Source organism: Adiantum capillus-veneris, chromosome 2 (genome assembly GCF_014529385.1).
Source record: "Adiantum capillus-veneris isolate H3 chromosome 2, ASM1452938v2, whole genome shotgun sequence".
Lineage (NCBI taxonomy): Eukaryota > Viridiplantae > Streptophyta > Polypodiopsida > Polypodiales > Pteridaceae > Adiantum > Adiantum capillus-veneris.
Genome location: NC_140932.1, coordinates 84,051,913 through 84,196,091, shown reverse-complemented (window position 1 = coordinate 84,196,091; position 144,179 = coordinate 84,051,913). Strand labels below are relative to the sequence as shown.

General features: G+C 43.9%; 1 protein-coding gene and 1 pseudogene across 1 annotated transcript; one reads left to right on the top strand and one right to left on the bottom strand.

Annotated features, from left to right (window-relative positions):
• Positions 1–55,166: 55,166 nt before the first annotated feature.
• LOC147463096 (uncharacterized) lies at positions 55,167–55,696 on the bottom strand (annotated as a pseudogene).
• A 239-nt stretch (positions 55,697–55,935) lies between these two features.
• On the top strand, positions 55,936–141,102 carry SOS4 (pfkB-like carbohydrate kinase family protein). Its single transcript, XM_086487315.1, has 12 exons — positions 55,936–56,172; positions 69,754–69,847; positions 70,463–70,567; positions 70,636–70,719; positions 76,740–76,813; positions 92,879–92,943; positions 131,921–131,984; positions 139,243–139,308; positions 140,019–140,075; positions 140,343–140,387; positions 140,470–140,523; positions 140,635–141,102. The coding sequence occupies exons 1-12, from the start codon at positions 55,990–55,992 to the stop codon at positions 140,773–140,775; spliced, it is 1,032 nt and encodes a 343-aa protein (XP_086343441.1). The 5' UTR covers positions 55,936–55,989; the 3' UTR covers positions 140,776–141,102.
• Positions 141,103–144,179: the final 3,077 nt, after the last annotated feature.

The window sequence follows — 144,179 nt, the reverse complement described above, 5'->3', positions numbered from 1 at the left end:
AAAAACGTAAAAAACACGAGTGAAAACGGACGCTTAAAAAAGTAAGTGGTTAGCCTTCGAGGTTATTCACCGACGCTTGTAGGGTGCCAAAGGCACATGCATCTGCGCTCTGATTGTGTACTAGAGATGGAGCAACAAGAGAGAATTTTGACTTACGCGAGTTCTCAATATCCACCTACTTTAGGTTCCGGGTCCTCGGCGGGGACCCAAGGTAGTACAAACCAAGACCCGAACATAGCGGCTAGTGACTCTTCCTCTGACTATGACGTCATGGAGGGTTTCCCAATGCCTAATTTCGATAGCTCAAGCCAAGACATGTATGCCATGGGTCCACGGTCCGGGCCAAGCGTGCTTAGCCGCTTGAAGGAAACCTTTAGTAGAGCCACTCGCTCTGAATGTGGAGCTAATGATGTAAATGAGGGGGGTGGGGAAGTAAATTCTCCATTCATGACCAACGTAGAGCCTATGCCCTTAGAGAATGTGCACGTGAATACTTCATTCACTGCACCTCCTGACTCTTCAGAGTTATTTCCCTCCGAGGTCATATTACCCGATGGTAGAAGCCTTGCCAAAGTGCAAGAGGTTGAGCGATATATCATTGCGGCTAGGGAAAAGGAAGTCGAGAGCTTACGCAAGGCGGAGCAATGAAGAGAGTTAAAAGCGAAAGCCCCTATGTCAATATCCTTGCTAAGAGAGCAATCGAGTGCTCCTGACTTAGCAACTGCTAAGGGTCAACCCCTAGAAAGCAACATTGCATCTAGCTCAAAGGACACCCCTAGCACCTCAATCCTAGATGGAGCATTCCTAAATGAGAACCGGGAGTACGAACTACAAGCGGAAACTTTGACCGACCTATACACAGGTCACACCTATCACGTGGGTTGGTTAGATGTCCTACAATCCACAATAGGTGCTACTAGTGTGGAGGATCAACAACAAAGAGTTTGTGAGGTCATCCATAGGGTCATTGAGTTAGAGAGACAGAACAAGGGGATCAACATGCCTTCAACGGGTGTCATGAGATTCTTGGATACAGGAAAGGCTAAACAACCGACCTTATCGCAAATGGAGACTCCCTCGGTAAGTCCGATGGATCCTCCATATGTTGTTTCTCCAGGGGTCTCAGTGCAATCTGAGCCCACAAGTGATAGGTTTACCTTTCCAAGTCTAGCTTATCTTTCCCTTGATGACACCACGGCTACCATGCCTAACCCAGTGATGGGCATGCCGAGAAACACACCATGGACCTCATTTGTTAGTAAAGCACCACTACATGGTAGCTCAATGCATGCAACAGTACCTACAAGTGTGTACCAATCGTATGCACCTATGGGTCATCGCACTCATGTAGTCCCTACCCCTCCCATTGTCTCAACTACCTATGCTCCACAACCACAATACCCAAGTTCTTATTTTCATGGGCTAGCATTAGCATGTCACATCCGACGTCTGCTATGCCTAGGGCAGCACATATGAACTTTGGGCCACCACATGGCACAACATCGTATCCAACGTGGAACCCAAGGGCTTCCTATGCACCAAGCCCGATGCCAATACCTACTCCATATGTAGTCTCTGGAGCACCTTCACCCACGGTACCTGCTCACTTAGATGACTAAGCAACGTTTGCTTAAGCTATAGGTCAATCTATTGCTGAGAATATGCGTAACACGTCTGATAGAGAGCCTAGAAGTAAGGCAGTACGAATAGCCAAGCTCACATAAAAATTTAGTGGAGACGGGGATGTGAGAAAGCATATCGAAGTGTTTTAACAAATATGCGATTCTCTAGGAGAACACAATGACCTACATAAGAGCAATGCTTTAAGCCTAACCTTAAGTGGAAAGGCTGGGGATTGGTATAGAACCCTAAGGGTGGAAGAAAAACGATCTACCCTACTCTTAGGAGACTGTTCTTAAAAGAATACATACGAGAGGGAGTACTTTGGGGTGTAGCCTCCTAGCTCCAGAAAGCCCAACGAGAGGAAGGAGAGTCGGTGGGAGACTTTATTAGTCGCTTGAAGCATTTGAATTCTTGATGTAAACCAAATGAGCGCTTCAACAATAACCAATTGCTTGATAGATTCATTAGGGGGTTACGGCATGAGGATATCTACAATGGCCTAGTCATTAGAGGTATCACCACTTGGGAAGCAGTCACCACCAATGTGATCCAATTGGAGGATAATTTAATGATTCAAGGAGAAAGAGCGTCTGTTGAGCCTAAATCTATTAGCTCACAAGCATCAAGACATCAGCCAATGACCCTAAAGCCTATTGCTAAGGAGCCAAAGATATCTGAGATGACTTTAGCAGATCTCACCAAGGCTATTCAAGAGAGTCTTAGAGACAATTGTGCTCCGTAGAACAATCATATGTATCCAAGAAGGGAGCAGCAATGGTGCTCAGTATGCTATGGACTGCATAGTACTAGTGAATGCCCTACTTTTAGAGTAAAATTCAAGGGGAACTGCAATGCCTGTGGGAGGTATGGTCATCAAGCTAAGGATTGCATAGTATTTAAGCGTGCAATGGCCAATAAACCAACCTTAGCATGGACAGACACACCTCGAGTGCCTGCATTGATGCCGGCCCCACCTCTTGAACAAACAGCACAACACATGGTCCCTAGGGCCCAAAATGTTGTCCAAACAACACCCTTACTACCTCTAGTGCTAGGACCGCAACCACCACATCCGAAAATCACTTCTGTGAATCAAGTGGGTTGTGAGTCATCTATTGCTTGTTTGGAAGTCTATGAGGAAGATATAGATCCTAATATTGCCTATGGGATGGATGTGCTTGAAGAAAGTCCACAATACTACACGGAGGACTATTGGGGACAAGTCAAACCTGTATATCAAGTAGCTGCTCTTGCGGCAAGAGGTCAAAATATCAATTACACCGCTAAGAGACCACCTCTTCAATGCTATGAGTGTGGAGGTTCACATCGTGTAGCCGAGTGTCCTATTAGGATACAAAAGAACGCCACAGTAATGCAAACCAATCAAGCGAGCACGTCTACAATGCCGATACTCATGTGTAATCGATGCGGCATAGATCATTTGATTGCCCAATGTCCAAATAATCCAAATGCACCAAAGATCACGCCATTAAACTTGATTGAAGTTACCGTGGAGCCATCACAAAGTACACCTGTGGTACAAGTAAATGTACTCACACGATCGATGCTCCAAAAACAAAATTATATTCTTGAGGAAAGCGACACGGCATCAATTGCCCAATCTCAGAAACAGAAGAAAGCATGAAGGAAGAGATCGCAAAAAGCAGCTAAGTCAGACCCTGGTTCAAAGACCAATATAGGGACTGGTGACGACCTCGTATATATGAACGACGCTGAAGAGGATTCGGATTCAGGTGAAACCATGGAGACCAAAATGACCACTAAGATAGAAACCAACAATGAGGATCTTCATGAGCCACAATGGCCAGGATCAAAGAAGAAGATAGGAACTTATCCAAACCCTACAGAGGATATTGAGGGAGTCAAGCAATTAAGGAGTTTGGTAGAAGATACCCAAAGGGATCTAGAACCAACACCTAGGCAAATCCAGATTACAGACATAGTGTTCCCTACGCAACAACAAGCTCACCAAGTCCATAGACCCTTAGACATACCTAGTGTCATCCAACAAGAAAGTGACTTAAAGTCACGGGAAAGTGGGCGTACTCACTTTTTGATGGAAAGAATGTTCACAGAGGGACTACATGATCCTATCAAAGAAATGGAGATCCCATCTTTCCCACGTCAAGGGACTAAAGTCCAAAAGGTGCCGTTAAACATTGCCAAATTGATGGATTTCATGTCTTCAGAAGTTAGAACCACCATCATGTCCAAACTATATAAAGACCCTGAGCTAGTCTCAACTCTTTGAGCCTTCCTCAATGGAGAACTGAAGTTTGGGCTACCACAATTTGCACAGATGGATGGAGCTGGGGAGATGCCAATAGAGGAGGAACACTTAGATCCACAACCCAACCTAGATGAGAACCTTGTTATCTGTTAACAAGTTGGGACAATACTTTGAGGGTGATGAATCCAATGCGACCATACCAATCACTACTAAGGGATTAACTGTGAAGGGAATCCTTGATGGTGGTGCTGGGGTTAGCATTGTGACTAAAAATTGATGGGAAACTATGGGAATACCTCACCTTGCGACCACAACCATAGTAGTGAAGATGGCCAATGGGTCTATTGTTAAACCTATTGGGATGCTAGAAGATCTCAAGATCAAGGTCTTTGGACATAAAATAAGAGTTACCCTCATTGTTATGGATTTCTCAAAGCACACTATGGCATCGTATATGATCTTAGGACGTCCTTTCATGAGGGAAGCAAAAATGGTGCATGACTTGTCTAAAAACCATGTCTACTTGCAGTTCCAATATTCTGTCATTCGAGTGGATCTTGTGACTGGTCGAGCACATCCTCTAGGAAACAGGTTTATAATTGATCATAGATCTCACACAACAGTTCACTCAGCCCCATTGCACTATTGTTACACGTGTAAAGCGGACACTGATGTTGGGGAAGATTCTCCTTATATGGATGTACTACCTGGGATGACTGAGTCCGACAATGTGGATTGGGTCCACCTAGCAGCAACCATAGACACTTGGGGAAACAGGGGGACGACCTAGGTAACACCTGAGGGGGATGAAATGCCCGTACCCTTAAATATGCTACAAGCAATGCATATAGCTTCTGACAAGACTCATCCTAATATAACAAAGAAAATATACAAGTGGGTCCCTAAAGCTTCTTTAGCGACCATAGCTAGTGCTAAAAAACAGAAGCCTTGTAAGAAACGTCCCACTCGCCCCAAGAAATGTAAGAAAACGTGGCGTTGGATTCCTAAAAAACTATTGGAAGCCCAAGGCTACTATCGAGGAAATGATCAAATCTAGGTGCCAAAACGTAGATTGTGTTCTTACCTGTCACCTGACCCATGTGAGCCCAATTATGTAGCTCCAAAACAAATTGAATATCGTGGAAAGAAAAAAATCACAGAATGCTACACACCCGCTCGAGAGCTAGTTTGGGTACCGAAGAAAGAACAATTTGTTCCACCAAAGGAATCCACACCTCCCAATGTTCAAGAATCACCTGATGAACCACTTCAAGTTCGATCCTTGGAGAGTACCTTACCACCCTTGCAACTCGACGAGGCACCTAAGGTAATAGAAAACTAATGGCAAAAATCCTCACCTATTACCAACTGGAACAATTGGTTTCAAAGCGTGACGAGCACATTTCAAACGGTATGATCTACCCAAGGAAGGGGAGAGTGTCTGCTGACAGTCATCATTCACTTACTCTCCTCTCAAGCGTAGAGTGGTGAGTGACTTTAAAGCTTTTTTTAACTCTTGATATTTCTTTTTTCGCTCAACTCATGTCATGATTGGCTTCTTATCCTATTGGTTTGCTTGAGTATCCTTCCTTGATTTTCTCGATGTTTTAGACATTTTTGGATTTTTGTTTGAAAGATATCTGCCAGTGATTTTGTCATTGACACAATCATTTGCATCTATCTGCATCAGGAATTGTGTTCTACTGAAGACTGATGGCATAGGTCGTGTTTTCGTGTTTTTGGTGTCTCCATTTTTGTCTTCTTGATTCTGGTTTGGAAAGTCAAAAAAATTTTCCTCTCCTCCTTTCAAGAGTAGCTTAGCTCTCACATGTTCTTTTTCTGACCCCAAACCTTCTGAGGTAGCAAAGTGTTCATCTAACTCATCAGTTGCATCGTAGTAGAGGTCTAAAAAGATTTGTTGAGCTTTCATCAAGTCCTTGGGTTCTTCATCTTATTCTTCAATGTTGAGTGTTGAAATCATTTGGATGGGAATTATGTCGTAGCCGTCCTTATTGCAAAATTGAGGAGACATAGACGTATTCACACATACATCCATTGTCGCTAAAATTTGAGTCCACTTGAATGGCTCAAACAAATGCTTTGGAAAGGGTTCAAGTACATAGGCTTCGTCTGTGCAATCCCTTTTTAGAATACATTCTTCTCGTTTTAAACTTCCATTTTTTGAAGCTCCACACATCCAAATAGAAGTGTTTTTGTTTAACCAGGATGGAAGCTTAGTTTCAGCCGAAGAGACTGAATCAAACTCTTGTATGGGTGTTTTCAAGACATCTCTATACGTGTGATCTTTTAGATTTACTCTTGTTATAGATCCCACTTGCTTCAAGTACAGATAATTGTTTCCTTTATCTTGGATAAGTCGTACCTGTCGCATGAAAGGTCTTCCCAATATGTTTTCATAATTGAGTTTTCTTCCAAAGTCTACTACGGCAAAAGTGTATTTATATTCAATTTCACAGGAATTGACTATCACTTTTTCAAGCAACCCTAATGGTCTCTCAATGTGTCCGTCAGCCAATTGCAATTTCATTCGAGTTTTTCTAATGGCTGGTTGTCCCCAGGATTCCCATACTGCTTTCATGGTTATGGCTATGCCTGCTCCACTATCCAGTATTGCCATGGTTTCAATGTCATTATATTTCACCGGAAGGGTGGGGTTTCCTTCTTCCCCTTCGTAATATTCTCCGCCTTTGTTCATTGGAACATATCGAATCTCTTTGTTGTCCATTTTGTTTTTTAATTTTTCCAATTTTTTTGAGATTAACCCCGTCATCCCCACCTTCTCTAGGGTTTTTTGTAGATCGTTCCATAAATATGGTCTGAGTTTTAACAATTCTCCCAAGGTAAGAGTGCATTGGATGGGTGTAGACATGATTGAATGAATGTTGTCTACTTCTAGGGTTTGTTCAGCTCTTTTTACTTGAGTGGTCTTACACACTATGGATTCATCTTCGTTATCTCCCAAGTAAGAGGGTAATGTTTTCAAGGTCAATGGTTTCAATATTCTTGAAGGTTCAGATCCGCAATCCCCGTACAAGGATTGTACATCCATGTTCATATCAGGAGGTAGGTTATCCAACCAAACTTCCTCTATAGGAGCTGACCTTAGAGTTACGCTCCCATCATTGATCTCTCTAACTTTTTCCCATAAGTGTCCTGACCAGTCTTCCTCTACGAATGGTATTCCGTATAAGGCATCTTCGTTGTCCGGCACTATAAGTTCTCGTTCTTTTGTTTCAAGGTGGGGTTCTGCCATGACATTAGGTTTTTCTTCACTGTCTCTTACCACAAGCTCTTCAGGTTTTGTGATACTTTCAAGCTTGGGTTTTTGTTTTTCCATCATTTCTTGCGTGATTCTTACCAAATTTTGATAAGCTTTAACAACTCCGATAGAGTGCAGTATGGCACAAATGTGTCAAAGTACATACTGATGAAACCAAACATGGAAGTCACAAAGCTGCGACGGTTTCTCCATGAGCTCCGTGTTCTCTCAGTAAGCGGCAACCACCACACTCCTCTCTTTCACAAACAGACACTAAACACAGTCGAGGCTAAGTGAGGGGCAAAAAGCACCCTCATCTCTTTATATAGCAGTCCAAGCAGGTGGTGGTATCATCACAAGGTCCCAGAAGTAATACCCACCAAAATCTATATGATCTGCAATCTATAATATTCAAAATAGAAAGCAAATGTGGCCACCTCAATGGAGGCTACCCATTTTAGGTTTTTGAGCGGTTGCGTAGAGAACTCTAAGTGTGGCAGAGGTGGAGAGTGGGGGCGTGAACCAGTCCTCAATAAAATGAGCAGAGTAAAAGGGATAAATTGCCACCTTCTCATTAATTACTAAGTAATTTACATCACGCACCCTTTGTAAGGGTAAACTCCCACGGGAAAAGCATAGTGCTAGCTATAAGATAGCCACCTCGGGGGGAGGTGAAGAAAAAAGCCCTTTTCCTAAAAAAATATAGAAAAGTGGTGAATTGTTCCTAAGAAATTATAACTCTAATGAGAGTGAGCGATTATGAGAAAGAAACACAAGTTGAACAGGGCATTTTATAATAGAATAAAGCTCTTGTTTTAATTAATTTAAGTTTGTACCAGTACCTGAGAGTGAGAGAGAGAGAGAGAAGAAGAAGAAGGAGAAGAAGAAGAGAGTTTTAACATCGTAGGAAAATATCCCAAGAGACCTTAAAGATCTAGCCGACGAGGAGTTGAACTCAAGACCTGTTATTCAAGAGGGAAATGGAATAACCAATCTACCACACTTGGGTGATAGAAAGGTTATACCATTTTCTTCTTTTCATTAGCGCACACACACACAACCACCCACACACCCGAGAAGAAGAAAGTTTTAACGTCGTAGGAAACTATCCCAAGAAGCCTTAAAGATCTAGTTGACGAGGAGCTGAACTCAAGACCTGTTGTTCAAGAGGGAGATGGCATAACCAATCTACCATACTTGGGTGATAGAAAGGTTATACCATTTTCCTCCTTTTATTAGTGCACACACACACACACACACACACACCCACACACCCGAGAAAAAGAGAGTTTAACAGCGTAGGAAACTATCCCAAGAGACCTTAAAGATCTAGCGGACACGGAGTTGAACAAGAACAAGAGAGAGAGAGAGAGAGAGAGAGAGAGAGAGAGAGAGAGAGAGAGAGAGAGAGAGAGAGAGATAGAGATAGAGAGAGAGTTTTCCAGTAGCAATATAACATAAACACCAAATAATTCTTTCAAATTACAAAAGACTATAGAAACTATGTCAGTGAAAAGGTGGTATAATTCTCATTCATAGTACAGAACGGACTTTATACATAAGTACAGGAAGAGTTAAGAGCCTGAAGATATATAAATCCACCATCTTCAATCCAAGGAATTTTGAAAACCATAGTCCAGAGGGTAACCCTCACCTGCACCCATGGAAACAACACAACTTTTAGTTAGCATTGGTACCGTATGCAAGTGATGCATAGGTATCTCACATGTTATAGATGTCACCCAACTAAATTGCTTTCAAAGATAATAAGAAATAAGAAAGTAGAAGCTACTCAATTTTTTAGACATGGTTTCATTTACAGGAAAAAAGAACCCTTTGGAGCTCCTTTTGCTTTGCAAGCTCTCATGAGATAACACCGGAGACGAGTTTTATGGGGCAATTTAGCTTCAAAGTGGGCCACATATACCTCTTTCTTGACTTTACAGAGTTTGGCATTAATTGCCACTATTTTTTCAGGGTCAGTGATAGTGCTCATACATGAAGTCAATCTATACTTTGAGTCACTTGTAACATAAAAGGTTGTTAGTAAGTAAGTTCTACCCCTTCTTAGACAAACCATATGTAAGGTAGTAAATATAAGTACTACACCCCTATACAACATATAGAAGGAATATGTTGAGGTGCCATATTTCTTCCAAACAAAAGGAAGCTACCATGGCCCATTCATTAATGTAACAATCGACCACTTACAGTTTCACGAGCGGCTAATTTGCAGCCCTATCTACCAAAGTCAACAACAATATTCATCAATACTCTCAACCTTATTCGGCCATAATCACTATAATCCTGTCCCTCAACCAAATATGTAAACCATGCACATCCACATTGAGCAGGGATCACAAACCTAAGCTAGCTTCGACCTTACCTGAGCAATAATAGTAAGCTTAGTACCAATCGAGCAGCCCAAGCTATTTACGGTAAAGTAGCATAGAGTCTCAAAAACTCCCAATATTTAGTCGACCAAGTCTTTGATTGAGCAAGACTAGAAGGCCTAGCACCGGTCCTCGATGCTCACATCTTGTACATCCAAGTGAGCAAAATTTTCCAAGGAAACATAATACTCATACGGTATACACCTGAATTGAGCACTAGTAGTAAGCATTTTATCCAACCCAGAATTACCCAACAGAAGAATACCTGCTGTGGTAATTCAAACAAATTTATCAGGTCTCGATTTTTACCCATCAGTAGGTTAACTATATCATATAGGTTCTTTCATCAAGTATTTAAAAGGACATCAATCAACATAATTTAACCTAAAGTATTGCAAGAGGATCCCTTTATACAATGATTTTTTATTTAAAAAAATATACCCTATGATCGGTTCATACCAAAGCCAAGCCCTTTGTTTTAACCCAGCAGGTAGGTCAGCTTTACCATATACGGACCTTCACCAAGTTAAAAGATAACCTTTAAGCTTTTTAAGCTCCATACCTCCTGTATTGTAGGAGGCTACTCTCCTTCCATGTTAGAACAACCCGAGCTAAAGATAGGACCGTTTTATGCATCAACAGAGAACACCAACATTCTGAAAGGCATTCACAACCAAGGCCGCGGATACATACTATTGTCCTCCTTTTGATTTATCAATAAAAGGAAAGCATTTCCTAAAGGCAACTAAACCAACCATGCCATAGCCAAAAGGGCTCAATAGAAGTCACATTACAGTATACAAATGAGAATAGTACCAACACATCAAGTGTATCACACCACACCATACCGACAGTAGTCCATAGCTTACCTGAGATGGAGTCAAAGCGGCCAACTCTATGATAGCATGCTTATCCTTGCCTTTAGCGATATAGTCAATTACTAAACCTTACACTCTTGTGGGTATAAACTTTCACAATCTCAAAGAACACGAGTACTCACACGCTCACACAGTACCAATGCTAAGGGAGCAAAACCGTTCACCTTTATAGTGTTGGGAGCAAGAGGCCCCTTCCCCTTTCGAACAGTGTGGCAGGCCATCTTCAAGAGAGATGATGACACGACAACACCCCACATTCCTTCTTAGTAGTGAGGCGGGCCTGATTTTGCAGCGTCCTTATCTCGCACAGAGAATGGGGGAGGGGAGATAGAGAGATAAAGAAAGGGAGGCTAGAGAGAAAGGGAAGAAGATGGCATTAGAATGCGCAGTGTCACAGGCTGCAGTGGCCATTGAGGTTTAATCACAAAAGAAGGCAAAAAAATGACAGGCGCGACCACCCATAGCTCTTTAGTTAGCAACTAATAGTTAGATTTTTATTTAAGGCACCTATCAACTTATCACCTACTGAATGTACTTTAGCTAATAACCCAAGGCTCCCTAGGCCAAATACTCCCCCGGTTTAAAAATCCCACAAGGTTATTAGCACACCACCCCTAGTAGTGTGTGTGTGGCCATGTTGACCAAAAGGGATGGAAGACACCCTTAAATGGGAGAGAAGGAATCGTTTTGGAGGCACATAGCATAAAAACCCCGGGCTACCTACACATGCCCATAGATTGCTCAAGCTACCCACACACATCAAGGATGAGCCCCACTGCACATGCCTTGATTTCACCAACAAGGGAAACCAAGAAAAAAATATTATTTAGCTTGCAAGCACTTGTACTTCATTTACTTGAGAGTGCTTGGATTGAGCCAAAATGAAAAAATGTTCATACATCAGCCAATGTAAGGTAAGGTGGATGTCTAATATGCTCTTAACCACGAACACACACAATTAAACTTACAATAAATCCCAATGACATGGTAATTTTGTGACTCCTTTTTATGTTATGTATTGACCCTAGCAAAGTTAGTTTGGATTATTTTAGTTTTAAAATGCTGAAATTTTTCTTGTTTTGACCAAAAATCTTGGTGTTAAATGCTTTGGGTGTGTCTTTGTCCTTGTGTATGAGTGTGCGAGAGAGAGAGAGAGAGAGAGAGAGAGAGAGAGAGAGAGAGAGAGAGTCCTTTATGGCTCAAGGGATCACAATCTTTGATCGACCTGTGTAGGTGGATAAACTAAGGGCTCGACATAAATTATGATGTTTGGAGAGAGAGAGAGAGAGAGAGAGAGAGAGAGAGAGAGAGAGTTTAATGATTCGGGTGTGTCCTTGTCCTTATCTATGAGTATGCATGAGAGATAGGGAGAAAGAGAGTGAGATTTTTAAAGAATGAATTTTTGAGTACATGGGCTCCCAGTGTTTGCCAGCGAACAAATTATGAGAGAGAGAGAGAGAGAGAGAGAGAGAGAGAGAGAGAGATTTTCCAATCCAAAAACAATGCTCATCAAAAAATGCTCGCCAAAAAAACACGTCCCTCGTGCAACACGCTTTCAACTCCATAAAGAAAAACACGTATGTGTAAAAAAAAATTCTTCTTGAGAACCAAACATTTGACATTCCCACATTGCACATTTTCTTAGATGCATAGTACGCTCTCAGCTTCAAAATGACACATAGCACACTCATGCCACATGTGATTGGTTGGAACCTCAAGGCCAATGTACTTAAAGCTCTCTAACGGCTTCAAGTGTCTCATTTTTGTACATAATGCATGGCTTCTCTTTATGGTTGGTTTTCACAAGCATAACCTTTTTTTTTTGGATTCATTCACAACAATCAGTCCACTATGCAAGCAAAAGTTTTTCAAGACAACCATAAGCTTTTGTGCATCCTCTAAAGTGTGTGCTAAAATCATTATATTATCCACATACAACAAAACCATGCGTATTTCATTGCAAATAGTACCTCTCCAATGCCTTCTTGCTGCATAAAATCAAGCACCATTTGTTCCAATTGATCAATGTATGGACCAAAGAGAGTTGGTGGAAATGAACATCCTTGTTTAGCCCCCATAGTGCTGGTAAAAAAATTTGAAATTCCTATTCCCATGTGCAATGGACATATCACCTTCTCATATATTTCAATAAGCTACAAGCATAAACTCACTTGTTACTTGGAGTTCTTCCATCCTTTTCAAAAAATTGTTATGTAGAATCTAATCACAAGATTTCTTAAAGTCCACAAATAAATAATGCAAATGCTTACCTTTCAATTTGCTTTCCTCCATGAGAACACAAAAAGTAACATGATAATCAATGGTGCTATGTCAAAAGCTTTCTTGACGAAACTGCACTTGTCCTTTTGCATGTTTACCATTCTTTTCAGCTCGTTCACTCTTTTTTTTTTGGAAGACATTGTGTGTAAAACAAGAGATGAGAGCCAACTGCTCTAAGCTTGTTTACTAAATAAATTTTGCTTTCACAAAGCCTTTCATTGCTCGATTTTTTTTTTTTGTCTTTACATCAATGCGTAGAGGCCATTGTGCTCTTTAATTGACACAAAAGAGCACCCAAATCGGAGTTCGGATAAAGAAGTTATGATCAAAATAGTGAACTATTGTCTATTAAATCAAAAAGCGGCGCATATGTAAGAGAGATAGAGAGATAGATAGATATATTCCATTATCGTCCTTAGAGGTCAAATATGACGTATGGGACCAAAAAATGTGTACAATTTGAAGCTCCTCTATCTAAGAGGGTACAATGTTTGCAATAGCATGTATAGATGCCTTGCTAATTCATACGGTTTTGCCTTTGAGAAGGTGCGTTTGCTTTAAGAGTGCCATGCAATCCTCTTTGGTCTTGAAAACAAGGCTCCCTTGGTTGGTGCGAGGATCCCGATCTACAAATTTAATGGTGGGAATGTCGAACTTGACAGGTTGGATAGCCTTGTTGAGCTTGGTTAGGGTGGCGAGAAAATTGTCATTTCTCCTCTCACCAAATGGGGGGCAAGCCACCAATACGTATGGTCAAGGCAAGACCTTCACGATGATGGCGCTCTTACAAGCACTCCTCCACTTTGGAGGGGATGGTGGCAGCATTCTCTTGGATTTGGGTGGCTAGTGAAGCCACATTCTGGGTGGATGTGTGCTCTACCTCTTTGGCCTTTGCTAGAATGCATTCGGTATCCTCTATCTTTTGAGACTCGAGCGATTGAAGGCGTGCCTTGAGAGTAGCAAGGCACGTTTTGGATTCATCATTCTTGTTCTTCAACTCCTTGACTTGGGCTTGGAGGCAGTCGAACGGGGGCGGCCACAAATGACCGGGTTCTTCTTGATGTTGAGGGTGCGCCAACACTGTTTTTGGCCATTTAACCATGTGTAGGGTTTTCTTGGGTTGGGGTATTGTGAACAGAGGCGGTTAATGGGGCTATTGTCAACAAAGTCTGTTTAGAGATTTTGACATCACTGTTTTTGGCCATTTGACCATGTGACCATGTGTAGGGTTTTTCTTGGATGGGGGTATTGTCAACTACTATCGACAAAGGCCGTTGGAGGGGCTGTTGTACGAGTTACATACGAAGCTTGGGCTCGGGGGCGTGGGTTTGCAGAGGCAAAAAGCTCAAGGGTTTTGCTGCACAAGCACGGCCTGTAGTGTGGCGTGGGAGAGGTGTGGACTGTTGCTGTGCAAGAATGAGTTTGCAGAAGAAGCTTGGGCTCGGGAACTTTGCAGAGGCAAAAAGTTCTAGTTTGTTGTTGTGTGAGCACAGTCCATAGCATGGCTTGGAGAGAGAGTTGGAGCTTGAGTTTGGATGGGGTAGGGTGATATCTGACACCCCCATAGGGTTGTTCCTTACTCAAGGGGGACTATGGGAGCTAGGAGCAGAAGGGATGCTTGGATAGGTCTAGGGCTTAGAGAGAGAGAGAGAGAGAGAGAGAGAGAGAGAGAGAGAGAGAGAGAGAGATCCTGACTTGAGAGGAACATATATGGTGTTTGTGTCTTAACTTAGAGAGAGAGAGAGAGAGAGAGAGAGAGCATAGAGAGGATTCTAAAGGATTCTAAGACTTTTTCTTTCCATAAGTTCCATATAGTTATGGCTAAACCACCACTCATCATAAATGGAACTTACAAGAACGTATATCCAAAATGGTTTGCAATTTTTTCCATAACATTGTGGCCTTTCATTTTGTAGGTGTGCTAACATGTTTTGTTAGAGGGAACCTCAAGAGATCCCCCTTGGTTATTGTAGAGGAAACAATGAACTGCAAGCAAAACCATGCATGCCAGCTGTGTTAGAGATATTTTTCTAAACAAGCACGGGCCAGTGTGTGGTACAATCTTCTTTTCATTCCCTCTCTCTCTCCTCATCGACTAGATCTTTAAGGTCTCTTGGGATAGTTTCCTACGATGTTAAAACTCTCTTCTTCTCGTGTGTGTGTGTGTGCGCGCGCACGCGCGTGCACGCTAATAAAAAGAGGAAAATGGTATAACCTTTCTATCACCCAAGTGTGGTAGATTGGCTATGCCATTTCCCTCTTGAATAACAGGTCTTGAGTTCAACTCTCCTTGTCGCTAGATCTTTAAGGTCTCTTAGGAAGTTTCCTACGACGTTAAAACTCTCTTCTTCTCTGTGTGTGTGTGTGTGTGTGTGTGTGTGTGTGTGTGTTAATAAAAGGAGGAAAATGGTATAACCTTTCTATCACCCAAGTGTGGTAGATTGGTTATGCCATTTTCCTCTTGAATAATAGGTCTTGAGTTCAACTCTCCTCGTCGGCTAGATCTTTAAGTTCTCTTGGGATAGTTTCCTACAACGTTAAAACTATCTTCTTCTCGTGTGTGTGTGTGTGTGTGGGTGTGGGTGTGCTAATAAAAAGAGGGAAATGGTATAACCTTTCTATCACCCAAGTGTGGTAGATTGGTTATGCCTTTTCCCTCTTGAATAACAGGGCTTCAATTCAACTCTCCTCGTCGGCTAGATATTTAAGGTCTCTTGGGATAGTTTCCTACGATGTTAAAACTCTCGTCATCTCGTGTGTGTGTGTGTGTGTGTGTGTGTGTGCATGCGCGCGCTAATAAAAAGAGGAAAATGGTATAACCTTTCTATCACCCAAGTGTGGTAGATTGGTTATGCCATTTCCCTGTTGAATAACAAGTCTCGAGTTCAACTCTCTTTGTTGTGGCTAGATCTTTAAGGTCTCTTGGGATAGTTTCGTATGACGTTAAAACTCTCTTCTTCTCATGTGGGTGTGTGTGTGTGTGCGCGCGCTAATAAAAAGAGAAAAATGGTATAACCTTTCTATCACCCAAGTGTGGTAGATTGGTTATGCCATCTCCCTCTTGAATAACAAGTCTTGATTTCAACTCTCCTTGTCGGCTAGATCTTGAAGGTCTCTTGGGATAGTTTCCTTTCTATCACCCAAGTGTCTTAGATTGGTTATGCTGTTTCCCTCTTGAATAACAAGCCCTGCACATGAGTAGATGTGGGTGTCGGGTGTATGTTGCTCAAGATGGATGAGGGGGGCAAGTATAAGGAGTTGAAGGTAGGTATGGAGGACAACTGACACGGACAAGGTACTACATATGGGTGTCTAGCATGGTGTTGCAGATAGGCATTAAGGTCATAAGAAAGGCTACTATAGGTGGGTGCGGAGCATGGGGCAAGCACGGCTACCAATGGGCATAGTGCAATAGGAAGGAGTCGGAGACAGGTGCGCAAGAGTGCAAAGGAGCATGTAGACGAAGATGAAGACAGGTGTGAGGAGCTAAATCTGAGCAAGAATCTTTGAAGATTCCTACTTATGAAAACAAGATAGAGCAAGTGGGCTACATACTCTCTCTCTCTCTCTTAGGAGGGTTGGGCAGTTGTGAAGCCAGAGGACGTATGACTCTAGACAGGTAGCGATTCACTGAAGGCGAACATGCAAGGAGAGGTGTGGAGTCATGACGAGGTCGATGGGAGTTGGGGTTGTGATGAGCAAATGGGGGCAAGGGAGATATGTTGGTTTTTTTTTTGTGACCATGATGAGGGGGTTGGGAGCGCCCCGTAGGTGAAGGGAATGCAATGGATGCGGATGAGGGGCGTGGGAACACCTTGCATGCCACAATGTTGAGGCTTTGACGGGAGAAGGAGGGAATCTCAAAAGATTCGTATTATTACAAGGTAGATAGACTGAGTAGGTGCCGAAAACAACTTTTTCTCGGTGAGTTAAAGGGAATCTAGGTAGATCCTCTTGAGACTTTGGGGGAAAACAAGGGTGGGGGGCACGTGGTGGAGAGAGAGAGAGAGAGAGAGAGAGAGAAGAAGAAGAACATAATTTTAACCGTCATAGGAAACTATCCCAAGAGACTTTGAAGATCTTTTCGGGGGGAGAGAGAGAGAGAGAGAGAGAGAGAGAGAGAGAGAACGCCTGTATCTGTGAAATCGAGCCTGGTGCAGGTGGGAGGTAGTGCGATTCGGACCTGTTGCAGGAGGTGGCATGCAAGCCGAGCTGAGGAGGAGCTGCAGTGTGCAGGTCGCGGACAAGGTGACGCGGCAGTTGTGGCGCTCCACGCTGGCAGCAAGTGGCAGATGGCAGGTCACGGTCAGGCAAGACGAATTGTAGCGGACGCAGGGATTGTAGCCGGCGGTGGGCAAGGAGGGGAAGCGCAGTGCGAGGGGGGAAGCAAGAGGAAGAGCTTGTCCAGGGTGGGGGTTTGGCGATGCAGCAGGGACGGCACGTGTGCACCTGATGCAAGAGAGAGATTGGGCTTGATCGTTAAGGTCTAACGGAATCTCGCAAAGAAATTAATTAATGGGTGTGCATTAGACCCAGTAGGTGTGCATTGAGCAGTTAATAAAGACAATATTTGACTCTATATTGTTTTGAATAAGAGAAATCTTTGAAGATTTATTGCTCACTTAGCTCCCACCCGCTAAATCCCAAGTGGCGCATCCTAGAATCAACCTCTCCCATACGCGTCAAAGCTTTGAGGCAAAGCCGTTGTAGGCTCGTTCGCATCTTCAATTGCAAATTTTTTTAATAAAGATCTCTTGCCAATTCTCACTGCGTGGAGGTTGCACTGGCTGCCACACACACCACACCTCTTATCGTCGTCGCCACGTGCTTGCTTTGCCTTTGACCTCTGCCTTGTCATCCCTTGATCACCAATTGACTCACGCTTGCATCACCTCCGCCTTGAAACCCATTCCTCACCTCCCGCCAGCTGGCTCACCTTTGCATTTCCCTTTTAATGATCGAGGCATCTGTCCAGATTCTTCTCAAAAAACTACTCGTTTACCAAGGTGTATTCTTTGTTTTCAGTATATATTCTTTATGCAATTCTTAGTGGCTTCAAACAAAATTAAAAGGTATTCCTAATTCAAAGATTCTCTCAATAACAACAAAAATGTTGTGTTGGTCTATAGCATGCAGCAACGGGCAATGACAAAGCACGTAAGTTTGCAACAATATCAATTGGACACACGAAAGACGAATACAACTTTGCACCCACGTGTGCGTGTGTGTGTGTGTGTGTGTGAGAGGAAAAAAAAAGACACTTAAAAATCAAGAAAACAAAAAAAAACACACAAAAATTAATATGAAATCGAACACCTCTTTATACTCTTCGTATGAATACAAAAGGTCTTTTGACTTTACACGTTATATATCTTTTGACTTTCCACCTTCGCCTGTCTTTCCATTTTTTAAACTCATCCTTCACTTACATATACATAATGCAAAGCAAGAAATAATATTGTGTGTAATAGATACTTGTGGTTTCAAAATCAATGTCCCTACCAAACCACGTGGTTAACCTCACGATTATATAAATTTGATAAAGATGATGTGTTTTTCTTGGTTGGTGTGCGCTCCTTGCCGCACTGTCGAAGCAAGGGACTTGCCAATACACCGTGTGCGAGCCACAAACGGCTCCAAGCACACAACAAGCCTAAACTAGCAAGCTCAAGGAAACAAAGGGTGTGTCACTCACCGCTCTACGCTCGCCTTCGTGGTGGATTCCTCGCCACGATGAAGAAGAAGCTGCAGTCGTGCCGCGCTCAACCGCTTCGCCGCCGTCGTGCCTTCGTAATGCTCGATCGCACACACACTCTCCCTCTCTCTCTCTCTCTCTCTCACACACACACACAAGGAGGTGAAGAAGAAGAAGATGGAGATGGAGCAAGAGCACTCTTCAATTGCACAAAAGAGAGAATGAGTAAAAATTAGGTTTAGTTGGCTTTTATAGGAGCTCACCCCATTCACACTTGGGCGCCCATGCTTAGCCAACTAATCCCTTGAATGTCCAAGTTAAAGTGCGCCTCTCATCGACGATCACTCTACCTTTCCCTATTGGTCCGACAAGCCCGATACCTGACTCTACCAAATACATAATACGCGTCCATCGTAGGTGATGGGTGTCCGTGAGCCGTGAGGGTTAACATGCCCCCCTTCCTGATGTAGATTCCGTCCTCGGAAGCTATTGAGTTGAAGCTGGTTCGTCGAGGTGGAAGAGCATTTGAGATGAATGTCCTTAGCCTTCTTCAGTCACTGCAAAATCAAACAACATTGGCACAGTAATGGCATTCTCTTAAAAAGCATATGCAGTTTTAGGTAGACACATTGATTGGAAAAAGAATTTCAAACAATTTGTCAGCAATGAACATTAAATTTCAATGTAATCAAATGCATAAACAGATGTAAAGGTAGAAAATTAAACAAGTCTAGGGTCGCTAATTTGACGGTCGAAAAGCACTAGAGATTGAATATTAATACCATGGGTAAGCTTCTTAATTTTCTGTGGTCAATTAAGTTGTTTAATCGCGAGAGCCAAGTATTCATGTTCGAGGGCTGACTAGAGGCTATACCTAGAAGACTTTGTAGTTAAGCTACCATAAAAGGAATTTCTCATGAAATCATCGCCTGACTGATTACTTTTTCTTTGACCCCCCAAAGTCTTTTCACATTGATTCAATTATGATGTGTGTGCTTATTTTGTATGCCTTGGGTTTTTTGCTTTTCAAGGAAAAGCGCCCACACTGGGAACCTCTAGGGCTCTAGTACCATAGGCGATACATGTGAGTGAAGTACCAAATCAAGCTGAGATTTCTCTTCCAGCTTAAAATTTTACATTGTGGCACTTTGATTTTTTGCTTGTTCATTTTCAGCATTTAAATTTTGTAACTTTGGGGGGTCATATAACATTGTTACACTCCCCAGGCTCATCACATTAGTAAACTCCCTTTATAATACTTAAGCTAAAGGTCGATAGGGTTAAGCCCACTAGAAAGCCCTAGTACATTTCATACAATGCTGCCTAAATCGGATTAAGAACCTAAGTAACCATTGCTTATTAGGAAGGCATTCCCCATGGTATTAAGAGAAGATTTCTAATACCTAGCTTGGTCAAACTAGCTTAGTCGGACTGCTTGATTTTTAAACCTAGACAAGTGATTATGACAAAACATTACATTGAATTAAATGTTTGATACTAAGCCAATGCGCTGAATATTATGCTACCAATCACAATCAAAGCAGACAATCATAGATGCAAAAAGATAAGGGCAATGCTAATGGACAAGAAACACCTGTTTGTGTTGATGGTCGCGCTTGATTTGAAGGTTCCATGAAGGTCCAAATCCTATCAATAGCAACACGCTCCTGTACACACTAGGAAACAAAAGGAATACCTCCAGGAGGCACATCAGTGGGAAAAATTAAAACTCCTAAAAAACAAACTCAAAACACAATCTAGACCCCTAACCTACCTATCTGTTACCCCTTTTAGAATCAAGGAAAGAGGATATTATATAAACCGGGTGGCCACCCTAAGGCTAGGCCTCTATCCTCATCATCTAGATAAATAAAATCGTTGTCCGTGAGGCCATAGTCTTCCTCGGTCTCTATTAGTTCCTCTTCATCATCCTCTTGTGCAAGCATGCTAATCAAGAACCTCGTGATGCGTGGATACTCATCTTGTGCAAAAGAATAAGCATGTGCCATTGGAGACACATTCGCTACTGGGTAGGGATCACGAGTTAGCCATAGACGTATCAGCCATTCTAACTCCTCAAAATTTCTCTCACATGCAAGGCTCTCTATCAAATCCCATTCGCAAGAAAGTATAGGGTAGCATACGTAGAACACTTGTTGAAAAGACAAGGGGTACCTTTCATCAAAAATAGAAGTGCATGCCTCTGGTGAAGTAGCCATTTCTGACAAGACAGATAGATTTGGTTAGGCCTTTAAAACATAAGAGTTGTTTTTGTGTGTTGCTTGAATTGACACGGTGAATTTGGACTTATATGTAAGATCTGATAGGGTGCTCTCTCATTGCTAGGCGCTCTTGCTCTTTACTATTTTTGTTTTTTTGTGAGTATAAGGCTATATATATACATTCCCTAAGATCGGAGATTAAGAGGTCAGGGAAAAAGGTTGAGAGGGAAGCAAGTGAATGATGGATGTCCACAAACACTCCCCCCTTCCTTGGGTAGATCATACCGTTTGAAATGAGCTTGTCACCCTTTGAAACCAATTGTTCCAGTTGGTAATAGGTGAGGATTTTTGCCAGTAGGTTTCTATTACCCTAGGTGCCTCGTCAAGTTGCAAGGGTGGTAAGGTACTCTCCCAGGATTTTATTTGCAACGTTGTTGTAGGTGGTGAACTTACCCCGGAAGGTGCAAACTCTTTCGTGCTTGGATGGATATGTACAGTGGTAGGTGGAGGTTGTGTCGAAGCTTCTATTTGCATATAGGAACTACATGAAGAGCAAGAAGCTTCATTTGATTTCCCTGTTCCTGAGCTAGGTGGAACAAATCGTTCTTTCTTTGGTACCCAAACTAGCTCTAGAACGGGTGTGTAACATTCCATGATTTTTTCCTTTCCGCGATTTTCAATTTGTTTTGGAGCCACAGGATTGGGTTTACATGGGCCAGGTGACAGGTAAGAGTACACTTTACGTTTGGGCACCCAGATTTGATCATTTCCTTCATAGTATCCTTGGGCTTCCAATAGTCGTTTAGGAATCCAACGCAGCGTTTCTTTACATTTCTTGGAGTGAGTGGTACGGTTCTTACTAGGTTTCCGTTTTTTTGCATCAACCATGCTCACTACAGAGGTTTTAGGGACCCACTTGTATGTTTTCTCTGTTATATTAGGATGGTTCTTGTGTGTCTCAAGCTTTCTTTCAACTATATCAGTTGAAGCTCTAGAGAGTTGGGCTATGGGGACGTATGGTTCAACCTCCTGGACATGCAATGTCTTGGGTTTTATTTCCTTGGGCAATATCTCAGGGACTATGGCTTGAGTGGTAGGGCTAAGAGTTGGTTTTTGCATTGTAACACCCCCAGTCCCCCAATCAATAGTGCATTTGGTGGCTATCATCCACGTGCGGCCTAGGTTTATATTACCCTCCATAGTTCCAATAGGCATGACCAAAAAGTCTTGAGCTACCACCCCATTGTCATAACTGACAGAAGTGTGCCAGATTCCAAAAACCGTAGTTTTTTTCTTGTTGACACCCTTGACTTGGATAATACTCTCAGATAGAGGTGGCTTCCCTAACTGACACCACACCCCATAGGATAGCAGATTGTATTTAGCACCCGTGTCCAATAAGGCGTTATATAGCACTTTTCCATAGGCACTATTTAACTCAATGGGGTATCGTAGAGGTGTGTCAGAGTCCAACCCATCCTCTTCGATTTCCACGTGGAATGCATTTGTGACCCCAAGGTTAGCCTCTCGTTTTTGTCTTATACATTGTTGTCGCTCCTTAGCCTCAGCTTGAGCTTGTATCTTGTTTAACTCGGTTTGTGCTTTGGCGGCCTTTTTTTGATGAATGGCCCGTAGTTCTTCTTGGCTTAAAGGATCATAATATCTTTTGAATTTACTCCCATTGAGGAATCCAATGGTTTCAACCCCATCAAGAGTTTCCACACGAAGGGTACCTTGTGGGGTAATTTCACATACTCTATATGGTCCTTTACCAGCATATTTCAACTTTTTCTTCTCTTTACGTACTCCATACATAAGGACTTTATCACCAACTTTGATGTCCTTGTCCTTCACATGGCGATCAAACCACTTCTTTCTCCTATCCTTTTCCACAAGAGCATTTTGCACAGCCAACTGTCTCTCTTCGTCTAGTTTTTCTAAGATAAACAAACGCTCGGTTAAGGGGTTACCATTCCATCCTTCTTGCGAAGCTACCCTAAGACTAGGAATGACAAACTCCCAAGGCATAACCGCTTCTTGGCCGTATACCATTTTGAATGGCGTACAATTAATAGCCACTTTATAAGCAGTACGATAAGCCCATAGAGCAGATGTCAACTTCAAATCCCAATCAGTGCGATGAGCTTCTACCGTCTTGGTTAAAATAGAGATTAGAGTCTTGTTGGTGCTCTCGGCTTGTCCATTAGCTTGCGGGTAATAAGGTGTAGACTTATGGTGGGATATCATAAAGGTCGTGGTAAGCTCTCTTATTACCTCATTTATAAAATGGGTACCATTATCACTAACAATTTCAAAAGGGCAACCAAATCTTGTGATAATGTTCTCAAAAAGAAACTTAGCTGTTGTCCTCGCATCAGCTTTTTGTGAAGCCTTAGCTTCAGCCCACTTTGTTACATAGTCCGTAGCAACTAGAATATATCGAGATTGAGTGTTGCGAGCTGCGGGACTAATTGGACCTACAAAGTCTAAGCCCCATTTTTCAAATGGTTGGGTTACTTTAATAGGATGTAAGGGCATTCTGTCCTTGCGCTGTGTGGTCTTGTAACGTTGGCACTCATCACACCCTTTTGTAAAAAGTGATGCATCCTTAAATAAAGTTGGCCACCAATAGCCTGATTGCAGCACCTTTCTAGCAGTCAGGTCCCCTGAAAAATGTCCTCCTGCTATGCCCATATGTGCTTCTTGCAAGATATACAAATATTCATCCTCGCGGGCACAACGCCTAAGAATATCGTCCTTGCCTAATCTATACAGGGTTCCGGCAATCAAACAATAGGGTTCACATTCTTTTACTAGCCTTCGAGCGATATCCTTACGAAGTTCCTTGGGTGGAAAACCATTAACTAAAAAGTTAACAATGTTCTCACTCCATTCAGGCATAGTCTCAACTATGAATAGGGAAGTATCGGGTAATTCATCATCAACTCCTGTAGGGGCTTCACCATTGGGTATGCGAGACAAATGATCAGCCATGACGTGCCTTTTACCGGGTCTCACTACAATCGTGAAATCAAACTCCAGAAGAATTAACAACCATCGTGTGATTCTTCCTGTGGAGCATGGCTTGTTTACCAGATACAGCAACGCTTGATGATCCACATAAAATACAAACTTGTTTGCCAGAAGGTAGTAGCGAAATTTCTTTACTGCATAAACCATTGCCAAACCTTCTCTCTCTGTAGTGGTGTAGTTCCTTTCAGCATCGTTCAATTGACGGCTTGCAAAGCTAATGGGATAGTCCAATTTATGTTCTCCTGGTTGAGTGAGAACACACCCAATAGCAAAGTTTGATGCATCAATATGCACATGGAAAATGACATCCCAGCTAGGTGTCCTTAAAATCGGAGCACTTGCTAGTGTTTTCTTCAATTGTTCATAGGCCTGGTCACACTCTTCAGTCCATTTAAATTCAATGAGAAGCTTGTACAAAGGACGTGCTATCTCAGCGAAAAATAAAATAAACCGTCGATAATAACCCACGTGTCCCATGAACCTTTGAACTCCCTTGTAATTGGTTGGCGGTGGTAACTCTAGAATCACTTTAATTTTGCTCTCATCGGTTGAGATACCATTCTTGGATACTATATGCCCTAAAATAACTCCATGCTTGACCCAAAATTGGCATTTGAACGGGTTCAATGAGATACGATATAACCTACATTTTTCAAACACCTTCCGCAAACATGATAGATGTTCTTTCCAAGAAGAGTAAACACAAAGGTCGTCTAAGAAAGCTTCACAAAACTCTCTCAAATATTCTTTAAAAGCAGTGTTTATTAATCGCTGGAATGTAGCAGGGGCATTTGTTAAGCCAAAAGCCATCACACGAAATGCAAACACGCCAAATTCTGTGATGAAGGCAATTTTAGCTTGGTCCTCTAGCGCTATCGTGATTTGGTTGTAGCCTGAGTACCCATCTAGAAAGCTATAAGCTTCCTTGCCTGCAACTCTTTCGAGTACATGTTCAGAATATGGTAGGGGGTAATGGTCTCTTCTAGTAGCTGCATTAACTTTTTTGAGGTCCACACACACCCTGAGTTTCCCATTCTTTTTTGGCACGATAACTATTGGCGACACCCATTCAGAGTGTTCAATAGGATATATGAACCCACATTTGATAAGCTTTTCTAGTTCTTCTTGAATGATCTTTGCGTACTTAGGATTCATCGGGTAGGGTCTTTGTTGTACGGGCTTCGCAGTGCTAATCATAGGGATTGTATGTTGGACCACAGAAGGCGGAACACCTTTCATATCATGGTATGTCCAAGCGAATACGTCCTTGAATTCCTTGAGAAGCTCTTTGAGGACCGCCTCTTTAACTTCTGTGAGGTCTTGGGCAATAAAAACAGGTTTTGATTCTTCACCGGGGTCAGCTAATTCTATTTCTTTAACTATTGCCGGACCATCATAGATTCCATTATTCCCATCGATAGGTATTCTTTGGGCTTTTGTGTACACAACCTTTGCTTCCCCTGTGGTGTAAGATTTGAAATGTTCTGGTGCAGGATGCAAGTCTGTGGATTCTGGTTGTGCGTTGGTTTGTGCTTCCATTTCTGCTTTCTTGTGTTGTCGAGCTAACTCTTGGTTTTGACGCCTCCTTGCAGTGCGGCTCAACTTTGGCTTGTCTATGATCTCTAATTGGGCTATGTCATGGGGTCGTGGTCTACACCACATAACATTTTGGAGATATTCACCCCAATTGTCTACCAATTTTCGATGAGCATCACATGCTCCTATATAACTGAGCCATTCTGCTGAGGATCTCTTCTTGTTTATCCTAGCACGTACATTGGCTCGATATCGACGCCTCTTAAGGTTTTTCTTTTTCTTATTTGAGACCTGCTTTTGATTTGCATTTAGATCTGGCTCATTAAAGGAGTCCTCGTTGGTGTCCTCTTCACTCTCGGAGGAGCTATCATCGGTTGATGTGCTCGGTCCTTCCGAATGTTTTGACTCTGAACTTGCTCCACTCTCTAATTCATGAGATTCAGAATCCGTTTCACTCTGGGAGTCAGTGTCCAAGTCGTGTTGGTCAAAGTCTTCTATTGAGCTATCGGTGTCACTGTCAGATTGGTCCACAATTGCCTTGCCCTTAGAAGATGCATGTATGGCACTTATCATGTTCAGAGGTGCAATTTGTGGTACCTCTTCCCCCTCTGGTGTGACCCAAGTGGTTCCTCTATTTCCCCAGGTATCTATGGTTGCAGCTAGGTGTACCCAATCCACATTGTCCGACTCAGTCATCCCAGGTAGGATATCCATATAAGGAGAATCTTGGCCAATGTCTGTATCCTTCTTACAAGTGTAACAATATTGTAGTGGGGCCGAGTGAACTGTGGTGTCAGAGCGATGATCAATAATGGTTTTACTCCCTAAGGGGTGTACCTTACCAGTCACCAAATCCACTCTAAGGACAGAGTCTTGGAATTGCAAATAGACATGATTTTTAGACCAATCGTGAACCATTTGTGCTTCCCTCATGAATGGTCGTCCTAAAATCATTTCATATGACATAAGGTGTTTAGAGAAATCCATTACAATGAACGTATGTCGTACCTTGTGTCCTAGAACTTTGATCTTAAGATCCTTGAGCATCCTCATAGGTTTGGCTATGGTACCATTTGCCATCTTTACCACAATGTTAGTAACACTGAGGCGGGGTTTTCCCATGGATTCCCAACAATCTTTTGTAACGATGCTAACTCCCGCACCACCATCAAGAATTCCCTTTATAGTTAATCCCTTGGTAGTGATGGGTAGGGTCGCATTAGACTCGTCGCCTTCAAAATACTGCCCTAATTCGTTAATGGGTACCTCGATCACAGGCTCGTGTCCATCTAAGTCAAGTGATTGCACATGATTTTCCTCATCAATCATAATCGAGTCAGGCCTATTTGGTTGCGCAAACTGCGGTAATCCCGTTCGTAGCTCTCCGTTAAGGAATGCTCGAAGTGCAAGGAATAACTCAAGATCTCCATACAGCTTTGCTATGATCGTGGTTCGGACCTCAGAAGACATGAAGTCCACTAGTTTGGCAACATTCATTGGCGTTTTGCAGGGTGTAGGTCCTTGACTAGGAACTGGTGAGGATGGAATCTCATATTCCTCAATGGGATCAGGTATTCCTTCGTTAAACATCCTTCCCAACAAGAAGGGTGTATGCTCACTTTCTGATGTCCCGTCCTCACTCCCTTCTTGGATGATACTAGATATGGCTAACGGTCTATGGTTCATGTGGGGTGGATGAACTTGCGTGGGAAACACTGTGTCATGAATTTTGATATGCATGGGTTCTGGTTCTAGTTTCCTTTGAGTCTCCTCCACTAAACCTCTTAGATGTTTCACCTGCTTAATCTCGTCTACAGGGTTTGGGTACGTCCCAATCTTCTTTTTACGATTCTTCCCTTTTTACCCCTGCGGTTTATCTTGGGGGTCTTGGATTGGATTTGGAAACACTTGTGGTGTTTTCAGAGGCTCTTTTTGGTTTTCTCTTATTCGGTTTTCATTTGGTTCCATGTTACGGTTTTCTTTGTCGGTCTTTCCCTTTGTGGTATTGGTTCTAGTCTCCATTGTCTCGACTGAATCTGAATCATCCTCGAGGTCATTCATAACACGGGGTCATCTCCTGTTCCTATGTTTGTTTTGGAACTTGGCTTTGAATTTTCCGTATTCTGCGACTTCTTCCTTCGTGTCTTCTTTTTCTTTGCTTGGATAATTGACGCGGTATCTCTCTCTTCGAGGATATGTCCTGGCCCTTGAAGCATGGACCGTGTAATCGCATAAGCGGGTGCGACGGGTGGTATTGGTGATGTCACACTAGCAATTTCGACCAAATTCAGGGGTGTGATTTTAGGCGCATTTGGGTTATAGGGGCATTGGGCAATCAAGTGATCTATGCCACAACGATTACATGTGAGTATTGGCATTGCATACGTGCTCCCTTGATTCATTTGCATCTGTGCAGCATTCTTTTGCAGCCTAATAGGGCACTCCGCTACTCGATGTGGTCCACCACACTCGTAGCATTGAAGAGGTGGCCTCCGAGCCTGGGTGTTGATATTTTGACCTCTGGATGCGAGAGCAGCAGCTTGATAAACCGTCTTGACTTGTCCCCAACAATCTTCCATGTAGTATATAGGACACTCTTCCAATGTATCAAGTCCGTAGGCAATACTAGTGTCTATTTCCTCCTCACAACCATCTGCATAAGCATTAGATGGCTCGCAACCCACTTGGTTCATAGGGGCGACTCTTGGATGCGGGGGCTGCGGTCCTAGCACAGGAGGTGGTAGCGGTGTAGCTTGTACAACATTTTGAGGTTTAGGGACCATGTGTTGCGGTAGTTGCTCAACAGGTGGAGTAGGCATCAATACAGGAGCTCGAGGTGCATCCGTCCAGGCTACAGGTGGTCTATTTGCCATCATACGTTTGATCATTAAACAATCCTTAGCTTGGTGACCATACCTACCACATGCGTTGCAAGTTCCATTAAATTTTACTCTAAACGTAAGGCACTCACTAGTGCTATGTGGACCTAAGCAAATGGAACACCATTGTTGCTCCCTTCTTGGATACATGTGACTATTTTGAGGGGGTCGATTATCCTTAAGAGACTCTTGGATTGCCTTGGTGAGGTCTGTCAAGAATGTCTCAAATACCTTTGGCTCATTGGCAATGGGCTTTGCAGTCATGGGTTCATACTCAATGGCTTGTGAGCTAGTGGATCTCGTGTCGGTAGACACCCTCATGCCTGCTATCATCAAGTTGTCCTCTAATTGGATTGCATTGGCAGTGACATCTTCCCAGGTTGTGATACCTCTAATCACTAGTCCATTATAGATTCCTTCATTCCTCAACCCTCGAATGAATCGATCAAGCAGTTGGTTATTGTTGAAGCGCTCATTTACAGGGCAACGAGAGTTTAAGTGCTTTAGACGACTAATGAAGTCCCTTACTGACTCTCCTTCCTTACGTTCGGCCTTCTGTAGCTGAGATGCTACACCCTAAAGCACACCTTCTCGTATGTACTCCTTTAGAAACAACCTTCGAAGGGTAGGGTAGATTGTTTTCTCGTCCACCCTTAGGGTCCTATACCAATCTCCAGCCTTCCGGCTTAATGTCAAGCTTAAGGCATTGCACTTATGTAGTTCGTTGCGTTCCCCTAAGGAATCACATACTTGTTCAAACACTTCAATGTGTTTTCTAGCATCTTCGTCCCCATTGAATTTTTGCGTGAGTTTGGCAATTTGTACTGCCTTACTTCTAGGCTCTCTATCAGATGCGTGACGCATATTTTCCGCGATAGATCGACCTATGGTTTGAGCAAACGCTGCCAAGTCACCTATGTGAGGAGGCAAGGCCGGTGGAGGTACTCTTGGAATCATATGTGGGAGAGGGACGGGTGCCGGTCTTGGCATATGTGTGGATGATGCAGGATATGGAACATAACCGGGCATAGGTCCACTCGGATAAGGGCTAGGGAGCGGCACTCGAGGAGCATAAGCAAGTGGTACAATTGGAGGTGTGGGGGCCATGTGTGCATAAGGGGCTAGAGGCACATACGGTCGAGGCCCCATATTAGGTACTACGACACTAGGTAGTGGCACTGCGCTAACCGTAGATGTCATCGGTACATTCTTTGTCAGGCTTATCCCTGGAGTGAGCACTGTGTTTTCCTTGATAGAGGGTTGAGCCAAGTTAGGGAAGCTAAAGTTTTCGCTCGGAGGCTCAGATTGCATAGAGACCCCAGGTGAAATGACGTAAGATGGGTCCATGGGGCTCATTAGAGGAGTCTCCATTTGTGATAGAGTAGGCTGTTGAGCCTTGCTCGTATCCAAAAATCTCATGGGGCCAGTTGAGAGTATATTTACCCCTCGGTTTTGCCTTTCTGATTGAATAATGCCATGGATAACATTACAGATCATTTTCTGTTGATCTTCGATGCTCGTGGCACTAGAGGTGGATTGTACAATCTCTATCCATCCTACATGGTAGGCGTGGCCAGAGTGTAGATCCGTCAACACCTCAGTGTGGAGGTCGTATGTCCAACGATCATTAATGAACAATCCTTCTAGAGTCGACGTGTTAATGGTTTCTTGTGAGGTAGAAGCAATGTTGCTCCCCGTGGTTTTACTTGTCACCAACGGTACTCTAGAGGGAACTTCTGAAGGAGGCAGCTCAACAGGGCCTTCTTGGTAAGAAGTTGGCAGGATATCCACATGGACACTCTTTGGGGGTGTGGGGTCCACGTGCGATGTGAAAGGAAAGTCCACTTCCCCACCCCCTTCGTGTGCTTCATTTGCATCAGGTTCCGAGCGAGTAGCTCTACCTAATGTTTCCATGAAACGGCTAAACATACTAGTACTAGGCTGTGGAGCTTCGGGAGGTGCATGGCCTTCTCTCTCAGTGTTTTGGGTAGGGTATGCTTCCATGATTTCTGAGTCGGAGGAGGAATCACTAGCGGCTATTTTAGTGTTTTGGGTGGTGCTACCTTGTGTCCCCGCTGAGGGTCTAGAGCTTATCGTGGATGGGTAATGGGTGTCCGTATGAACAGAGGCACCCTCAATATGCTCGTGTTCTAGCACCCGCCCAGAGCGTAAGTGCATGTGCTTTTGATACCCTAAGGTGTCAAAAAGCTGCTCTAGGAGGCCTTGTGACTAGTTTTTAGCGTGTTTTTTGTTTGTTTTTTTGCTAGATTTTTTAGAGCGTGTCGTGGAATGGGCCGTGTGATAGCTCGAAACGAGCGTATCGGTCAGAGGGTCGTGCCGTGCTTTACAGCCTCCGTTTGGTCACTCTATGCCCTCGGAATCCCTAAAACTGTCAATTTTCAGTAGGGAACTAGGCCCAAACTAGAAAGTCTAAGGGTGCAAGTGGGAAGAGAAAGGAGGAGAGTGGAGGACTTGTCCCACATGCTCTCATTCTCTCTTGAGGGAGTAGGGTATATATATAAGAGTGAGTCTAGTATATATCATAAGACTGAGGACTGAGGCTTGGGCCTGGGCTCGGGCTTGGTCCTGATCTATCTTTTATACAAACCAACCCGTCCGTTTTAAGAGTCACGTTTTTTATTTTCGAAAAATTTAGCCGCCCGCTCGCTCGCGTTTTTGATTTCCGATTTTTATTTTTTATTTTTTTCCAGATTTTTATTTTTTTGGAGAAAAAATAATTTTTTTTTATTTTTTTTTTTGGGTGCAGAAAATACAGAAATTGAAAACGCAGATATGCAGAAATTGCAGAAAACGCAGATATGCAGAAATTTCAGAAAACGCAGAAATTGAAAAAAAAACGCAAGAAATGCAGAAATTGCAGAAATTGAAAACGCCGAACTTGAAAATGCAGAAATTGCAGAAATTGAAAAAACGCAGACAATAGCAGAAATTGAAACTTGACAGCAAATGCAGAAAACGCAAAAAACAGAAATCTCCACACACTCCTTCCCTGCCTTTCCTATGATAGAAATTGCACCACAAGGAAGCGTAAAGTGCTAACCGAGCTTAGTGTAGGGCATATCCCCGGCAGCGGCGCCAAAAATGTACGCTCCTTGCCGCACTGTCGAAGCAAGGGACTTGCCAATACACCGTGTGCGAGCCACAAACGGCTCCAAGCACACAACAAGCCTAAACTAGCAAGCTCAAGGAAACAAAGGGTGTGTCACTCACCGCTCTACGCTCGCCTTCGTGGTGGATTCCTCGCCACGATGAAGAAGAAGCTGCAGTCGTGCCGCGCTCAACCGCTTCGCCGCCGTCATGCCTTCGTAATGCTCGATCGCACACACACTCTCCCTCTCTCTCTCTCTCTCACACACACACACACACACACAAGGAGGTGAAGAAGAAGAAGATGGAGATGGAGCAAGAGCACTCTTCAATTGCACAAAAGAGAGAATGAGTAAAAATTAGGTTTAGTTGGCTTTTATAGGAGCTCACCCCATTCACACTTGGGCGCCCATGCTTAGCCAACTAATCCCTTGAATGTCCAAGTTAAAGTGCGACTTTCATCGACGATCACTCTACCTTTCCCTATTGGTCCGACAAGCCCGGTACCTGACTCTACCAAATACATAATACGCGTCCATCGTAGGTGATGGGTGTCCGTGAGCCGTGAGGGTTAACAGTTGGTACAATCAAACCAATTGAGTTTTAGCCACATGATCACGTGCACTACTTCCTTGGTTGGTTGGCACAAATAAATTCAATTCAATTTTAAATGAAATTGAATTTTATCCTCGTGATCCCATGCACTATTCAAAATTTCACACAAATCTAGTCAACATTACAAAACAATCAATGTCATATCACTAACTCAAGTGAGCCTCATCAACAACCTTCACAATTGAATGTTTGTTTTCAAAAGAATTTGTGAAACACGTGGTTGAGTTTGAGCCCCAAATGTTGGATTCCTCGATCCCTTCTAAGTTCTAGAGTTGAAAAGCATCACAACTATTATTTTGTAACTCAAATCTTGTTGTTTGTGCTAGAAACGTCCATACGGATGGCAATCAGCTTGAGTGAGGGAGTGAGTAGGAGCCATCAAAAACACAAAAACACGTTACATGGAAAGAAACATAGCTAGGGCAAATGAGAAAGGACACACACGCACACGCGCTCGTATACTTAAGACATATGTGAAAGAAAGGCTTGTGTGCTTTGGCTTTGCATTAGGATATGGGAGGCAATGAGGTCCAAGTCTGATATTGAGAAGTCAAGGTTGATCTCCCTTTTTGAAAACGACTCCTCTGACCCTTTTGAATGGTCGAGGGAGATTGTCTCAAAAGGGAATATATTCATGCGCCTGGGGATCCCCTTGGAGGTGGATGTAACTCACAAAACAACAATGTCATTGGGTCCTTGGTTTAGTGCCACAAGTGTAGCACAAAACATTGGATGATAAGGTTGTCAAATGTATTTTTGTTGGTTATAGTGCTGAAAGCAAAGGTTCCAGGTTGTATCATCCGCAAACAAAGCGTAATTTGGTTTCATGGGATGTAGTGTTTGTGGAAGATTCTGTTCAGCCCTTGCTGTCATGTACTAGAGACAGTAATGTAAGCTCACAGGACATTTATGACACTTTGTTGCCTCTTTCCAGTGGTGGAAGTTCGAATGTAAATTCCAATGAGGCAAATGTATATTCTATGGGGGTTTCCGAAAATGTTATAGATCAGCCTATTACTGATGTAGATGTACATGATGTACTTGATGAGGAAAGGGCTGAAAATGAGCAAGCTAGAGGTATGCCAAAATGGCCGGTGCACACTTTGCGTGACAGTAAATTGAATGCACCTTTGTCTAATCGTACTCGTTCAGGCTCTCGCCATGCATCTTATGCATCAGATTGTTATGCTTTGGCTGTGTCTAGCTTACGTGATGTTGAGGAACCTCTGTCTTTTGATGAAGCACAAAATTCAAAAAATTGGATGGCTACCATGCAATCAGAATATGATGCACTTATAGAAAATGACACATGGACTTTATGTGATTTGCCTCCTGGCAAAAATGCCATTGGTACAAAGTGGGTTTACAAGTTGAAACGCAAGCCGGATGGTGAGATCGATCGCCATAAGGCTTGACTTGTTGCAAAGGGTTATGCACAGCAAAAAGGCATAGATTATGAAGAGACTTTTGCTCCGACTTTTCGTATAACTACTGTGCGTTTTCTATGTGCATTGGCAGCTCATTTTGGTTGGGATGTAAATCAATCAGACATTGTTACTGCTTTCTTGAATTTGAGGAAGTTTATGTAACACAGCCTCGCGGTTTTGCCAAGAAAGGACAAGAGCACAAAGTGTGCAAATTTAACAAGGCTTTGTATGGGTTGAAGCAATCTCCTTGTGCTTGGTATAAGAAATCTGACACTCATTTGGTCAAACAAGGCTTTCGTAACAGTCCAACACAAAGCACATTGTATGTAAAGAGTGAGAGTGATGTACTTCTCATTATGGTTCTTTATGTAGATGATTTGTTGATCACTGGACCAAATGAGACACATATTGTTGAATTTAAAGCTGATTTGAATGCTACTTTCAAGATGAAAGATTTGGGGCTGTAGCATCATTACTTGGGCATACAATTTAAGGAGTGTGATGGTGGTATTGCCTTGTGTTAGAAAAGTTACATAGAGACATTGCTATGTACGTTTGGACTTGAGGATTGCAAACCTATTGCCACTCCCATGGAAACAGGTTTGAAAATTGAGTCTACATGATGCTGGTGATCCTGCAGATGTCATTCTTTACCAAACTGTTGTTGGATGCCTCGTTCATGTATGCAACACGAGGCCAGATATTCAGTTGCAGTCTCACAGGTCAGCAGATTTATGCATAGCCTAGGGTCTAATCATTAGCAGGCTGTCAAGAGGATTTTTTGCTACCTTAGTGGAACTTTACATCTTGGCTTGTTTTATCCCAAGGGGGGATCATTGCCGCCAAACTTACATGCTTTTTCGGACTCAAATTGGGCTTGTTGTTTTGACACGGGAGTGTCCACAAGTGGTTTTTGTTTCATGCTTGGTAGTTCATGTATATCATGGTTGAGCAAGAAGAAACCTATTGTGGCCACTTTGAGTTGTGAGGCAGAGTACAGGGCAGTCTTCACAGCTACGGTTGAGTGTGTATGGCTCAGACACCTTATGGTTGATTTGGGTGTTGGACAGGACACTGCCAACACTATCTACGTTGATAGTCAGGGTGCATTGGCAGTTGCGAGGAATCTAGTTTTTCATGCTTGCACAAAGCACATTGAGGTGCATTACCACTATGTCAGGGAGAGGCTCTTAGCAAGAGAGATCAACTTGGCTTATGTGCCAACACAGGACAACCTTGCAGATCTTTTCACAAAGGCATTGTCTCGTGAGAAGCTTGAAGCTTTTTGCAAAGCTTTGGGCTTACTCCCCTTTGTGGACTGATCATGTCCTCAGGGCATGGCACTTCCCTTTACTCATGTGCCAACTCTCATTCACCACATCACTCCAGGGGGGATTTGTTACCATATACATGTGGTAGTGATGTGACCACACTAGGACTGCCGGGGCATTTTTTCCCTCTTTAGGAGGTTTTTCCCCCCGAGCATTGTATATACACCCATCACTCTAGGGCTATCTATCTTTCCATTGCACACTAAGTAACACACTCTCTATTGTGTGCCTTGAGCTTCCTTCGTCTTCTCCAAGCTGTGTGCGTTTCTCTGCAACCCTAATTCCAACAGCTCTTACCAATGGTTTGGAATGGCCAATACTATACATTTTCTCAAGCTCACTCATGCACACACATAGAACCCCCATAATGATATCGTCATGAATTTGTTTACCCATGTTAACATAGCCCATTGTAACATCACTTTTATATAATCATTACCACATTTGGCATACATGTTGACCAAGGCAGTGCCGAGCACAACGTTTTCTTTCAACAACCCCTGAATAACAATATCATCTCATGAATTCCTTTGCCCATATAAGTATTTTTTGTAATGTCACATGCCTGCAAGTGTACATGATTGCATTTGGAAAGATGCCCTCTCTGCACTTGATATACATACTGACTAACATGCTTTATAAAGTGTACTGCATTTGGCGTACATGTCGATCAACGCAATGCCAAGCACGACTTTTTCTTTCAACAATCCCCCTGACTAACAATATTATTGTGAATCCTTTTGTGCATATCAGTATCTTGTGTAATGCCACATGCCTTCAAGGTGCAAGTGTACATGATATAATTTGGAGAGATGCCCTCTCTCTCCATCTGTTGAAAATAGCCCATCCGCTACTCGACCTAAGCTGGGTCCTTGCCTACAATATGCAACCATATGTGATTGCATCTGGAGCAACACCGTCACTTCGCATCTGCCAAAAACAACTGAGAGCTTCTTGGTCCTACCCAAGTTGGGCACGGGACTGCAACCCCTCCTTTGTCCAAGACCAGAAAATACTCTCAACCAATCGGATGGACATCAGATCGTGAGATGGGAACAAATTTTTGAAGTGGATGCAGAGGGTGATATATTGACGGTGTTGACTTGGAATGCCAATAATGATGATGAGGGTGATGATGGTAGTAACATGTAGGAGGAAGCGCATGGTGCGTCCAAAATAGAGTACCTCTCAACGGTGCTATTGAATGCCTCAGTTCAAATTGAATTGAGACACATCAAAATGGATGGCCTTGCGGCTGCACGTGCTGAGGAGGGGTTGCAATATTGCAAGCAGACAACTACACTTCATCGTGAAATTATGAGGCAAGGTGCCACTTCATCTCCTCTGACATGGTCACCTTTCAACTCCGGGCGCACTAACTCTTGGCTCTGATCCCCTCCTTACTTCCTTGCTTCTCTATTTTCAACCACATGGCTTTTCCTGAATATGATCTCCATAATACAATAAATAGATAGTATTGAACAATTGAAAGACACTTTTGATGCATATGCTATATACAAATTGACTCAATGCCTGCCCGTCACTTTTGGGGATGGGCAGGCAGGTGTTACACATAAAAGGGAGATAATTTTAAAAGATTGTCTGGACGATCAACTCGTCAGGCTAGTCTACTAGTTGAACTTTTCATTGCAAGTGCGTCGGCTGCAGTTCAGTACGCACGTGCGTTTGGGTAAGGAGTCTCCGTTGCCTAGCATTTTATCTGCTGCTCAATTTATTCCGTGAATGAGCTTTTGCTTGCTGTCTTCCACGTCTGTACGCCCAAGTTTGGGTGACTAGTGTGTAAGCAGCCTTAATACACTTCTTTCGCAGTCTTCTTTCTGCCTGACCTTGAGACTTTCCTAATGCTTCCAATCCATTCTCTAGAGCATCATCACCTCCGTATTGTACATAAAAGAACCATGAAGCTTCATTATTCACATACTGATTAAGAAAAATATTGCATCATACAGTAAGAGCACTATTGTTTTCCTACAAAAGATAATTTCATATGCTACCATAATCAATTTAGAGCACCATGGTTACACGCAAACCTTGTTCTCTTGATGCCTCAAAACATAGAGAAAACATCTACATATATACAAAGATAATTAGAGCTTGAATACATACACACAAATCTGGAGAGACACCCTTGCTTTAAATCCGCCAAAAACAACCCACAGCTTCTTGGCCCTGCCCAAGTTGGCATATCCCGAAATCCGTGCATTGATCCAAGAGATGACATCTCGCACAAAAAGCTCCTCAAGCACTTTTATACTTTATGAAGTGCACCACATTTGTCGTAAATATCGACCAAGCGGCAAGCATGATGTTTCTTCTCAACACCCTCTCAATAACAATATCATTGTGAAATCTTTTCCCATATCAACATCTTGTGTAATGCCACATGCCATCAAGGTGCAAGTGCACATGATTGCATTTGGAGAGATGCCCTCTCTCTGCATTCGCTCAAAACAACCCAGAGCTTCCTTACCCTAACCATGTTGGACATATCCTACAATCAATGCACTCCATGAGGGAACATTGTGAACATGAAGCTCGTCAAGGATTGAACCGCACTTGACACACATACTGACTAACATGCTTTATGAAGTGCATCACATTTGGCATACATATCAACCAAGGGAGTTCCAAGCACAATGTTTTCTTTCAACAAACCCACACCAACAATATTATCGTGAATTATTTTGTGCATATCAATATCTTGTGCAATGCCACATGCATTCAAGGTGCAAGTATACGTGATATAATTTGTGAAGGAGAGGAGCCGGGAGCACAACGGAAGAAGAAGATGAATACGTACACACACTCATACACGCACCACCATAGCCACACACACAAGTTGGAGGGGGAGAGCCGACACAGACTCTGTGCCCCCTTTCTTTCTTCTCTATCTTATGCACTAAGGCACAATACACATTGTACTTAGTGTTAGTGGCTCACACAAATGTATAGTTGTACACTCAATCACATGGCCATCAAACCTAACATTCTACCACTTGATGGCCAATGTGGGAGACCATAAGAATGGAAGAGAACCACTCTTCACCCAATGTTCATCAACTCACGATAGTGCTTAAACTGATGGCTGGAGAGACTTTTAGTGAGTGCATTCGCTATGTTCTCTCACGTAGGAATCTTCACTAAATCAAGGCTCTTGTTTGCTAGGCATTTACGACTAAAGTGATAACGCACATTAATGTGTTTCGTTCTGGAATGAAACACTGGATTGTTAGTCAACGCAATAGCACTCTGAGTGTCACAATGAAGAATTGGCATACACTACTCCAATCCAAGATCTTTCACTAAGCGAGCAAGCAAAATAGCTTCTTTGCATGCCTCACTCAATGCAACATATTGTGCCTCTGTGGTAGAAATGGATGTACAGTCTTGAAGAATGGATCTCCAAGAAATAACAGAACAAGCAAATGTGTAAATCCAACTTGTTGTTGATTTACGACTGTCAACATAGTCTGCATAATCACTGTCTACAAATCCCTGAATAGACGACTCTCCATTACCATAGCATAATTTTCTATGTCGACTTGACAGCATCCCAATGCTTTTTACCAGGGTTAGACATAAATTTGTTGACAACTCCCACTACATATGTAATGTCAAGTTTTGTAGGCACCATGGCATACATGAGACTACCACAAGCTGAAGCATAAGGAGCCTTAGCCATTGCAGCTTTTTCCTCAGCAGATTTGGGACAGTTGGTCTTGCTAAGTTTCAAATATGCAAGCAATGGAGTACTCAAAGCCTTCCCCTTATGCATGTTGAAACAATCAAGAACCTTGTGCACATACTCTTTTTGAGAAAGGTACAACAACCTCTTCTTACAGTCACAAGTTATACGTATACCCAAAATGTGATTGGCTTCACCCAAATCTTTCATGTCAATTTGACTTTTCGGCTTGGTTTTCAAGTCGGCAATGTCCTTCTTAGAATGACCAGCAACAATAAGCATGTCATCTACATAAAGTCGGAAATGTCCTTCTTGGAATGACCAGCATAAAGCATGTTATCTACATAAAGGATGAGCATAATAAGCTGTCCATTGGGTTCTCTTTTCACGTAAAGACATCGATCCTCATTACTGTGCTTATAGCCTAGGGAATGTATAAATGCATGAAACTTTTGATACCATTGTCTGGATGATTGCTTCAAGCCATAAAGACTTTTCAAAAGCTTACAGACCAAATGGTCCTTGCCCTTTAGCACAAACCCTTCAGGTTGCTACATATAAATCTCTTCCTTGAGATCACCATGTAAGAAATCTGTAATGACATTCATTTGATCAAGCTCCATATCTTCAGTGGCAACCAAAGCAAGCAACATTCTCAGTGTGGTCATCTTGACCACTGGAGAAAAGATTTCCTGGAAATCGACACCATATTATTGCTTGAAACCTTTGGCCACTAAACAAGCTTTGTAATTGTCAATCTTCTTCTTGTAAACCCATTTACAAGGAAATGCTTTCCTATGTTTTGGCAATGGAACAAGTTCCCATGTTTTGTTCTTTGCAATACTGGATAGCTCCCTCTTCATAGCATGCTCCCACTGAACCTTGTCATTGGCTAGCATAGCCTCTTTGTAACAAGAAGGCTCACCACATCTGTCAACAAAACAAAATCCACGCTTGGGACAAAAAGTTCTAGCGGATGTGAGACTATTTGAGATCTCCATGGCTGATTAGAACTCATACTAGCCTGTTTAGTAAGTGACTCTGGAGCTGTCTGGACAGGAGTTGATACATCAAAAACTATCACTTTCCAAAATTCAACCTCTTTCACTGGTTGTCTATGCATCTTAGTCTCATTAGAGACAACATCACTGCTACAGATCACTGATCGACTTTCCGGATCCCATAAACGATAGCCAAATTGACCATCTACACCATAGAGAATGAAGATGCATTTCCTGGACTTAGGATCTAGCTTAGCTCACAAGTCCTTGGGTACATGTGCATAAGCTTCACAGTCAAATGTGCGGAGTTTTTCATAATACAATTTATGTCGTGACCATAACTCCAAAGTTACACAAAACTGTAAAGAAGCATGTGGTGATCTATTGATCAAGTACACGGTTGTGTATAATGCTTCAGCCCAAAACACTTGTGGTAAATTAGCGTGTGATAGCATGGACATAACCTACTCTTGGATGGTCCTATTCATTCGTTCCACAATACCATTTTGTGTAGGGGTATAAGGAGCTGTAAAGTCACACTTAATTCCCTTACTTGAATAGAAGTCTGTAAACTCTTTGGAGACATATTCTCCACCATTGTATAAGTGCAAAGCTTTCAACTTATGTTCAGACTGAGTTTCAACACTAGATAAGAACTTCTTGAAGCAAGAAAAGGTCTCATCTTTAGACTTCATGGCGTAGACCCAAACATGCCGTGGTACATCGTCAATGAATGTAACATAATAGGATGCACCACCATGGGATTTAGAAGGCATAGGCCCACATAAATCACTGTGCACAAGCTCTAAGGGTTTTCTTTCTTTGTCAAAAGAATGTGTACGACGTGTCCGTGTTTGCTTTCCATATTGACACTGCTCACAAAAGGGAAAATCATAAAATGACAAAGATGGTAAGTAGCCCAAACGAGAGAGTGTCTCCATTCCCTTTGTTGACATATGTCCTAACCGGCTATGCCACAAAGCAACGGTTGGCAGCTCGGTTACAGAAAGAACACTATTTTTATCAAGTACATAGAGAGGATAAAGTGAACCAACTTTAGAACCATGGGCTATAATAAGATGACCCTTCACAACACGCCAAGACTGTTGATGAAAAGTGACTTTGTAACCCAAGTCATCAAGACGTCCAACAGAAATCAGATTGCGTGTCAAGGTTGAAACATGAAGCACAATATGGATGATAAACTTCACCCCATTTGCCATTCCCATGGCAATATCACCTACGCCAACAATGTTACAAGAGTAATTGTCACAAAGTGTAACAGAGCCCTATGGTTTCCTCGCATGTAGTAAACCAATGCCTATGAGGTGTGACATGCAACGAAGCACCCGAATCAAGAATCTATGTATGGAATACTTCACCACTAACAAGGAGTTCAGCTGGCATAGAACTCTGCAAAGATAAGAGTTTCCTGTACATCATAAAAGACATCATTATTTTCAGTCAACATATTAATGTCTTGCGCATCACTGTCATCCTGAACTATGTTCAGTTCTTCAATCTTAACTGAACTCCTTGGTTCCTCCTCTTTATCATCATGATCTTTGCCTTTACCTTTGCCCCTCTCTTTGTCACGCTTCCAAGCATAACAATCCTTCTTTATGTGACCAAACTTAGCACAATAATGGCATTGAACATTGCAGCGACCACGAGACTTTGATCTACCCTTTCATGCATCTCTATTGCCCTCTTTCTTGGACTCACATTGCGAAGAACGGCCTTTACGTTGCTTATCATCCCTTTGCACATAATGAGCTTCGCCATGATGCGAGCTAGTCATGGTCTTCTGACGCATCTCCTCTGACAAAAGTGCACTAGTAACATCATCGTATTTTAGCGTACCATTAGGAGCAGAATTACTAATAGCTGTGCAAAAGATATCCCAAGAGGGTGGCAACGAACAAATCAAAAAGATTGCTTTCATCTCATCATCAATGTTCATGCAATGTGCACGAATTTAGGCAAAAAGAGAATCAAAATCATTGATATGGATGGCAAGGCTAGCTGACTCCTTCATACGAAGGTTGAAAAGTTTTTGCATCATGAAAACCTTATTGCTAGCCGTATCCTTTTCATAAGTGTCGCATAGTTTCTGTCATAAAGCATGAGTAGTCTCGCATTCTAACACTGAAAAGTACAATGACTCACCAAGGTGCAGTCTAATCGTAGACCTGCATAGCTCATCAAGGTCCTCCCACTAAAACTGAGTCATGTGCATATCTTCAGTTCTAACCGCATAGGCATTATGCAATTTTTGCTTCTTTTGGACAAACACATCATGCATTTGGTTCTTCCAAAGCTGAAAATTAGTGCCATCAAACTTCTTTAGGTCATAAATGTCACGGTCTTTGCTAGTAGACATGGTGACAAAACTACCAAAAGATTCTGGGAAAATTTCGACAGAGTTTCCTTTGTATTTGGGACTATGCCAACCAAAATACGAGACAAAATGACCAAGTATGTCACTCACAAAGCATAAAAGAAGGCAATGCCTCTCAAAAGCACACTGTATAGAGACCAACTGAGGCGCATAAACTGTCAACTTGACCATAGACCACCAACTCGACGTCAAAAAGCACCTATACCACTCTATACATGTCCTACGGCGAGGCCTCGTAAGGGATGCTCTAGCTACCTGTATCATCGAAGGTATCTTCACATTTGAGAATACCCAAGCTTAATGAAAACCTCACGCTATCTACCGTCAATAACGTAGGTTCACTACAAGAGGGTTGTGTGCACTTGTGACGTTTTTAGCGACGGAAATACATTGGGTTTTTATACTACCCGGTGTCGCTAAGACCGTCACTAGCAGCGTTGCTACAAGAACATCGCTATAACCGTCACTATATAGCGATGCATATAGCAATGATTACAGGCTACCTATAGCGATGCTCATAGCGACGTTGTAGAGCCTTATATAGCGATGCCCGAGAGTAAAAAATCTTGGGTGGCAGGACATTCAACCATCAACCATATTGAATGTTTCAATAATAGAGTAAACCTAAATGAATCCAAGATAAGCCCAGATTCACCTTTGAAAGTGCAAAGTATAGACCCAAAGTAGTCACCCACAAGACAAGATAACCATTAACTCCATCATCCATAGTATTGTTTGCAGAATAAAGAATAAAGATACAAAACCGACAAAAGTAAATTGATGAAAGTAAATCAATGACAATTGTACACATCATAGGCAAAATCACTTGATTGTTAAGCTTTGCAAATGTAATAGTTACAACACCATTATCATTATTGAGAAAATATACATGGTTTTCCAATAGTTACAAAAAGACATATACACGTCATCTCATTATACATGCTATGAAAAAAGGAAACTAATGCTATCTAGCATGGCTAGATTGACATTGTCTAATCAGACATCTCATCGCGTCCAAGCGGCGCATATGTCGGATTCTGATAAAAAAAAAAACAATAAGACAGCTTTCTGTAAGTATAAACATATAATTTACAAAACAATACAATAAATAGAAAAGAGTAAATCCTAATACTAACGATGCCGCCGTGAGAACTCAGAATGTCCATCAGGGCGTTTAAGCCCTTTTTGCCTGCGTACTCACGCTCGTACGGTGTGGAGTCACGTCCTGTCATCGACCACTATTCAAAACATACAAAGAATCCATTATGTTAGAATTTAAAAGTACAAATAGATGTAACTACCAAACCTAAAGAGAAATGAAAAAACACTTACAAAATCGGCCTCAAATGATGCCCACCCGCCGCTCCCCAAGTGGTGCGAGCTCCCTGCCTCTACTCGCGCTTTGGCTGCCTCTTTTTGTTGCTTCCACTTGTCAGGATTTTCGCGCGCTGCTCACTTTGCATTCTTCCAATCTTCTTTGGCCAGCCAATCTGGTCTGTTCCACCCATGATTTATTGCACTTCAGAACGCTTGTGCTTTATTGCCTCTACCCGTACTTTGGCTGCCTCCTTTTGTTGCTTCCACTTGTCAAGATTTTCGCGCGTTGCTCGCTTTGCATTCTTCCAATCTTCTTTGGCCAGCCAATCTGGTCTGTTCCACCCATGCTTTTTGCACTTCAGAACGCTTGTGCTTGCAGTATTCGCGCATTCGAACCTTCATCAGGTCTTCCTTGAAGCGGTCATCCCGTGTTGACATGGGAAACTCGTCATGCAGCATGCTGATGACTCTGTCTTTTAATTCACTTGGTACTTCATTCCAAGTGTTTAGTATGTAGTGTCTAAACACCTGAGAGCAAAGACCGCACATGCGCAAGATACCTTCTTGCCTTCATCATCCAAGATGATTCCGCCGCTGAATTCGACGGAGTTCGGCAAGCCCTTTCGCCTGTGACGCGTGAACCTGGTGTCCCTGAAGGTGTCCCTAGCGGCATGTCGATGGGGGTAGAAACGTCAGGTGTCTCCACTGGAGTCTGGGCCCGGAAGCGAGGAGTGTACTAGGGTGACTCCCGGAGAAGTAGGTAGTGGTGTGTAGCCAAGAGCGGACGATATCCGTGCAAAACCTGGCGTAGATGGTGATGACGTGGCTGGTGTGGGTTGAATACGAGGCGGTGTCGAGGCATCAACGGTGGCATCTCCAAAACAACCACCACCGCCACCACTAGAGCGTTGGTGCCTAGGCGAGTTTGAAGATCGTCTCGTCGACACCAAGGCTTCGAACGCGCTGAATGCTCCGAAACAGAGGAAAACGCTAAAGGAGTTGAACGACGTGATGTTGCTCCAGAGCGATGACGATCCTCATACCACTACCTCTGCTAGGTGACAAAGAAGAAAGAAACTCATCATCGTCCATACCTGCATTAAACACACAGACATTTAATCTCAATATTGAATGGAAAAGAAAACATGGACAAGTAGAGAGAGAGAGAGAGAGAGAGAGAGAGAGAGAGAGAGAGGACTCATAAAGGGGGAGGGATTCTTGTGTAGAGACATTCATGTGTGCATTCTACGTATCTTGTAAAAGCACTGCGCTCCAAGTGAGATGGAGACTGAGCCTGCAATCACGAAGGAGGTGATCCGTCTCTGCTCATAGATGCTTCTCGTCCCTCCGCTAGATCTAGTCGATCGGATGAAAGAGAAGCACTACTATCATCCGATCAACTAGATCTAGCGGAGGGACGAGCAACATCTATGAGCAGAGACGGATCACCTCCTTCGCGATTGCAGCCTCACTCTCCATCGCACTCGGAGCGCAGTGCTAGTCGGCATATCAGACTTTCACGACACACCGAGGAGTGTCCTTGCTTGTGAGAAAATACCTGGAGCATACGTACCTGGAGTGGACGCAATGACGATTAAACACAATTTAAATTTCTCAACTATAGCCATGTGAATACAATATATATTATAAAACGGAGCAAAATTGTTCAAATACAATGTTTATGGCTTTAAGAGGTCTCTCTCTCATCCTCTCATAGCTCAGCATAACTCCCTATATCTATATAGAGCTCTCCGTTTAGGCAGATGTCCTCCATTTCATTTTGTAGATCCTTTGCATGCACCCCATAGAGAGCAGTAGCTTGATGCTCGTCTGGCACCACCTAAACAACTTCTGACTGGGCATCTTCTCCAATCTCCCCCATTGATGCCGCTATGATTAGCACATCATACGTCCATGCACTACGAGGGGCTACCTCTATGACATACCACCAGTTTGATGCAGACTTTGTAGGATGAAATATCACCTGCCAAAGCCACATAACTTACATGAGAGCTTCCAAGCACATAACTTCTAAAATTGGATGTTAACTATTTACATGCTTACTTGTTCACAATGCTCGGGTAGTACGAAAGTGTCTCTTAGGTCAGTCCATTTTTTAGTTTAATCCACCTCAAGGAAATCACTCTCCTCTGCGTATAGTAGCGTTGTGACCCTCCATGTTTATCTTGAACCACTGCACGTCGAACAAGTCGATAAAAAATCCTCTATAATTGATCCTCAAAATCTCTTGAAGCGTGCCGAAGTAAGTGAGTTCCGCCACCACAGAATATGCATCAGAGGACCGTCGTCGACTAGACTGTTCAAATTTTGCCATGATTCCACAATCTTGAGTAAAATGATTTTTGTCAATCCCTTCCACCCTAAAATATCGACCTTTACACCATGATGTTGTGTATGACTTATACTACGACCAACAAAGATTATGAGTGGCCGTTCAAACATCTAGAAAGTCATTAGTCATACATTGCAAACTTACCTTGGTCGTGCAACCCCGAGAGTACTCCCACTCCTCCTAAGTCACTTCTTCATGAGCTTAAGATGGTTGTGAAACCATCTTAAGCTCATGAATATTGGTAGGCTCTCTAGACCTACCGGATAATGCATCGGTGGTTGTCTTCCCCGTCTTCACTCGATCCGTGCCCTTTGTCGCTCTTGCTTTGCATCCTCGTATTGTGAAATCCACTTTTGCATCATTGGATTGTGAAGCATGCAAAGTCGATTGATTTTAGCCTCTAGATCTTTCGTCATCTTCTTCTCAACACCGAGGTTGCACATGACAATCCCAGATATGAACTCATCATCTATGGATCGCCATAGCGTGTCCTGGGCTTTATCAAATCCGTCTAGCCACTCTCCAATGTAAATTAGGGACTCTGATACCAGCCAACTTTCTGCCATGCTACCCTCTGGACGTTCCTTCTTACGCACATATCCCTTAAGTGTTTTCATGAAACGTTCTAAAAAGAACATCCATCTGGAATGTACTATGCCAGCTATTTCCACCTCATCAACTATGTGAACAAGAAGATGCACCTGAATGGTTAGCATGGTAGTAGGAAAGTGTTTCTCAAACATGCACACAACCTCCACAGCGTTTGGTTTGGCGAATGGTATGGAGTCTACATTGATCTCCTTTTGTGAGATCCATTGCACCAACTTCGCAAGTTTGTAGATTGTGTTATGGACGTCACGAGACAAACATCCCTCGTAGATTTGCTTCTTCAATGAGGGCGCCCAACGTGCATTCATTCTAGGTCCATATGTGACACATGCTCTGTATCCACTTGTTTGAAGCCCTGCATGTATACACATGACAATAGATAAGCTTGAGAAAAACAAAGATTTATAGTGTTTGAGTTTGAGTGTAAATCACCTAAGCATTCTGTTAGTCTGGGATAGTCATGCATGGTCCACATTAGAATTCCTTTGATCAAAGCATCCCGTCGACCTGTGTGTTGGCTCATATCCACCACTTCTATGCCAATTCACAATTGTTGTAGCTCTTCCAATAGTGGACGAAGATACACATCCATATTCTTCACTTTCTACCGTCCTGGCACAATCAAGCTTAGCCACAGGTGCTCTTCTTGGTAGTCAACCATGAGGGAATGTTGTAGTTGACGATGACAACGGGCCATACACTGTAAGATGTTGATCCTCGACCAAATGGATTTATGCCATCCATCGCCAGGCCTAGGTACAAATTTTGAGCTTCCCTGGCAAAATCCGTCCATGTTTCGTCTATATGTTTCAAGGCTGCGCAGTCTGCAGGAATCCGTAGCACACCATCCAAAGATTTATTCTCCTCATGCCATGATGCTAGGGCGGCCATGGACTTACATTCAAACAAATGCTTGATGTAATGAAGCAGAGGAAAATGTCGCAAAACCTTTTGCGGAATTTTTGTTCCGTGGAGATCTACTCGATATCTCTCGGAATCACATTTCGAACACTTCTCCATGTCTATGTATTCCCCTCCGAAAAGAATGCAGTCGTTAGGACAAGTGTGAATCGAATTGTAATCCATCCCCAAGTTTTACAAGATCTTTCTTGCTTCCTCTCTGGAATTTGGCATCACATTATCAGCTAGCAGTATGTGCTCTTTGAGCAATCTACACAGCAAAAAAAATGCGGTACACTTGTGTAAGTAATCTATCAGATTATTATACATCTAGAGTTTTTTATTAAAGTAAACACATTGTAATAGATCACCTAAAAAGCACTGTGACAATAGTGTCACTCCATCCAAAGTTTGCCTGCATATTGAGAAGAACAAGGAGCGCCTTCAATCTAGACACACGTGCTCCATCATACAATGGCGTATCAGGTTCACTTTTCATATCATCATAGATAAGCCTTTCTGAATCCATGATCGTCTCGATCATTTCATAGATCTCGGGCTCAAACATTGCCTCGTTGGGAATGTCGTCTGCATGATCATCCTCCGAGCTATCGGAGGCTTCATCTTGTGGCCTCACGTATGTTGCTTGACCAAAGTGCCTGCGAACACGTCTATTGGGTTGCAAGATTGCTGCTTGTTGGCCTGCGTCAGAGTCCGATGAGTTATAATTGGCAACAACTCGATCTATAATAGATGGATCAAACTCGCCAAATTTACGAACGTGCTGCAAAGAAACGCGTTTTGTCGGTCCCACATCATGCTTGCATTGATTACAAGGACATAAGATCCTTGTTGAGAGATAGGTGGTGGACGACCCCACATCCTCGTCACTACTCATAATGAAGGTAAAAACCTTATAACCTGGATATAAATTTAATCTTCTATTGGCATCCTCCGTCTTTTATCTCTCTCTCTCTCTCTCTCTCTCTCTCTCTCTCTCTCTCTCTCTCTCTCTCTCTCTCTCTCTTCACACTGTAAACTACCTCACATTCTCTAGTCATGTCCAATCCCTGCACACCTTGGTCTAGAGGTGCACGAAGATCAAAACCCTCGGGTTATAATCTCGTCTTTATTGGTCAATGCCTATATTTGTGGGTCAGAGAAATCCACACACCCAGTCTACATGATAGTGCATGTAGTGGACAAAACCCCTTTGCCTCTTCTCTAGCTATAGCAATTCACAACATCTTAACATCTCTTCACAACAGATCTTTGTTCGAGGGATTACTTAGCACATTACACGTTGGCCTCCAATCTGAGTATCATGCCGTTGAAAGCTTTCCAACTTAAGGTCGCATTTGTAGAGAGGAAGAGAGGGATCACCATTCGCCTAACTCTAAATTTTTTACCGTAATCCCTAAGGTAGACTTTAATGTAAAAACTAAATCCAAAATCTAATCTTAAATCTAACCTTATTGAACATGTGGTGATTGGCGGCTAATTGAAAATGGTTAGTGTGTGAGTTAATAGGTGTCAGATTCTGATGGGAATATACATATTGTTGTCTAGCTAGTGTTTGCTCTTTGGGCAAAGCGGGCCTTCATTGACATGCACTAAAATCTAACCTGAATCTAATCTAATCTTAAATCGAACATAAATTTAGATCTAATCTAATCTTAAACTCACAATAAACCTAATTCTAACATAAACCTAAATGTAACTTAACTTAAATCTAAATTTAATCTAGTTAATCTTAAATCTTGTTTTAATCTTAAAGCTAAATCTAATCTAATCTTAAATTCAACATAAACCTAAATCTAATTCAATCTTAAATCCTAAACCTAAATGTAATCTAACTTAAATCTAACATAGTTAGTTAATAAATCTTGTTCTAATTTTAAATCTAACCTAATCTTAATCTAACGTAAATCTAAATCTAGCGTAATCTTAAACTCAACATAAACATAAATCTATATGTAATTTAACTTAATTTTAAATCTAATTTAAATCTTAACCTAATATCTCTCTCTTTGTTTTCTCCCCTTACCTATCTCTTTTGTCTTCTCCCCTTCTCTCTCCCTTTGGTTTTTTATTCTCTCTTTCTTTCTACCTCTTTCTCTTTCTCTTTGTTTTCTCCTCTCTCTCTCTCTCATTCTCTCTCTTTACTTTATCTCTCATTCTCTCTCTCACTTTTCCTCTCAATGTGTGTGTGTATGCATTCTTTGTTTATGCATGTGTGTGTATGTGTTTTTTGTTTATGCATGTGCTCTCTCTCTCTCTCTCTCTCTCTCTCTCTCTTTCTTTCATTCAAAGACACAATGTGTGTGTGTGTGTGAGAGAGAGAGAGAGAGAGAGGGAGAGAGAGAGAGAAAGAGGGGAAGGGAACATGAGAGAGAGGAGAGGGAAGGAGCATACCTGGCTGTCCTTCCTCTCCTCGTGTGTGTGTGTGTGTGTGTGTGTGTGTGTGGAAGAAAGACAGAGAGAGAGAGAGAGAGAGGGACGGGTTTTCTCTTCGCTTGAGTGCCAAAAACTCAGGTCTGAGATCCGAGTTTCTAGCTTTCTCGGTTTATTTTTTACCCATGTCGGCTATGCAACAAATAAAATAGCGACGCCCATAGCGACGCCGTGGATTTTCACTTTTTAGCATCGCACAACGAGCGTCGCTAATGTGAAGTACCTCTTGTAGCGGTTATGCAGTAAAATGTATAACCAAGTCTCTGAAATGGCTATCATCCGGACGAAGTCTCAGAAATGGCCGGGACTGTCGTACTAGCCAAAAGATGGCTCCACAAAAACGTACAACAGTAGTATCTACAAAAAACGTACAAGTCTGTCACGACGCTCAAACATGCGCCAAAAGCATGTGCATGCAAAGAAATATCCTTGCGGGGAGTCAAACTGCTCTCAAAAGAGCTCAAACACTGTCAAAAGTGCCAACATATGCGTGTACGCATTAAAAATTGCTCCCATTGGAACTAGAATACCGCAAGCACTAAAACCTATAGCCTGTGAGTTGATGCCGATGCCATAGCCGAAGTCGAGAAGCACAAAGAAAGCTAACCAAGCCACTCTATGTACCTGTATCTATACCTGCATATGTACCTATAGTCGAAGAAGACAATGCCGTCAAACTCTCACTCTAAGTGTGTGTATGAGGCCACTCCGAAAGAGGCTACACACTCCTGAATGAGCCGTGGGCTCTCGTAGAAGGAAGAGACTGCGACAATGGTACCTGTAATGGGCTATGGAAGCTCTGCGGCACAAACTACCAAAAGAGAACTAAAAAATGCAGCTCCTGAATCGTAGCTCGAATGAGGTTTCTGATGGCACGAATGGCTCCGAAAGGGGGGTAAAACCGTAGAACACCTACTCGAAACGCTCTCGGAATGCTGAATTTGCCAATGACAAAGTCGGAACCCTATTTGCACTCTTGAAAGTTTGCACGCGTAGAAGCGATTTCGGGATGATATCGCTCTGACACCAGATGAAGGAGAGGAGCCGGGAGCACAACGGAAGAGGAAGATGAATACGCACACACACTCACACATGCACCACCATAGCTACACACACAAGTTGGAGGGGGGGAGCCGACACACACCATGTGCCCCCTTTCTTTCTTCTCTATCTTATGTAATAAGGCACAATTCACATTGTATTTAGTGTTAGTGGCTCACACAAGTGTATAGCTGTACACTTAGGGTTAGTAGCAGTTAGTGATGGGCGCTCGGCCACATGGCCATTAAACACGACAATTTGGAGGGATGCCCTCTCTCTGCATCTGTTGAAAATAGCCCATCCACTACTTGACCTAAGATGGGTCATTGCCTTCAAGATGCAAGCATATGTGATTGCATCTGGAGGAACACCCTCACTTTGTATCTATCGAAAACAACCAAGAGCTTCTTAGTCCTACCCAAGTTGAGCGCGGGACTGCAGCCCCTCCACCAAAGAATACTCTCAGCCAATTAGATGGGCATGAGATCGTGAGATGGGAACAAGTGGATGCTGAGGGTGAGAGGAGGGTTGGAATGCCAATAATGATGATGAGGATGATGATGGTAGTAATGTGCACGAGGAAGCGCATGGTGTATCCAAAATAGAGTAGTTCTCAGTGGTGCTGTTGGATGCCTCAGTTCAAATTGGATTGAAGCAGAGCGAGCTGACTGGCCTTGCAGCTGTAGCTGCTGAGGAGGGGCTGCAATATTTCAAGTAGGTAACTATGTTTCATTGTGAAATTATGAGGCGAGGTGCCGCTTCATCTCCTCTAACATGGTCACCTCTCGACTCCGTGCGCATCAACTCTTGTCTCTGATCCCCTCCTTACTTCCTCGCTTTTCTCTATTTTCAACCAAGTGGCTTTGCCTGAATATTGATCTCCATAATATAGTAAATCGATAGTATTGAACAATTGAAAGACACTTTTGATGCTTAGGCTGGATACAGATCGACTCAATGCTTGCCCATCACTTTAAGGGATGGGCAAGCACATGTTACACATTAAAAGGAGATTATTTAAAAAGATTGCTTGGACGTTCAACTTGTAAGGCTATGAATACATGCACACAATCTCAAATTGGTACTATCTCTCTCTCTTTTACTCTCTCTCTCTCTCTCTCTCTCTCACACACACACACACACACACTTACACTTGGTCACTTTAATCTGCCTGGGTTGCTTCCTTCCGAATCCACACACACCACTCCTACTTTGGTCTTAATAATGGAATCTAATGGTTATACTATCTTGTGTAATGCTCAACTTGAGTAAGTAAACGACATGATGGGACTCTAGATAGTGGAAGCCGGTAGGAATACTCCCCTAAAAACACTTATTATTCAATGGATATAATGACCCTCCCATAATTAGGGTACAATCCCTTTAAAGGCAGACACCCCTCCCTGGATACGATGAGTCTTGCCTTTAATGACTTTCTCCATGGTTTGGCGGGCTGCCTCTATGTAGTAGTGGCATTTCTTTTCCTCTCTGGTTTTTACAGTAGAGCCAACCTTGGCTTACCCCCTTACCCCCGACACCCAATCAGGGCTTATTGTATTCATCTCGTCTCTTGAATCTACTTGAGCCTGCAACCTGGCTTATTCACCCACTGTATTCATCTACTCTCATACCGGATGCACCTGCGCTATTGAATTGGTGGATCTCCCCCACATTAAATGACAACACCACACACAGCTGCTGGATATGTGGACCCTGTTGTTGGACTCAATGCTGAACTTAAAGCTCATCATGCTGGTGTATACTTATGCGGTGCTGGTCTAGACGCTAATGGGATTTTCTCCACTAGTTGAAGGGTTGCCTACTCTACGAAGGTGAGGGTTATGTTCCCCTCACTTAGCCTTTAATTTTTTCTGGTCCTGCATAAGTTGAAATGAGGTACGCGGTCTGCTTACTGGCTCACTGACTGCATTATTGAAATTACTGATATTGTCTGCATTATGGAAATCTAATGGGATAAGGTGGGTCTCTGCTATTTGGAATGGTCAAGGCCAAAAGCTTTTGATAACTAACTACTGTGTGTAACTATGGTTGTTGTGATTTGATTTGTTTTATTGTTTACACAATGTGTTTTAAAATTCTCCTCTTACTTTTGATATAAAGACTCTTGCCCTACTGGCTGAGGCGGAACTGATGGGTAAACTCTGCCTGGTTTTTGCATATGAGGCCATGACTGGGTTTGCATATGGGGCCCTGCCTACTTCTACTGTAGTGCTTAGCAGGGGTTTAAACATCTTCCAAGTAAATTTTGAAAAGTAGAGGATGGTAGTTTCTGCTGCCTGGGAACTGATTTTTGCAGAATTCTGTTGATACTGTACATACTGGTTGATGATGGTTTAAAATATATATATATATATATATTGACTATTTTTGCCTTGACAGATTAATGGTGGCTTAATGCTGGATCTTTTTCCTCTCTGGCTATTGAAGGATAAATCTAGACCATGAGAATCTTAATGCTTTGACTGTTTGGTTCTGTGGATAAGTTAATGGTGGGTTGGAAACTTTTTGAACTGATTGCTGAAAGGCTTCATCCTTTTCCCTGTGGTATTGGAGAAAATTTACAGGATTTAAGCCTGTGTCTCTTTAAACTAGGCAGTCACAATCCCCTATGGAGCTTGACGTACTGGCTGGAGCATTTATGGTTTTTAAGGATAACGTCTAGAATTTTGTATTACGTACCAACATAGATGAAATACTTTAAACATATTAGATTTGATAAAATGCCGAAGCCTTGCATAGGTTGGCTCTCAGTTTTTTCACTGCACTACATGATATTACTCACTTTGAACTTGAAAAGCGTGTATGGCTTGATACTTTAAACTTACTGTAGTTTAAACTTAACCAACGGTTGGGCTTGCTTTGGTCTAGAGTGGCTTCTCGTAGATAATATAACTGGTTTTAGTTATGAATTTCAACTTATGATTAGTTTGAATTTAACCAAGGGTTGGTCTAGAGCTGGCTTCCCCTTGATAAAATAGCCAGGTAGTAATTATGAGTTTCGACTCATGATTAAGGTTGAGAAACACTGTTAGCTTTTATCGAATGTTTATAGGAGTACTGATCCTTTACTTGAAAACTAAGAGAGACATGTGACCTAGCAATGCTTGGACTTCTGTTAGCCCAAAATGCCTTGCTAATATAGCGGTATTAAAACTTCCTACTTTGAGCTTTGAAATATTATACCCTATGGAAGGTTTGAAATAGGGTGTCTTGGATCACCTACTCTCTTAGGATTTCTATCAAGTTGTGATACCTAGCTACTGTCAATTTTTTTGTACTAATAACTTGGATATAAGGCATGTTGAAAGCAATGCTTGTTGGGTGTTAGCATACGGTTTTACTAAGCTCAAGATGATAAATTTATTCCTCATTTGTAAGGTTTGCACGACATATATTGTCACCTACATTACTGGGTGGTCGTTGGAATTTCTCTTTGAACACAGTGAATGGACCTTAGTAAGTGGCTCGTTAGTAGCTGGTTGAGGATCTTGCTCAATAACACATAAATTATAGGGCTAAATCACTTTAACTGTAAGTATTTTTAGCAAAAAAGTTTTCCTTGAAATATTGCCCCATTGATGGTTTGGACTAAGATATGGTTAGATCATTTTTATTTATTTACAAAACAGGAAAATCTTAAAGCTTGTTAAAAAAGCAACTTCATGGGATTAGAAATGGGTAAAACACTTGGATCATAAGAGCTGGTGGTCTTCTGATCAAAATTTAATCTAATTATTATGTATAATTTCATTGGAAAATTGGGCTAATTAGCTACTTTTACAGCTTATTATAAAGATACCACTTGGATTGGAAGGGATGATGGCCTTTTAAAAAATTTTGAAACACACATTTTTTGGAGTAATGGTCTCCAAGGCTCACTGTGTGGCAGCATCATTACATTTTTATGGAAATGAATACTTGGTGAAATAAACTCTTCATGGATGGTAGGCATAAGTTTAAAAAGGTTTTAAGTAGGACAAGGATAACAACTGATAGGTTCGTTGACACGTGTAATATGTATTCAAGGCTAACGAATATGTTGTCTTTTTTATATGGATGTAGGTGAGGACTCTATCTTTACTTAGGATCTTTTTTGGCTTGGCTGCTATCCGTCACCGACATAATTTGCCTCTATCACTTTAGTATCAGTTGCTCTTTAAATTTTTTACATATAGACCACTAGAATGATGTGCAAAAGTGAATCAAAGACTGAGTTGTTTTTGTGCTATTCCTTGTACTTTGTCTAAAGCTAGCCTCTTTTGAATTGATAAGTTCTTTAGAGTTCTAAGTATTAATTTTAAATAGAAACACACACACACACACACACACACACACACACACACACAGTGGAGGAAAAGTTAGGAGCCTGCAAGCAAGCATGCTATACCTTTCAATTACTGAGGTCCAAAAAATCCTTTCTCTGTCAATCTTTGAGCTGCTTGGGCTATTCCAATATGCAAAACCACACCCCATCAAAATCTAGAGAGAGAGAAAGAGAAAGAGAGCGCATTTTGTAAGGGTGGATGGTTAAGAGAGAGAAAATGAAAGGAGATCATTTTGTAAGAGAGGGGAATCCCTACCATGTGCCATCCAAAATCCGGTAGGGAGGTGATCGGTTCAGGCTTGTCTCCTTCAATGGGGCCTCTTCACGAGGGCAAGGTCACTCTCTCTCTCTCTCTCTCTCTCTCTCTCTCTCTCTCTCTCAATCATAAGCAGCTTCAACTAAAAATTCAACCTTTCAGAGCAATGCCCAAAAAGAATATTACATTTATCACATAAAATAATTGTTTGAAACCTTTTTAGGTGGCCCTTCTATTCATCGTCTTTGTAGGTACTCTTTTGCGACCTGCTTCAGAAGTTTCAGGTGCATTTCATAAGTATCGTCTCCACGAAGCACATCTCGGACTCACCTAACCTCTATTAGCATGTTTACCATTTCAAGAGCCCCTATGATAACCTCACACAACACATCGCAATAGTGGAGACCATGAAAGTCTCATGCAGCTCTACAAAATCAACCTGGGGGTTATCATCCAAAATTAGACTACATTCTGTGCCCTGATCATCCCAGTTTGCGAACCTCCGAGAGACATTTTGAAATTCACTTTGGAAATTAATTCTACTGTCTCCTTAAACTCCGAACATCTTATAACGTTTGATTTTGAGAGGAAGTCAATCAACCTTATACCTATGAGATCCAACTGTTTGTTGACTTCATCCACTTTCTCAAAATCGGTGAGAAGCTGCCAAACGATGGCACCATAGGTGAGAGTAAAATGTTCCGCATTCACTTTCTCTACATTCACTACGCTAGTGTCACGAGGCCTCAGTAATGGAGCCATCCTCTCTCTCTCTCTCTCTCTCTCTCTCTCTCTCTCTCGGGTGCCTCTTCATCTTCCAGCCGAAATCCGTTTCCCAAGCCGGCTTCCCATTCTCCAACCTCACGCATCCTCCACGTGGATTGTTTGAATCTGCTCCTCCATAATAGAGTAAATAGATAGTGGAGAACAATCAATTGGCAAACCGAAATAAATTTGTGGTGGTTTCGCTCCTATTTATGCCTGTTGGGCAAAATAGTCCTTCAGACCAGAGACGAGCACTTTTTCAAAAGCTCTCCCTCGCGACTCGCGAACCTATGAGTACTCGACTTCTTTTGGGTCGAGACAGCCAACGTCTGTTTCCCTTACATTGCTATCGCACCCACATTCACAGAGCCAATCGCGCCTGCCGATCAAACTCAGAAATGGCTCCGCCTCTCTCCACCGTCCCCCACATCGGCCAGGGCCGGGTTCTCAGCATCCAATCTCATACTGTCCAGGTATCAACACGCAAACTCCTTCTTGGTCTTTACGAGTTTTTGCTGCCAACCACTCGTGTAGGCATTGTCTTCTTGAACGTTACTTGCTGTAGAACACCATTTTTTCTCTGTTTTTTCCCCTAGTTTAGCAGCTTCAGTCTACATAGAGATGCTCTGGGAGCTACGCATACACCGCTATTATTTGATTTGTTCTCATCTCTGGGCTTTCCCACCTTCAATTTTTTTAACCTCTATCCAACACTTGATGCACAAAAAGATATCCCTTTGGATATTGCCTCTCTTGAGATACTAAAACTTCATGGTTTAAATTCTCCTTTGCTAATTCTCCATGGTGGGTGATGCCTTACGGTTTCTTCTTGATACCACTTAAAATGCCCCATGGTACGGGCCTCTTGTCTTAATGCCACTATTTCATTATTTTTACCAAAGGCTGTCATTAACTCCTTTACGTCACGTGTCTGTTGATACCTTGATAGCTTGTACTCACAAAGTAACTTCATATGAGTGGCCTCTTACTTTTTCTCTTTCCTAATTAACTAACTCTCATGAGAAATGCTTGGAATTAGTGGGACTTCCCACTTATGCTTCACTCATCAATGGAAGGATTAGCGTGATTAGTGAGTGTAGCATTCATGGTGTGTGTGTAATCAAAAAGAGTAGAGGTAAGAGGTACACAATGTAAACTTGTGATCATGTTAGAAAAGAGATTTTACAAGCCTTTTTATAGGCATCAAAGAAGGTGACATCATGGATACATCATGGGGTGAAACCTCACTATATATATCATCATCCTAAGTGGAAAGTAAGCACATACTATCACATGGTCAATCACATGACTCATGCCACATTGGCATCCTAATGAAACAAACAAGGTACAAAGCATAAGACAAAGCAAACAAAACCCAACAACCCTCCCCTAGGAGTTTGGACTATTACTAGTGACAATTTGACATCACACACTCCAATCCAAGAGCCAACATTGACATTCCCAATCCAAAAGACCATCCTCAATCTAAGAGATAAACTGCTACACATCTCCAATCCAAGAGAGACAAGGTAGAATGCCAGAGAGCGTACCCACACTTCATATTTAAAGGCTTAAGGCCTTGAAAAGCATGAACTTGAAAAGCTATAGATCCAAAAATAGCAGGTCTCAAAAGCTAGCGCCCCATGGCGTGTTTTCGAAAATTGGGAGCCATTCGTACAAAAGTGCCATGTCATGTATTTTCACGAATTACGGGCTGGACCGCCACACCAGCATCTTTTACCTAATTTCGGGTGATCTTATTAGGGTTTAGGTGTTAGAGTTTTGGCATCTAAAGTGAATTGCCCAATGTGATCCCATTATTTAGTTTGGCTTTTAGGTATGTATTTTACTTATTTGTCAAAGTTTGGTTAGGGCAATTTACTGAGGTTGCTATATAAGCAACCCTCAGTCCCCAGGGCCCATTGTATTCACATCAGTTATTCATTGCCAAGGTTGGTTGGTTCAAGAGTCTCTCTCTCTCTCTCTCTCTCTCTCTCTCGCGCTTTCTCCCCTTGGTCTCTACGCTTCCGCATCGTCAACTTTGACATGGTATCAGAGCTTAGTGCTCCACGACCTTGGGCGAGCAAGGCGACACCGTGAGAAGAGACCTGGAGAAGAGGTGTGGGAATGAACACCCAAGTTGGTGCCGTTTACCTCCCCCCCTCCCAAATTACTGGCGTTTTTCTCCTTGAAGCTCGCGGCAAAGATGTAGAGGCTCTGTCGGAGAGCGTTTTGAAAGGCTATCAAAGACTCTCATTAATGCCGTCGAGAGCGGCCTAAGACGTTGCAAGTAACGCTGGGCATGTGAGCGCTGGAAGGTGGCGGCCTCTTCTCGTGAGTGTCTTGAAACGCGAGCGGTAGTAGAGGATCCTCTCAACTAGCATTTTGACACGCAACGCATAGAGGCCAGCGATTTCAAAGCGCCGACAAGCAGCAAAGGGCAAGGCTCTCCTCGCAAGCGTTGTGAAAACGCACTGAGCAGCGCCTCTCCCTTGGCGACGATCCACCCACCCTTCTCCGCAGGTAGCGTTTTGAAATGCTGTTGCGATTTATGCACACCATTGCCGACAGTAGTTTCCCTCTCTTTCCTTGTTCCTCCTCGTGGGTACCTTTTGTGGCTTGTTGCAGCATTTTAGAATGCTGTAGGCAACATGCCTTTGTAGTTTGGGCCCAAGTGAAGGGTATTGGTGAAGCTTACCACTTGATTGGCTTTGGCAGGCATAGTAGCGGCTTGCCAAGGGTATGCAAACTTGGATCGACTGTGGAAGGTGACGTGTTGTACCGGCTTGAAAGGAGGGGATTTTAAAGTTTGGTGAACACTTGGAATTTTGCTGCCCTTGGAGTGCGAGAAGGAGCACAATTATCTAGATCTTGCAACTTAAACAAAGCCCCCCCTTGCTCGAGCGTCAACAACATCAACCAAAACCAACAAATGGCTATGGATAGTATAGAGTTAGCGGCCTATGCACTGGCACAATTCTCAAGGAAACCGGCAAATTGTTTGGCTCGAGATTGTGAAGCCCTAAGCAAATGGAGTCTGGACGAGTTCGCTAGAGGACAGAGGCAAAGGCAAGCTTGACAAGGATGGCAATACTAGTACTCTGTTAGCTGCCTCGGTACCCACCACGAGGTCCGACAACAATTGTTATAAATGTGACAAGATGTCACAAGACGTGCACCACGTGCGAATAGAAAAGAACAGATAGAATAGACTTTTAGCACTTCAATAACAAACTGAACTGAAAGAGATTGGATTTGTCTCGATGTGGGGTTGCTGACGGCCACCAAGCGGTAGATCTAAGGCTGATTTCCATTGGAATCAAGGGTTAAAAGCTGGCTGCAAAAACACAGATCTGACTGCAAAAACGCAGCAGATTTGTCGCGGGAAACAGAGCTGAAAACGCAACTGATGATGGATCAGTTGATGGGCAGTGATGTGAGCACTCGATGTGGCAAGGGAGTGGCCGGGAGAGAGGCTTGATGGCTGCTGATTGTCTAAGGGGCTGCAGATGGGGCTACCGTTAGCAGATCTGAGCTGTTTCGATCGAGAGGAAGGGCTGAAAACTGAAAATGCTGGGCTGATTCGCTGATGCCAAAACACTGGGGCTGTTCTGCAAAACATTGGATCCGCTCTTGGATGGCGCTAGCTAATCTGATGGAAAACGCTAGGCCAAGGGCTTCTTTTGTAGTGATTTGAGGTGCCAGGTCGGGAGTGCCAAGTCGGGAAAATGTGCGCACATGGGAATCTTCCGGTGATAACTCGCCGTTTTGTGACCCATTTGACGAACGGATTGGATTGACACGTTTCTCTAACCTAGACCTACATGGAGTCATGTCAGATGCCCACCAATGTGTAATAACATTTGTCAAAACACTTGTACAATCCATCTATGCAAAATTGGAAAACCTAATCTAATGGACTCGTTAGGACATGTAGGTCTTGCGAACAGGCTCACAAAATTGCCGGTACTAATTCTCCTAGGATTCTAGACACTCCTATCTAGAGATAGGTGCAAAATTGGCTCTGGGAGTCGATGAAGCATGTCCACGTGGCGCACATAGCCATGTGCACGTGACATCCTCTCGGCCATGTTTGCTAAGTCTGGCTAGGGTTAGGATTGTAGAGTCGTAGCGCCCTTTGTCTTCAAAGGTTGCCACGTCACTAATTTGTGACATACCCCCCTCTTGAAAGAAGAGTAATCGTGGACGATTACTCTTCTTTTAAGAGTTGAGTGGGACATAGTCAAGGAGAGTTATGATTTCAAGGGAGAGATAATGCCATTGATTGTACTTTTTACAATATGGTTTTTTATAACTTTTGAGCGCGCTTTATAAGAATTATGATTGGAATGGTTTTTAGTCATTCTTTTCAAACAAGCAAAATCACTTTCCAAAAAGGGAAAAGTGCTATTCAAAAAGCACATATGCTTTATAATATTATCTGAATGAGGATGATTTCAACAAATTAAAGAAGAAAAATATTAAAAAAGAACTTGATTGTTCTATCAATATATAGTTGTCTCCATTAGAGATGATGCCAATCGCACCTACAAGATAGCCCATAACAAAAATGACTGTAGCCTTTATCAATTATCAAAATAGTGCAACGAAAGACACAAACAAAGCTCTCTTTGAGCTTTTAGAAAAGTTAGCCATCACACCCAGACTGCACTGATCACGCATCTTTTATTTAGAATACGGGACGTCCCGTATCAAACGTACAATATGTCTCATAATGCTTTCTATTCTAACGTTCTTTTGCTCAAAACGTATTTTATTCTAATGTGTTTTGGTAGTAACTTGATCAAGTGTATTTTAGAGCTTCATGGTGCTGTCACAAAACGGGAGCGTACACGAGCACTTAGAAATCTGAAAAAATATAATACTTTGCAAAAGGGAGAGAAGGGAGAAGATCGACACAGTATTGGGGACCAGAAGATGGGCTGGTCCCCCCCCCCGTTGAGAGTATTCTTTTATTCAGGGAGAATTCTTATACAAGCACGAGAACTCGAGGAAACCCCTCCGTTCTGTAATCTTAGACCCGAAGGTCGTGCTTTCCCGTAAAAGGGCTTGGGCACAAGGCCGTTCCTTCACGTAAGGGACTTAGGCGCGAAGCCGTACTTTCCCGTAAGGGACTTAGGCGTGAAGCCGTACTTCCCCTGAAGGGCCTTCTCGTAAGACGGGAGATTCCTGCAAAACAAACCACACAAAGAAACAATTCTCAATGCGTATCGACACCTTATACCTGTCGCTCCTTGCTCGGAGAATCGACCTCCGTACTCAGTCGTCACGCGAACACTTGTAATTTCCGTCGCCAGTCTCTGCTCCAGAATCCCAGCGCTAGCACTTTCTGCTGCTCCCGGCTTGTCCCAGAACTGGAACACTGACTACCCTTTTATAGGGTCTGGCACCCGGCGGGAATAGAGTTCAAAAGGCCGAACTGGGCGCTCCCTAGAGAGAGGAGAGAGAGAGATCGCAAAATCAGCCCCCCCCCCCTCCCCCCCCTGCGTAGCTTTTTAGCGTTGCCTTTTTTTTGAGGGACTTGCTTTATTTTATTAATAAAGGCTGGTCACTTAAAAGTGACCGGCCACTTTAATAAAATAAAGTGTGAACTTGTTCAAACTTTAAAAACTCACTTAGTTAATGAAAACAATGCTAGACGGACACATTCCAGGCGTCCCCGGGTGTAGGACATGACACAGATGCAATGCAGACACAGACTCCTAGCGGGAAAACATCTGTCCTCCCGCGACCATTCCTGCTTTTCGTAAAAAGCTTCATTGAACCCATCTTTATTCTTGTGCTTGCGTTCTTACGCGTATTTTCTTACTCAGTTCGGATTTCCTCCTTAGCCTACGGAATGCCCCCTTACTGATGCACCCGTCACCCATCATGTGACGCATCAGAGGCACTCGTAACCCGGCCCTTTCCACCGAACTTACGGAAACTTCTTCGCGATGTTTACCGTCACCCATCAAATGACACATCAGAGTTGTCCGTTCTTGATGGCAGTTCCTGTAGCTACAATCTTTTAATAGTTCTTAGTGCACACAATAAAATATCCTAAAAAAAAGAGATTAATCATTAAAAATAAGAAAATAGTTCCAATTAGCAACATCCCTCTGGCTTCTAAACAGTTGACCTCAACTGTAGTGCTTGGACATATACCTCCAGTATCTCGGGATAAGCTGCTAATTCCTCCTGTGTCATCCACTGAGCATCTAGATTCGAATAATTCTTAAACTTAACCAAATACTTTCGTGTTATCTTTGCGGATTTGAGAGACCGCTCTTGATGACTTACTATCTGCTCCGATTGGAGTATTTCTTCTGTTTCCTCAACCTCAGGAGGTTCCTTAGCACTAGGCTGGCTTGGAGGCGGTCCCACATACGGCCGGAGTAAACTGACATGGAAAGCATTATGGATCTTCCAATTAGGCGGTAGCTCTAATTGGAATGTGACATCATTCACTCGCTGAGTGATCTTAAACGGCCCATAATAACGGGTAGAAAGTTTCACCACCTTCCCCTTATGAGACGCTTGTTTATTAAGTCTTGCCTTCTCAAACTTGAGTAAGACTAACTGTCCGACTGTTAAGTCGAGATTCCTCCTGTGCTTGTCTGCAGCTTTCTTATGCTTTTCCTGAGAGCGTAGAATAGCTCTCCTAACTTGCCCGTAGGCTGTGTCCAAATCCCGGACAAATTCATCTGCTGCAAAGATCTTATCCTTAGTTAAAAGGATCGGTGGAAGCAAAGGCTTACCATAGAGAATCTCAAAAGGTGCTTTCCCCGTCGATGAGTGTATGGTATTGTTATACGCATACTCGACAAGAGGCAAATATTTGTCCCAGTCAGATTGCCGGTCTGACACATAAGCTTTTAACATATCCAATACTGTGGAATTGGCTATCTCACTTTGCCCGTCCGTTTGAGGATGGTAGGCAGATGAAAAATTCAGCTTTGTACCAAGATTATCCATCAAGGCACGCCAAAAATTTCCTGTTATGCGAGGATCTCGATCACTCACAATAGACTTAGGCATTCCATGATGCTTAAAGATCTGTGCTAGGAAGACCCTAGCCATATGATCTGCTTTGATCGTTTTCTTGACTGGTATGAAGTGTGCTTGCTTGCTAAACCTGTCCACAATGGTCCAGATCGCGTCATTTCCAGTCTGAGTCCTAGGGAGGTCCATGATGAAGTCCATGGCAATACTTTCCCAAGGTTCATTAGGCACATACAAAGGTTGTAGCAACCCAGGCGTCTTATGCCGATCATACTTCACTTTTTGGCAAACCAAGCATTCCCTGACATACTTATCAATGTCTGCTTTAAGGCTAGGCCAAAAGAAATATCTTTCCATTGCTAAGGTCGTAGGGAGAATACCCCGATGACCCGCATAAGGCGAGGCGTGTGCTTCATCCATGATCTTCTTTCTTAATGGTTCCGCCACACATATGGCCTGATGGTGGTAGAGATAACCGTCCCGAATGGAATAGGGAAACTCATTCTCTCCACGATGTAGCTTTCCCCAAATGGTGGAGAAGTCTGGATCATTCGGATACAAATCCGGTAGTGCTCCTAATTCTTGGTGATACACCGAAGTGATAGCGTTCACCCTTGGCCGCCTAGACAATGCGTCTGCGACCACATTCTTGCTCCCAGCCGTGTGAAGGATCTGGAAGTGAAACATAGACAAAAAGTTTGCCCATCTCATCTGCTTCTCAGATAGTTTCCTTTGCGTAAGAAAATACCGCAAACTCTGGTGATCAGTCTTGATCACAAAATCCGCTCCTAGAAGATAGTGCTTCCAGTTGGATAAGGCGTGAATCACAGCCGTGAGTTCCTTTTCGTAGATTGATGCATGCAACTCTGCATCCTTAAGCTGTCTGCTTTCATAAGCCACTGCATGGCCTTCTTGGTTTGACACTGCTCCGATGCAATCGCCTGAAGCATCGCAGTGAACCTCAAATGTTTTCCTTAAGTCAGCCACTATCAAAATAGGTCCATGGCTTAGCAAGTACTTGAGCCGATCAAAAGCTCCTTGTTGTCTCGATCCCCATCTGAAAGGAATCTTCTTCTTTGTCAAATCATGAAGTGGTCCTGCTACATGAGCAAATCCTCGGACAAACCTTCGATAATATGAACATAGTCCCATAAAGCTACGTACATCATGTACCGTAGTGGGAATAGGCCAATCTTCTACCACTCGGATCTTGGCAGGATCCATACTCACTTGATTGTGAGAGACTATATGGCCGAGATAGTGTATCTCTGAGAGAAAGAACTCGCTCTTCTTTGCATTCACATGCAACTCATGCTTTTGCAATTCTTGAAACACTAAGTCCAAGTGCTTCCGATGTTCCTCTTCTGACTTAGAGAAGATGAGTATGTCGTTAAAGAATACTCCCGTAAAAGCTCGATACGGGCTGAAAATGTAGTCCATCATGCGATTGAACGTCGCAGGAGCATTGGTCAAGCCGAAAGGCATTACCAAAAATTCATATAGTCCAAAGGTTGTGCGGAAAGCAGTCTTATGGACATCCTCAGGGGCGATCCGTATCTGATGATACCCACTCTTTAAGTCTATGCGACTAAAGACGCTTGCACCCTGCAACTTATCAAGTATATCATCAATCCGAGGGATCGGAAAGCGATTCTTGATTGTGATCTTGTTTAAAGACCTATAGTCTATGCACATTCGAAACGTGCCGTCTTTCTTTTGCACCAGTAGAACTGGAGAGCAGTAGGGTGAAGCACTTGGCCGTACTAACCCTTTCTCTAGAAGCTCGTTGACTTGCTTCAAAATTTCCTCTTGCTGAGCAAGACTTACCCGATAAGGGGGTTGATTGGGAGGCGAGCTACCCGGTATGAGATCTATGCGGTTATCTTCCGGGCGTACCGGAGGTAGTTCATCAGGAAGTGTTTCCGTGAAACAATTTTTGTACTTTTTAATAAATTGAAGACGCTTAATTTCCAGACTAGAGAGAGAGTCCCTACTAGTTTTATCCTTCTCACGTGCAAAAATCAAGTAAGTAGAAACACACTTCTTCATTTCTTTCTTAATGGAGATATGGCTTACAATTGGGAATTGCCAATCTCCTGCATCAGCATGAATCTTTATTTTCTTACCCTCATGATCAAAAGTGAGGGTCTTTTCCACATAATCGGGAATAGGTGTCATGTGGAAGTGCCATGGCATACCCAAGATGATATCACATCCCTCGATGGGTGCCATCAAAAATGATTCGCGGTCCTTGTACTCGCCAATCCGAAGATTGAGCTGTCCTTGCACGGGAGTTGCATTGGTTTTCAACCCCTCGAATGCTGATCCGGATGTAACCGGTGTGCCAAGCTGAGCCGGTGTGAGGCACAATTGTTTCGCAGTATCCAGGGAGATGAAGTTATTCGTGGATCCTGGATCATAAAGAATTAGTACTCGCTGGTTGTTCAAAGACCCCCAGCCCTTCAGAAGTTGACGCTTCCCTTTCTCCATTTTTGTGTTTCCTTGAACATCTGGGATTGAGTTCGAGCTTGGCGGTGCGGGTTCCTTCCTTGCTTTCTCTTGCCTCGTAGAGGCTTGTTCTTGCCGTTGCTGCTTTAGCGGGCAATCCGGTTTCATATGTCCTTTCTCGCCATAGTAGAAGCATCTTCCTTCCTCTCTGAAAGTTTGAAGTTGAGTAGGAGAAAGATACTTAGTTCGCTTGCCAGTGCCCTCTGGCTTCTTAGAATGATCATCGTCCCTAGATGGAGGACGTTTTCTTGCTTGGCTCCCATGGTCATCGTAGACCCCTCTTTGTCTTGCACGATAAGTGCTATGCTCCATTTTTCTGGGTGTCCCGGTTGAGTGCAAATCCTCAGCAATGATTGCTGACTCCATCATCCTCTGAAGAGTATCATGCGGATACACTTTCATACTCTTTCGAAGCTGTGGTTGAAGACCCGCTTCGAACTTTCGTTTCTTTTCCTCGTCAGCAATCTTCATGAAGGGAGTGACCTACAGAAGAACCGACCAATACTTGTCCACATAAGTCGTTACTCTTTCATGTTCCTTCTGGGCAAGCCTGTCCCATTCCTTCCGTATGTCCTGCTCGAAGTCAGGTGGAAGAAATTGTTCATAAAATTCAGATTTGAAGCTCTCCCAAGTTCTGGCCTGTGAACCTTCCAGAATCTTGGCTAACCACCAATTACTTGCCGTTTCCTTGAGGTGCATCCCCACATGGCGTAATTTGGATCTTTCTACGAAGTGCCCATTGGTAAAGGCGACTTCAAACTGTCTGATGAAGGACAGAGCTTTGGAGATGTCTCTCCGTCCGTTGTAGGTTTCGAACTTGATGTCCTTGTCGCCCGATTTGAAGACTCTCATGCGATGTTGAGACTTGCGACCATGCTTCTTGAATCGAGGCTTATCTTTAGGTTGATGTAGGGTAGTAGTAGTAGCGGCTTCCTTCTTCTGTCGAGATGATCGAGAAGTGGAAGTATAATCAGGAGAATAAGATGGAGATGAGATAGAGATGTCCTTGCTCTCGTCTAGCAAAGAGAGCGCTTTTTCCTGGCCTTTCCTTGAAGTAGGCCGTTCATTCCGATCCGAAGATCCTTTGTGCACCACGGCACGTTCTTCTTCTCTTGCCTCCTGTGGTCTCACGCCAACAGTGTTGTCTGGATGCTTGGCTGCATCAGTTCCATTCGTTTTCTTCATTCCGCCCAAAAACTTTTGGACGTCTGGCAACAATAAGATTTGTTGCAACTCCGCAAGCTGAGCTTGCACTTGTTGAAGCCCTCTTCAACGCTTCTCCCTTGGCTCGACATGGTTCTTCCCGTTCTTCTCGGAATCGTCCTTCTTTGTAGAAAAAGAGAGGAGTCCAAGCTCTGATACCACTGTCACAAAACGGGAGCGTACACGAGCACTTAGAATTCTGAAAAAATATAATACTTTGCAAAAGGGAGAGAAGGGAGAAGATCGACACAGTATTGGGGACCAGAAGATGGGCTGGTCCCCCCCCGTTAAGAGTATTCTTTTATTCAGGGAGAATTCTTATACAAGCACGAGAACCCGAGGAAACCCCTCCGTTCTGTAATCTTAGACCCGAAGGTCGTGCTTTCCTGTAAAAGGGCTTGGGCACAAGGCCGTTCCTTCCCGTAAGGGACTTAGGCGCGAAGCCGTACTTTCCTATAAGGGACTTAGGCGTGAAGCCGTACTTCCCGTGAAGGGCCTTCCCGTAAGACGGGAGATTCTTGCGAAACAAACCACACAAAGCAACAATTCTCAATGCGTATCAACACCTTCTACTTGTCGCTCCTTGCTCGGAGAATCGACCTCCGTACTCAGGCGTCACGCGAACACTTGTAATTTCCGTCGCCAGTCACTGCTCCAAAATCCCAGCGCTAGCACTTTCTGCTGCTCCCGGCTTGTCCCAGAACTGGAACGTTGACTACCCTTTTATAGGGTCTGGCACCCGGCGGGAAGAGTCCAAAAAGTAGAACTGGGCGCTCCCTAGAGAGAGGAAAGAGAGAGATCGCAAAATCAGCCCCCCCCCCTGCGTAGCTTTTTAGTGCTGCCTTTTTTTTGAGGGACTTGCTTTATTTTATTAATAAAGGCCTGGTCACTTAAAAGTGACCGGCCACTTTAATAAAATAAAGTGTGAACCTGTTCAAACTTTAAAAACTCACTTAGTTAATGAAAACAATGCTAGACGAACACATTCCAGGCGTCCTCGGGTGCAGGACACGACACAGATGCAATGCAGACACAGACTCCTCGCGGGAAAACATCTGTCCTCCCGTGACTGTTCCTGCTTTTCGTAAAAAGCTTCATTGAACCCATCTTTATTCTTGTGCTTGCGTTCTTACGCGTATTTTCTTACTCAGTTCGGATTTCCTCCTTAGCCTACGGAATGCCCCCTTACTGATGCATCCGTCACCCATCATGTGACGCATCAGGGGCACTCGTAACCCGGCCCTTTCCACCGAACTTACGGAAACTCCTTCGTGATGTTTACCGTCACCCATCAAATGACACATCAGAGTTGTCCGTTCTTGATGGCAGTTCCTGTAGCTACAATCTTTTAATAGTTCTTAGTGCACACAATAAAATATCCTAAAAAAAAGAGATTAATCATTAAAAATAAGAAAATAGTTCCAATTAGCAACAAGTGCTCGTTTATGTATGCTATGGTTAAACATTAAAGAGTCATTGAAGAGGATCTTGTTTCATTTGTCCTTATTATAAAGTATCATATCTAAAAAGGTTGACATATTTTATTTTTGATTTTCAAAATACATTTAGTACACATATTGTATGCCACATATTAAACGTCCCGTCCCATGCCTTGGCTGCTTTGTGTGGAAGGCTCGTTGTGCTCACATCCTAGGCTCACAGTCTTCCCCGACATCGACCATTTTGATAGCTATTTGGACTTCAGTTCAGCCCAGTGTTTTGTATGAGTTCAGCCCAACGTTTTTGCATCAGTTCAGCCCAATGTTTTGCATTAGATCAGCCCAGCGTTTTTACACCCGATCAGCCTTAGCGTTTATGCATTAGATTAGCATCAACACGAAGTATTCAACATTCAGCATTTAGCCATTGTATCAGCATTTGTGGAAGTAATTTAAAGCAATACTTGCTGTGGCAACAGAGCGAGAGGGCCCTTGAGGGTGGTTGGGACTCGACATGCGGTGTGATCTTTCTCTCTCTCTCTCTCTCTCTCTCTCTCTTATTGGGTTTAGTTCAATTTCTCTTTCAAGTGAAGTAAAGTAGCCTTGTGTTTGTGCAAAGTACTAGATCCGAGCTAAAATCCTTAAACACTTCTGCTGCACCTGACATGGGTATCAGAGCTCTAGACGTGCTTCGACTTCGCGAACTCAAGGGAAGAATCAAGAGCCCAAGAAGAACCAAGAACCCAAGGAACCTCTCATAGATTTTTTTCTCTCTATATCAAAGAAGTTTGGTGTCCCTGCCTCGAACCAATACTTGCTGCCAATAGATATTAGCCACTCCCACCCCTAGTCCATCGTGCATCGGGCGCGATTCTGTCTTATCGCTATGTCTCGGATACCTTCAAGGCATAACCTTTTCATCATGAACGAAGGTCGGCGTCGGATACAAGAAGATCTAGATCTTGAGTACCAAGATTTGCTTGCTTTATATGCGGATATGGAAAGAGTTGGAGAAAGGATCCTTAACCCTCTTTTGTATTCGCATTCACATGTAGCGTGCATCCATTTCCGTCGACACGAAACCATTGGGAAATACCTCCGAGCACCCTTACCTTTCATCTTTACCCGCGATGTTTTCATGACAGGACTATTCGGGTGGTAGCACTTACTTGCAGGGCAAAGTTAGCACCAAGGCTGGTATTTGCCAATAGTAGTAAGGCTACTTGGTAACTCGGCTAGTCGGTGTTTACATCGCAACAATACCTACATCTGCAGCAAGTTTGGAGGAGTTTTCATTGGTTTATGCATCCACAAGCATTCAACATCAGAAGAACAGAAAGCATCCACAGGAAGAAGTTCGGTAGTTGTTTCTCACCTTCTATAGTGGGGGATGTCATGTGCGCATTGCACTTGGGCCATGTGGACAAGCTACTACAGGTCAGCATTAATTTTAATTAGCATAGGATTTAGCGTGGCACTTTGTGAGCCTCTAGAAGGACGTGCATGTTCATGCAGGTCATAGTTACATACCCTCACTTGCACAATGCAGTCACTTAAGTATATAGGCATATGAACAGTCACTTAATTCATTTATTAATAAGGGACTCTGACATGACATTTATAGTATATACAAAGTGGGTAGGGCAAAAACTTAAAAAAACCTATAAAAGAATTACTTGGCCTTCAACTTTAGGACACAAGAACCCAGTACCCGCAAGGGGCATCCAATGCCCACAACACCTTAGCATCTAGCGTTTCCATCGCCAACACCATTTTGCATCAGTTCAGCCTAGTGTTTTGCATGAGATTAGCCCAAAGTTTTTGCACAGAGAGAGAGAGAGAGAGAGAGAGAGAGAGAGAGAGAGAGAGAGAGAGATCAATTTCGTGTGATTGTTATAGGGCTACGTTGGGAACAAGGCAGCTGTCTTTCCATTGCAATTGCTGGGTTTTGATGTCGATCCTATTAACTCTGTCCAGTTTTCCAATCACACAGGCTAGTACTAAATACTATGTATTTTGAGCAAATTTGAGCTTGCGAATCTAGCACTGAACATGTTAATGTTATGTGAGTGAAGGTGAGGACTGTTTTTTGGGGTAGTTAGGAGAGTTCCTTATTTTTGTTCAATCAATATTGGTTGTCATTCTGGGTTAAGGTTCATCATATAGTATTCTTCATGTGTCGGAACTTTGGTTAACTGAAGTAACAAAGGAGATTTTGGTTGAAAGAATCGAGGGGGGCAGAAACATTGAGAATGTTTTGGATTGTGCTCTTATGGAGAACTTGAGTGTAGATTGAAGGGTTTGTTGGTATAGGAAGGGTTAAGGACATGTTTAATATGAATTGACCGGAGAAATTAAGAATGTTTGGATCATCCTTGGATGGAGAACTTTAATGCAGATGGAATTGTTCCTGTAAGGTCTATTTAGTGTGTATCCTAGTCATCAATTCTTTTCTTCAAAGATAGAATTTTAATATTCAAGCAAATGCACATCAAAGTTTAGAAGAAGAGCAGAGTTTGCCATTCTCAATTGACAGACAACTACTAGGCAACTCTTGTTTTGATAGATGTTGTGAAAGGCTATGATTGTGGCAGGATAAATTGTACAGGCTATCCAGTTTGGCGTGGTCAGGTATTGAATGGAGAGGAGTTATGGAACTTAATAGAAGGTTTAGAGGCAAATGATCTTTTATACTACACACACCTTTTGACAGGTACTCCGATAAGAAAATGTCTTTTAATAATGCTCTTAAGGCAGGAAATTGAGACCTTATTATTGCAGGCTACATTGGCTCACTGTCTTTCTTGGAATGTGTTCTGCGGGTTGTGGAGAAGCTGCGGTCTGTGAATCCAGATCTAATATATGGTATGCTTTGGTGAATGAAGACATTAGTATCTCTCTCTCTCTCTCTCTCTCTCTCTCTCTCTCTCTCTCTCTCTCTCTCTCTCTCTCATCATTATCTCAATCAAAGTTTGGAAGAAGAATTTGTGTTGCAGCTGGATTGAAAGATATGCCAGCAATCTCAGCCAATTCAGATACATTGTTAAATTGGAAATAATCAAGTATTGGCTGTAACTTCGATCACTAGTATTAGTGACCTCCTTGGACCTTTGGGGTCTTAATTGTTTCAAAAAGGGCCAAGGTACTGGATGTGTGTGAGTTTCTGTTGGGGTTGCATTTCCACACGCGAGCACACACACTCACACACATTTTTGTAGTAGTGCTTGATTGTGTTACTGGCGGAAAATCTTGATGTGAGAAAACCCACAAGGAATGTTAGAAAGAGTATGTGGATCATGTGAGTACTCCATATTGAAGTAATCGCAGCACTATCAAAGGTAGAAAGCTTATCAACAATTGAAGTAAAGCTGAGCTGATATCTCATTGTAGTGGAGATAATGTGTCGTGCCCTTTGTAGTGGGTGCTCCTCAGTGCAATGTGCGTGATATCTCACTCCACAGAATGAAAACACAGAAGACAAAGAACAACAGAGCCAGAACAACAGAGCAACAACAGTATGACTCAGCAGATCACAATAGTATGACTTAGCAGATCACGAACAACAAAAACATCGACAAACTCAAAGAAACCGATACAGACTCTGGCGTGGCAGCTCACTCAGCTCCAGCCCAGATCTCATAGGTACAGTGGGGGTGTCGAGGCTTAATTGTGCAGGGCTAGTGCAGACGTGTTGTGTACAACTCTGATAAGAGACTCTAGATAACTGGCCACACAAAAGTAGATCGTACATAAAACCCAAACAGCTACGGATATATACAACCATAAAGAGCCACCAACCGCTCACTGATATCTAATCCAGCTACGGTGTCAGAACAACAGAGCAACAACAGTATGACTCAGCAGATCACAACAATATGACTTAGCAGATCACGAACAGCAAGAACATCGACAAACTCAAAGAAACCGATACAGACTCTGGCGTGGCAGCTCACTCATCTCCAGCCCAGATCTCATAGGTACAGTGGGGGTGTCGAGGCTTAACTGTGCAGGGCTAGTGCAGACGTGTTGTGTACAACTCTGATAAGAGACTCTAGATAACTGGCCACACAAAAGTAGATCATACATAAAACCCAAATAGCTACGGATATATACAACCATAAAGAGCCACCAACGGCTCGCTGATATCTAATCCAGCTAAGCATATCTTTGAACTGTGGTGGTGGTGCGTTGGCCACGGTGTCGATTGGACCACCACCCGTATCTCTGCCACGTGTCACCGATCTGGCAAGAGAGTCAGTCCAGTGTGAAACTTGGCCAACTGTGACTAACAATGACTAACTGCCTGTCCATGCCAGTGACATTGTAGCCCTGCTACAGGTTGCCCGCCACAAAACCACTCACCGTCTCGGTGAGAGAAACAACTGAAACTACTAAAAGATTGTAAGACTGCAAAATAAACCACTACTGCAAGGCACTGCACTGCAATGCACTGCCATGGTGAAAAGACTGTCACGCAGTCACCCAAGAGAAAGATTAGTCGCCACAGCACCTGAAGTATCAGTCTCTGGAGGTGGAGCCATCAAATCAATTGTGGGACCCTACTGTTGGTGTGCTCTACTGTCAATAATTGGGCCGCCTGTGAAGGGAGCAGCCACCGTTGCAGGGCAGAAGGTAGCACTTGTCCTGTAGTGCACTGAGGACGTCGAGTAACGTAGCCATGGCGGTGTGCACTAGCAACACCGTCGCAGCAAGGAACGTTTTGCATCCGAGGCAATGGCGATGACTGAAACCCCTGAGGATACTGTTGATTGTAGTACTGAACTGGAGGCTGTCTGTAGAGTCCCATAAATTGCTGAGAAGGGCCTGTTGCTGCATTCTGCATTGGTGTTGATCCAATCCATCCATACTCCACGCCCATGATCGTAGGCTGGCCCCTGGTCTATATCCTTGTACCTGAGCTTGAAGGTCATCAATCATTTGGGACTTTAACTTCAAGGCTTGTTGTAGTGCGAAAATAGTAGCATCCTGATCTACGATGGCGCTCTCAGCGACTCGTAGAGATCCTTCCATAGCTGCGTAAGTAGGTGAGTGACGTTGGTGTGTACCTGCCAACCGCTCTGCCCCAAGCTCAATGGTAGCAATGGACTGCCTGGATTTCTGGAATATATCCTCAGATAGGCGAAAAAGTGTAGAGTCCGAGAGTGTGGAAGATCCTGCAACAGTGTTAGGTGGGAGAGGGCTGGCAAGTGGCATTGCTGGTGGTGGACTTGGAGCTTTTCTCTTTGGTGGAGTAGAGATGGGTGGAGTGGCTGCAAAAACAGGGATAGGCATAGGAGAAGAAACAACTCCAATTGTGGCTTGGGAGCTAGTCACTGTAATGGAGTGAAAATGACAGAAGTAGGTAGAGGAACACACACTGTAGAAGCCACAACTGTAACATGCATAGTCTGATCATAAGCATCCGAGCATGTCCCAGAACCAGTAGCGGGAGTAGATGATGATCGTCGTACAGGATGCTTCACTCGAAGCTGTCGACTCTTAGAAACTGGCAAAGGCATTAAAGATTTTGCTGTATCCTTCACCACTCTAGGCCTTTTCTTCGTTTTCTTCTCAAGTAGACCCGCTGTATGGGCTATCGATTTTCCCTTTACTTTGGAGTGCGTACTCTGCATCTCGGCATCCACATGCACCGGGCTTATATGTATGTTAATCACCCAAGCGAGCATAGGAGCTGCAAAGCACCGAAAGCTAGACTGTACTGACTGCACTTGGGCTCAAAACCACTTAGCCCGAGACTGCAAGATGTATAAAGAATCTGGTGAAATCCACAAGGTATTGTGTGGATCAGACAGTAGAGTCCTTATAGTGAGAAAACATAGTGGGAAAACTTTTGTTTGTTTCTCTGGCATCTCTAAGTAAAAAGTAATACTTAAATACATTCCACAACTCTTTATTCCGCGCATAGTTTGGGTGATCAGAGTGTAGCAACTCCTGACACGCATGTACTGTGGCATCTTTCTAAAGCTTGTAGTATGTGCGTGTGGCTGGTTTCAAAGATGGGAAGGTGGTCATGCCCAATGCATGACCAATCCTGGTAGGGGTAAGGTTGTGGCCCCGCACTTTTGGAAAACGATTCAAAAGCTTGTGCACCATATCTCGAGGCACATCAGTGGGTAACTCTGCAGTGGCTAATGGAGTCAGACCTAGTTGTTGCAATTGATCATGAGAAAAGATATCCTTCAGAGAAGGATGAGGTAGCTGCTGGTGAAAGTTTAATGCTAAAGGTGCCTGACTTTTAGCCTTAGGAGGTCCGCTGATGGCATGATGCAACATATGCTGTGCCCCCTTTTTCATGTTTCTAGGGTCCACCTCTGGGCTGCTAGACGGCCCTGATTCTGATTTTGAGTTGGAATTCGGATCCACCATGTGAGAGGGAATTCTGTAGCTCTCGTCACTGGCTTCACTGGAAGTCATCTCAGTAACACCATGGTTGCTGTGATCAGATTCGGCTTCCTCTGCAAAACTACTTTCCATTTCCTTGCGCGTAGGCTTCTTGTGCAAAACCTCCCGTCGTATTTGCCGAGTACTACTTGCCATATTATCTCAGTAACCACTCAAAAAAGTACACTCAGCAAGCTGTATTCTTATAATGTTCTTCTGGTTACTGTTCTCCTACTGTATGCTATATACTGCTGTATGTATACTTCTTACCACAATAGTTTTCATTCCAACTGCAATCCCACAGAAGCATACATTCATATCCGTATAGATGTTTATGAGGGCAACAATATATCCACTGCACGCTAAAAGACTGAATGAACTGTGCGATAGCTGAGAGGAGAGGGGAGTACGACAGGGTTCTGTAGGGCCTTAATTGAAAAGGACATGCCGAGGGGTAGCGGAAGATAGGGCGAGGAGATGGGTTGTGCAAGGCGTACCTGTTGGCGGTAGCGATGCAGGGTAGAGAGGTAGTGGTAGGGGTGATGGATGGTAGCGATGCCGGGTAGAGAGGGCGAGGTGTAGTGGGTAGGGGCGATACTTAATACTCACCTTAGCTAGGACACTTGTGAGCTCTTCCATGGTTGTCTGTGCAGGAGCTTGTTGCACCGAAGCTTGCTGTAACACAGTGGGTGAGAAGTTTATTGATGGGGGTGATTGGGGAGGTGTAGAACTGGTTGAGGGAGAAGGTAGGGGTAATGGGGTTGGTGGACTTCTGCTTGGCACGAAGGGTTGGCGCTTCCGGTGGTAGTACTTCAAGAGACTTAGTAGTGGGCTTTGTCGCTCTTTTAATTGCCTTGTATGTGTCATGCAGTAACCACAAGCCCACGCAAGCCTTGAGCACGAAGACCTTCACTTACTGCACCAGACTCCACTAGACCAGGGCGAGTGACTAGACCACCTCCTGGTTAGACCTGGACGAGAGAGGACTAGACCTAGCCTACTCTGGCTAGACCTGGACGAGAGAGGACTAGACCCAGCCTACTCTTACTCTGGCTAGACCTGGACGAGAGGGGACTAGACCAGGACGAGTGACTAGACTAGCTGGACTAGTATTGAGCTCGACATACCAAGCTGGACTAAGCTAGTCCAGACTAACACAGGCGAGAGCTTAAACGAGCTAGCTCCTCGACCTGTAGGCACAGTGGAGTGAAACTTCAGTTGAGGTCCCACCGGGCGTGCCAAAAATGAGAGCACCTGTAGTGGAGATAATGTGTCGTGCCCTCTGTAGTGGGTGCTCCTTAGTGCAATGTGCGTGATATCTCACTCCACAGAATAAAAACACAAAAGACAAAGAACAACAGAGCAACAACAGTATGACTCAACAGATCACAAACAGCAAGAACATCGACAAATTTAAAGAAACTGATATAGACTCTGGCGTGGCAGCACACTCAGCTCTAGCCCAGATCTCATAGGTACAGTGGGGGTGTCGAGGCTCAATTGTGCAGGGATAGTGCAGACGTGCTGTGTACTACTCTGATAAGAGACTCTAGAGAACTGGCCACACAAAAGTAGATCATACATAAAACCCAAACAGCTACGGATATATACAACCATAAAGAGCCACCAACGGCTCACCAATATCTAATCCAGCTAAGCATATCTCTGAACTGTGGTGGTGGTGCGTTGGCCACAGTGTTGACTGGACCACCACCCGTATCCCTGCCACGTGTCACCGATCTGGCAAGAGAGTCCATCCAGTGTGAAACCTGGCCAACTGTGACTAACAATGACTAACTGCCTGTCCGTGCCAGTGACACTGTAGCCCTGCTACACTCATCCAAGATTCGAAATCAAAACTGAACTGAAGCGAGTGTTGAAGGGCTATTTCGAGAAAGGTGAAGCAATTGACATCTTTGCAATGATACATGAGTTCTCCAAGTTGTCCAGAGCAATCTGGCCCAAAGAAAGAAAGAAGCAACTATGTGTGCGCTTGCACACCCACACCCACACCCACACCCACACCCACACACACAAAGACAATTACACATATTCATTGGATTTCTGTACTTGATGCCTTTATTGTATGGCTAGCAAGTATGGGTACTGCATCACATTCATTTTGCATTCTTTGCGAACCATATTTTTGAACCGAGCTTCTTTACAATACTGCATTATGCTTCCAACCTAGTACAACTATACCTCTGATTAGGTGAAAGAGGCTTTACTGAGGTGTTGTCCAGGCATCATGTTGTCATGAAATTTCATCCTGTTTTTGGTTGGAGACATGCACGATTAGTGTGGCTGAGTCCCTCTCTAGGGTTATGAAAGCAGTTTACCCTACATAAGGGCAACAATTTTGTAGCTCTGTTTATGAAAGGCTTGAAAGAACGTTTATCTAATTTTTGTTGTCTCTAAGTTTGTTAGTTTGTTCGAAGCAAATTTGGCCTTGTAACTAATTTTGCAATTTATGCTCTGAGCAGTGTGTGATCCTGTTATGGGTGATGAAGGCACTTTCTACATTCCCCAAAACCTTGTACCTGTGTACTCTGAAAAGGTGCGTGAGACACACAGTGCTTGATTACCGATTCTTTGGTATTGATAGATGGGTATGGGCGTAGGAGCATTTCTGTTTTTGTGCTCAATTTTTAATCTAAATTTGTCAACTCTAAAACTTAGAAGATTGGTTCAATTAGTCGATATTACTGTTTCTATTCAGAAGCTTTTCTATTTCACACAAGAAGTAATCTTTTTTTTTAACCTTCTTTTTCAAAGCGTAGCTAGGGACTTTATTCTTTTTCCAGAAAGGTGCTCCATGCCAATCGTAGCAAGAATCCTCTCATGCAGCGCATTGACTCTCTGTAGATTCTCCACCGTCTCGAGAGAGTGCTGATTTTCTCTTTATGCTGTTCCACTCTCTAAAACAGTTCTCTTCCCCTTGGCAGATTCTCCCTCTATTTTCTCTCTCAAACAAAGAGCACTCTCTCTCTCTCTCTCTCTCTCTCTCTCTCTCTCTCTCTCTCTCTCTCTGCAAAAGAAAGTGGGGCTTGGTACCCTTTCGTTACGTAAATGAATTACAACCCTGAAGGCGTTACATTTGCCCGAAGGCACACAGATAAATGGGTTTGATAGTGAAAACCCCCTTGAAATATCCGACAACCACAAATCATAGGGGAAAAACTACCAGGATACAAAGCTACAAAAGATGGGCGATACTGCAAAAACCAGGAGCAAGGGAGTAAGGGGAGAAAGTAACAGAGAGCTGAAGCAGAAATAGGCCACCCAAGTCGACAAGAGGGACGAAAACTCCACCAGAGAATCTCCCAATAACAGACTCCAGGTTTCCAAGGTTGTGAGAACAACACATCCTAGCAAAAGAAACACCACTGCAAAGCGACTCTGCATTAAACGTCCAGGAGAGAGATGGCCTTGAGCCATCCCTAGCAGTAATCAACAGGGTTATGGCCCTCTTCAACTTGCAGAAGAAGCTGAAGTTGAGGCAAAAACCTTCTATCTTGGCCACTCCAAACCGCTCCAAACCCCTCCAGAACTGCCTCCAACAAACATGGAAACAAACAACAAAACATACAAAAACAGGCAGCCACACACACTTTTTTTTTTTGTAAATCTGCTTTGATTAATTTACAAGTGGGAAACCTCAAAGCGAGGAAAACCCACGAAAAGAAAGGGATACAAAACACGGAGCTCTATGAGGCTCCGAAGGCTAGAAACAGTCAAAATAAATCCTGTAGGTTTCAAGAGCAATGTCTCCAGCGTCATAGGCAAAATGCAGTGCTTGACCAAGAGATACTTTGAAATAGGGAAAGGGGTCAACAAGAGTGTCCTGGAACATTAAGGAGTTCCTATGATGCCAAATGGCCCACATAGTCCAAAATCTGACCCAGGTGAAGAACACCGCAAACTGAGATTGCTGTGACCGAAGCACTCCAAAAAGCCAAAATCGTCTGTGAAAAGAGCCGGAAGAAAAACGCAGCCGAAGAGCAGTCGACACTTGCCGAATGAAGGAGTGACGACAACACCACAGTAAGTGTGGCACTGTCTCGTCAGCTACAAGGCATCTGGGCAGCGGGAAGGCGCAATATGCCGAGCATGCAACACACTGCCAACAAGTAGAGCTCCCACCAAGCACCGCCACAAAAAACCACGTTTCTTCAAAGGCAAATGACTCTGCCAAATACGAGACAATGTGTGTTGCCACCACAAGGATGACTCGGAAAGCGACCATAGCTGATTACCCGATGCACAATCCATACATCAGATTGAAGAATGGCATAGACAATGGCAGCTGAGATGCAGTCCAACCTAGTAGTAGCCAGATTCCAATCAGAGAAGCGAGAGTCTTCATCTAGAGGAAGAATGGGCGAATGAGCAGCAAGCATGTTTTGAATCTCCCGCCAGAGAGGAGAATAGTGAAGACCCAGCCGAAAGCGGGAGACGGCATCAGCGAAAGAAAGAACATAACCCGAGTCATCAACCACATGATGCACTTGACAGACATCTTTTTGGGAAAGAAAATACGCTTGGCGAGGAGACCGTTGAACCAAAGTCGAAGCAAAAACCCTGCTCTAATGCAAACTCTCCAAGCGAAGAGAGTTACCTCCAGAGGATTGTCGACCATCCCAAGCCAATTGCGAAGTGACAACCTTCCAATCAACAATTAGAGAAGAAGTAAAGGGACATCCAGGAATGTGTCCTTCAAGTTTCCCAAAAACAACATCCCAATAAGTCAGTTTCCAATGACCAAAAGAAGGGGTGACAATGTGCGCACATAAATGTGTGACCATGAGAGCCCAGGGTTGCTGCTGCTCCACCAAAACTGGCAACAACATAGCTTTCCGAGCCACAAGATGATGTCTCAAGGCCAAAATATTAAACCCTCCAAGCCGCTTGGGAGAACACAGCTTGTCCATAGATAGAAGCCGAATGCCCCTCTTGGTAGACGAGGTCCGCCAAAAATGTTCTAAAATATTGGACATGAGAGACTTCAAATCTCAACCGAGGCCAGGATAACAAAGGCAAGTAAAACTGCACATAAGCCACTAGGATGCATTGGACAATCCTGAGATGCACATGAAGTGACCACGTGGACAATTTCCAATAATTCAACTTGGAATGTAGACGTTGGAACACCCAATCCATTTTCTTCATAGCCGATACATTCCAACCCAGCGGATAACCCAAATGGCGAACCAGAACATGGGGAGGAACAATCTCCCCAGGCCACAATATCTTATGCCAGTCACACTCTTTCAGAGGCAATAGCTTGGATTTGCAAAAGTTAACTTTGAGACCTGTTGCCAATCCAAACAAGTGAAGAGTATGCATAATCTATTGTACATCATCATAATTATTACGAGGCATGAACAAAGAGTCATCTGCATAAGCCCGACCAGCAAACTGTCGACTAGAAGGTAAAGTAAGGCCATGTAGCCTACCAGTGGAGGTCAAAGAATCCAAATACATAAACAAGGGATGAGTAGCAATCGCATAAAGCAAAGCACTCAGAGGGCAGCCCTGCCGTACCGATTGTTCCAAAGGCCAAGATTCTGTGAGAGAACCATCCAGCAAGCCTGCAGAAGTATTGTTTGCATACAAGAAAAGCACGACACGGGATAGCCTAGGCCCAAAGCCCAAATGTCGCATGGTATCCGCAATGTAATCCCAAAGAACAGTATCAAATGCCTTTTCAATGTCAACCTACATGACTAATACATCCTGTTGAGTATATTTTGCATATTCCATACCAATAATGACATTTGCGAGGTTATCAGTAATTTGACGTGGCGGAATGAAGCCATATTGAGATTGATGCAAGCCTTCATGCAGAAAGCATTTGAGTCGGTTAGCAAGCATTTTTGCCATTAATTTATATACCACAGGCATAAGTGAAATAGGCCGCCAATGTGAAAATTCTTCACACAATGCATGCTTAGGGATCAGCTTGAGCAAACCTTCTTTCCAAGAGGAGGGTAATTTCTATTGTTCCCAAGCTGTATTCATCATGAACACTAGAGGCAACTTCAAATAATCCCAGAAAAACAAGAAGAATTCCACAGAGAGACCATCCCAACCAAGAGCTCTCCATCGACCTAAATCAAGCAAGCTGGCATACAATTCCGACTCAGTGAAAACAACTTCCAAGTCTTGAGCCTGCCGCAACGAGAGAATGGAAGTAACATGCGATAGAAACATGTGACGCGCTTGGCACACACACACCCCCCCCTCAAAGGCAACCATGCAAACACACACAGGCACAAGCAGCACAGGCATCCACAAGCAGGCATACAAACAAACAAGTCGCAAACATACAAACAAGCAGAAAACAGAGAATCGAAGAAACCTGGGTGAAGAAAGCGAAAACAGCAGAAAAGGAAACGTCACAAGGCACAGAGGCAGCCGACAAAGGATTGAGGGGGGGGGGGGGGGGGGGTGTCTTTGAAGCAGCGAGCAGTAGAAACTGGGGGGACCATGTCGGCGTGCGGCGGCAGAGCAAACTTGCGAGAGCAGCCAGCATCCAAAAATAGTCGTGGGAGAGCAGCGCATGTTGCAGCATGGGAGGAGAGACGCATGTGGCACAACAAATTTTGTAGAACATGCCCTAGTGTGCAAAATCTCTCTCTCTCTCTCTCTCTCTCTCTCTAGAATTGCTTTTGTTTCTATCTCAATTGCATACCCTATGTGTCCTATTTATTTACTTTGCCATTTTTAGGAATTTTTTACTTATTTGACATGAGAATTGGGTCGGGCAGTTCAATTGAGGGTAATATAAGAAACCCCATTGTAATAACCAGACCTCCCATTGTAATGATCATCAATTTATTGCCGAGAGTGTTGTTTCGGTGAATCTCTCTCTCTCTCTCTCTGTGCAAGAAAAGTGGCTGTATATTGTGTACAATAGAGACCTCGGAGATGCTCAATGGCCTATCACCTAGAGGATCTACAAAAAAATGATAACCATGTGAGGGCTATGTAGACATCAAGGTGGCCCATGTGAGGAATGCAAAATGAACCAGTGGGGAGGTGCATAATGACGGTCCAGACCGAAAAGAATTGAAGATCTCGCCCATGTCTAAAGAAAGGAGCATCTACGCGTGTGTTGCTCTGGAGGAATCTGTTATGGGAGGAGAGACGCATGTGGCACAACAAATTTTGTAGAACATGCCCTAGTGTGCAAAATCTCTCTCTCTCTCTCTCTCTCTCTAGAATTGCTTTTGTTTCTATCTCAATTGCATACCCTATGTGTCCTATTTATTTACTTTGCCATTTTTAGGAATTTTTTACTTATTTGACATGAGAATTGGGTCGGGCAGTTCAATTGAGGGTAATATAAGAAACCCCATTGTAATAACCAGACCTCCCATTGTAATGATCATCAATTTATTGCCGAGAGTGTTGTTTCGGTGAATCTCTCTCTCTCTCTCTCTGTGCAAGAAAAGTGGCTGTATATTGTGTACAATAGAGACCTCGGAGATGCTCAATGGCCTATCACCTAGAGGATCTACAAAAAAATGATAACCATGTGAGGGCTATGTAGACATCAAGGTGGCCCATGTGAGGAATGCAAAATGAACCAGTGGGGAGGTGCATAATGACGGTCCAGACCGAAAAGAATTGAAGATCTCGCCCATGTCTAAAGAAAGGAGCATCTACGCGTGTGTTGCTCTGGAGGAATCTGTTGACGTATCCATAGTATGTAGCAGCTCAGTCCAAATAGCTGTCAAAGTGGTACATGTAGGAGAAGACCGTGAGCCCATAATATGAGCACGAGCCTTCCACATGGTCCAAAGAGTGATGTTGCAGATTGTAGTAAAAAATCTATCCCGCTGGTAGAGGTCCAACTCATGACCTATATCTGGAAGCATCTGTAGAGTGCGTGGCCTATATCCCAATGAAGTAAGCATGAAAACTGGATCTATTGGTGAGCTTTGAAAAAAGTCAAGTGACCCCGGAAATTGCAAAAGCCATGCAACTACCCCCCACCCCATGCTACAAAGTTACAAACTCATCATGAATGTCCACTCTAATCAACAAAAAACAAACTGTCTCCACATTGGCGAAGCATATGGGCAAACCTAGAACAATGTCTTAGAGACTCAAGCTGCAAAGTATATCTCTGGCAAGTCAGATCATGACCAATGATTATAGCCCAAGTGTCAATAGGCAATCCTACATGCGCAATTATCCACATGAAATAACATATCCTATGGCCAATCCTCAGGGTTCAAATGCATGACCAAGATGCGTCGATCTTGCCATACCTCTGACTAACGTGGACGGTGAGGCAGGTGTCGTGTCCACAACTCATTTGTTTGTCGGAAAGTTTGGTTTACGTCATGAAATACTTGAGACTTTGGTGGTCGGTTCGTAGGATAAATGGAGTCCCCAATAGGTAGTGCCTCCATGTATCTAGGGCATGTAGAACAGCTAAAAGCTCTTTCTCATAAATTCCCAAGACTCGTTCATCACTATTGAGCCTTCGGCTCTCATATGCTATGGCATGCCCTTCTAAGTAAGCCTAATCCCAAGGGAAACGATATACTAAAAAAATGTCCCAACAGCCTGCAAAGAAGGCCATTGCCACTCACGAGGATCCCGGTCCAACTCAATCAAGGGCCGTCCCTACCATATCCACAATCTCCAAAGCGGTGCCTCCTCTATAGTGAAAACATGGTCAATACAAGAGCGCCTCTCTATAGAGCCTACCACCCACTCTAACAAGCTGCCAATGAGCATCCAACTGTTGATCGAGACTCGAGAGGCAACCTCACCCTGAAAAACCAATCTGATGTGATAGCCATGATGGCCAGTGAGTGCAATGCCAAACTCCATAATCCCGTGCTACGCAACAATCGGGCGCCAGAATTAGGGTTGAAAATTCGCCTACCAGCCTTGATGAGAAGGTTAAACACTCTGTTTCCCAATGTAGCCATGCGAATAAGCAGGAATAGCGGCAAGCCTTATCAATCTCTCTCATATGGGCAGCAACTCCTCTATGGATCCCGTTGGTAGCACCAATGGCCTCTGCACCAACCAAGGAAGCATTTGATCAACGACATAAAGAAGCTATTGGACCATCATCCTATCTAGCCCAATTGATATGTGTGCTCTCTCCTAGCTGACCTCTTTCCAAATCTGTCACATGCATTCCAAGCAAGTGGTTGCCTCTCTAACTCCTCCATACAAGAAGGTGGGTATTGAATCAAAGCAAGGCGCAAATCCCTCCAAATCTTCAATAAGCAGCACATAAAGGGTGACACACAATACATATCCAAAGGAACGTCTGTAAAGATGAATCTAATGGTGGGGCACCAAGCATCGGTACTATCCATAGACCAAAACGAGGAGAGGCACGTGACAAAGCATGGTATAGAAATTGTTTCCAAGGCTTAACAGCAAGATAAAATCTGCATACTATGAGCTTGGCAAGTAATGCCTTGCTCTCCATCTTTGGATCAATAATCCCCAAGCCTTCTCCTCTCTAGGCGGTATAACTGTGTCCCAATGAGCTCTAGCCGTGTGCCTGTAGATCCGTCTAAACTACTCCTCTGAAAGTTACGGACTAGGCGGTGTGAATGTGCCATGACTCCAGAGTGTACAACCATGCAGGATGTAGTGAACCAAGCTGTTGCAAGAAATACATGATTCACCACAAGGGCTCTACTAGCCAAAGACAAATGTAAGGAAGACCAATGGCAAAGCTTCCTCTTGATAGACTGTAAAACTAGCTCAACAGACACAACAATGCTAACATGAAGACCCAAGTATTTGCATGTGTGTCCTTTGGGCAGTCATGTGTAGTTGTCCTGCACACCCCACCGACAGTCCTCATCACTCCCACAAGAAAACCAAAAGACTTGTTCTAGTTGATGAGTACACCCCTGGCCAAGCAAAAGGTAGTGAGAGCATCGTGTCAATTGTCGAAAGTGTGTGTGTTATAACGTACAAAGAGCAAAGTGTCATGTGCATAGTCCTGATCCAACGACTTCGACAAGCCATCCAAAGATATAGCAAGACCTCACAACTATGGAATTTGTGATGTTAGAAAAGCAACATGGCCTCGGCAAAAAACAAAAACAAGTAAGCTGCGAAGGGACATCCCTATCGGACTAAGCGAGATAGAGGAAACTCCACCCAATGTGGCCTCTAATCGTGGCAATACTGGAGGTAGTACAGTAAGAGGAAATCCAGTTTCTCAAAATCAAGAAGCATGATAGCTACTGGCTGTCCTAACTGGTTTGCCCACTTAATTGCCTCATAAAATGTGAAGATGTTGTCCAAATGCATCAATCTTGTACAAAACCTGTCTGTAAAGCATGGATGAGATCAGGCAGAAATGGTCTTAACTCATACTAATAATGCAAGCAAAGATCTTATACATGGAAGACATGAGAGTGATGAGCCTCCACTTTCGAGGGACAACGTATCTCCACCTATTGATGGCAGGGAAAAAAGTCTCTTCAGTGTCAAAAAATGCGTTGTAAGCCAGAAAGTATAAATGGGTTGAGCATATCCCAAAACTGCAAGAAAAACTGCGGAGTTAACCCATGCTCTCCACGACCAGATGCACCATCAACACCAACCATTGTATCACATATCTCTTGCAAAGTGAAAGGAGCAGATAGCCTCCGTAACCACTTGCTGAACATGAGACCAAACCTCCTATCTGGCATGTACAACATCATTAGTCGACTGATCCATAACAGAAAACAAATGCTCACATTAATTTGAAAACCTCATTAGGATCTGTGTGCAACCTATCTATTGAATCACGCAAGGCCCTAATATAATTTCCCTTGGGATGCTCTGTGAAATGTGCAAAGAAATCCTTATTCATCCTATCTGCTTTGGATATCCATGTCGATACTGACGCATGATAGAGATTTCTCAATCTGAATGTAATTAAGAGTCTCTTTGGTGTTGAACTCGCGTTCACCCAGAAACTCATCTCGTGTAAACTCTTCGAGCTGTCGGTGTATGCATCCCAAACGATCCTGTAATTCTCGTTCTCTGCAGAACAAAGCTTGTCGCCGCTCTCTAGCTGTCTGTCTACAAGTGTGAGAAGAAGCGATAATGCATGTAGCCAAATGGGTCGTTGGATCTGTAGAACTAATGAGAGTAAGAGTCTCTTTGGTGTTAAACTCGCGCTCACCTAGAACTCATCTTCTATAAACTCTTCAAGTTGTGGGTATATGCATCCCAAACGATCTTGTAACTCTCGTTCTTTGTAGAACAAAGCTCGTTGCTGCTCTCTAGCTGGCTGTCTACAAGCGTGAGAAGATGCAATAGTGCATGTTGCCAAATGGGTTGCTGGATTTTGTAGAACTAATGAGTGACCAAACATCCTAAATCGTTAGAGTATTGGCCCCAAACCTTGGCGCCCCTTTAGGTATTTCTTTTTATTTGCATCAACACAGTACAAGCCGGTACTCCAGACTCTTGTAGCAGGCTACAGTGTCACTTTCACAGGACACACAGCTAGTACAGTTGGTCTGGTCTGGTTCACATTGGACGGACTCTCTGGGTTGGGCAGTAACACGTGGCAGGGATACGGACGGTGGTCTATTGGACATCGTGGCCAGGTCACCACCACCACTCAGTTTGGGGATAGACTTAGATGGCTGACATTTATGAGCTGTTGGTGGCTCTTTACGATTGTACATGTGAGTAGTAGCTGTTGGGTCATGATTATCATCTTCTTCATATATGGTCCAACGTCGTCGTCTAGAGTGTGAGTCTATGCACATAGCACGGCTGCACCATCCCTGCACATCTGAGCCTTGACACCCCCATTGTACCCGTGAGTTCTGGGCTAGAGCCGGGTGTGCTGCCACGCCAGAGTTTGTATCAGTTCCTTTGAGATAGTCGAGTCCATATGTTCTGGTCTGCTGTTGTGTCTCTGTGTTTATTTGCTGTTATCTATTGTTTCCTGTGTTTCCATTCTGTTTTGAGTGAGATGTCATGCACATTGCATTGAGGAGCACCTACTGTAGAGAGCACGACAACTCCCATTTTTGGCACGCCCGGTGGGACCTCAACTGAAGTCTCACTCTTTGTTGAGGTACAAATCGAGGAGCTAGCTGGGTTTTACCTAGCCTTGCCTACTTCGCCTTGCCCAGTGCAGCCTGCTGGTATGGTCCAGTTTCGCCCTAGACAGCTTACTCTAGCTGCCCTAGTCTCTCGCCCTGCTGGTCTGGACCTCTCTCGCCTTGGTCCAACCAAGCTCTTGTCCTGGTCTAGTCCTTCCTCGTCCCTGGTCCAGCCAGGTGGTCTAGTCACTTGCCTAGTCTAGTAGAGTCTAGACCTGTGTTCAGCCAGTTAAAGGTCTTCTTGCCCAAAGCTTGGTTGGGTTTGTGGTCACTGCATGACACATACAAGGCGGTCATTAGAGCGTCAAAGCGCACTACTGAGTCCTCTGAAGTACTACAGTCAACCCTTGGTACCTAGTAGAAGTCCACCAACCTCATCACCCATACCTCCACATACAGCATCATCCATTCCTCCATCCGGTTCTACATCTTCCAGGTCTCCTTCCCCAGTAAACCTTTCTCCCATTTTGTTACAACAAGCTATTGAGCAACGGGCTCCTGAGCAAGAGGCCATGGAGGCGTTGACCAGTGTTTTGGCCAAGGTAAACATCAAGTTTCCTTCTTTCAAGGGACTCTCCTCAGAAGATGCAGACGACCATGCAAAGAGGTTTGTATCTCTCTGTAGAGGTCGTGGTCTTAATAGAAAGGATGCTTATTGGGTACTCTTTCTATCTACCTTGGATGGATTAGCAGACAAGTGGTATAGTCAGTTTTCAGAGAACCACTTTGCAACATGGGTCACTTTACGACAACAGTTTTGTGCAACATTTAGGCCAGGTGACTTCCAGGAAAAGGTTTTTGGATGAGTTGGCCAACATGGTGCTCCAGCCAGAGGAGACTTTTGCAGAACTCATGACTAAAACCAAGTCTCTGGTTGCGAAGCTTCCTCAGCAACCAGGGGAATTTATGGTTAAGAAGTGGGTGGAGAAGGGTCTTCCCCAAAACTTCCCAGCAAAAACTCCGAGAGAGTCTCTGACCTGAGCCACTTTGGAGGAGTTTGTCGCGGCTGCTACTAGGATAGAGGGAGCTAGGAAGCTGTTCACCAACTTCCCTCAGGTAGAGACCCCCTCAGTGTTTTCGGAAAGTCCTTTTGATCCGTTAACTTCTTTACGCAGGGAACTGGAAGCCCTAAAGTTACAACGAGCGCATCAAGAGGAGAGGTCCTTCTCTTATAGACAAGAGAAGCCTCCACATCACGAGGCATTGGAACAGATCAAGCGCGAGCTAGAAGTGCTCAAGTCTCAGCAGGAGACTAAGGCTATGGTTTGGTTGGTGTAGCTCATGCTGCTCTCCAGGGCACCTTCCACATGAATGCCCCCTTCGGGTTTACTGCCACTTCTGTGAAAAGTGTGGACATGAGGACAAGGACTGCTACTACCTCAAGGGATTGCGACAAATACAACAAAGTCTTGGTCCTACTCTTCAACAAGGGCCAGCACCTGCATCCAACATGGTTTCTCCCTGTGGCTATCCACACTATATGCCACCTTTGTTGACAGCCCCTCCTATGCAAGGTATTCAAAGTACTTTTCCGTCTCAGAGCTTTTATCATACCCATGCTCCCTCATCACCTCAAAGCTTCTATGTCTCCACCTTCAACTCCATGCACCAGAAGCAAGGACCACCTCGCCCTTCGACTCGCCCATTGAATTGGCCCATTTTGTGCTGCAGATGCGGGGAACATGGTCATTACCAAAGCAAATGCCCTCTGCCTGAAGGGTCCCCTCCCTGCCGTCATTGCCTTGAAATGAAGGATCACTAGAGTAAGGATTTTCCTAAACTTCGTGCATCCACGGCTTCGAACCCAAGTTAAAGCCATAATGAGTTTACCTTTTCCAAGCTCAATCTGATAGTAGTTAGCACCGTTCCTCCGCCGTCCCCTCTACCTACGTGGTTACCCCTCAAAATAAGCTGCAGTTGGTAGAGGAGCCATCGGGTGTCCTCACTCGGGCCCAAAGAGCCGCTCATTCCAGCAAGTTCAACTCCCTCACACATTCTCACAACAGTGGATACTTTGCCTTCAAACTGTTGACAAGCCAACCCCGAGTGCCAAGAAAGAATCCAAATTTTTGCTCTCTGATATTGATGAAGCTTTCTTGGAAGCAGTTTCAGACCTACAGAAGATCAAGGTACCATAGAAACCACTGGTAGAACAAGAAAAGCTTACAGCAGAGACAGTCTTGAAGAATACTTTCCAACTAGTGTCCCTCTATGATATGCTGCGGCTAGATGCGAGTTTCAAAAGTGACACCCTTGCAGTTATTCAATCCCTTTACCCCATAGTAGGTCCTAGTGGCGGGCACTTCCCAGTGCGACCATCAGAGTCCTATATGATATCCAATCCCGCTGCTCCCCTCACTGATTATAGAAGCCCTCGCCTGACAATGTCCGTTTTGGGTCGGCAATTCTCAGCAGTGATAGTGGATGGTGGATCTGGCATCAACCTGATGCCCGAGTTTACTATGTTAGCTCTAGGTCTACAGCCTAGTCGCTCTGCTCCCTTCACAGTTACATTGGCCGACCAGCGGACAGTCTACCCAGTGGGCATAGTTGACAATGTGCCTGTGCAGGTACAAGACTTTACTTTTAACTTGGATTTTGTTGTGGTTCCTCTTCCCCAGGTTGAGGGCGGATTTCCCTTGCTCATTGGTAGACCATGGCTGCGACACACTAAAGCACTTCATGATTGGGGAAACTATGCCATGTGGATACATACTCCTGGCTCCCCGATGCAACCCATTCGCTTAGAAGGAGGTATGGATCCCGTGGTGCAGCAAGTTTCTTTGTCAATGGAAACCAACCCTGAACAAGAACAGCCTACTCCACCTGACGGGTCAGACGAGGGTCTGTTGGAGTGGTTGGATGCTACCAAATCTATGCCCTGTTATGGAGTCTCTTTCCACTCTTTGCCTGAAGGTACACCCTCTTCCAATGTTTCCACAATAACTTAACATAATAGACCACCTGAGCCAGCACAAAGGTTGAAGGCCACAGAAGCTACTCCCCATGCGTCCTTGGTGGTAGCCTTTGGAGTTGGTGAACCTATGAAGAATCATGGAAAGAAATCTCCTCTACAAAGTTCACCCCTGTTCACCATCAGCCCCAGTGCCTGTCTAGCGAACTCCCTTCACAAAGCTGCCTCAAGACGGGATACAACAAATACAATGTTGATTTCAGGATTGGTGAATTTAGTGATCGTGATCATGTTATCTCTCTGCTTGAGTGCCATCGCCCCTCACTATCCCCCCTCCTCGCCCTTACCCACCCCCCAACTCGTCCCCTCTTCCAAATTCGCCCCCTCACCAACTCGTCCCCCTTTTTCAAATTGGTCCCCCTTCCCAACTCGTCCCCCTCCCCCTACTCGCCCTACCCCCTCACAACTCGCCCCCTACCCAATTTGTTACCCCCCCCCCCGCCTCCAAAAAAAAAAAAAAAAACCAGCCCTCGCCCCTTCCCCCTACCCACCCCTTGCCCCCTTACCCCCTCGTCTCTACCTAATGCACCTCGCCCCCTACCCAGCTCTCGCCCCTCCCCTACCCACCCTCGCCCCCTCTCTCTCCCTCGTCCCTCGACTTACCCCCTCGCCCCCTTGCCCATCTCTCGCCCCCCTACCCACCCCTCGCCCCCTTACTCAAACCCTCGTCCCTACCTAATGCATCTCGCCCCCCCCCACCCACCCCTCGCCCCCTCTCTCTCCCTTGTCCCCCTACTTACCCTTCTCCCCCCCCTCTCTCTTCCTCGTCCCCCTACTTACCTCTCGCCCCCTACCCACCTGGACTCGCCCCCCTCCCCACCCCTCCCAGCCTCGGCCTCAGCCAGTTCTCTCCCCACCCTGCGAATCAGCCCCTTAGCTAGCTGCATAATCATACACGGTCCCCTCCTATTCTTCAATCGACTCCCCTGCACTTCAGAAGCCTTTTGGATTTGGTTGCTGATAAGCCTTTTGGCCGTTTCCTTGTGGCTTTCAAGCATTCACTTGATTGCCATCCCGTTGTTGTTAATGCTGTTCGTTCTGCCATCACGATGGAGCTTAACCTTATTTGCGGTGTTACTCGAGCTTCTGGTCATCCCTCATTTCGAGAAGAGTGCTGTTACAGAAAGTGTTGCAAGTTCATTTGCAAGCATGGACCAGGTCATTTTCCTGTCACTATGGTTATGGAGGATAAAGATGCGTTGGATCCAAACCGAGCATATCTCTTTGCTCTGGAGCCGGGATTCTTGGACTATGCAATCATACTGGGTTCGTGCCTATTCTAGGCTTAAGGCGTTTGCAAGCAGTGCAATATTTTTAACTCCACTCTTGAGGCATGTAAGGTCATGGTTGGGCCTAGCACCTGCTTCACGAAAGATGTACGGATGCGGTACCTAGTGGTTTTCTTTCATAGTTTTTCAGTATTCCTCTCACCGAGACGGTGAGCGGTCTTGTGGCGGGCAACTTGTAGCAGGCTACAATGTCACTTTCACAGGACACACAGCTACTACAGTTGGTCTGGTCTGGTTCACACTGGACGGACTCCCTGGGCTGGGCAGTAACACGTGGCATGGATACAGACGTCTGACGGTGGTCTAGTGGACATCGTGGCCAGGTCACCACCACCACTCAGTTTGGGGATAGACTTAGATGGCTGACATTTATGAGCTGTTGGTGGCTCTTTATGATTGTAGATGTGAGTAGTAGCTGTTGGGTCATGATTATCATCTTCTTCATATATGGTCCAGCGTCGTCGTCTAGAGTGTGAGTCTATACACAACAGGTATGGACTCTGCACCATCCTTGCACATCTGAGCCTCGACAGCCCCATTATACCCGTGTGTTCTAGGCTAGAACTGAGTGTGTTGCCACGCCAGAGTCTGTATCGGTTCCTTTGAGATAGTCGAGTCCATATGTTCTGGTCTGTTGTTGTGTCTCTGTGTTGATTTGCTGTTATCTATTGTTTCTTGTATTTCCATTCTGTTTTGAGTGAGATGTCATGCACATTGCACTCAGGAGCACCCACTGTAGAGAGCACGACACACTATCTGTGCTACAACTCTGCACCTTCTCCAAGAAGCATGCCAGAGAATGAGTTCGTGGCCTCATATTTAAAGGCCCTAGGCCCCAAAAGCAGTTTACATGAAAAGCCTTCAAACTCAAAAGCTTTTGGTTCAAAAGCAATGCCAAAAAGCTGCCAACGTAAATCATGGAATTCCGTACAACTGCCACGTTAGCAATCAACGCAAAACGCGAAAATCCGTACAGTCTGCCACGTCATCATGTCAACGCAATTTTCAAGTTTTTTCGTACAGTTGCCACGTCATCAGCTGCTATGCAAGTCTTTCAGTGTGTGTGTGGGTCCTGCTTTATTTTAATCCTTTATGTCACTTGGGCCCCATCGAACGAGGTCCCGACTCCCATAAGTTGGTAGGACTTCTTCTTCTTTTGTTGTTGCTTGCTCTTCTTAGGGTTTAGGCCCCTCGGCCGGGATCTGCAAGTTGGCTCCATTCTTCAGGGCTTTGACACGTGAGCAGTTTGTGACACCTTTATCTCTTCTTTTTGGATACTCATGTACATTGATCTTTCTCAAATGCCAATTTCGGCCTCTAGTAGATGTTAATGAAGAGATTCTTGATTGAACTTTGAGAGAGGAGGCATGAGGGAGAGGGAGAAAGAAAGAAAGTGCTCTCTCTCTCTCTCTCTCTCTCTCTCTCTCTCTCTCTCTCTCTCTTTTTGTGTCACAAGACGGGCACCACGTGCCAATAGAAAAGAAAAGACTGAACAGACTTTTAGCACTTCAATAACAACTAAACTGAAAGAGAGAGACGACACGCGACACGCAGTGGCGGAATTCTACCCCAGAGAGTATTCGCCCCAAACCTTGGCGCCCCTTTCGATATTTCTTTATATTTCAACATCTGAGTTCAAGCCGGTACTCCATCCTTTGCACCTTCGTCCAGAAGCATGCCAACGCAAATTACGAAAATCCGTACAGTGCCACGTCAACACTTGTTAGCGCAAATCATGGAAATCCGTATAGTCTGCCACATCAGCAGTCCGCGTGAAACGCGGGATTCCGTAAAGCTTGCCACGCCAACAAGCCATCGCGAAATCCGGAGTTCCATACAGTTTGCCACGTCATCTTCTTCTACTGCTTCTGCTTCTTAGGGTTTAGGCCCCTCGGCCGGTAGCTCTGTTCTTCAGTGACTTGACACGTCAGCAGTTTGTAACACCCCCTCTCTCTCTCTATTTAGTTATAATGGGATAGCATAGTGGCTCAGCTTGAATGCTGTTAATAACCTGTACTACTTACTTTCTAGCATAGTTGAACTTTGAATGTGTGGCTTGGCACAGCTCTGCATTATGATTTGGATCACTCATTGCATAATATGTGTCTTATGCTGAGTGGAATGCTCTAGCCTACTTTTGAAATGGAATGTACCCTACTAAAAATGTGAGAATTTGATGGGCTTCTTTTTCCAAGAATTTTTTTTCAACTTGTTTTGAAAAATTAAGTGATTACCTACTGTTAATATTGTAGGTTCTGAGACTCGCCTCAATTGTAACTCCAAATCAATTTGAAGCAGAGAAGCTAACAGGATGCAGGTATTATAAGTACTCTTTCTTGTTCTTTGATCTATGCGCCATCTCGGAAATTTGATAAGAAGTAGCCATCTTTTCTTTTAAAGACTGTTCAAATTGCATTTCCTACATTGTTCAAATTGCGAAAACTCAATGACTTCATATCTCCTCAAGACATTGCCTTTTTTGAAGACAAACATGTATCAACTATGGAAAGAAAGGACCTATTTCTATGGGAGAGGTAGTTTTCAAGTTATTCTGTGTAGGGAAACGCAGCTATTAGGGAGCACTCAATTTGTGGAAACGAGTGTAGCTGACTTTGCAGCATTTTTTTATGGTGAGAAAACCTTGTATCAGTTATCACCTTACAAGTGGGCTATCAACATATTAAGAAAGTGCAAGTTAAGAAGATCAGATTCACTTCAAAAGGTCAGTTGAGATCTGTTGAATCTTTAGTGACAGGACTGTTAGGTGGAGAGCAGTGTAAAGATGTTTGAAAGTAGTTGTATCCATCAATAACACATCTGACACAGGTTTCAGGCAGCCAGTTAAACTTCATGCCATTTTTCACCGATTGTATCATAGTGTTTATATCGTGTGGTTGTATTCTCCCCAGCTGATATCATTGTATATGCTTTAGGATTTTCCCAATATTCTTGTGTCATGACCATAGTTACCAGGAAACTCCGAAAATTTGGGGACTATTGGAAACTCTGTTTCTAAAGTCCCTCATTTCTCTTTGTGTTTTTCAGTTTCTTCAAGGAGTTCCAACATTTAACACTATACCTTTCTAAACTGTTCTGATGAAATGAGCAAGCCGTTTCTGTCTTCGGTCTCATTCCCGTTTCCTGTTCTATGTGACTATGGTCATGCCCCATGGTCAATCTTGTGTAATGCAAAAGGTTACAAGCCCTATCTTCCTTTCCACAGAGGGAATGCCTGTGAATAGCCGAACTGATAGAATGATTAGCTGCGTCTTCAACCTCGATGCAGAACCTAACCCTAAAACCAGTCACTTGAGGATAGATGCGAGGTTCCTTAGTTTGCAGTGAAGATCTCCTTTCAAGAGTTGCCAGCACATTTTAGGTTGCTGGTTATGTTGAGGCAGATGGCAATGATATTTGGCATATGTTTTATGTGTTCAGTGTAGCTTGAGACACTGTGCCATCTATTAAGGTGGCTGTCATTCCTCCCATTGAGTTTCCAAAGTTTATTACTTTTGAGTGGTAGGTGTGCTATAGTCATAGAAGATTGTGGGCACGAGTAGACCAAACGAGTGCTTGAGATGCCATATGATGGGTCACCTGGTGAACGATTGTCACAGAGGCAGTTAAATCACCTGCTACTCTCGGCCATGTTAGACCTAGCAGACCTTTGCTTAGCAACAAGGCACTGCACACCAAGATGAGAGAGATCATGGTCAATAATAGTCCACTCTGAATGGCGAGAGAGAGAGAGAGAGAGAGAGAGAGAGAGAGAGAGAGAGAGAGAGAGAGAGAGAGAGAGAGAGAGAGAGAGAGAGAGAGAGAGAGAGAGAGAGAGAGAGAGAGGAGAGAGAGAGAGAGAGAAGAGAGAGAGAGAGAGAGAGAGAGAGAGAGAGAGAGAGAGAGAGAGAGAGAGAGAGAGAGAGAGAGAGAGAGAGAGAGAGAGAGAGAGAGAGAAAGAAAGAAAGAAAGATTTTTAACGTCTATGTCAGGCCGAAATCGGCCTATGAGACAAATCAAATGTACATGGTGTGTATGTCATCCGTCTATCGGAAAGACAAATGAAACAAAAACTGATACAAAACTGAACTGAGTGTAGGTAGTGGGGTATCTGAGGAGGGATGGAGCTCTATCTCTAGGGGTATATGCATGTCTATATGCTCAAGGTAGTACAATCATGAGAATGCATCAAGCTATCTAGCTCCATCCTGTACTAATGGGGGGATGTAAGATGTGGTACATGGGCGGGTCTGGTGCCAAGGCTGCCCGGATGAAAGCTGTCGGGTCGGCCCTCATCCGGGCCACTCGCTCCTCAGTGGCACGGCGCTCCCGGGCTCGGATCTCCTCGATCTGTCGGTGGTGGGAGCTTGCGCCCCTGTAGCCTGTGACTCGTGGTCGTCGTCTAGCTCGGCTCACCTCCGCCTGTGGGAGTGTCACTCCCCTCTGAGTGTCTGGTGGGGGAGGGGCGGTAATCCTCTGAAAGAAGTCTGTGAGCTGCGACTGTCTCCCCTCTGTCTGTGTAGCTGTGTGTGGCTGTAGTAGTGTGTCCCGATGGCTCTGTATCTCTAGTAAGAACCGTCCGAGCTGTCTCTGATCTCGAGAGTCCATGATCTCTCGGAGAGTGGGCTGTCCTCTGAATAGGGCCTCATACCTGCCTCTGATCTCAGTGTATGCTCTGCATCTACATACAAAGTGCTCCTCACTCTCCACCTCCTCTGTGCAGGCTCTGCAGACGCGCTCCTCCCTGGGAACACCAGTATGTCTCCCGATCTCAATCTCTAACCTGTGTGAAGCCACTCTCAGCTGACCAATCGCCACCCGTGAGCTATGTGGCATATATGTGTCCATGTAGCGTGGTCTCTGTATGAACCCCCGGACAATATGGTGAGAAACTGGTCTCTGTAATCTGACATCCTCGTCCCCAAGCTAGGTGACTCCCAGACTCTCCTAGTGTATAGCTGCCACAGATCCTGTCTCAGTACCAAGTTCCTCTCACTGCGAGAGAGGTGAACATATGGTGAGTGGGGGTCGTACTGGAATGGTGGTAGGCTCTCCATGTCAAGACCGTGTCCCTCAAACCATGCTCTGACCTGTGAGTACCATGCTCTCTCATGCCCACTCTCTGATAGCTGTATAGCTGCCTCAAATGCTCTACGAGTAAGTCTGTCAGGAGGTAGCTCTCTCATCCTCTGGATGAAGCAGACTGTCTGGAATAGTGCCTCTACCACCATGGGTGGTGTGGCGAGCTCGGCTCTAATAATGTCATGTGGCACTGTCTTCTTGCTGCGGAGCAAGCGTGAGATCATACATACCTGTGGCCTCTCAAGCTGTGTCCACTGGTCAGCTGTCAATCTTGGTGCCCATACTGTCGCCGAGTACATCAAGGCCGGGGTGACTAAGGTGTCGAAAAGCCACCCCTTCGTGCGGGGTTCCTGAAAGTGTGCCTAGTGGCATCTCCGCTCTAGCATGGCCAGAGCTGCATATCCTCGGGTGAGCCTGTCAGCAGCAGCCTGCCTCATAGTGAAGGGTCCTGGTAGGCTGGTGAATGTGATGCCAAGGTAGACATAGGAGGTGACTACATCAACCTTTCCTCCTGCTGCTGTGAAGGTGGCAGCGCTCCTCACTGCACTGGATGTGTGAAAGATCATAACCTTGGTTTTGCCAAGGTTCACAGTCAACCCCCTGTGTGTGCTGAATTCGTCCAAGGCCTCAAGATGGCGTTGCAAGCCCTCGGGTGACTCTGAAATCAACACAATATCATCAGCATATAACATGATGTGGACCGGAGTACCTGCCAAGTCGCTCCCCTCTCCCCCTGCTCGCAGTATGTAGTCGGAGATCTCGTCAATGTAGAGCCCAAAGAGTGTCGGGGAGAGTGGGCATCCTTGCTTAACACCAATGGTGCTAGCAATGGTCTCTGAAAAACTGCCTGGGCAACGAACTCGACCCGTCACCTTCTCGTAGAGAGCATATATGGCCCAAATCATCTCTGTTGGTACCCCAATGCTGTGAAGGCGCTGGAAGAGTCTCTCGCGTGGGACTGTGTCAAAGGCCTTGCGGAAATCCACAAAGCAGCAGTAGAGCCTCTTCTTCCGCGCCTTTGCCCCATCAATGAGGCAGCGCAGAACGAAGATGTGATCAGTGGTGGAGAAAGCTCGTCTGAAACCTGCCTGGCCTGGAGCTCGTAAACCCTCGATCTCTGCGTAGCAGCTGAGCTGTGCCTCAAGTACTGCTCCATATAGCTTGGCCATCGTGTGGCCAATCATGATAGTCCTGTAGTTCCCTGGATCCAAGGTGTCGCCAGATTTGTGGATAGGCACTATGGTGTGCTGTGTCCACTCCTCTGGGAAGCCCTCCCCTATAGCCCGGTTGAAGACATGTGCAATCAACGGGGCTATAGTGGAGGCCGCATAAATGATGTGCTCACTCTGTAATCCAGTATGGTCAGCTGATCGTCTGTGCTGCATGCGGCGTATGGCCCTCTCTACCATCTGTGCTGTAAAGAAGGAGCAACACGTGGGGCGTGGCTCGTGTGGCTGTGGGATAGGAGGCTGTCCTGACACCTCGTAAAGTCGCTCTGCATAATCATGCCATATCTGTGGATCCTCAATAGCTGTAGTCGGACGTGGCTCGCGCAGGGTGCGCCATGCTGTCGTGCTATCCATGCTCATGAATAGGCGGTATAGCTCAAGCTCCTGTGCCTCTTCGAATGCTCGCCGCTTTTGGCGTGTCAGCGTCTTCATATGCCGTCTGGCCTCTCTCTCTGTGATCTCTCCTAAGGCTCGCTGTGCGCGGAGGCGTCGGTATAGCTCTCTGCACTCATCATCATACCAGCGGTTCTGAGGCATAGTCCCGGGGGGGGGAGTGCGTCCTATGTGAGTGGTGTGTGGAAAGGAGCTAATAGCTGAAGTGTGGAGAACGGAAGAGATATGTGATGTGAGAACTGAGAGTGGTGTGGATGGGTGGAGGAGGCATAGGCCATGCTCGACCTCGGCCGAGTAAAGAGAGGCTAGCTCATGTGTGAAATGGATGGTGGTGTGTGGAGTGTGTGCTGTGGAGCTGTGTGGGATGGTATCTCCGGTGATGGAGAAAGAGAGGTATGTGTGGTCGGCTCCGATGGGTATGGGTGGAATGGTGAAGGATGTGATAAGGTGTGTAGCCTCCCTGGGTCCCAGAATATAGTCGACTGTACTCCCCCCTCCCTCTGCAACTCCATGTGGCATACAAGTCAGGCCCCCTGAGGTGGGCCACTGGACCATCCCGTTATAAATAACGAGACGGTGTTGGGAGCCAAGTCGAAGTAGATGTCGTCCGTAGGCTGTGACTGGAGCTCTGTCTGCTGTATCTCTCATAGTAGCCTCCTCATCTAGAGTGTGTAGTGCCTCTGGGTCCTCGTGGTCATATGCCTCACACTGCTCACTGCGCGTACGAGCATTGAAGTCTCCCATAAGGAAGACTTCACCCAGTTTGGAGTACTCCATAATCTCCTCCGTGAGGCATGCGTACGGTGACTCCTGCAAACAGGTAGACGGGGCTAGGATCGGGCCTCGGCGTGTTCTTGTTTACAAAGGGGTAGTGAGACAACCGAATCGAGAATGCACAAGTGTATTGTGCTGCGGAAGTGATTTATGGTGATTACTCAGGATGAGTGCTCAGTGCTACTTAAGGTTCCTTTTACTTCATGAGAGAGTTCCTTTTACTTCTTGAGAGAGATGTGCGATAGACTAGAGAGAGAAGGGAGAATTTTATTGTGAGTGAAGGTTCTGTGAGAGAGGAAGACAAACATTGGATGGGGTCCCAAACCCCTCTCCAAGGGCCCCCCTCTCTATCGCTAGAGAGGTATTTGCTTTTGATTGTACAAATGCTGATGCAGTGGTCCTAGATACTGATATGCTGATGGGATCTTGCTGTATGCACTTGGATCTGCGAGGCTAAGGGCTGAAAATGCAAAACATTGGGCTGATTTGACTTGGACCCGCAAATTGAGGACAAGGCAGGGCTGAAATCTGAAAACGCTGGGCTGATTGTGCTGTTGAAGCTGGCGATGGGCAGCGGGCTGATGGCTGAAAAACATTGAAGGTTCTTGTGCTTCAGGTACTTGTAGTGCGGGTATTGGATGTGTCTGGAGAGGTGACCCTCAGAGTCATCTATATGGGTAAAAAAGGCTGGGATGTGCATGTGACATACCTCCCTTTTTATGGCAAGTTACTGGTTCTGAGCTGCATGGCTTCCTTGTAGTCCGCCAAAAACTCTGGGTACTCTGTGAAGAAATCTTCGTCGACCCACACTACCTCGTGGACTCCACAATCCTTGAACTTTCAAAAGTATTGGCATGCTTGTCTCTATGGGCTATGGCGAAAACAATGCATCAAAATTTTCTCTGGCTCGATGACTTGGCTTTGTCTACGATCTCGGGCTCATCATCTTCAGAAATCTCCTTTGAGGGATCTCCTTGAAACAACTTCAACCAAGAAACATGGAAAACCATTGACCATGAGTTAGGCAACCTCAATTTCATAGACACATCCTTTATCTTTTTGATGACTAGAAATGGACCATACATCCTAAAAGACAACTTTGGACACTTCTTTCCTACTTGCTTAAGATGGTGCTTTATGATTTTAAGATACACCCAATCCCCTTCCTTGATAAACATCTTGTGTAATGTGTAGCGGAAGTGATTGATGGGCTCAAGATGAGTGCTCAATGCATATTCGAGGTTCCTTTTACTTCCTGAGAGATGTGCAAAGACTAGAGAGAATGATACTTTGAAGTTTGAATGAAGGTTGAGAGAGAGAGAGAGAGAGAGAGAGAGAGAGAGAGAGAGAGAGATGTTATGAAATGTTATATCAACGTCTTCAAAAGGCCAAAGTGACCTATGAGACCAGAAAGTTACAATGTGGTGGATTTGATACAAAGTCAGAGTAACAAGATGACAAAATGACAGAATGACAAAATGAAAAAATAAAATACTATGGAATCCTAAACTGCTAGGTGTGAACTAAGCAGCTAAGCAACTAGCTGGGATAGCTAGATCACAAGAGATCCAGCATCGGTCGTTGGCGGATCTCATCAATCTCCTCCATGGTTAGTAGTCTGACCGGGCATTGTGCATGTCGAGCCAAAGTGATCCGAATCCTCTGATGCAGCCTCCGTCGATGCTGTGTAGTCCTCCGTAGTCGTGGGCGTCTGGATCTCCCTAGCTGTCGCTCGGTCGATCAGTGTGCCTCTGGTGTGAGGCCACGAGCTCTGTTGTGGTATTAACTCCTCTGGGTGTCCAGTGGCAGCTCTAAAGAAGTCTGTGATCTGTCTTTGAGATTGGCTAGCCTCTCCTCTCATCAGGCTCTCTCTGTGTCTGTGCAGCTCGAGCAAAAACAAACCCAAGCATCTCTGATCCTCGTACCGCATGACCCTAGAGAATGGTCCAAAGCCCTCTCTAAACAAGCAATGGAAGCGGCCGAGAGAGAGAGAGAGAGAGAGAGAGAAAGAGAGAGAGAGAGAGAGAGAGAGAGAGAGAGAGAGAGAGAGAGAGAGAGAGAGAGAGAGAGGACTAACACCAGATGGGGTCCCAAACCTCTCTATTGCTACCAAACCTCTCTATTGCTAGAGACATATTTGCTTTAGATTGCACAAATGCTGATAGAATGGTCCTAGATGCTGATGGGATCTTGCTACCGATGCTTGGATCTAAGAGGCTAATGGCTGAAAATTGAAAACGCTAGGGATGTTGAATGGGATCTGCGACTGCGATGAGGCTATGGGCTGATCTGTTGTCGCGGATGTTGGTGATGGGCTGAAAACTGAAAAACGTTGGCTGATCTGAGGTCTGAATCTGAAAACACTGGCTGATTTGAGGGTTGGATCTGAAAACACCGGCTGATCTGTTGTCTTAAGCTGAAAACTGAAAATGCTAGTACTGATGGCTGGATTTGCGACAGTACGGCGAGGTTATGGCTGAAACCTGCAACTTCGCAAATCTGCTAATGTAGACAAAAAATGCTGGTGGGCTGAGTATGCTGATGAAAAAATGCCATGGATGCCGACGATGGTACTGCTAGCAAAAACACTAGAGCATGGTGGTGCGGGTGCTTGTATTGCAGGTATTGGTCTTATGCGTGAGAAGTGACCCCTAGGGTCACTTATGTATGGGATTTTAGCTAGGTCGAGCAATGCCAATAAAATCTGCGATTTCTAAAAATGTCACTTATAAGAGGCGCTTCACATGCAGATAGATACCTAGGTTGGGTACTAATGCAATTGTATGGAAACACTCCCGAGTGCCTACACATAGCAGACACTGGTGCAATTAGAGGGTATGTAACTAATCTAAAGCGCCTGGACATGCATGTCCTGCAGAGGCGTGCTAGAATAATTCCTAGGGTGTCCTAAACCGTAGAAATTGGAGTTAGCTTGTCCAGATGCACATAGGGTTAGATGTGCACGTGACATCTTGTGCTGTGATTGTGGCCTTACAAGGAATTACCATGTAGAACTTGTTGAAACAATCAACGGTTGTTAAACACTATGTATTCCTTGAATGCGAACTAGGTGGAAGATTAGTCACAGAATCCATGGAAATGTCTTGAAATGGATCTTCATGAATAGGCAACGACATCAAAAGATTTTGTTGCTTACCCCTAGGGGCTTTTACTTTTTGACAATGGAACATTGTGACTCATCTTTAAACACACCTCTTTGCATTTTAGTCAAATAAAAGAATCGTCTAAAGTGGTATTCATGCCTTTATGCCACCTATGAGTGCATCATGTGCATCGTGCAATATGGCTTACCTAAGAGAGGGTAACACACAAAGACAGTGACTAAAATATAAGAGACCTTCACGAATGAGATAGTTGTTGGGCCCTTGGGCAGCAAGAGCCTGCAACCATTGCTTACCAAACTTGAAATCTGAATACTGATTTTTTATCCTGTCAAAGGACACTCTTTGAATGGAGATTGTGGAACTTGACTCAAGAGCCAAGATTTGTCCTTTGCGATTTAATGCTTCTGCAACGGGGTTAGCTTTACCAGGAACATATTCAATCAAACCACCAAATTGCTCAAACAATTGAGATCATCTTGCTTGGCGGTCACTCCAATGTGCACTAGGCATAGACTAGAGACACTTGAGGGCTTGATGATCAGCACAAACAATAAAATCTCTACCATACAAAAAATGCTTCTAATGCTTTAGTGGATAAATGAAAGAGAGAAGTTCCTTATCGTACATTGAGTAATTTTTTTTTGGCGCTGTTTAACTTTCTATTGAGAAAAGCAATGGGACGGCTATGTTGCTGCAGCACAGCTCCTATGGCAACGTTGCTCGCATTCGTTTATACCACAAAGGAGTCACCCCAAGAGGCGAGGATGAGACATGGAGCTTCAATCACCACAAACTTGAGAGCTTCGAAAGCCTCAACCGTTGCTTTGGGCAAGACTACTTGCTGAGGGCGAGCTATAATCCCTTCTTAAACACGAGTTGGCAATGCGTGCAAATTTTTCTATATGCAGACCATATGCTTGACACAAACCTTAAAAAGAACGCACATCATATGCTATTTTGGGCAACTCCCAATTACAAACCTGTTCTACCTTTGCGGGGTCCTGTCTGCAGAGATGATATAGCCCAACTCCCAATTACAAACCTGTTCTACCTTTGCGGGGTCCTGTCTGCAGAGATGATATAGCTCAGGTAGAAAAAATTCCAACTTCTTAGTTGCAATTACAACTGGCACTTATCTAAATGAGCTAAAACCTTCTCTACATCCTGTTCATGCTGTTCCCAAGATGCAGAGAAAATGAGAATGTCATCTACAAAAATAAACACGCATACGCCGATCATGTCTCCAAAACGACCTACCATGAGACGATTGAAAGTACCCACGGCACTTGTTAATCCAAAAGGCATACCAACATACTCCCACTGCCCTCGCTCAGTCCAGAAGGTAGTCTTGTAGATGTCGCCCTTGAATACCCGTACCTGATGGTATCCACCCTTGAGATTGACTTTCCTGAAAACCTTAGTCCTCAGTGAGCCTATCGAGGATATACTCAACGCGAGGCATAGGAAACTTGTTCTTGATTGTCATCTTGTTGAGTGCCACAAACGAGACGAGACGATCCATCTTTCTTGCGGACAAACAAAATAGGAGCAGCAAACAGAATATTGGTCGAATAGATGTATGCTTTCACACTAGGTCGAATGAATCCCATGGCCACGAGCTTAGTTAGTTGCTGCTCTAAGTCCTCTTCTTGAGATTTGTTCAAGCGGTAGGGAGCCTTGCTGACGGGTTGCGCTCCTTCCATGAGTTTGATGCAATGATCCTCCAGACGCTTGGGAGGGAGACGGGGTGGGAGATTGTAAGGTGCAGCGGAAGTGAATGTTGATAGTGCTCATGACGAGTGCTTTGAACTGTGCTCAAGGGTTCCTTTTACTTACGGAAGGAAGAGCCTTCCGTTCTTCTTAGAGAGAGAGAGTGCAAGTGCAATGATCACAAACAAAGTGAATGCTACTGTGAATGAAAGTGCTGAGAGAGAGAGAGAGAGAGAGAGAGAGAGAGAGAGAGAGAGAGAGAGAGAGAGAGAGAGAGAGAGAGAGAGAGAGAGAGAGAGAGAGAGAGAGAGAGAGAGAGAGACGCCAAGCAGTTCTCAAACCCTCCTCCAAGGCCCCCCCTCTCTATGGCGAGAGGTCTATGCTATAGATTGCACAAATCTGGTATAATGGTCCAGATGTTGTGATACTTGATGATGACTATGTTGACGACGATGATGGAGACTATGACGACGACGACGATGGTGTCGTCGTCAAGTCCGGGGTCTGCGATGATGGCGACGAAGGTGTCGTCATCAAGATAGGGCGCAATCGTCTTAGCACTTCTCAACTAGAAAAGTTAGTCTATTGCCGAGCAAATATGAGGCTTGTGCGAGCGTACCACGCTTTGGGAACACCCAAGCAGGTCTACTTTTACTTTTCACAAGAATGATTGAATCATGATACTCTCGACCATTGAGTACTTAGTAAATACTAAATAATATTTCCTTGATTTTCAACAGGCAGACCCAACACGCGTGAAGATGGTGGCAGATCCTAGTGCTATGGACCAGGTGGAGCTACAGATCAGAAATGACGAGGAGGAAATTATTCGGCTGCTTCAGAGGGAGTTGGAGAGTGTTGATCGGCGTGTGAGGTCACGCGCACGAGCTTTGGCTATTCCTCAGCGTGAGCATGCTCCAAACCAAGAGAGTGCTCGAAGGGAGAGCATTCGTAAAGGGAAGCTTCTTATTCGTTCTTCTCGGAAACGAGCAAACGAGTCTGTTTGTCTCATTGACACTTCGACAGATGCAGTAGAGGGTGATGCTGAACAGAGACAGGATGATCTACATCAGGCACAAGTTTCCGTGATGGCAGAGCCAAGGTATGACGAAGAGGGAAATGTCGTGACGGATGGGGACTTGCTCTCTTCAACGGAGTCTTCATCTGCATCTGATGATGATTTTTGAGGATGGGACCATCACATGGATGATGGGCGAGCTAGCTATTGAGTGCTCTTTGCTACTATATACATTATAGACTTATTTTTGAGTAGGATGGTTTCATTTATGGAATTTGTATGCTCTACGATGAGCCATTTGTTATAGCTTGGGCCTTGTAGGCTATCACTTATGGTAGTTTGATGTTTTCAAGTATTGGTATGTTCACTATTCACTGTTATTTCAGATCTCATGAGTCATTTGAGCTTTGATATTCGTGTTCAATTATCAATGTCGTCTTATTTGAAGTCTCTTGCAGTAGTTACTCAGTAGGTGGTTGACTTGTAAAACATGTCTTTGAATGTCTCTCTAAGTTGTTGCATTCTCTCTTGTTTTTTATTGGAAATGTCTTAGAAAATTTAGTACTTTGTGGTTTTTTTACAAGAGTACGTATTTTTATGTACATAAAATTTTTTCCTGTATGGAACAACGTACAATACGTACATATACGCCACGGACAGTACGTTGTGTACCACCTTGGTCTCGCCATCTTCGTACGCTCTCTGCGTGGCCGGTTTCGTAAAAAATTCACCCTGCGGCGCCCCTCGGCCGTCGGGTGCTTGAATGGTTGAGGTTTTCTTTACGCGTTGCGGAAATGAAATTTATTGCACAATATGGCAAAAAAAGAAAACAAGTACAGAATGTTGATAAAAATTAGTAGAAAAGACAAAATTATTATGTATTGCTTTGGTATTACATCATGGCTGATTAGTTTTTCTGCGAATTACATTTGTGGGTATTGGGCGAATGGCTGACTTGACGCCAAGGGATTTTACAATTTCCTTTGGGTTTGTCACCCTTTGACCTAGGCTTAATGCATAGTGGGAGAAGACTGGCCTAGGGTGCTTGTTTGCAAAGGCATACAATGCCTCCTTCCGGTCCACCAATATACATTTGTGAGCATTAAGGGTGAGGGAATCTTTAGCGAGTATGACACTTAATGCTTTGCACTTGAGCAGCTCCGCAGAACCATGCTTGGAGAACTCTGTGTGAGCAACTCGAAGAATCAATGGCACCAGGTGGCTCACGTAGTGCCACATGGAGCTATCCCTACCCATGGGCATGTTGCGAGAACCTCTAGTACGCATTGCGAACTTATCAACATGGTATGCCGTCTACAAAACATTTTAAATGATTTTAACACTTGTTGTAAGGAACAATAGACAATTGACTAGGTTAAGAAATATTTCTCTTCAGCTTCTTCATCCATCTCTTCAAGAGTTTTCCTTGTAAGGTCGATGCTAGAGCGATCATCTCCACCTATAGCGATCAACGGTTTGTGTGGATGGAAAGCGCTTTCCGGGATGCTTTCGTAAAATGAGGCACATGATTTGATTTCCACTAGTGTACTTGCCACCCTTTGCACCAACTTCTGTTCGTTTTCATTGGGGAGGAAAAAGAGGCTTGCTGGGAGATCTTGGTCTTCAAAATCAATTTGAAATTTCACCTTCTCTTCCTTTCCACTGGGATCTTTCATGCCTGCATTGATAGCAAGCACTTACAGCGACTCATCTTCTCTGAGTCCTACTGTTTTGGTTGTAACAAACTTGAACACACCAAGTCAAGATTCTATCGCGACACAGTAAAGATTCACTTCAAAACAGTTCACAATTCACACTTGAGTTGACACGGCCCGGTGTAGTTCCGTGCCTAGAGATATTGGCCCCAAAGACTGGCGCCCCTTTCGGTATTTCTTTTTGTATTAATTTGTGTTTAAAGTACAAGAGAGTGGGAGGGTGCTCACTCTCAAACTCTGCGTCCAGATGCTCTGAGAAGTGAGGACCTAACCACTTATGTATTGGTTACAAGGGATGCCCAAAAGCAGAGCCCCAAAATCAAAAGCTTAAAGGCTTTTCAAAAAATAAAGCAATTCATCCCAAAAGCTGCCAATTCAAACTGCGTGGTTTCAGCCAGCGCAAAAGCAGGAAATTCCGTACTGTTGTCCGTACGCCTACCACGTCAGCATGCCAGTGGAATTTGCGCTGCAATTTTAGGGATTTCCGTACGGATGCCACGCAAGCCTGTCGACGTGGAACCGTACTGTCTGCTACGTGTCATGTCGGCAGTGTGTGACATACCCCCCTCTTGAAAGCATTGTAATCGCCCTCGATTACGCCGGCAAAACAGACAGAGGCCATAAACTGTCTTAGCAGACACTGACTGTTAGTACCGACGCACTAGGAACAACACATCTAGCACATGTACCAATTGATCGTCACATCACAAGACATCACAGGACACCACTTGACATCACAGGACCTCACATGACAAATCACATTCAAAAATCATTCCAAATCTCAGATCATGATTAATCGGCAACGTATTTAGCAAACTCATCTAGATCCAGTCGTGACGTTACAGATGCCCGATTAACTAATCCGTATTGCAATCATGTTTATAGAGATTTATGAGACGGAAATGCTGCAGTCATTTCGTCTATCAGTTCCCGCACTCAAACAAGTCAAGTACAAATCAATCAATATCGTATTCATTTCTGGGAATTCCAGTTCATAAAGTCATACAACAGAATATTGTCATCCCTGCGGTATCCCTGAAACCCAAAGGGACATCAGTGACTATATCAAAAATCGGGGTAATCTGTCGACAAAGGAGCGGAGTGACTCCCCTCTTGTGCATGCCCACTGCACTAGATTCACCCATGCTGAAATTGAGGTTCTATCGGAGTAGACTATGCTAAACCGAATGCTTCAGGGTAAAGTTCCACAATGTAAGGAGTATCTGCTAGGTGCTCCTCCTCCATCCACTTTGCATCCAATGCAAGATAGTTCTTGAATTTAACCAAGAATCGCCTAATCACTTTACCTTTAATCTTTCTTCTTTATGTGCCAGTATCTGTTCTAGAACGAGTACCTCCTCGCTTTCCTCCACTTCGGGTTGCTCATATGGCTCCCCATCATCGGGCACATTGCCTTTAAAAGGCTTCAAGAGACTAACATGGAAAGCATTGTGAATTCTCCAAGTATCGGGCAGCTTCAGTCTAAAGGAGACATCATTTATCTTTTCTTTTATCTGGAAAGGTCCATAGTATCTCATGCTAAGCTTTGGAAAAAGCCGCTCCTTGCCCTTTTTCTTACTGAGGCGTGCCTTCTCAAAACGTAAGAGCACCCAATCGTCTTCCTTTACCTTTCAAATCCTGATGGTGTTGATCTACTGCTGTCACAAGGCGGGCACCACGTGCCAATAGAAAAGAACAGACTGAACAGACTTTTAGCACTTCAATAACAGTTGAACTGATAGAGAGAGACGACACATGACATGGAGTGGCGGAATTCCACCCCAGAGAGTATTGGCCCCAAACCTTGGCGCCCCTTTCGGTATTTCTTTATATTGCATCAACACAGTACAAGCCGGTACTCCAGACTCTGCACCTTCTCTAGGAAGCATGCCATAAAATGAGCCCTAACCTCATATTTAAAGGCCCTTGGCCTAAAAAGAATTACATTGAAAAGCCTTCAAAACTCAAAAGCGTCTGGGCCAAAAGCAAAGCCAAAAAGCTACCAGCGTAAATCACGAATATCCGTACAGCCTGCCACGTCATCAGCCACCGCCTTGTTGCCCTTAGGGTTAGGGTTTTCAGAATTAGGGTTTGCAGATTTTAGGGTTAGGACTTCCAGAATTAGGGTTTCAGCAGTTAGGGATTTTGGCAGAAATTAGGGTTAGGGTTTTTGCTCTCGGGAAGCCACGTCATCACTTTGTGACAGTATAGGCCCCTCGACCACATCTGTAAGTTGTCTCCATTCTTTAGGCTTTGACACGCAGCAGTTTGTTACAGCTGCCTTCTTGTGTCTTTCCTGAGATTTTGCTAAAGCCTCTCGGACCTTGGCAAAAGCAGTGTCGTCCCTCGTGTACTAGTCGGCTTCAAAAATCTTATCTTTCATGCTTAGGAAGGGTGGAACCTTCGTAGCACCTTCAATAAGCGCCTTCCCCATCGAAGAGTGGATCGTGTTATTGTAGGCAAATTCCACCAAGGGGAAAAAACTTTCCCATTGAGTCTTCTGATAAGAAATGTAAGACTTCAATAAATCTGGTACGACTGAATTTGCAATCATAGATTGCCCATCTGTGTGCGGGTGGAAAGATGATGAGAACTGCAACCGTGTGCCAATGTTCTCCCAAATACCCTAAAACAACCTCGTGTCTCTGTCAGAGACAATTGTCTGAGGCATGCCATGTAATCTGAATATCTGGGCAATGAACAGTCTCGCTAAATGATCCGGCTTGACTGTTTTCTTCAGTGGAATGAAATGAGCTTGCTTGCTAAATCTGTCAATAACAGTCCACATACCATCGCGCCCACTACGCGTCTTTGGGAGATCAAAAATGAAATCCATAGCAATATTTTCCCATGGGCGGGTGGGAATGGGTAAAGGGTGTAACAATCCCTGTGCTTTATGAATGTCAAACTTAACCTTCTGGCATACCAAGCAATTGCGTACAAAATTGTCCACGTCCTTCTTGAGTCTCGGCCAAAAGAAGTATCGCTCCACACCTTTCAATGGCATGGTGACCCGTAAATGGTGGACAGTGGCATTTGGTTAGAACCTTTTTCCTCAACGGCTGTGTAATGCACAACATCGTTTTCTTCAGCAAATAGCCATCCCGAATGGAATATCCCGCTACTACCTCCCCATTCTGTATTCGATCGAATACATCTACAAAATCTGGATCTGTGCCGTATTGATCGACCATGTCCTCGAAGCTTCTATGATGAATGGCGGAAATAGCCAAGACCAACGGCTTCCGGGACAAAGCATCTGCCACCAAGTTCTTCTGTCCCTTCACATGGACAATCTGGAAGTGAAACTGTGACAGGATCTTAGCCCACCGCATTTGCTTTTCCGATAGCTGCTTCTGTGACAAGAAGAAGCGTAAACTCTGATGATGAGTGAAGACTGTAAAATCCGCTCCGAGTAGGTAAGGTCGCCACTGAGTAAGAGCATGGACAACCGCCAACGCTCTTTCTCATATGTCTGTGTTGTCAATTCAGGCCTTGAAAACAATCATCTCTCATGGGCAATGACATGGCCTTCTTGCATTAAGACCGCACTTAGAGTACGACCACAAGCATCACAATATACTTCGAATGACTTTTGCAAATCCGGCAAGGTCAAAACTGGTCCTGTAGTCAATTTCTCTTTCAAAGTCTGAAAGGCAGTCACCTTTGTGGGTCCCGACGAGAAAGGGACTTCTCTCTGTGTCAAGATAAGCAAAGGGGAAGCAACCTTTGCAAACTTTCTAATGAACTGCCGGTAGTAAGAACATAAGCCCAAAAAGATTCTAACTTCATGGACATTCTTCAAATCGGGTTAATCACGAATAGTCTCAATCTTGGCTGGGTCTATCTGCACTCTTGCTGCTGAGACGATGTGTCCCAAAAAGTGTATCTCTAATAAGAAAAATTCACTCTTCTTTGCATTGATCACCAAGTTGTGATCTCGCAATGCCTGAAAGACCTGTAGCAGATGTTCTCTATGTTCTGCCTCATCCTTGGAGAAGACAATGATGTCATCAAAGAAAGTGCCAATAGAAGATCTATACTCTTTGAAAATCTTGTCCATCATTCGGTTAAAGGTTGCCGGAGCATTAGTAAGGCCAAAAGACAGCAGCAAAAATTTATATAAACTGAAGCTCATCCGAAAAGCTTTGAGACATCTCTCGGTGCGATTCGGATCTGATGATATTCGCTTTTCAAATCGATCCTGTTGAAACAAGAGGATCCCTGTAATCTGTCAAGAATATCACCGATCCTCGGAATCGGAAATCTGTTCTTGATGGTGATTTTGTTGAGAGCTCTATAATCAATGCACATTCTCCAAGATCCGTCTTTCTTCGAAACCAACAACACTGGAGAGCAATAAGGTGAAGTACTCGCTTCCAAGAGGTCTTTCCCTTGGTTCATAATTTCTTCATTCTGGGCTCGGCTCACACGGTAAGGTGGCTGGTTCGCTGGTGTGCTTCCAGGTACCAGATGAATGGTATGATCCTCAGGACGAGCTTGTGGCAACTCGCCTGGCAGACCCTCATATAAGCAATCGGCATGAGTGTGGAGAAAATCTTGGCGTTCTTTATCAAGTACAGACATATTTGTCCTATGTTCATCATTTAACTCTTTCGACAAGATCGAGTAAACAAACAGACTGGATTTCATTAATTTCGAAACGGTCGAAGCCGATATAATAGGGACAGACTCGCCCTTCAGTTTCATATCAAGTACAATTTTTCGGTCCTTGTCATTTGTCAATGTCGCTTTCTTCGCGCGATAATCGCCCACGGCGTTGTTCTTATGGTACCAAGGGACTCCCAGAGGACATCACAACCTTCCAAGGGCATTATATAGAAGTCCTCGTGTCCCAAATACCCTTGACAATGCAACCGAATTTTGCCAATGACAGGTGTAATGGCCACGTCCCTGCCGGGTGCCGCTAGAACTGCCTCTGCTTGTGGTCCCATCCGATCGGGTGTAATTTCGAGCTGCGCCGCCAATTAAGGTGAAATGAAGTTGGCCTTGCCTCCTCCATCAAAGAAAATCAGGGCTTCTTGATCTTTCACTTTGCCCCAAGCTCGGTAAAGTTCTGTACTTTCATCAATCGTGCTTGGATCAGTACCCATGCAATTTGGAACTAGTCCTGCTTTCATCTTGCCTTGTCATCCATGTTCCTTAGCTGCTCTGGAACTCTTTGGCCTGTCTTCATTCTGTTCTTGCTGTGCCTTTTTAGGGCACTTCGAGGAGACGTATCCATGTTTCCGGCATCCAAAACACTTCCCCTCTTTGATGCAGTTGGCCCTCTCTCAAAGAGTGAGCCGGGGTCGTGAATCCTTGTCTTGCTTTTCTCGGGGGCTCTTTTTCTTTTTACTTTCATTATTAGAAGTCTGTTGTGTTCTCTGAGTGAAGATCTCATTAGTGGGGTAAGTCAGATTGCCTGAATGTACGGCAAAACCCCGTTTCGCATGACCCATCAATTCTTGAATAGAGTTTTACTTTTGTTCCAAGCAATAGTCTCGGATCTTTGGAGGAAGTCCGCAACAAAACCGCTTAATCTGTTCTTTAAACGAGACCTTCTTAAATGAAGAGGCTGGTAGAAAAGAGCTCCAAAATCTCTTGCCATAAGTGTCTAGAGAATCTTCCTTGGTCATCCGAAGATAATTCCAAGCAATTCGTATATCTCGTTTGTCCTGAGTCAGCCAAGAAGAAATAAAAAGCCTCTTAAACTTCAACCATTTAACTGGAGCTTCCTTTCTCAATAGAAGGGTGTACCACCATGTTCGAGCATTTCCCTCGAAGAAAGAGGTAGCCCTCCGAATCTTGGAGTGCTCTGAGTAATACCCACCAAAGAAAGCTATGTCAAACTGCTGTATGAAGGCCAAAGCCCTCGAAGCATCCAGAAAAAGTGTCAAACTTATCTGATTGTCCACCTTTAAATTCTCTAACTTTCTTGCTTTTATCTTCGAGAAAGTCATAATGGTTGGCTTTATAGAAATGCTTCTTCTTTGTGTAAAACCTGTGATCGTCGGAGTCCAAACTATCTGAGGATGGTCCTCTGTAGGACTGTCGGAAACTGGGCGAAAGTTAGTCTTCTTTGCCTTTTTCTTGCCCTTTCCGAAGCTTTGCTTTTTGCTTTGCCTTTTCTCTTTCTTGTCTTCTTCGCTCGAGTCAGAAGAGCTAGAAGAACTATTAGAACAAGAAGAATTGGGTAGTCCTTCAAATCGTACACGCTTCTTCTGCTTTCTTGCCGAGGCAAAAGTAGATTGACGACCCAAATAACGTGGGAAGTCAGTTCCTTTCTTGTGCTTTTTGTCGTGCTTTTTGGCTTTGTTGTTCGCGTCAAAAAGCTGACTGATCCGTGTATCAACCACTTCTTCTAATTCTTGTTGTGTAAACATCCTCGGAGCAGGAGGTGTATTGAGTGCCGGTTTGATGGGTGGTCTGTGGCCTTCTGCCACTGGGTGTGTACTTCTTCGAAGGATTGCTGAGTCAAAATTTTTACAAATTTTGGATCCTTCCCAATGTTGATCATCATCTTTCTTGCATTGTCAACCAATTGTCGAGGTTCCATCTCTTCAATTTCAGCCTGAGTAGGCGGAGGTGGGCCGTACTCTTTGTGAGAATCTTCTTCGTGATCTCCTCCCGCATTTCCAGATGTAAAAGAAGTTGATTGTTCTTTGTTGGAATCCATAACTGTTGCGAGAAAAGGATCAGATTTCTCGGTAGAAGAGAAATCAGCCGTGCTCTGATACCACTGTAACAAACTTGGACACCCCAAGTCAAGATTCTACCTTGCCACAATAGAGATTCACTTAAAAACAGTTTACAATCCACACTTGAGTCGACACGGCCCGACGTAGTTCCGTGCCTAGAGATATTGGCCCAAAGACTGGCGCCCCTTTCGGTATTTATTTTTGTAATCTGTGTTCAAAGTACAAGAGAGTGGGAGGGTGCTCACTCTCAGACTCTGCGTCCAGATGCTCTGAGAAGTGAGGGCCTAACCACTTATTTATTGGTTACTAGGGATACCCAAAAGTAGAGCCCCAAAATCAAAAGCTTAAAGGCTTTTCAAAAAATAAAGCAATTCATCCCAGAAGCTACCAAGTCAGCCTTCGTAGGTTTTAGCCAGCGCGAAACCAAAAAATTTCGTCTTCTGTTCGTACGCCTGCCACGTCAGCATGTCAGTGGAATTTGCTCCGCAATTTCCGTACGGATGCCACGTCAGCCTGTCGGCGCAGATTGCGGGGAACCGTACTGTCTGCCATGTGTCATGTCGGCAGTGTGTGTTTCTGGGGCAGTGCCATGTCACGAGTTTGCGACATTGGCAATGTCGTCAAGGAACAAAAAGTGACGATCATCCACCACCACTACATGCAAAATGAAAATTTGGAGGTCAGGGACTTCCTCAAACACCTCATCTCCCTCTTATCATCCGATCTTCCTCCTCAGTGGAGCTAGGCCTCTTGCAAGAGGACGAGTGCCATAGATGCTTCAGTCTGCTCATAGAGCTCTTCGATAACTTCATTTGATTCCTTCACAATGGTCACATGTTGTTTTTTGCTTGCCTTTTCCTTTGATTTTCCCTTATCCATGGCCTCAAGCACAAGTAAGACCAGAAGCATGTCCCAAGAAATGAATTGTCTCACAAACTGCTGAGGTGTCAAAGCCCTGAAGAATGGAGCCAACTTACAGATGCCGGCCGAGGGGGCTAAACCCTAAGAAGAACAAGTAACAGAAGAAGAAGTCGTACTGAGGCCCCAAGTGACATAAAGGATTAAAATAAAGCAAGACCCACAAAGAAAGACTTGTGCCAAAAAAATTGATGACGTGGCAGATTTTTGAAAATTACGTTGACAGTGCTGACGTGGCAGGCTGTACGGATTTCCACGTTTTGCGTTGATTGCTGACGTGGTAGTTGTACGGAATTCCGTGATTTAGCTTTTTGGCATTGCTTTTGGACGATAAGCTTTTGAGTTTGAAGGCTTTTCATGTAAACTGCTTTTCATAGGCCAAGGGCCTATAAATATGTGCTAAGGGCTCATTCTTTGGCATGCTTCCTCGAGAAGGTGCAAAGTCTAGAGTACCGGCTTGTACTGTGTTGATGCAATATAAAGAAATACCGAAAGATTGCCAAGGTTTGGGGCCAATACTCTTTGGGGTGGAATTCCGCCACTCCGTGTCCCGTGTCGTCTCTCTCTCTCTCTCTCTCTCTCTCTCTCTCTCAGTTCAGTTGTTATTGAAGTGCTAAAAGTCTGTTCAGTCTGTTCTTTTCTACTGGCACGTGGTGCCCGTCTTGTGACAGTGGTATCAAAGCATCAGGCATGTGCTCTTTTGAAAGCATACAGGTCCCACCAAAGAACAGACAGAGCAAGATCACATTTCCAAAGTTCATTTGATATTGGACATTTTAGCTTCGTGCTCTGAACCCGAACGTATTAGCCACTCCTACCCTTACTTCATCGCGCATTGGGCGCGCTCCCGTCTTCACCGCTTATGTCTTACAGGGCATAAGCCATAAAGATCACTTGCAAGAGAAGGATCCAAGATTTGATTCGAGTCACTGTTTTTCTCAAAAGCAGTGCCATGCATATGTTGATGTCTATAGCTACCAAGCAGCACACTCCAAGGACTTGGTAAGCTTTCAAGAAAATTTTTGCCCGAAGTTGTACGGTTTCTGACATCCTCCTTCGGAGTGCAACTTCTTGCAGAGTGGGGTATTCTGAAATGCTTGCCATGGAAACCCTAGCAGATTATAACTTGAAATTTCTCGACATCTCTTAGTAGATGTCTCTTCACGAGCAGATGACCTTGGAGGTCCAGTAAGATTGCTATCTTGGGACTACCATCGCCGCCAAAGAAACACTGTCTGTGCAAGAGCTGATGACCATGCTGTGCTCGGCTACGACCTTATGGAATGAACTCAACCCTAATTTTTTTGGTGCAGGTTTCAGGATGGAAAGTCAATCGACTTTTTGAGCTCTACTGATGGCGAGATTGCTTTTTAAGTTTGAAATCTGTTTGAGAACTTGTTTGGTGATCCTATTTGGAATTTGTTTGAAATGGTTGGTATCTGTTTTGAACCTGTCTTGGTACCGATTTGAATTGTTTGACTCTGGTTTTAATACTGGTTTCATTGATTGGTGATTTTACTCCCGGGTGGAGAAGTGAGAAATACTATTTTGGTATTGTTTGAACCTCAGAAGGATGCAGGCCGATGCCAGGGGAGCGTTTTGTTGTATGTTTGAAAACCTCGGAACGATTGAGGCTGATGCCTGGGGAGCGTTCCGTTGTATGCTAGAAAACCTCCGAACGACGCAAGTCAATGCCTGGGGAGCGTTTGGTTGTATGCTTGTAAAATAATTGTTGTTGTGACTCTCGGCCCGGGCCTGCTGGATGGTTATACGGGAGGAGTATTAAGAAGTCAGAGCAGTGGTTACTCTCAGCACCTCGAAACGACGCAGGCTGCGGTCTGGGGGGCATTTGGTTGTAAAAGGCCTCTATATCTCCCGGCCCGGACCTTTTTAGGTTATGCGGGAGGAGTGATGAGGGAGTCGTTGAATATCTCCCGGCTCGGACCTTGTTAGGTTATGCGGGAGAAGTGTTCATCGGCGACTTTATGTTTCTATGTCTTGTAACATGCATACGTGAGCATTTGTGTTGCATTGTGATGTGCCAACCACTGATATTCCTATTTGAATGAGATTGCCTGGGTATGTAATTTTAGTGCATCAAGACACCCGTGGAAGATCAGTGCGTCTGGGTGTGATGGCTAATTTTTCTATGCCGGAATATCAAGAGTTCTGATCTGGACGAAAGGAGAAGCCAACTCCTTGATTAAAAGAGCCGAAAGGAGAAGCCAACTCCTTTCAAGAACAGATAGAGCAAGATGGCACTCGATTCTACAGAGTAAATACAGTTCCTCCTCGACGAACTCCACGACCTACTTTCGAGGCACCCTCAACAAAACCTCTCAAGTTTGTAGAGCTTTCAGCAGTTTATGAACTACATGTTGCCGCCTCTGTTGCCTTAGGTTGTTCCTCCTCCTTCGGCATTGGAAAGCGCAAGGGCCTCTTCCTGACAACCTACTCAATCTTTTGTTCCGATCGGGGGAGTTTTCAGGAACATGGTGCAACCATCTCTACCCAGTTCAACCGTCTCTGCCACCACCGTTGCTACCACTTCCCCCACTACCACCTGGGTTTCACGGTTGAAGCCCATATGCTTGCCCTATTATCCACATCCTGCATTTGCACCGCATCAACCAAAGGATTTCAAGAATGGTGGATCTACAATTAACTTTCACGTTTTCGGGCGTGAAAGATAGAAAGAAAGCCTTATAATTCTGTAGCAATTCGACAATATCTATGCTTTGGGGAACTACATTGAAGAATCAAAGATCTCTCGAGCCGCCGGTTTCTCAAAGACAATGCCATGCAGTGGTGGAGTTCTATAGTTACCAAGCTGCATGCTCCAAAGACTTGGCAAGCTTTCAAGAATATTTTTGCCCGGAGTCCCATGACATCCCTATTTTAAGTGTAGTTTCTAGCAGAATGGGGTAACGTGAAAACGCTTGCCATGGTAACCATGGAAGACTACAACCAAAGGTTCTTAGATGTCTACCTTCCGATGTATTTCTTTAAACTTATTTCCTCAGAGGATGGATATGAGCACTATATCGTTGGACTGGCATCAACTCATGAAAGGAAGATTGGAATTTAACACGAAAGATCAAGCGACAAACACTCAAAATCCTCGGAATTCTTGTGACAATTCGACTCAACTTGTAAGACCTCGTTTGACACTTCGCCAATGAGAAACTCTACAGCAAGAAGGCAAATGCTTCGAATGTTTATGAGACACACCTCCTATGTATGCCCTAATAAAAAAAAAAAAGCCTCGAGAGCAATCTCCTGCTAAGAAAAACCAAAACTGCAATAAGACTTGTTCATGAGATTTATCGCTTCTGTGTACTTGATGGTTCTAAAGATTTGTGTAGAGCATATTGAAAGATGAATGGCTTCAAGGCACTTATCTTCTTCGATCTAGGAGCCACCGAGAATTTCATCCATCCATGTTCCTCAAGCAGATGGACTTTGAATATGATCAGTTTGTTGGAGCACTTGAGGCCGAGTTAGCCATAGGGCAAACTCATAAAATTGTACCACTCATTGATGTTCTTCTTGTCACCATCCAAGGATACCATAGCAAGGTAGACTTTCGCATTGAGAAGGTAGGGCATTGCGATGCTCTTATGGGCATGTTGTGGCACGACAAGAACTATGCTACCATTCACATCAAGAACCAATCCATCACTTTGGAGCAAAATGGTCCTTTGAGTTTGATTGACCAAGACAAATCCATAATGATTTTAATATTGCTTTCTAGTTAGATACTTTTTGAACACTGTTTAAGAATACTGTTCATTATTTGTTTAAGATAGAATTTATCTGTTTTGAACTTGTCTTGGTGTCGATTGAGTTTGCTTGATTTTGGTTCTAAGGTTGGTTTCAATGCTGTTTGGAAAGCCTCTAGATGAGGCAGGCTATGGTCTAGGGATAATTCAATGTAAGGTGCAACGGAATTTAAATGTTGACAAGATCTAGACTTTACCCTTCCACAAATATTTACTTCTTTCCTTGTTTTGAATGTGTGCTACTTAGCACAAATGATGGTTTCCTTTATTTCCTTGGAGAGAGAGAGAGAGAGAGAGAGAGAGAGAGAGAGAGAGAGAGAGAGAGAGAGAGAGAGACCCGATGGGGTCCTAGCTAACCCTCTCAAGGGGCCCCCACACCGTTGCCAATGTGGTATTTGCTTTTGATTGCATAAATGGAATGTACACACATGGAATACCTCAAATGCACACTCTACTGACTTGAATGGGGAATGTCGCCCCGGTAAGTCTTCAAATTGAAGCACCTCTAGGGCTGATTTGATGCACCTTTGGATCCGTGTCAATGAGGGGTTGCTGATGGCCACCAAGGGTTAGATCTGGGGCTGATTTGTGCTCCCATGTGAGAGGAATGAAGGGCTGAAAACGCAGATGATGGGCTGATTTGCTTGTCCGGAATGGGCTTGCAACGAGATCCAAAACGCCAAGGCTGAAAATTACAAGATTCTGGGCTGATCTTCAAAAATGCTATCTGATTTGCAAATGCTGACTGTTCTGCAAAAGGCAAGCTGATCTACAAAACGTTGGGCATCTTTTCTTTTATAGGGTAGGGTTACTTCTTAAGAACTCCTTAAGACTTAGGTAGGGCAAACTTGGAAGGTAAAGTTACATATAAATGATCTATTTATAAACTTGTCAAGGCAAAGTTTCTGGGTGAAACTGTCCCACATCTGCCAATATACAATCCGATTAACGCGAAGAATGGCTCGTTAGTTTTCTCGAACTGAAAACTACATGCACGTCATTCCGGATGCCCACCGTAGTGTAACATGTATTAAAACGCTTGTACAAACCATTTATGCAAGAGGGTTCCAAAATTGGAAAATCTAATCTAATGGACTCGTCCAGAGATGCAGGTCTTGCGAATAGGCTCACAGAATTGCCGGTACTAATTCTCCTAGGATTCTAGACACTCCTATCTAGGGATAGGTATAGAATTGGCTCTAGAAGTCGATGAAGCATGTCCACATGGCACACGGAGCCATGTGACGTTCAGTCGTATTTTCCCTATGAATAACTCGTGGCCTAGACTTTGGTCATGAGGAAGTTAGAAACTTCTAAACAAAGTAGGCTATGGTCTTGGGAGTGTTTAGTTGTAAAGGGAATCCTTCGAGTGACGCAGGCTGCGGTTTGGGGAGCGTTTGGTCGTATATGGCCCTCGAATATCTCATGGCCCAGACCCTAGTTACCAGGAACCGGAAACCGGAACGGGGAATGCGGAATGGCAATTGCCACAAAATGCCATTCCCTGTTACGGGTACTCACGTTTGAAACACGGAACGGGGATTCGGAACGGGGATTTAGAATGGGAACAGGAATAGAGACCTGAAAATGGCCATTCCCTGCTATTATGGCCCAGACTTTGATTCTTGTGGGGAGTATACATTGGGGAGTCTATGTCTCTCTGTCTTGTGCTTGCATCTGTAATCATCTGTGTTGGATTGTGAAACATATACTTACAAGTTGGGTGAGGTTGTGTGGGTATGCGATCTTAGTGCATCGAGACACCTCTTTACATCAGCGCGGTCTGGGTGTGATGGCTAACTTTGCTGCACCGGAATATCAAGAGCTTCGATACAGAATGAGATGACCGATTGACCCTTCGGTCGGCCCTTGGATTTTTGAATTAAGCGATCTATTTCAGCTTAGCAGGTCTAATCGCGGACGATTACTTCTTTCAAGAGGGGGTTATGTCACAAGTTGGTGATGTGGCAACACACAAAGGGCATAAGGAGCACACAAAGGACACATGGAGTTTGGGTAACCCTTACCAAGTTATAGAGATCGGTTGAGAGGCCTTAAAAACTAGAAGAAGATGACAATCCAACTAAAAAACCGGTGATAATGCTGACTGGACCAGTTCCCGTAAATTATGGAAACTTGCTGATGTGGCATCTAGCTGCAATTTAGGGAGAATCTACTGATGTGGTGCATTGTATGGACAATCTGTGTTTTGCGGCAGCTCCAAGGCAACAAATGATTTTAGCTCTGATGCTTTTGGGGATTGGCAACTTTCATGTTCATGCTTTTGGGGGCAAAAGGCCTTGTATAAACTAACTAGGGGGTCTCCTTCTGGCATCGTAGATAGCAGAGGAGGCCCCAAGAGCTTGTACCTTGTTGAAGCAATATAAAGAAATATCAAAAGGGGTGCAAGGGTTTTGGCCCTTGGGGCTAGTGCTGTCTGGGAGTGGAACTTCGCTACTCTCTCTCTCTCTCTCTCTCTCTCTCTCTCTCTCTCTCTCTCTCTCTCTCTCTCTCTCTTTCCAATTGTTTTGAAGTGCGAAAATTCTGTTTGAGTGTGTTTCTTTCAGTTGGCACATGGTTACACCCACCTGGAACGTTTTAGGCGTTTGAGCGGAAACGCATTTCACGGTGACACTGGCTCTTTCTAATCACTTTCCAGTCTTGCTGTGCATTACCTCTTAGACTCCTAATACCTCTCGGAGGGGATGTTGCAAGCTCTTTCTGATGAGGGTCTCACATAGGAGATTCAAAGGATTTGGTCAATGGCTACTCACAGTTTCTGATCTCCAGCTGACTTGCTTGCCTCATGTAGTACTGAGTCTATCAGTGTTTGTAGAGAGATAGCCGGGTTCACTTGCATATTGCTTCGGTGCAGAGAGCAGTCACTTCATATACTATTGAGCTTGACTCAAAGGATCTTGCAAGGGTACACTCAGGACATGTATATTGCCGGGTTCATTTGCATATTGCTTCGGTGCAGAGAGCAGTCACTTCATATACTATTGAGCTTGACTCAAAGGATCTTGCAAGGGTACACTCGGGACATGTATTTCGTTGGCAGACATGCAAAGTGCTAGCGAAGCTTCGCTCTATTCAAGAGGTGAGATTTGAGTTCTCCCATCATGCTGCAGTATCTTATTGGATATCCAAGGCATATAATTTTTTTTTTTCTTCGCATTGAGAGAGGCCAGCAAGCTTCACCATGAGAGCCATTAGAGATTCAAAGGAAACGGAGCGGACTCATCCGAGCGCAGTATTGGACATTGCCTTTGATTTTTATGTGAATTTATTTGTTGCAAACTCAGTTACCCTAGAGATTTTGCAGGCTAGATAGTAGATCGCGTCTCACTTGCACCCATCTGTTATAGAGGATATGTGTTTTCTAGCTCATGGCACCTTCTCATATATAGAGCTATATGATGTACGAGGATGGGCTCATTATGGCTTCTTTTTGACACTCTCGGATGTATTGCAGAGGCGGTTTTTGAGAGGTTATCAGGATATTTACAGACCTGGACATATGCAAGTCTATGTGTTTTGGCCTCATGTCTCTTGTTCCAATGGGACAAGACAACACTTACCTTTGGTAGTGGGGCCGTTTATAAGATTTTGGCCAAGATGGTTAGTGCTAGATTGCGACCCTTCTTACTCATGGCTCACAGACAGGGTTTGTCTAGGACAAATGTATAGTGGTCAATATCTTTTGTTTTCTTCAGGTGTTTGAGTGGGTAGGTCCACCTAGACCCCTCTTGCACTACTAGTCTGCGTGAAAAATTCAGCATAGTCATTCTTTTCCTTACTGCCCATAATGCAATGGATTCGTTGAAAATCGATTGTGAAGATCTTGTCAAAGTATGCTAGAGAGCATATCAAAGAGTGGGACCTAGACTTGGAAAAGTGGTTGTGGGCTTATAGAACTGCGTATAGAGTGTCTACACAGTTTACACCATATGAGATTGTTTATAGAAAGGAAGCTCTCATGCCTATACAATTGCAACTAGATGCATTGAAGTTGTTGTGTAGAATGCAAGATGAGCATAAAGACAAGCTGCATGAAAGAATTCTTGCTCTAGAATTGTTGCAAATGAACAAAGAGAAAGCTAGTGATTAATATTTTCAACAAGCGGAGGCAAGGATGGAGAAAATGAATAAGAGGTTGCTAGAGAGAGAGATTATAGAGGGAGATCTTGTAATGAAATATGATTCTCGCTTGGATTTCACTTTTCAAAAGAAGTCGAGGGACAAATGGTTGGGGCTATACAGAGTAAAGCATGTTTTTCCCAACGGCACATGAGTTGGAAAAACTGTCTCGTGAACCTTTGCGCTACAGAATAAATGGTTATAGGATGAATAAATATTTTGCAAGGGATGTGGTTCCAGATGCAAATAGTCTCTTGGTCGAGCATAAATGCTCAACTTAGAGGGTGGGCAATGATGATAGACAACTTTTGGCGTGTACAGAGTAGTGTGTATATGCATGGACATGTGTACAAATAAATGTAAATACAGACATTTGGAAGCTTTGACAATGTGATATTGGGTTCAAACATGGCGGACAATGTGCACATCGTACATAGTCAGGTTTACGTGTCGGCAATCATGCACATGTACATACCTGAACAAGGTGTCGGAGCCTCAAATATGGTTCCAAGTGGCTTCTTTTGGTTCTAGGGCATCTCTTTGAGCTTTCTAGAATGTACATAATGCAAGTGGAAAGTGTGGGTATGCTCATCTCGCCTCGGAAGTTTGACATGTGCGGTAATTGTTAATTTGCGGCCGCCGATATGCAGTGATGCGTGGACCAACTTGGAAGTGGTCAAAAATAGAATTTTGGTATGTGGCCATGCAATTTGAGTATCAAGGACCAAGGCTTCAAAATTTGGAGAAAATCGGAGTCCGTTTGGGGTTTTCTCCACAAAAAATCATAGTTATTGGGGAACGCCTCTACCTGGGCCTGGAATGTCGGAACGGCGTTTGGCTGGCTGCAAGTGCCCGGAACGGCAGGGCGTTTCGATAGACAAGGCATCACCGGAACGGCAGGAGGGAACATGGCCAACAACAATGGTAAGAAAGCATAAAGGGGTAGATTTTGGGTGTGTGTGTTTCCTTTAAATTGCTCCCCCCTCACCCCTTTCCTTCACAAATGCAACAAGCCTCAAGGCTCTCTCTCTCTCTTCCTTGCTCTCAAGCTCTACCCTCGCGCTCGGGCCTCAAGCTCTCTCTCTCGGGCTTGCCCTCAACTTTCAAGGCTTCAAGCTCTCTCTCCCTTGGTCGCAAGAAGAGAAGCCTCTCTCAAGCTCTCTATCTCAAGCATGCACTGTGTCTGTTGTGAATGTACCATGACCGCGCATCACCACACGATGCAAATGGTACCGCGCATCACCACACGATGCAATTAAGCCATAATAAGGTGGAATGGTCTTCGAATCATGTTTTTTGTGAGTATTAGAGTCAAAGGACTCTAATACTACTTGTATTCAAACACATAACGCTAAGAATTGCATTATTTGGGTGTTTTTTATGCCTCCCGTTCCGCGCCGTTCCCATTCCGGACCCCTTGCTGTTCCCCCATTCCGCGGGAAGGTCCGTCGGCGTTCCTGTTCCGCGTTGTGGGTAACTATGCAAAAAAGGCCCGTCGAGGATCAAGATTGTCCAGAAAATGTCAAAAAATGGACCAAATGGGTGTGAAAGGGCTAATTTTTTCCACATCAACAACGGTAGCCGTGGTGGTTCAAGCTGATGAGTGCGCGTGCGATCAAACAGGAGCACTTTCACCTGTGTGTGTGTGTAAGAGGAAGCAACGTTTCTACAAGTGGTCCTATGTAGTCTCGACTCGTTTGTGTCCTGTTTTCGAGTGTGTGGAGGAGTGAATGAGGGTTTCTTCTTTTGTGGCTGGAGTTTTGGTGTTTTTGATGATATTTCTTGTGACTTTTGGTAGCCATCGAGTGTGACTTCAAGCCTTGATCAACTCGACTCACTACGTAGTGTTTGCGGGTAGGCAAGGGCTTGTAGGTCGAGACATTAGGAGCTTAAATTGAGTTTGGGGGGAGGATTTTCATTGAGCTCTTGAGTGGTCTTGAGCGAGGTGATGTGAGTAAGAGAATTTTTGGTGTTGTGTTAAGGCATGATTGTGTGTGAGTGTGCACACGATGTCTTTTGCTCCATCAACGCTCCAAGGAATCGGCAGGCTTTTAAGAACATTTTTGCTCGGAGCCACATGACCTCCTTATTTGAAGTACACTTTCTGTCAGAATGAGGTAACTTGAAAATGCTTGCCACGGAAACCATGGAAAATTACAATCAAAGGTTTCTCGATGTTTATCTTCCGATGTCCTTCAAGCTGATCACCTTGGAGGACCAATGCGATCGTTACACTATTGGACTTCCATCACCTCTACAAGAGTATTGTTTAGCCAAACAAGTTGCCACAATGTAAGAACTTATGGCCATGCCGCAGTCGGATACAAGCTTATGAAAGGAAAGCTAGAGTTTACTACAAAAGATCAACCGACAAATAATGAGAATCCTCGATTACAATAAACAAATTCCTGGGATTCTCGTGAAAATCCAACACAAAGGCCCTGTTTGACACTACAACAGCGAGAAACTCTATTACAAGAAGGTCGATGTTTTGGATGTTTTCAAACAGGACACAATTTTTATTCTTGTTCCCAAAGAGCAAATAGACTCTCAGAGCCACCTCCTGCTCAGTCAGTAGATAGATATTAGAATCCCAGGACCATCTCTGGCTAAAAGAGTTAAAGCTGTGATTGGACTTGCTCCCGACATTTATGGAATAGTTTTTGAAAGTTATAATGAATTATGCAGAGCCTATGGAAAAATTAACGGCTTAAAAGCACACCGAGAATTTTATCCATCAAGACTTCCTCAAGAAGATGGACTTCGAGTATGACCAGTTTGTTGGAGAAATTCTAGCTTAGTTAGCCTCAGGGAAAACTCAAAAGGTTGTACCTCTCATTGGTTCTCTTCCGGTCACTATCCAAGGGTACCATGGAAAGGTAGATTTCCACATTATGAAGTTAGGCAATTGCGACGCTCTCTTGGGCACACCTTGGCACAACAAGAATGATGCGACCATCCAGATCCAGAACCGTACCATCACTTTGATGCAAAATGACCAGCAAGTCATTCCTAAAGTTCGACTGCTGGAAGCAAACTCTGAATGAATTTACAATTGCTTTGTATTTACATACTTTTTTGAACCTTGTTTGAGAATATTGTTTGTAATTTGTTTGAAACGGATGTTTCTGTTTGAACATGTATTGGTGCCGATTTAAGATTGCCTTATTCTAGTTTTGATGTTGGTTTCAATACTTTTGCAAACCCTTCGATACTCATGACTCGGGCTCTCCTGGGAGGAGTATTCAATAGAAGATAATGATTAAAAAGTGGTGCTTTACTCATGGTTTGGGCTTTCCCGGGAGGAGTATTGAAAAGAAATTGGCTATGGTCTGAGAAGTATTTACTCTTGGAACTTCCAAGCGACGCAGGCTGCGGTCTGGAGAGCGTTTGGTTGTAAAAGGCCTCTATATCTCATGGCCCGCCGGCGCTTTTTAGGTTATTTGCGGGAGGAGTGATGAGGGAGTTGTTGAATATCTTATGGCTCGGACCTTCTTTGTTATTTGCGGGAGGAGTATTCATCGACGACTGTACGTTTCTATGTTCTGTAACATGCATCTATAATCATATGTGTTGCATTGTGATGTATCAACCACTGAATATTCCTACTTGGGTGAGATTGCCTCGGTATGTAACTTTAGTGCATCGAGACACCCGTTACAAATCTGTGCGGTCTGGGCGTGATGGCTACATTTACTATGCTAGAATATCAGGAGCTCCGATAGGGAATGAGAAAACTGAATGACCCTCTGGATTGACCCTCGGAATGACCATCGGATATTTTTTTGATCTAACTTGAGTTGTTTTTGCATAATAATTGTAGACGATTACTCTTCTTTCAAGCAGGGGGGTTATCACATCCTATCAACCTACACATCCGGCCGAGGGGCCGAAACCCTAGCTGAAGCAAAAGAAGTAGAAGGATTACTAATTTACAGGAGTGGCCCAAATAATAAATTGGGTTAGGATTTTTAACCCCCAACAACTTATGGAATGGGCCGAGGGGTCTAAAACCCTTAAAATAAAGCAGGTCACACACACACACACACACACACACACACACACACACACACACACACACACACACACACACACACACACACACACACACACCACACACACACACACACACACACACACACACACACACACACACACACACACACACACACACACACACACACACACACACACACCACAATTTGCGTAAAAGGCTGATGACACGGATCTGTACGGACCTTCCTCGAATTGTGCTGGCTGTGATGATGTGGCAGCACGTACGGACAGCCCCACAAGGTGCTTGCTTTTGGGACCAAATGCTTTTAGAACCCAGTGCTTTTCATGTAACTGTTTTTGGATGGCCAAGGGCCTTTACATATGTACTAAGGGCTGAGTATTTAGGGGCTAGTTTTCGTGTGAAGTAGATGGTAGAGTGTGAAGTAGGTAATGAAATGAAATGTTATATTAACATCTTCAACATGCCAAAGTGACCTTTGAGACCAAATGTTACAACCGTATCAGATGTGATACAATCATCTGAGATAAAGCATATCCTAAAACAATCCTAGCAAGAAAGGTAATGAAGCTGGCAAGCAAGTTGGATACATACTCATGTTACAAATTGTAGAATGGGGGGTATGGCAATGACGAGGGCACACTAATAGGAGGACCAAAAATGATGAGTCATCCCATGAACTCTCCCATAGCGAGGTAGCATAGCATCACTCTCCTCCATGGTGAAAAGCTGAGGAGGTTGTTCTTCATCCATTTCCCATTGTCTTTGGTGAAACATTATTGCTGACTTTGAATGTGAGAGCTACTCCTGGCAAAGAATAGATGAGGCGTGCATTTCCCCACTTGTAGTCTTTGATCATTGAGCATTGGTAGCAAGTTCCTTATTGTTGATGTACTATGTAGATGGAATATGTATAAGAGCATAGTGATGAGTGTTAAGTTGGTAGGCAAGTCGGATACAAACTCATGTTACAAATTGTAGAACGGCGGGGGGAAGGGTATCGCAATGATGAGGGCACACTAATAGGAGGGCCAAAAATGATGAGTCATCCCATGAAGTCTTGCATAGGCCGTTGTAGCATAGCTTCAATCTCCTCCATGGTGAAAAGCTAAGGAGGTCTCACCCGGTCTTGAGCGATGATACCCTGGATCCTCATGTATGCACGCTGCCTATGCATAAATCTGTGAGGCCTTAGGTGTCTCAAATGACCAAGCTGGATTGCTTGATCAAGAAATATACCGTGTCGAGGAGGTATGTGGTACCGTGCTCAGCACCATCCTAAGTGGTGTTGGTAAAGAAATCCCTAAGCTCTCTTTGGGCTGGCGCTTTGTGTAACAAACTTGGACACCCCGAGTCAAGATTCTACCGTGACACAACAGAGATTCACTTCAAAACAGTTCACAATTCATAATTAGGTCGACACGGCGTGACGTAGTTCCGCCCCTTTCGGTATTTCTTTTTGTATCAATCTGTGTTCAAAGTACAAGAGGGTGGGTAGGTGCTCACTCTCAGCCTTTGCGTCCAGATGTTCTGAGAAGTGAGGCCCTGCCAACTAATTTATAAGTACAAGGGATGCCCAAAAGCAGAGCCCCAAAAGCAATAACTCAAAAGCTTTGAATATTCAAAAGCAACTGGGCCCAAAAAGCTGCTATAATCGGCCAGTGTAAATTCAGCAAAATCCGTACGTTTTGTGCCATGTCAGTAGTGCCGCAAATCTCGCCGCAAAATCCGGAATTCCTTACAATAGGCGACGTCAGCTTGTCAGTGCATATTGTAGCGGTTCCGTACTGTGCCACGTGTCAGCCCTTTTCTGGTGTGTCCGGGGTTAGCTACGTCGCCAGTTTGTGACATACCCCCCTCTTGAAAGCATTGTAATCACCCTCGATTACGCCTGAAAAACAGACAGAGGCCATAAACTGTCTTAGCAGACATTGACTGTTAGTACCGACGCACTAGGAACAACACATCTAGCACATGTACCAATCGATAGTCACATCACAAGACATCACAGGACATCACTTGACATCACAAGACATCACATGACAAATCACATTCAAAAATCATTCCAAATCTCAGATCATGATTAATCGGCAACGTATTTAGCAATCGCGTCTAGATCCAGTCCGGACCTTACAGATGCCCAATTAACTAATCCATATTGTAATCATGTTTATAGAGATTTATGAGACCGAAATGCTGCAGTCATTTCATCTATCAGTTCCTGCACTCAAACAAGTCTACAAATCAATCAATATCGTATTCATTTTCAGGAATTCCAGTTCATAAAGTCATACAACAAAATATTGTCAGCCCAGCGATATCCCTGAAACCCAAAGGGACATCAATGACTCTATATCAAAAATCGGGGTAATCTGACAAAGGAGCGGAGTGACTCCCCTCTTGTGCATGCCCACTACACTAGATTCACCCATGTTGAAATCGAGGTTCTATCGGAGTAGACTATGCTAAACCGAATGCTTCAGGGTAAAGTTCCACAATGTGAGGAGTATCTGCTAGGTGCTCCTCCTCCATCCACTTTGCATCCAATGCAGGATAGTTCTTGAATTTAACCAAGAACCGCCTAATCACTTTACCTTTAATCTTTCTTCTTTATGTGCCAGTATTTGTTCTGGAACGAGTATCTCCTCGCTTTCCTCCACTTCGGGTTGCTCATATGGCTCCCCATCATCGGGCACATTGCCTTTAAAAGGCTTCAAGAGATTAAATGAAAAGCATTGTGAATTCTCCAAGTATCAGGCAGCTTTAGTCTAAAGGAGACATCATTTATCTTTTCTTTTATCTGGAAAGCTCCATAGTATCTCATGCTAAGCTTTGGAAAAAGCCGCTCCTTGTCCTTTTTCTTTCTGAGGCGTGCCTTCTCAAAACGTAAGAGCACCCAATCGTCTTCCTTTACCTTTCAAATCATGATGGTGTTGATCTGTTGCCTTTTTGTGTCTTTCCTGAGGTTTCCCTAAAGCCTCCCGGACCTTGGCAAAAGCAGTGTCCAAGTCCCTCGTGTACTGGTCGGCTTCAAAAATCTTATCTTTCATGCTTAGGAAGGGTGGAACCTTCGTAGCACCTTCAATAATCTCAAATGGCGCCTTCCCCGTCGAAGAGTGGATCGTGTTATTGTAGGCAAATTCCACCAAGGGCAAAAACTTTTCCCATTGAGTCTTCTGATAAGAAATGTAAGACTTCAATAAATCCAGTACGACTATATTTGCAATCTTAGATTGCCCATCTGTGTGCGGGTGGAAAGATGATGAGAACTGCAACCGTGTGGCAATGTTCTCCCAAATAGCCTTCCAAAACAAACTCGTGAATCGGGGATCTCTGTTAGAGACAATTGTCTCAGGCATGCCATGTGATATGAATATTTGGGCAATGAACAGTCTCGCTAAATGATCCGGCTTGACTATTTTCTTCACTGGAATGAAATGAACCTGCTTGCTAAATCTGTCAATAACAGTCCACATACCATTGTGCCCACTACATGTCTTCGGGAGATCAAAAATAAAATCCATAGCAATACTTTCCCAGAGGCGAGTGGGAATGGGTAAAGGAGTAACAATCCCTGTGCTTTATGCATGTCAAACTTGACCTTCTAGCATAGCAAGCGATTGTGTACGAAATTGTCCACGTCCTTCTTGAGTCTCGGCCAAAAGAAGTATCGCAATGGCATGGTGACCCGTAAATGGTGGACAGTGGCATTTGGTTAGAACCTTTTTCCTCAACGACTGTGTAACGCGGAACATCGTTTTCTTCATCAAGTAGCCATCCCGAATGGAATATCCCGCTACTACCTCCCCATTCTGTATTCGACCGAATACATCTACAAAATCTGGATCTCTGCCGTACTGATCGACCATGTCCTCGAAGCTTCTATGATGAATGGCGGAAATAGCCAAGACCAACGGCTTCCGGGACAAAGCATCTGCCACCAAGTTCTTCTGTCCCTTCACATGGACAATCTGGAAGTGAAACTGTGACAGGATCTTAGCCCACCGCATTTGCTTTTCCGATAGCTGCTTCTGTGACAAGAAGAAGCGTAAACTCTGATGATGAGTGAAGACTGTAAAATCCGCTCTGAGTAGGTAAGGTAGCCACTGAGTAAGAGCATGGATAACCGCCAACGCTCTTTCTCATATGTCTGTGTTGTCAATTCAGGCCTTGAAAACAATCATCTCTCATAGGCAATGACATGGCCTTCTTGCATTAAGACCGCACTTAGAGTACGACCACAAGCATCACAATATACTTCGAATGACTTTTGCAAATCCGGCAAGGTCAAAACTGGTCCCGTAGTCAATTTCTCTTTCAAAGTCTGAAAGGCAGTCACCTTTGTGGGTCCTGACGAGAAAGGGACTTCTCTCTGTGTCAAGATAAGCAAAGGGGAAGCAACCTTTGCAAACTTTCTAATGAACTGCCGGTAGTAAGAACATAAGCCCAAAAAGATTCTAACTTCATGGAATTCTTCAAATCCGGTTAATCACGAATAGTCTCAATCTTGGCTGGGTCCATCTGCACTCTTGCTGCTGAGACGATGTGTCCCAAAAAGTGTATCTCTAATAAGAAAAATTCACTCTTCTTTGCATTGATCACCAAGTTGTGATCTTGCAATCCTTGAAAGACCTGTAGCAGATGTTCTCTATGTTCTGCCTCATCCTTGGAGAAGACAATAATGTCATCAAAGAAAGTGCCAACAAAAGATCTATACTCTCTGAAAATCTTGTCCATCATTTGGTTAAAGGTCGTTGGAGCATTAGTAAGGCCAAAAGACATCAACAAGAATTCATATAAACCGAAGCTCGTCCAACAAGATCTATACTCTCTGAAAATCTTGTCCATCATTCGGTTAAAGGTCGCTTGAGCATTAGTAAGGCCAAAAGACATCAACAAAAATTCATATAAACCGAAGCTCGTCCGAAAAGCTTTCAGACATCTCCCTGTGCGATTCGGATCTGATGATATTCGCTTTTCAAATCGATCCTATTGAAACAAGAGGATCCCTGTAATCTATCAAGAATATCATCGATCCTCGGAATCGGAAATTTGTTCTTGATGGTGATTTTATTGAGAGCTCTATAATCAATGAACATTCTCCAAGTTTCGTCTTTCTTTAAAACCAACAACACAGGAGAGCAGTAGGTTGAATTACTCGGCTGGATAAGACCCTTTTTCAAGAGGTTTATTCACTTGGTTCATAATCTCTTCATTCTGGGCTCGGCTCACACGGTAAGGTGGCCGGTTCGGTGGTGTGCTTCTAGGTATTAGATCAATAGTATGATCCTCACGACGAGATAGTGGCAACTCGCTTGGCAGGCCCTTAGAAAACAATCGGCATGAGTGTGGAGAAAATCTTGGCGTTCTTTATCAAGTTCATACATATTTGTCTTGTGTTCATCATTTAAAAGATCGAGTAAACAAACAGATTGGATTTCATTAATTTCGAAGCCGATACAATAGGGACAGACTCGTCCTTCAATTTCACATGAAGTACAATTTTTCAGCCCTTTTCATTTGTCAATGTCGCTTTCTTCGCCCGATAATTGAGCACGGCGTTGTTCCTATGGTACCAAGGGACTCCAGGGAGGACATCACAACCTTCCAAGGGCATTATGTAGAAGTCCTCGTGCCCCAAATACCCCTGACAATGCAACCGAAGTTTGCCAATGACAGGTGTAATGGCTACGTCCCGTCCGGGTGCTGCTAGAACTGCCTCTGCTTGTGGTCCCATCCGATCGGGTGTAATCTCAAGCCGCGCCGCCAATTCAGGTGAAATGAAGTTGGCCTTGGAGTATCTTTAGAAAGAGCAAAAGATAGAAAGAAGAAGAAGAAGAAGAACTGGGTAGTCATTCAAATCGTACACGTTTCTTCACCTTTCTCGCCGATGCAAAAGAAGATTGACGACCCAAATAACCCGGGAAGTCAGTTCCTTTGTTATGCTTTTTATCGTGCTTTTTGGATTTGTTGTTCGCATCTAAAAGCCGGACGATCTGTGTCTAAACCACCTCTTGTAATTCTTGCACTGTAAACATTCTCGGAGAAGGAGGTTTCTTGAGTGCCGGTTTGATGTGTGGCTCTGTGGCCTTCTGCCACTGGGTGTGCACGTTTGCGAGGGATTGCTGAGTCAAAAATTTTGCAAATTCTATCTCCTCAATCTCAGAGTAAGTAGGCCGAGGTGGGCCGTACTCTTCTGACTGGTCATGAGAATCTTCTCCGTGATCTCCTCCCGCATTCACAGATGCAAAAGAAGTCGACTGTTTGCTGTTGGAATCCATAAGTGCCGCGAGAAAAGGATCGGATTTCCCGGTAGAAGAGAGATACCACTGTAACAAACTTGGACACTCCAACCCCTCTTTAGAGACTTGATTAGAGTATCTTTATCCCTAGATGTATCCTATGGTTTGTTTTGGGATTACTCCCATGATCTCATTGTATATCTTTCAGGGTTTTGTCTATGTTTCTTATATAGACCTATGCGCGATTTTATGTAATGCAAAGAGTTTTATTGCGCGCGCGCACGCACACACACACACACACACACACACACACACACACACACACACACACACACACACACACACACAGAGAGAGAGAGAGAGAAAGAGAGAGAGAGAGAGAGAGAGAGAGAGAGAGAGAGAGAGAGAGAGAGAGAGAGAGAGAGAGAGAGAGAGAGAGAGTTTTTGGTGCAGTATCAAGACTGAAGCAGATGCCCTCCATGCTTGCAAGCTCTTGCATGCTGCTGGTCCGTCAAAGGTAAGTCTTTTAGTTTCATAAAATTCTTTTGCATTTGGGGAGTTCTAATTTCAAATATGAAGCTCTATCATTGATGTGTTAGCATACATTAAGTTTGAGAGCAAAAGTTAGTTCTTTGTACTCTCCCAGTGCTATATTAATTGGAGAAACGATAATTTGTGAAGTATGCATAAAACAATGTTAAACCTTTACATATCACCCTTATATCGAGAGCAGAGTATGCAATTGAGGAAGTAGTGAGGTTTTTGTCATTCTAAAGAGCCTAGTGTGTTTGAATTTTGGGATTTCGAGGAATATATTACATGACGAGTGAGTATGCTTGCTCCATAATGACCAATCTCTTAGTCAAATTGTGGAATATATCCTGTTTATTAATGTTTTATAGGCGGTAGGCTAGAAACTTAAGACCTTACAAAACAATATTGGGAGTCTCCTTTATTATTCTCTCCTTCCAAGGAGGGGTTGTTTGTAACCCACCAACCATGACTCTTTAATTAATAGAAGGATGTCCTTTTTGGGGAAAGTGCTTTACATCCAATAGGGCACCCTCAATGTTAGATGCAACGGAAGTGATTGATGGTGATAGCTCAGGATGAGTGCTCAGTACGTACTACGTACACAAGGTTCCTTTTACTTTAATGACAGAGATGTGCAATAGAGAGAGAGAGAGAGAGAGAGAGAGAGAGAGAGAGAGAGAGAGAGAGAGAGAGAGAGAGAATGCTACTATGTGTGAAGGTTCTGTGAGTGATAGAGAGAGAAAAGACCGACGTCCCAAACCCACCTCCAAGGGCTCCCCTCTTTATTGCTAGAGAGGTATTTGATTTAGATTGCACAAATGCTGATACAATGGATCTAGATGTTGAGATGCTGATGGGATCTTGCGGTAGATGCTTAGATCTGCAAGGCTAAGGGTTGAAAATGCAAAACGCTAGAGGAATCTTTAATCTGCTGGGATCTGCCAACATGGTAATGGGCTGATTTGCTAATGCCGATGTCGAGGGTGTTGAGGATGATGATGATGATGGCTAACGCTAGGGCTTCTACTGGGAATTGATGGGTTTGGCGATTGTAGAAGCAAGAACGTTGTTGTGGTTGGCTGGCTGAAAACGCTGATGGCTGATCTGCTAGGACTTGGTGCTTGAGGGTGAAAACGTCAGGCTAGGTGTTGGTACTAGGGCAATGCTGCCATGCACGATATGGTGATCATGGGATCACCTTTATATAACTTGCAGGTGCGGTAGGGCAAAGCCACGACTTTTATTAGCTGGCTGGTCACTTATTAATAAGTTTAAGAGGTGCTTCCTATGCAATGAACTACCTAGGCAGGTGCTAATACTAGAGTATGGGAATATTCCCAAGTGCCTACACCTAACAGACACCGGCGGTGCTCATGTGCATCAGAGGGTATGCGAACACTCTAAAGTGCGTGGATATGCACGTCTTGTGTATAGGCTCAGAAGGTGCCAAAACACTACCGAGGCTGCCTTGAACCCTAGAAGTAAGAGTTAGCTTGTCCACATGCACATAGGGTTAGATGTTCACGTGACATTCCTCCCTTTTCAAGGTGAGATATTGCTACGGAGATGTACGGCTTTCTTGTAGTCCGCCAACAACTCTCGGTAATTTATGAAGAAATGCTCATCGGCCCACACTATTGCGTGGATTTCGTGATCCGTGAACTTCAAAAAGGATTGATGTGCTTGCTTCTTTGAGCTGTGCCCAAAGCGATGCTCCATAACATCAACTTCATCTACGATCTCGGGTTCGTCCTCTTCAAGAATCTCCTTTGGGGGATCTCTATGAAACAACATCAACCAAAAAACATGGAAAACGTTGTGCTTAACCGTGAGTTAGGCAACCACAATTTCATAACTGCGGAAGAAATGTAGATGAAAATTTTAACCGAGTGCCAAAACTTTTTAAGAGTGCTTGCCAAAAATGTGGCCTAAACTTAAAGTTTCTAACTAAAAAAAAACTTTGCCAAACCTTTGAGTTTTAGCCTTTCTTGGTTATCATTGTTAGGTGAACAGTTGTGTGCTTTAGGTGTAGTGGAAATCGAGAAGAAGAAGAGGTATTGTGGTTCTTACCATTCTGTTGGTTTTGTGGGTTATGTGGGGTATTGGACTTGTTCTCCTTAGGTCGATACCAATTAATGGCACCACCCGACAAATATATGGCAGCTGTCAAAAATTTATGTTCCTGTTTTTCTTGTTAGTAGCAAAGTAAGCGTTAAATCGATGGAACCAAGAATAAATTACAGATGCATCCATGTTACCATCATACTTATTGAAAGTCAATTATTCAGTGATCGGATTGTTAGAGCGTCGTCTCTACCCGATTTACGTGATGACTGTGGAGTCTGTGGCCTCTTTGGGTGGATCGCCCTTCGAAGAGAGAACTTAAGAAACCAACTCTTGGATGCGTAGGTCTATCCTTTCTTCAGTAGAGATTCGTTGAGCTTCACAGGATGAGTGCTCAGTACGTACACAAGGTTCCTTTCATTTTAGTGAAAGAAGACTAACACCAAATGGGGTCCGGAACCCCCTCTAAGGGCCCTGTAACAAACTGCTGACGTGTCAAAGCCTAAAGAATGGAGCCAACTTACAGATGTGGTCGAGGGGCCTAAACTGTCATAAAGTGATGACGTGGCTGCCCGAGAGCAGAAACCCTAACCCTAATTTTTGCCAAAAACCCTAACTGTTGAAACCCTAATTCTAGAAACCCTAACCATAAAACCTGCACCGTAATTCTGCTGCCAGAAACCCTAAAAGTGCAAACTACTGACGTGTCAAAGCCTAAAGAATGGAGCCAACTTACAGATGTGGCCGAGGGGCCTAAACTGTCACAAAGTGATGACGTGGTTGCCCGAGAGCAGAAACTCTAACCCTAATTTTTGCCAAAAACCCTAACTGCTGAAACCCTAATTCTGGAAACCCTAACCATAAAACCTGCAAACCCTAATTCTGATGCCAAAAACGCTCAAAGTGCAGAAACCCTAAGCCTAAGCCTAACCCTAACCCTAAGGGCAGCAAGGAGATTTCCGTGTTTTGCGCTGGCATGATGACGTGGCAGGCTGTACGGATTTTCGTGATTTACGCTGCCAGCTTTTTGGCTTTGCTTTTGGACCAAAAGCTTTTGAGTTTTGAAGGCTTTTCACTGTAACTGCTTTTCAGGCCAAGGGCCTTTAAATATGAGGTTAGGGCTCATTCTCTAGCATGCTTCTTGGAGAAGGTGCAGAGTCTCGAGTACCGGCTTGTACTATGTTGATGCGATATAAATACCGGAAGGGGCGCCAAGGTTTGGGGCCAATACTCTTTGGGGTGGAATTACGCCACTCCGTGTTGCGTGTCGTCTCTCTCTCAATTCAATTGTTATTGAAGTGCTAAAAGTCTGTTCAGTTTGTTCTTTTCTATTGGCACGTGGTGCTCGTCTTGTGATAGTGATATTAGAGCATCAGGCGTGTGCTTTTCTGAAAGCATACCGGTCCTACCAAAGAGCAGACAGAGGTATTGGAATTTTATTCGGGATATCTTCGCCCCCTCGAACCCGAAATTATCAGCCACGCCAACCCTTACTTCATCGCGCATCGGGCGCGCTCCCGTCTTCATCGCAGTGTCCTACAGGGCATAAGCCAATTAAGATCACTTGCAAGAAAAGGATCCAGATTTCTTTCAAGTCACTGTTTTTTTCTCAGAAGCAGTGTCATGCAGATGTTGATGTCTACAGCTACTACCAAGCAGCATACTTCAAGTACTTGGCAAGCTTTCAAGAAAATTTTTGCCCAAAGTTGTATGGTTTCTGACATCTTCTTTCGGAGTGCAACTTCTGGCAGAGTGGGGTATCCTGAAATATCTTGCCATGGAAACCCTAGTAGATTATAACTTGAAATTTCTCGACATCTCTTAGTAGATGTCTCTTCACGAGTAGATGACCTTGGAGGTTCGGTGTGATTGCTATCTCTTGGGACTACCATCGCTGCCAAAGAAACACTGTTTGTCCAAGAGCTGATGAACCATGTTGCGCTCGGCTACGACCTCATGTAAGGAACCTAATCCTAATTTTTAGTGCAGGTTTCAAGATGGAAAGCCAGTCGACTTTTCGAGCTCGACTAATGTCGAGATTGCTTTTTAAGTTCGAGTTCTGTTTGGAATTTGTTTGAAATGGATGGTATCTGTTTTGAACCTGTTTTGGTGTCGATTTGAATTGTGACTCTGGTTTGATACTGGTTTCAATGATTGGTGATTTTACTCCCGGGTGGAGAAGTGAGAAATGATGTTTGAGAATGCTTGTTCATACTCATGGCCGGGACCCTTGTGGTTATTTGCGGGGGGAGTATTGAATGATTGAAAAGTGTTGTTTTTACTCATGGCCCGGACCCTTGTGGTTATTTGCAGGGGCAATATTGAATGATTGAAAAGTGTTGTTTTTTTTTACTCAAGGCCCGGACCCTTGTGGTTATTTACGGGAGGAGTATTGTTGTTGTTACTCATGGCCCAGACCTGGATGGTTATGCGGGAGGAGTATTAAGAAGTCTGAGCAGTGGTTACTCTCAGCACCTCCAAACGACGTAGGCTACGGTCTAGGGGGCGTTTGGTTGTAAAAGGCCTCTATATCTCATGGCCCGGACCTTTTTAGGTTATTTGCGGGAGGAGTGATGAGGGAGTCGTTGAACAGCTCATGGCCCGGACCTGGATGGTTATTTGCGGGGGGAGTGTTCATTGGCGACTTCATGTTTCTATGTCTTGTAACATGCATTTGTGTTGCATTGTGATGTGCCAACCACTGAATATTCCTAATTGGATGAGATTGCCTGGGGATGTAATTTTTTTTAGTGCATCAAGACACCCGTGGAAAATCAGTACGGTCTGGGTGTGTTGGCTAATTTTACTACGCCGGAATATCAAGAGTTCCAATCTGGATGAAAGGAGAAGCTAACTCCTTGATCAAAAGAGCAGAAAGGAGAAGCTAACTCCTTGATCAAAACAGCCGAAAGGAGAAGCTAACTCCTTGATCAAAAGAGCAGAAAGGAGAAGCTAACTCCTTAATAAAAAGAGCGAACTGATTGTCCCTCGGAATGTCCCTCGGAATGACCCTCGGAAATTTTTGAGCTAACTTGAGTTGTTTTGCAGATATGCTGTAATCGCGGACGATTACTCTCTTTCAAGAAGGGGAGATGTAACAAACTGCTGACGTGTCAAAGCCTAAAGAATGGAGCCAACTTATAGATGTTGCCAAGGGGCTTAAACTATCACAAAGTGATGACGTGGTTGCCTGAGAGCAGAAACCCTAACCCTAATTTTTGCCAAAAACCCTAACTGCTGAAACCCTAATTCTGGAAACCCTAACCGTAAAACCTGCAAACCCTAAGTTTCCTAACCCTAAAGCTTGCAAACCCTAATTTTGGAAACCCTAACCCTAATTCTAGAAACCCTAACCCTAAAACCTGAAAACCCTAATTTTGCTGCCAGAAACCCTAAAACTGTAGAAACCCTAACCCTAACCCTAACCCTAAGGGCAACAGGGAGATTTCCGTGTTTTGCATTGGAATGATGACGTGGCAGGTTGTACGGATTTCCGTGATTTACGTTGGCAGCTTTTTGGCTTTGCTTTTGGACCAAAAGCTTTTGAGTTTTGAAGGCTTTTCACTGTAACTGCTTTTTAGGCCAAGGGCCTTTAAATATGAGGTTAGGGCTCATTCTCTAGCATGCTTGCTAGAGAAGGTGCAGAGTCTGGAGTACCGGCTTGTACTGTGTTGATGCAATATAAAGAAATACCGAAAGGGGCGCCAAGGTTTGGGGCCAATACTCTTTGGGGTGGAATTCCGCCACTCCGTGTCGCGTGTCGCGTGTCTCTCTCTCTCTCTCTCTCTCTCTCTCAATTCTATTGTTATTGAAGTGCTAAAAGTCTGTTCAGTCTGTTCTTTTCTATTGGCACGTGGTGCCCGTCTTGTGACAGGCCCCCTCTCTATTACTAGGGAGGTATTTGCTTTAGATTGCACAAATGCTGATACAATGGATCTAGGTGCTCAAATGCAGATGGGACCTTGCGTGAGATGCTTGGATCTGTGACGTTGAGGGTTGGAAATCAAAATGCTAGAGAAATTTGCTTGGATTTGCAACTGCAACAAGGTAATGGGCTGATTTGCTAATGCTGATGTCAAGGGTGCTGATAAGGATGATGATGATGATGGCTAACGCTAGGGCTTCTGCTGGGAATTGATGGGTTTGGCGACTATAGAAGCAAAAACGCTGTTGTGGTTGGCTGGCTGAAAATGCTGATGGCTGATCTGCTAGGTTTTGGTGGTTGAGGGTATAAACGGCAGACTGGTGATGCTGCCAATGCACGGTGCAGACTTGTATATAAAGTGGTGATCGTGGGGGTCACCTTTATAAAACTTGTAGGTGAGGTAGGGCGAAGCCAAATTAACCCCATGACTTTTATTAGCTGCGTTGGTCTCTTATTAATACCTAGGCCTACACATAGCAGACACTGGCGGTGTTCATGCGCAATCAGAGGGTATGCAAAGTGTCTGGATATGCATGTCTTGCATACAGCCTCACAAGGTGCTAGAACATTTCCTAGGCTGTTCTAAACCCTAGAAGTAGGAGTTAGCTTGTCCACATGCACATAGGGTTAGATGTGGACGTGACACTCAAGATCATGTGCAAACCGAGGGTATGCAAAGTGCCTGGATATGCATGTCTTGCATAAAGGCTCACAAGGTGCCATAACATTTCCTAGGCTATTCTAAACCCTAGAAGTAGGAGTTAGCTTGTCCACATGCACATAGCACATAGGGTTATAGATGTTGACGTGACACTCAAGATCACGCGCCCGCCGCCATGTAAAATTTTGGAGCTATAGAAATAACATGAATCAGGGTTAGATAATAGGTACTAGGTTCATTGGTCTCTTAACTTATCTTTATAACCTTTTTTTGCCTTTGTCGAACCCTTCGAAAACCCCAATGCATTGTTTCCATACAGCAAAGGAACTGAAACTGAAAACCCATTTTATTCGAGATCTTAATGACTACATATCTACCATTTATCTGGCATATGGCAGTTGGTAACAAAAACAAACCGTAGGCCCATGTTGAAGTCTTTTCTTGCAGAATTTTAACTCGCAGGTACTGAAAAGTTGAAATATTTGTAGGGTCATAATTTATTCAAAAGCTGATATAATTGAAAGCTAGTTTGCTGCACTATTTTCCAGCTTTATGGGAATAATGTTAAGATGGTTTTTGTAACATTGGCAGGTTATCATCACAAGCCTCGAAATGAATGGAACCCTCTTGCTGATTGGCAGCAATTTGAGATCCAAAGTAAAGAACTCACGTACTTTTGAGAAAAATCAAAACTTTTTTTATGACAAAAGTCCCTGAATTAAATTGTACAGACAGCTTCATATTGTGGGATGCATGTTTAGCATCAAATAATTTGTGCAGTGTTCCTATTCCTAGATGTTTTGTATGGGATGCAGAGTTGTTTGCCATTGGAATTACTAGCCTTGTACAGGCGCTGCAATTTGCCTGGCCTTTAACTCTACGTATTGACTATTTGTAGTCATAATAGAGCTTCAATGTATGAAACAGCTTCGTTCAGCAAAACAGTGTGTAGTTTAGTATTCCTATAGAGGATGAAACAAACTAGTATCATGACAAGTAGTATCCAGAGGATCGCATTAGAGCCCTAGAAAAACCAACGTTAGCGGCAAATTGAATTGAGATTGAAATTTGAAGATCTACTGATTGAGTGAAGGACTAACATGCTGCTGGAGGAAGGCTAAAGAATGCCCCCATTTTATGACTCCCATCTTGTGTCTTCTTCCTAGATGCTATGCCCTGTCTTGACCTCCAGAAGATCCAACATACGGATCAGTCTGATGATGTTGTCCACATGACCTTTGGCATTGTTGCTACTTGCTTTGATTTTACATGGAAAAAGGTGCACTTTAGAGATTAAATTACTTGCTTGCAATGTTGCAAAAGCGCAGAAGTTGCTGATTCACAGGAAATTATAAATTCATTTTCAGGATGAAGCCCCAGAGCAATTTCGAATTACCATGTCAAAGATACCAGAATATTTTACTGTAAGTTGTCTTTTTCTGTGAAATCATGGTATATTTCATCAATTCCCCTTTTACCCGCAAACTCCAACAAAGAGGGATGAAAAATGGACATGGAGCCACACATGAGCACCCACAAGGACACACATGCTTTCTATGAGTTGTTAAGATTGCTTTCTATGAGCTGCACCCAAACTTCACATTCTTCGAATTGGATGCCTGGCTTCTTTCCATGTCTCAAAGAGGCTCAATTGTGCTCATCTAAATCATGATTATGATTTTGTATCACAGGGGACTGGCGACTTAATGACAGCTCTTATATTGGGCTGGAGTCATGTAATCTTTTTTTCTTCGCACATGCAGAATATGTTAGTAAAATCCTTGTGTAGACTCTAAAATGGACTGATATTCATTTCAGAAATATCCAAACAATTTAGAGAAAGCTACCGAGCTTGCCGTTTCAAGCCTACAGGTACATTGCTAAGCCAATCGTAGCATCTTCGTTAGGGCCACGACTGACCCCTTTGGCTCTGTTAGGGGGTTTTCGAGAGATTTTACTTCTGATTTTTGGCATATATTGCAGAGTGTCTTGAAGAGGACTGTGGCAGATTATCTTGCTGCAAAAATCAAACCATGTGTTAAGCAATTGGAACTTAGATTGATTCAATGTCAGGATGAAATAAAATCTCCTCAAGCAACACATTTGGCAGAAAGATACCCTTGAAGATTGAAAAGCTTTGCCTTGCCAGCCTCATTTTTTCCCATTATTAGCCATTTTCCATTAACCACTTTTTGGCCCCCCATCCATATTCATGAAATAAACACGGGCTACTAACGATGGGAATATATATAGACCTTGTGATCACATGGAAAGGATCACAATTAGAGTTGATGCGGTGCCTTACAAAGAAAAAGATAAACCCCTTTTTGTATCCTGTTGTAAAGTAGCATCTGAAGGTCCGAAAGTTGAAAGGCAACTTTGTTGCGGTAGGAAATGGATGCAGGAAATCTCTCTGCATCTGCATTTCATTCAAGTGCTCTTCTTCCCGTTTCCGCGTCTTTCTGGCTTGCTATTGAGTATTTGTGATTAATTCTAGTGTGTTCTTAAGAAGCAGAAGCTGCTCAAAGTTTATCTATAATGATAGGTTTGGTGCAAATGTTTTCTAGTGCGTACTCACAGTTTGCAAATAGTCTGCAAATAGTCGAAGGTGGCTTATATCTGGGGCTTGTATGGCTATTCCAAGCACTTTGGGGTCCGGAACATTCTACTGCAACTTGAGAAGGACTATAAAAATCAGCTCTTGCATCAGGCTGACAAGGTGGCTAGTAATGAATTGATCTCTTTCACCTAGAAAACCCTACATTTGTATGGAACTATGGACCTCTTCCATTGTAACTTTTTTTTGTTCCGCTTGCTGATATACACAGACAGGAACACAATTTCCATTGACTTTGTCTCATATGCCATGTGGTCATTTAGAGATGTTAATGGTGTGCGTGCCGTGTAGGAGTGTGTGAAAGTTAGTTTTCCTTTGGGAGCACATCTCAAGGCGTCCATGAAGTTTGAACATCCTGTGCAACCTGCATCAGTTGTACAACAAGGACTTAGTACTAGGAATACAGGCAGCATTAAATGCTTGGCCATTGCACGAGGGGTTGGTGCAGAGGGTTGGGAAAGCCTGTTAGGGTAAGTAGGGGTAGTGGATGGATTATTGCAGCTTGTGGCAGAGACCGCAGGTGAAGAAGTCTGCTTGGCAAGTGAAGTAAAAGGTATGTTAGGGCACTATGGGGTGAAATAACGGCCACGGCCACGCTGCATGCAATTATTAGTGGGATGCTGAAGTATGAGGTGAATGCTATCCTTGTGAGAAGGCATCTATAGCCACTTACATTGTGGTGGGACAAGACAATGGCAAAACATTACATGTTTCCGAGCTATGTGGATATCCCGTATTGCTCATTTTGTTTATATTCTGTCATCCCAAGATGGGTATTTTTGTCTATATCATATCTATCCAAATGTGGGCAATTGTCTATGTATTGACAGGTTGGAAGGGCGAGTAGGTGCCCCCAATTCATTTTAATTGAAGATTTCTTTGAAAGTGAATGACAAAAGGTTAGAAACCTTAGTGAGATCTTGTATGGAAAATGAAAAAATTAATTCAAATTGAACAAGTTTGAATTGAAGCATGAAAGAACATACCAAGATAAAAGATGAAAGAGAAAGAATTGGAAGCTCTAAAGTCCGCAGGTTAGCTGAGTTCTCCTCTTTCATCCTAGCTACCTTTCCTATAGCTTCCTTCGACCTTGGCTTATTGGAATTCATCTTATTAGTGAATTTCTCGCAAAGAGAGCCAATAGGATTGATAGGATCCTGGATAGGATTGAGACGAGTACAGATTGGGGGAACTAAGAGTCATGACATGCATTAATTGCAAGTCAGAGAGGTATTGCTTATTTAAGATCATTGGACATGGCCAAGTGTTTGCAGTGCAAGGAGTATGATTCAAAGGAGGAAGTAATGCCAGGTAATGCAGAAAGGTAGAGGTAGTCACATAATTCCAAATCACACTATGGGAGAGGTTAGAGTGCTATGTGTTGTTTATCGATATATCTGAGCTAATTAAATATGTTTATTTGAATGAGGACAAGCCAATATCCAAACAACATGGGTTTACCTAGAAAAGGGGATCATGGGTTTGGAGAAGGGGGGTTACCAAGTCCATCAACCGGCAATTTCGGAACATATTGTGACAAGGATATTGCAATGCACAATTACGTGTTTATGTTGCAAGGAGTATGATTTGGAGGAGGTGATATTGCCAAGTATTGTGAGGAGGTGAGAGTAGAGAGATCCGAATTATTTCACATTGTTATGGAATAAGTCCGGAGCAAGGCCCTACTAAGTTGTCTATAGTAGCATGTAGATGGCCCGATTTTGCTAACCACATGGCCTTCTGACAACACTATAAGAATTTTGTGTTTTATGAGCAATTTGTCTATGTTGGATCTGAACTTCTATAAAGGGGGATAGATACAATGACATATGCAAACATTTTCAAATTATCAATCAATTTAGGCTTGAAAGAGTCTTCACTTTTCTATAGATCGTCACGATTTCTACTGCACCCTCATGCCATATTAAGTAATTATCTCCTTTATTATGCCTTCCATACCGCATTGAATTAATAACTGACATAGATACTGCTGGAAATGATTGTAGCACTTTTATTACACAGGTCTATAGTCATGCATAGGTGGGAGATATACATAACATCACTTTGGTTCCATTTCCTCATCAACCTCATCTAGGAACTTAGTTGAGCATTTGCCTTGTTGTTTTATGGTTTCCTTTGTTTGCATTATCCTTATTCTTGTATGCATTGTCTTCTTCCTTTCATAATATTATGTTTCTGTAATTATTTGCATTTTTTCACTACATTAGCCACAAAACTCATGTGAGATTTCTTGTCACACAAGATTGTGGAAGTTTTGCTATGCAGTCAGCGTGCTTAGCTACACACAGGAGATTATCTGAGAACTTGAAAGCCTGAAAAGGTGAAGCAACTTGTTGCTATTGCAAGAGAAGAGAAGAAAGAAGCGAATAACAACATCCATTGCATCTCTCCTCCACCAGGTGGCACCCAAAGAAAGAAACTTTGCCAAGCAACATCAGACGGTGTCTCATCTCCATTGCAAGTCCTTGGCTGCTGCTGACCCTGACTCCAATCCGCTAGTTGACATTGTTCCACTACTATGTCAACACAGTCGTCAAGCCAACCACGCCCACAAAATCAGTCACTATCACAACAAGTTTATGACATCTTCCAATGAAAGAAAGGATCTCTTTTCTCATGGTTTTTCACTATAGAGTTCAATCAATATCAAGAGTTGTCGCGAGGGAGAGAGTGCATGCCTAGCTAGGTGTGGTTGGCGGCAAGGGAGTGTCGCTCTCCAACTGCACTCGGGGTTGGCACTCCCCTACCCCTAACTGCATCTAGCACCCTCCCTTGCAATAATTCATGATGTCGTAGTCTGCAATGTGAGAATAATATTGATAATTTTTCTCAAACTTATTGTGTATCACAAGAAGATTTAAAAATTTTCTCATGTAGGAAAAGGGAAACT

Coding starts and splice junctions, on each gene's coding strand:
- SOS4 (XM_086487315.1), top strand. CDS start 55,990: ATGAGTACTCGACTTCTTTTGGGTCGAGACAGCCAACGTCTGTTTCCC. Junction 131,985..139,242: donor ATGCTGCTGGTCCGTCAAAG/GTAAGTCTTTTA, acceptor TAACATTGGCAG/GTTATCATCACAAGCCTCGA. Junction 140,076..140,342: donor AGATACCAGAATATTTTACT/GTAAGTTGTCTT, acceptor TTTGTATCACAG/GGGACTGGCGACTTAATGAC.